Source organism: Crassostrea angulata, chromosome 2 (assembly GCF_025612915.1).
Source record: "Crassostrea angulata isolate pt1a10 chromosome 2, ASM2561291v2, whole genome shotgun sequence".
In the NCBI taxonomy this organism is placed as follows: domain Eukaryota; kingdom Metazoa; phylum Mollusca; class Bivalvia; order Ostreida; family Ostreidae; genus Magallana; species Magallana angulata.
The window spans coordinates 7,187,821-7,331,999 of NC_069112.1; the positions used below are offsets into that span (position 1 = coordinate 7,187,821).

General features: G+C 34.2%; 6 protein-coding genes, 1 long non-coding RNA gene and 2 pseudogenes across 8 annotated transcripts; 5 read left to right on the forward strand and 4 right to left on the reverse strand.

Moving 5' to 3' along the window:
* Positions 1-32,237: 32,237 nt before the first annotated feature.
* On the reverse strand, positions 32,238-32,922 carry LOC128172072 (uncharacterized; annotated as a pseudogene).
* A 5,089-nt stretch (positions 32,923-38,011) lies between these two features.
* Positions 38,012-38,874, reverse strand: LOC128173847 (mucin-2-like). Its single transcript, XM_052839524.1, has 2 exons — positions 38,371-38,874; positions 38,012-38,197 (listed from the first exon to the last, which is right to left on the reverse strand). The coding sequence occupies exons 1-2, from the start codon at positions 38,852-38,854 to the stop codon at positions 38,016-38,018; spliced, it is 666 nt and encodes a 221-aa protein (XP_052695484.1). The 5' UTR covers positions 38,855-38,874; the 3' UTR covers positions 38,012-38,015.
* A 6,034-nt stretch (positions 38,875-44,908) lies between these two features.
* LOC128173277 (uncharacterized) lies at positions 44,909-47,199 on the reverse strand. Its single transcript, XM_052838993.1, has one exon. It carries the CDS (start codon positions 45,743-45,745, stop codon positions 45,071-45,073), a length of 675 nt encoding a protein of 224 aa, XP_052694953.1. The 5' UTR covers positions 45,746-47,199; the 3' UTR covers positions 44,909-45,070.
* Positions 47,200-61,271: 14,072 nt separating this feature from the next.
* LOC128171919 (multiple epidermal growth factor-like domains protein 10) lies at positions 61,272-69,033 on the forward strand. Of its 2 annotated transcripts, XM_052837698.1 has the most exons (11): positions 61,272-61,332; positions 62,040-62,264; positions 63,659-63,901; positions 64,175-64,312; positions 64,495-64,635; positions 65,557-65,697; positions 65,888-66,028; positions 66,138-66,263; positions 68,357-68,482; positions 68,556-68,682; positions 68,825-69,031. In XM_052837698.1, the coding sequence occupies exons 1-11, from the start codon at positions 61,272-61,274 to the stop codon at positions 68,940-68,942; spliced, it is 1,587 nt and encodes a 528-aa protein (XP_052693658.1). In that variant the 3' UTR covers positions 68,943-69,031. The 2 variants fall into 2 exon arrangements, with proteins under 2 accessions (XP_052693658.1, XP_052693659.1); XM_052837699.1 differs by lacking the exon at positions 64,495-64,635 and having other exon boundaries at positions 68,825-69,033.
* A 3,431-nt stretch (positions 69,034-72,464) lies between these two features.
* Positions 72,465-73,610, reverse strand: LOC128171930 (uncharacterized). The gene is made up of 2 exons (XM_052837714.1): positions 73,311-73,610; positions 72,465-73,188 (listed from the first exon to the last, which is right to left on the reverse strand). The coding sequence occupies exons 1-2, from the start codon at positions 73,394-73,396 to the stop codon at positions 72,870-72,872; spliced, it is 405 nt and encodes a 134-aa protein (XP_052693674.1). The 5' UTR covers positions 73,397-73,610; the 3' UTR covers positions 72,465-72,869.
* A 10,030-nt stretch (positions 73,611-83,640) lies between these two features.
* On the forward strand, positions 83,641-87,663 carry LOC128172075 (uncharacterized protein K02A2.6-like). Its single transcript, XM_052837846.1, has one exon. The coding sequence runs from the start codon at positions 83,641-83,643 to the stop codon at positions 87,661-87,663; it is 4,023 nt and encodes a 1,340-aa protein (XP_052693806.1).
* A 3,325-nt stretch (positions 87,664-90,988) lies between these two features.
* Positions 90,989-100,162, forward strand: LOC128171922 (multiple epidermal growth factor-like domains protein 10). Its single transcript, XM_052837705.1, has 8 exons — positions 90,989-91,184; positions 93,116-93,355; positions 93,651-93,788; positions 94,173-94,316; positions 95,005-95,145; positions 99,329-99,454; positions 99,528-99,654; positions 99,821-100,162. The coding sequence occupies exons 1-8, from the start codon at positions 91,064-91,066 to the stop codon at positions 99,936-99,938; spliced, it is 1,155 nt and encodes a 384-aa protein (XP_052693665.1). The 5' UTR covers positions 90,989-91,063; the 3' UTR covers positions 99,939-100,162.
* Positions 100,163-102,604: 2,442 nt separating this feature from the next.
* Positions 102,605-115,880, forward strand: LOC128172076 (uncharacterized; annotated as a pseudogene).
* Positions 115,881-117,045: 1,165 nt separating this feature from the next.
* LOC128171943 (uncharacterized) lies at positions 117,046-117,932 on the forward strand. The gene is made up of 3 exons (XR_008242171.1): positions 117,046-117,167; positions 117,505-117,563; positions 117,852-117,932. It is a non-coding gene; the product is annotated as an uncharacterized LOC128171943 (long non-coding RNA).
* The last annotated feature ends 26,247 nt before the right edge of the window (positions 117,933-144,179 follow it).

Here is a 144,179-nt window from a genome sequence, read left to right on the forward strand (position 1 = left end):
TGAATCTGAAAAATCGAAGCGGGGCGTTGTAGGAAAAAAGTGTGTTTTAGTGATGAAAGACGTCATGAAGGGATTTTGGAATTATTTTTAAAATACCTGCCATACAGAGGTAAAGTAGTTCCTCATATATTTACAAAGTTTACATTGCCAACTAGTTGTGTCAGATATCTTGACTCAAAAAAGACTTTAAAAAGTTTTGTCGGTTCATTTTTACTTCCAATTTTGCATTTGTCAAGACTTTCTCAGTAAGCTATCGGACTTGCAACTAGTCATTTAGGCTTTATATTTAATCATTAGGCATATTTCATATTTCTATTTAAGAATTTTCGTTATAAATTGAATGAAATTTTTCAGGTTATAATTTTATTATGTTTCAAGCTGATATTTTTAGCTGTTTATTTATTTATTTACTCATTTTAGCCGTTATAGTCTTATATCTTAAATTATCTTTCATGCTTGGATAGAGAGGCATTCAAAGTGAATTTGAAGCGTGAATCACTGATTTTGGTGACAAAAACATACACAGATAATCTATGCAATGCCCCAACACATGTTTTCATTCTAAAAAATTTTTAAAGTTTTGACATAATCGCACAAATTTCATACATAAAAGGTATGTACTTTTCATTCGTAAGGGAGACAATTTAAAGACATGAATATTAATGGGAGCAGTGTCACATGGCATTAAGCTCATGAATAAAATGTACGTGATTTCTCCATATGGTATGACCGATACAAATGTTAGTTTTGTCAAGACACTCATAGATAGAAGAACTGTTTCATTTAAATTTACTAACTAATTCACGTATTGATATCCTTATTTTTCAAAATAATACAATCATTAAATGTTGTGTATAGGAACGCACACCTAAGAGTTATTTAAATGTGACTTTGTCGTACGAGTTAACTCTTATCATAATCACTTACAAACAGTAATGCTTTCTTTGTATTATTCTTATTGAAATTCTAATTTCACGTAATGTTATATTTTTTATTGGTTTTCTTTTAATGTAACCACAAATAAATATAGTTGTTTTACAAAATTCTTTGTGTAATAGATGAAATAGCATTAACTGTTATTCATATCATTTAATAAATATAAAGTACGTGTTAACTAAAATTACGTACGCGGTAGAATGTTAATGTGTTCGTTGATTTAATCAACTGTTCCTGGTTGAGTAAATTCATCATTTAATACATAGAGCAGGTTTACTGCGGGTGGCTTCATATAGTTTTCGATATTGTTTTTAACCCAATCATTTCTTAGTATAACATAAAAACCGCAAGATATACAAAATGCGACTAAATGATGTCCACATTATTTTGACCGAAGTGATTATTCTAAAGTTAGACTTTTACGGGAAGGACCGTAAATTTCCGGAAAAGAATGCCAGTCAACGAATATAACAAACAATTCAATATTTATAAAATACCGATGGTTTTTTCTGTAGTTGGTGTGAGATTTTGTTATTACGGTGTTAATATTTGTTGTTTGTATTTTAAAGATATATGAAAAATTAGTACACGGTTCCCCTAATGCGCCCTTGGCATCGCGGTAACAAGATAACACATCTGTTTCTAATCAGGCCGTCAGCATCTGGTCAGTGCCAGTTTCTGTTACTCAGAGCATCTTAAACATTTACCAAAGCAGCAGGGCATTTCAGCAGCATTGTCTGTGCTCAGATTGTCAGTCTTATAAATGCGATCATCTTTATTTTTCACCGCCATGAAATAGTGAAGACTGTCTACATGATAAGTTGTGTAGGGGGTTAAATGTAAAACGGATAGAAACTTACTAATTATAGCCGTTATTATCTGGACGTTCCCTGTCCAAGTGAGTAGTCATGTACGTAACAGAATCCAAATGTTTTCGCCCACTCCGGTGAAAATATCGCCGTTGACTTGTTTTGAAGAGTGTCTTTTCAGCACATTTAAAATGATGCGAGACAGAAAGATTAGTAAACCCTGCAAAACCACCGGCCGGAATACGGTCGGTAAAGGGATCATATTACAGCACTGCAGTATGGTGATCATTGTAGAATAGGCTAGCTGACATCTGGTCCGTTGATAGATCTTGCCTTTTAGCTGATATCTGGTCCATTGATAGATCTTGCCTTTTATTTCTAGGAAACGGATTTTACTTCATAGTAAATTCTGGTTTCCCGTGAATTGTTTTCTTTGTCGTAGGAAAGCAATTATTTCATATTGATTTCTCAGTGGTTACTTTTTATTCACCCTACCCTTGTTCACTTCGGTAATCGGATTCATTACGAATGTTTTGATTTATACCCCTCTATTAGAGGATAATTGGGCTTCCTCAAAAAATGAAAATGTTCATGTATCAAATATACCGCCCATGGGAATGAGTCCACTTCCTGATTATTATGTAAAATGTAATTTACCAGCGCGACGTCTGCTAAAGATCGACGCTTACGGAATATACGAATTCTACAAGCGCCCCAGCTCCTCTCTCAAACGTGTTGTTCCCTTAGAGACGTCATTGATGCTGACGATAATGGAAATAAATTATAATGAGGTGCAGAAAGAAACTATGCAGGCGACCCGGGGCTAAATACTGGTGACGTCAGGCCGTACTTTGGTACCACCAGGGTAGATGTTGATAGTGTACGCTCTTCAAGTGCCTTGTATTTTTGGTTTTCCAGCTAGCAAAATTAGAATGAAAAATAAAGTATTTGAACTTGCAAACTTAGATTTAATCTTCAACAGATATTAACCACTTTAATTCTGCTTTTAAATATTTTTCTAATTATAACTTGATGAATTATAATGAAATTACACTCTTTACTTTGCTGATTAGGACCACTTTTACCTTGGAATAATTGACTGAGGGTCATCTTGGCTCCTCTGCTGCGAAAACTCTTCAGATTTATAGACATTTTTGTAAAGATTAAAAAGTAGCAAGTTAACTGTCAATTGATAATTATACATCAAATAAAACGTTGTATTTAATGCTAAATTAATCATTGACTGAGGGTCATCTTGGCTCCTCTGCTGCAAAAACTTCAGATTTATAGACATTTTTGTAAAGATTAAAAAGTAGCAAGTTAACGGTCAATTGATAATTATACATCAAATAAAACGTTGTATTTAATGCTAAATTAATCATTGACTGAGGGTCATCTTGGCTCCTCTGCTGCGAAAACTCTTCAGATTTATAGACATTTTTGTAAAGATTAAAAAGTAGCAAGTTAACTGTCAAATGATAATTGTACATCAAATAAAACGTTGTATTTAATGCTAAATTAATCATTGACTGAGTGTCATCTTGACTCCTCTGCTGCTTAATTAATTTCACAAGAGCAATATTTCTGAATAAATCAAAAATTCTTTCCAATTATTAAAGGGTGTCTGATTGAATTTGGTAGGAGTGTTTGTAAATATCTATGGTTGGATAATAAATTATACCCAGAAACAACCTCGGACTGACGAATCATATATTTTGTTATGCGATATTTTAATTGTATCCATGGTTCAGGTATCTCGGGCAACCTAAAAGGAAAAAAAAATGTTTTAATAAGAGTACACCACACAATACTGTATAAAAACATTGTTACACTGAATTATAATAAATCAAGTAACACAACACAACAATAGGTAATTAAATTTTAAAAACGTACGTATAAGGTATAGACTGGGAATGTACTGGTAGATACGGCTAGCCAAGTATTTGATCCTCGAGATCTTAGTTCCAACATGCCAACACTTTGTGAGTGCCCTAGCTAATGTGATACACTGGAATGTCTCCTTCGCTACATGGGGAGTAGCGTCTACCACAGTCTGTTTAAAAAAAGAGGCAGATAGACAGCTTCCAGATGACTTCTTTGTATTCAGAAACATCCTTTTAATATGACATTTTAACGATATTGATATTTGATACAATAAAGTATATCAACATAAATATTTATTACAAAAATCACTGAAAACAAAATATTTGATGCCCCCCCCCCATCCCCAGATTTTATCAAATTTACTTTAGTGAATGCGCATTTATTTTATTTATTTATTTTTCCTGAGTAAACACAGGAAAAAGACACCTTCCCGATAAAGGATCTTAAGTCACCACAAAGTATTTCATATATATGTAAACCTGATAAAAGGTATGTATATTTCTTCTCTATTTTTTAAGACAGTCACTACCATGTGCCTGCTCTGCTTTCTTACAAAAAGAAATTAACAAGAACTGTGCTATCTTCACATTATTTTTTGACAAGGTGTGTTTACAGAGTATTTTACATGCTAATACAAATTTCCGCCCGTATTCTAAATTCTCCCCTGGCAAATTTCCTTTCAATGAATAGCTAGAACATAGAAATGTCGAATGTTTAAACTGATCAGCATTAAAGGTTACAAAATATTAAACATGTTATGGGGGACCCTTCCTTCATCTGATGGACACGATATTTTTTTTCGAATTGTTTTTGCATCCTATCAAAATGTTTAAGTCGTAAGACCTTTTTTCCTTTTCAGATCATACTAAGATTTCACCCATTACGTTTTTTCAGTTAATTTGTTCCTCAGGACCCTATTCGTCCTTGTCCAGACACCTGGGTTGCCTGTGTCACGTTATATAACCTAGAATCATATCCTCCTCTACCTGGAGAAAAGCCATTTTCCCCGTACAAAAAGAGGAGCAAAACAACTTCCACATGACTACTCTTTCATTTAGATATAACAATTTAATATGACATTCCGATTAAAACTCCACAATATAATATTATGTATATTAAATAACAATAAACTTTGATAACACGAAACTCTGAAAATAAAATATTATATTAACTTGAACATCCTGAATATTTTATTTTACCTTTTATTAAAAACGCGCAAGTATCATAATATGATCCTACCTGTACAAAAAAGGAGACAAAAGACAGTTTCAGATGACTACTGGAGAACTGCTTTCCCTGCATCTCCCTTTTTATACGCACGGACACCGTACTTCATATTTCCGAACCTTGTAAGTACATGAGCTCAAGTCCATACTAATGTCCTGACGCACATTTTTTACTCAAAATTCTATACCCGGTATGGACAGGCTCATCCCCATTTTTCTGTGAATATAAACAAGTATTCGTTATCTGTTTAGCCAATGCACTTTAACCAACTTCTTTAATACTTTCGTTATGATAAATTCCCCCCAATAAAAAAATCTTCCCCACAAGATTATTTAAATAAATATTCTAAATAAAAATGATCAAGGTCAGGAAATTGAACAGTGTCTTTATTATGACAATTCTTGGTGTTACTGGGGTAAAATTGTTATAATGTACGGGATCTTGAAATCGCTGTTTTACCGAAGGAATCTGGACTGCGCACCGCTATGGGGAGTGGCGTCCTACCCGCTCTGGGGTGTAAATTCTTTACACAAGCTCTGAATATAGAACAACGCAGACAAGACTTCGGTTTACCACTCATTTATTAAATATTATTAACCTTTTATTTTTATAATTTATAAAACATTCCAATTTTAACCATTTAACAAATCAATATAATACATAATAATTATAAAATATTGAAATCCTCTGAACAATAATAATATGATCTTACCTGAATATAGAACAACGCAGACAAGACTACGGTTTACCACTAATCCAAAAGTCCTATCTCCGCCGTCCATATGCCCTAACCTCCGTACCCTTATATGTTCACCTCACAACGCGTTCACTTACTCCGACGCGCCGTGGTCAGTTTATATCGTACTTAGCCACTAACTCGGTTCCGTGTTTCTCATCATATATCGGCAAACCAATTCTCCTAATGATGTAAACATAACCCCTAGTTCATCTCTTAAGAATTTTCTATTTACTGACCAGCGGAAAATAATCTTATGAATGAATCTGTACACGTGTTTCTAATCATTGCCGCGGTATATTTAGACTATATCTACCCACATGTACTTTAAGCAAATTTAATGTAAAATATTATGAAAAATCCCCCCTTTACCAAAAAAATATTGTCCCCAAGATTTAACAAGAACATTTTGTAACAATATTACGGTGAAGTTTCATTGAAAAAAAAACATCTGGTTTCCAAGTATAAAGAGGAGGAAAATTTGGAAAAAGTTTACTTATATCAAAACTATTTCTAATTCGTGGAGGTTGAAAGGAAGCAGGATCGGAAGGTACACCTTCAAAATGATTATCGTATATTATTTGTTCTGTATTTTCAAAATTCCGTGGCGTATGGGTGAGATATTTATATAACGTCTCAGCCTCACATACAGCACAAGGAGTGTCTTCGTCAATCTCCCTCCTACATCTCTCATGAACTCGAGCAGAACAGCAGCGAGTCCAGAGAATGAGAGGTGGAGCGGGACACTGAAAAGTACATACAGCACATTGAATTTTCTTTGCAGGAGAGACATGCTTAAGTTTCTACCTGAAGCTGATTGAATCGTTGACACTCCAAACATCGTCGGATTGCCTCTTGTGTCTCAAAACAAAAAAAGTCAGCGAAGGTAATCAATTGTTGATAGATATATTCAGTTTCGCATTCTAAGTGAACATTACATTAAAAAAAATTGAGTGAATTTCTTTATAGTAACATTTTTTAATAAATCAAAAAGTCTTTGAATTATTACAGGTTGGGTGATTGAATCGGGTATAGATGTATGTAAATATTTATGGTTGGATATTAAATTATACCCAGAAACAACCTCGGACTGACGAATCATATATTTTGTTATCCCATATTTTAAATTACTCATGATTCAGGTGGGTCGTACAACCTACAAAGAGAAAAAAAACTATGTTAAGACAAAAATATACCACACAAGAGTGGTCAATAAAACATTTACAAGGAATAACAATTAATCACATAAAACAACGCAATAATATGCAATAGAAATTTAAAAATGTATATACAAATTAAAGCCTTGGCATGAACGGGTAGAGACAGCTAACCTTCTTAGAATAGTGTTTTCTCAATAACAATCAACTTTTTTCCTTTTATATAAACTGTTGAGTTTTAGGCGTAATCAAATTGCATTGACAGTATCTTCTTGACCGCAATCGGAAATTACCAACAAAAGTTTAACGAGGTTGCATTCGAAAATTTGTTTGTTTGTTTTATATGCATAACAAATACATTACGTAAAAAATAATATAAATTTATAATATATCAATCACTTATTATAGTAATTTAAAACAAAATATGATTTATAAAGTTAACTACTAACACGACATCAAGTGTAATAGCTTGGTCAGTCATATTATTTTGACCATTTTATGATCGTAATAAGGACCATTTAGGTTGAAATTTTTGATTTGTTCCTGAGGTACAACACAACGCAAAAATATGCAATCGAAATTTAAAAATGGATATACAAAGTATAGTCTGGGCATATACGGGTAGAGACGGCTAACCTCCTTAGAATAGTGTATTCTCAATAACAATCAACAATAAACTGTCGAACTTTATGCGTAATCCAATTGCATTGACACTATCCGCTTAACCGCAATCAAAAATTACAAACAAATCTCAACGATGTTGCATTAAAAAAAAATTATGCAAAACGTTACGTCATGTAAAAAAAATTGTACAAATAATACATAAATAACTATTACAGTAATTAAAAAAAATAATGATAAAAAAATCAAATACAAACACGAAATCAAGTATAATATCATACAAGTGTACGTCACTACCCCTGTAGTACGGTACGATATAAGAAATGATTATGTTACCTACTCCCAAAGTAACAGTTGTAATTTTACCATCAACTGATTGCAAAGTGTGAAAACAATAGGACGAAGACAAACATGTGTACATGTTAAAAAGAATCATATATGCCAACAGTTTTCACATTTACAATGGAAATTTATTATTCTTGATATAATATCAATTATAAAAAAAATACAATTAAAAGTATGAATTCGTAAACCGTTAAACATACTCTGGTATGTACATGTATATCCTATTATTATAAAGTATGAATTTGAAAACCGTTAAACATACTCTCATTGACTTAGGTGTTGTGTATATGTATAATGAGTTACAAATTGTTAAAAAAAAATATCAAGATTCATCAGTTCTTCATACTTGACCCAGGAAGAAAAAAAATGTACATTGACATAGAAAACAAAACCTGAAAGAGGGCGTTCCAGAATGAAAAAAAAAATCAATTCTATTTAAAAAATTTAATTTTTAAAAAAATTATTAATTAAAATTATGTCGTTAATTTAATTTAATTAATGTTTTGATTTAATAATATAAGTAGTAATATTTAGTACCACAGATGGATAGTTGAAATTTAAATCACCATTAGAATAAAACAAAGGCGGGAAGTTTGCGAAATGTTTTTATAGTTTTGGCTTGATCCTGATACGAAATCTGGTCTATACGTGTTAGCGTTAAATTCAATGTCTGAATTTTTAAAATCAGGCTGAATAAATTTTGAGTTAGATGTTACAAAAAGTCTCGACACAGCTCTTTTAAGGTTTTGAAACGGCGTTAATTTGGCCATTAACAAAGTTCTTTAACTGGAAGATTTGCAATTACCGTGGCTTGGACGAAGACCGGATTTCCACCACTATATCGTACTAGGATTTCGCTTAATACAATATTTCAGTTAATTTGAACCTCGGGACCTTGTTCGTCCTTGACCAGACACTTGGCGTTGTCTGTACCACGTTATATAACCTAGAATTATCTCCTCCTCGACCTGGGGAGTAACCCTTTTCCCTGTACAAAAAGGAGGCAAAAGACAGCTTCCAGTTGACTTCTTTTATTCAATTTTAATAATAAAACATTCCGATTAAATTCCACAATATAATATAATGTATAATTAATAACAATAAACATTGATAATAAAAACTCTGAAAATAAAATATTATATTTACTTGAACCCTCTGAATCATTTTTGTTAACTTTTATTAAAACCGCGCAAGTATCTTAATATGATCTTACCTGTAGAAAAAGAGGAGGCAAAAGACAGCTTCCAGATGACTACTGGAGAGCCGCTTTTCCCGCACCTTTTTTATACGCACGGACACTGTACCTCCAATTTCCGAAGCTTATAAATAAATGAGCTCAAGTCAATACCAATGTTCTGACCCACCGTGGTCAGCCGTAGCATTTTTTTTATAATTTCTGACCCGGCGCAGACAGGTTCATTACTGGACTTGATTACCCTTTTTTCCATGAATATAAACAATCATTCGTTATTTATCTAGCTAATGTTTTTTAACCAATTTCTGTAATATTTTATGATAAATTCCCCCTACTAACAAAAAACTCTTGTCCCCAAGATTCTTTGAATAGATTTTCCATATTAAAATGATCAAGGTCTGGAAATTGAACATTGACCGGATGATATTTAAAATACTCCGATTTGTGTAAAACAATCGTTGTTCTGAGCATTGCCCTTGGCACATGATAAATAAGGTGCCAGAGGGTACCGTTCCACAGAATGCAGACGGCGTGTTTGCGTTAATTTTGTCTAGACACTGCCGGTGTACCCGTGCAAAACAGCATTCGGTTGTCGCACACAGCTGTGTTGCTGGACAACAAACATGCACACAGCACAATGAATGTTAAACCTATCATCAGTAGGTTGATCATACCGAGATGACCTTAATTGTTCTCTCGCCAATTTTTTTAATTTATTTTTTTTTTAAATCGCAAAGGTATATATTTATCATCTAAAATTAAGTCATTCATGAACTGATTAGGTAGTCGATATAAATGAGAAACTTTTAACACATAATTATTTGCAATCGGTGAGAGGCCAAACTATTCATAATATAAAAAAAGTAAGTCAAAGGTTGTTCCTTGACTAAGTGTTGAAGTATATGCCTCTAATAAGGTAAAAAGTAAATCAAAACAAAAAAAATCAGCGAATGTAATCAATTGTTGATAGATATATTCAGTTTCGCATTCTAAATGAAAATTACAGTAATAAATACATTTAATTTCTTTAGAGTAATATTTTTGAATAAATCAAAAAGTCTTTGAATTATTACAGGGTGTGTGATTAAATCGGGTATAGATGTATGTAAACATTTATGGTTGGATAATAAATTATACCCAGAAACAACGTCGGACTGACGGATCACATATTTTGTTATCCGATATTTTAAATTACTCACGATTCAGGTGGCTCGTAGAACCTACAAAGAGAAAAAAAAACTATGTTAAGACAAAAATATACCTCACAAGATTAAGTCAATGAAACTTTTACAAAGAATAACAATAAATTACACAACACAACGTAATAATATGCAATCGAAATTTAAAAATGTATATACAAAGTATAGCCTGGGCATGAACGGGTAGAGACGGCTAATCTCCTTACAATAGTGTATTCTCAATAACAATCAACTTTTTTCCCTTTATATAAACTGTCGAGTTTTATGCGTAATACAATTGCATTGACACTATCCGCTTAACCGCAATCAAAAATTACAAACAAATCTCAACGATGTTGCATTAAAAAAATTAAATGCAAAACGTTACGTCATGTAAAAAAAATTGTACAAATAATACATAAATTACTATTACAGTAATTAAAAAAAAAATGATATAAAATTAAATACAAACAAGAAATCAAGTATAATATCATACAAGTGTACGTCACTACCCCTGTAGTACGGTACGATATAAGAAAAGATTATGTTACTTACTCCCAAAGTAACAGTTGTAATTTTACCATCAACTGATTGCAAGGTGTGAAAGCAATAGGATGAAGACAAACATGTGTACATGTTAAAATGAATCCTATATGCCAACAGTTTTCACATTTACAATGGGAATTAATTATTTTTGATATAATATCAATAATTAAAAAAAATTACAGTTAAAAAGTATGAATTCGAAAACCGTTTAACATACTCTGGTATGTACATGTATATCCTATTATTATAAAGTATGAATTCGAAAACCGTTAAACATACTCTCATTGACTTAGGTGTTGTGTATATGTATTATGTGTTACAAAATTCTTAAAAAATATATCAAGATTCATCAGTACTTCATACTTGACCCAGGAAGAAAAAAATGTACATTGGTATAGAAAACAAAACCTGAAAGAGGGCGTTCCAAAATATAAAAAAAAATTAATTCTATGTATAGAATTTAATTTTTAAAAAAATATTAATTAAAATTATGTTGTTAATTCAATTTAATTTAAATAATGTTTTGATTTAATAATATAAATAGGTGACCGAAAAAATTAAATAAATATTAAAAATTTGAAACTCAACCCATATTACTCGAAAACATTAGGATACATGTGATCATGAGTTGGAACAGACGGTTTTTAGGTAAATTATTTGTTTTCAAAGAGTAATATATATTTTAAGGGCCATATACGCACAATACGATTCTTTTAAAATCTTTCTCAACATGTATGCGTGATATTAAGAGATACTGATTAATCCCGGTACTTGTAAAGATGTGGAGGTCAATTTACTCGTACAAGCAAATTTTGGCCAATTAACAGCAAGTTTAGGACAATATGAACCTAGAACGATGATGTTATCAGTCATAGCCGGTGGTTGCACGTGCCAATGAGAGAAACAGCGAGGAACACTAAGTGCTTTAACAGTTACGCATGCCTTTCCAGTAGTAATATCTAATTAAACATTCGTATGAATATTTCGTCTTCCAAAGATGTGTTAAACAATAACAGCAAGGAACAGAAGGTTGATTAGTAATAACGTTATTGCAAAGTGATCCAATTGAACTTGGTCTTCTAGCAAAACATCGCAAAGTATGTTAGATCGACTGTTGTAGTAGGCTGAGTGAACTAAAACGTTGGAGATGCATTTGCGGATTTCGTTAGTAACAAAGCCGTTGTTAATGTTTTGAATTTACAAAAGAGGTAGATAAGCCATATTGTATATAAATTGCAAGTCCAAACGCAATATAAGTTAAAATGTCATTAAAGTTGGCCAGGGATTTTCTAGTTGAATTTCTCCATCTATTAAAGACTCTGCCAAATTAGAATAAATTTTATTATCTGCTTTTGTTCGTTTGATAACCTGTTTTAGCCTAAGATCGATGGTCTTGTTATTTGCCAAAACGTCTTGCATTTTGTGTTTATAAAGTTTAAAATTGGGAACTTTGACATCAATAAGTTTTTTATAGTATTTGCCATAATAGAAGCATCCGTCCCTGATGTTATGTTCTTGGCATTGTTTGCGTCCAAAGGGTCCGGGGCGTTGAATCCGTCCCTGATTTTGTTTGCGTTCGGAGCGTTATATCCGTCCGTAGCGTTGTGTGCGTCCGACGGTCGGGTCCGGGACTTTGCGGATGTCGTGTCTATCGAAGGGCGGAACTGTAGTCCTTCCGAAGGAAGCCGCCTGGGATGAAGATGCCTCGTGTGGATATAGTATCACAGATGAATAGTTGAAATTTAAATTATCATTAGAATAAAACAAAGGCGGAGAAGATTGCGAAATGTTTTTATAGTTTTGGCTTGATCCTGATGCGAAATCTGATCTCGATCCAGATACGAAATCTGGTCTATACGTGTTAGCGTTAAATTCAATGTCTGAATCTTCAAAATCAGGCTGAATATATGGAGTAACCCATCTAGGTCATTCACCCCATCAGACCACCTGGAAATACAAACTATAGTTCGAAGCCATTTTTAAGTCATCCCCACTTTTATAAAAATGTTGGGGTCACCTTGCACTTTTGTTTAAGGAGAAGGGGTTAATTGTACTTGTCAAAAAAGAGTTTAGACATATAAAAACTTTTCTAATTATCTTTGTTTGCAACTATAAGGTTATATGTCCAAAACTACGTAAAGTCCAAGTTTTCTCACATTTTCTCAGTTCAATCTCGGCATTCACAAGAACACACCACCTTGTTCTAGTAAGTTATTTGAAGTATGTCTTGTTACCATATTGACACTATTGTGATAAATTTTTGATACCAAAAGTAAGAACATTTTAAAACCTGCTTGATCAAAAATTTTAATTCAATATCAATAATTGAAATGTAAATGATCTTATAAGTATTATAAATCTGGACACATTATAAATAAGTTGAAAGTACAAAAAAATTATTTTCGCAAAGAAAAATGACATATTTCAGTTATATAAATTGATCACAAAGCAATCAACAATCCCCTTACAAAATTGACCAGCACTGATTCAACCAATTCCAATACACCCTATTAAATACGGATATAGGGGTGCCCTCAGAAAAATGAAAAGTTTTCGGTATCAAATATACCACGCAAGGGAATTGCCTTTACTTCCAGTTTTTTATGTAGTCAGAAATGTAACTTACAAGCATTGACGTCTGCAGAAGATCGACGCGCATTTGATTTACTCCACAAGCGCACGCAGCTCCTTTTTCAAAGGGAATTGCGCACTTTTAGATGTCGATGATGCTGCCGTTGATAAGGGAAGTAAATAACAATCGGGTGTTGGAAGAAACTGAGCAGGCAAAGACGGGATATCCCCTGGTGACGCTGGGCTGTATCCCGGTGACGCTGGACTGTATTTGGGTTTCACCAGGGTAGATGTTGATATTGTACGTTTTTCAAGCGCCTCGTACTTGTTAGGGTTTTCCTGTGTGCAACAATAGAAGTAAAGATAAAGTATCTAAACATGTAAACTAAGACTTAATCTTTCAACAAATTTTAATAGCCCATTACTTTTGGTTTAGCAGAGATTTATATATATTTTTAGAATTTTAATTGTAATGAGTAATATTTAAATCATATTGTTTATTTCACTGAATAAGACCATTTTAACCTTAATGTCATTATCTGGGAGTGTTCTTGACTCCTCTGTTGGGAAAACTCTTCAGATTGTCTCGCCAGTTAAGTAAAGATTTTTAAAAACAGCAAGTTTAATTTCAATTAATAAGTATACATCTTAAAAAACTCTGTATTTGATGTTAAACTCATTTTGGAATGCAACAATGAAAGATGTTTAATAAAACCATGTTTAAAATTAATCAAAGTACTGAAAGCCGGGCTCTTTTGGTGTGTCTTTATGCATATTGTCTAGTAAAGACTGAAAATCTCAGTCTCTCTCTCTCTGTCTTTCTCTCTCTCTCAAATATGTCTGTCTAGTAGAAGTTAAAAAGTTTAACAGTTGCTGCCTTGAATTTTGCAACAAGCATTATATATTCAATCCCCGTTTCTTCATCGCGCAGCAAAGTACATGTAGTTCATGGAAATTCATGCGCATTGTATGTGTTCAAAATGCATAGTAATGTTTTAAAAGCACGTTATTAATAAAAAAAAACTAAGATAGACAATTCATTCGAAATTCAAAAAAAAAGAAACAAAATGCCAACACTTTTGACAAAACGTGGCTCTTTGTGTAACTATTTGGTATAGCGGAAGCTTTACCTTGACGCTGTTTGGTTTTTTGTTTATTTGTGCTATTTATAGTAACATTGGCGATTTGCCTGCCTATAGCCAGGACTCTGCTTTCAGCAGAGCCCGGCTAAAAAAAAAGGTTAGTTGAAAAGAGAAAGAGAGAAAGAAAGAGAGAGAGAGGTGTTTTTCTAAAATGTAAGAAACGATTACCTCCTCGAAATAATAAGCGAGTCTTCCGCCTCGCTTAATTGTCTCTTTTTTGACCCATCGAAAGCTTGACTTTGGTCAACTAGGGAATTTCTATTGAAAGAGAATGTTTTATAAATACTCTTTTTAGTAAAGAAAATTAAAGATTGTACATGACAAAACAATGAATATGTATTTATCATCGGTCTTGGTAAGCAGTTTTCTTTTGAAAAATATTTCTTCAATTTGCGAAAAGGTTGATTTTTTAACAAGCGACTAATTTTAAGATGACAAACTTACCGTGATTCAAAAATTACTAAAAAGTCACGACATATCTGCAGCCATTCCTCTTCGAAATCTGGAAGATTTCGGGAGGGTGAAGAGGTACGTTTCTGATCCCTGGAAAATCAAAAGTCAAAGAAATATAACCCAAATCCTTTGTATGTGTTTTTTCGTAAAATGTTTACACACTTTGCGATTGTTTTGTGTTTGGCAACCGATTAAAAATAACAGTAAAACTGCTTTGCTGTTGAGTTGTATGATCGTTTAAATTTAAAAATTTGAAAACACATATTAAACTTAATATACCTGGTCCATGTTTTTCAAAGAAACTTATGACCCAGACCAAAATTTTCTTTTGCAATTCTTTTTCAGTATTCTTTACATTGATGGAATTGTGATTTTTATGTTATTAAATATCAAGATATTAAGTTATTTGATATTACGTTTGTATAATCTCACTAAAATAAAATTCATTCAGTCGACAAGTTTTTAAATCTTCGTAGCATTCGTACGTTCTTTCGTAAAACATTGATTGTGCACTTTAAGTTTACTTAAAATATCTATATTTTAAAAATAGAACTTTAATCAAATTAATTCCTATTTAATGCCAAAAAAATACAGCTAGATTTGAATAATAAAATATATTTCTTTATAATATAAAACTTACCGTTCTTGCTTCTTTATATTGACTGGATTTTTTTAGTCAATGGTGAATTTTACATTAAATTCCCTCTATTTATACTCTGTGGATGGATTGAAAATGTTACATGTACTTTAGGACATTTTTTTTATTCAATTCAAAATAATGTGAATTGTGTGGGAATTGGAAAATTTGGTTGAAATCTCGTTTCACGTGATTTTTATAAGTGACGCATAATCTTGTTGTCCCCCGCCGCAACGCAGAGCGGGGACATAGAAATGCCGGGCGTCCGTCTGTGTGTCCGTGTTTCCGTCCGTCACATGTTTCCGTCCGTCACATTTTTTTGTAAGCGCTCTCATGCCTACAAATTTTGACGGATTTTCATTAAATTTATACCAAATGTTTATACCACTATTACCTTGGTCAATTTCGAAAATCAGCATTGGTCGATACTTTTTGTTGGAGTTATGGGACTTTGACCACAATAATGACTCCATTTTATCCAAAAATTGACCTTGTAAGCGCTCTCATGCCTACAATCTTGACGGATTTTCATTAAATTTATACCAAATGTTTATACCACTATTACCTTGGTCAAGTTCCTAAATCAGCCTTGGTCGATGGAACCCGACACTAGTATACTGCTTGACCGGCGGGGGACCCAGGAATTCTATTCTTATTCAAATTAGAAGCGGTCTTCATTTTGTACTTTTAAAACTACCGCGACCTTTTTTATACCCCCGCAAACGAAGTTTAGGTGGGTATATTGGTTTCATCCTGTCCGTCTGTCTGTAGACGCAACTTTGTCCCCCCTATAGAATTTTTTATTACTGCATGGAACAGTTTGAAAAATTTGTACATATGTTGAACACCATCTGAAGTTGTGCATCTGCAATTTTTTTAAGATCAGACAAGATTTAATGATTTTATGAAAGTTTTCATTTCCCTTATTCTATACATTGTACACTAATGTTGTAAAGTAAGGGAGGTAATCCTTACATATTTCATTGATTAATTAATAGTTTTAAAACACTCTAAAATATATTGATATAAATACATCCAGATAGAGGTTTTTGGTCTTTATGTCTTAATTAATAAAAAAAAATTATTTTGTATAAGTATTCTATCAACTGACAATGCAATATTTTTGTTTGTCAATGATAAATTCTTAGGAGCTAATAAGAACATCAAAGACAAGTGTGGCTGAATTCATTTGTTCCAAGGGAGCCATTATCTGAGCCATGGTTAAGATGGAGCATGTGTTTAGGGGAAATTGATAATCTGTAAAATGGGTGATGGTTTTGGGGCTATTTTAAAACTGTTTCATGTAAACCAAAAGTTTCTATCATTATAAGGAAATAAATAATATCATTATTAATAAAGAAGTTAAACTATTTTTAGAAGTTGTTTAAATTTATTAGTCAAGTACATTGATGAAGTGACCCTATTGAGCATTAATTTAAATTAAATTCAAAATTACTGATATGATTATAGTGTTTTGGCAATTTTAAAATTGTTTGTAATATTAAATTTTCTTTTTTACATAGTTTTACATAGTATGGTAATTATGGTAATCTTTTGGGAGTTTATTAAATTTAACAAGCTCATCAAAGAAAATCATAGTCCTAAGATGGGATCAATTTTCTGATATGGAGTTCCATTGTGCCATAGGAGAAAGTAAGGAAACATCTAATTGCATGTGGCAAGCCTCCTATTAGAAAGATATTGAAAGTTTTATCAACAGAAGAGCATTGCTTGGCTACCAGTATTTCCATTTATCGCAAAGGGAGAGGTTATTGTCATTTTGTTGGTTTTTCTTGAAATCAATTTAATTTTTAAAAAAATATCATCAGATACATACATTTGTAAATGTATTACTGTTATAGATATGTATTTACAGTGAAATTCTGACAATTTTGATTTTAATTTTCTTTGTTAACTATTTTTTTTTTGACAATTCTAGAAATTTGTGTATGTGTTCCAAACCTTTATTATTCAATTCAATTATTTGTCCCATTTGAAATTAGCCTTGCGGAGGTATTATTCCCATTAGGACAGTTCTATTTTTTTACAGCTGCGCATAAGGTATATCCGGAAGACGTTAACTAACCTGATAAGACTGTGTCCCGCTTCATTACAATTTATTGCATGATTTGGTCTACACGTTTTGTTCATTTATCTTGGCGTATAATATTTTAAAATTCTTCATGTTCGTAAAATTATGATAATCGACACTGAAAGTCTTTAAAGGTAAACTTTAAACAAAAACTTCATGTTATCTTCTTGAATGTATTGAAAATGATATATAAAAAGAAAGAAGAAGAAAGAAAGAAACCCAATATAAACCTATAGTCAATATATATATGTGTATTTCAAATAAATGTGTCCAATCACTGTATCTTGTAATATAGGCATGAAAGAAATCAATATTTTCTTTGACAATCACGCCATAGAGTTCAGTGTTGGATCTTTGTACGATCAGGAGTTTATAAACCTTAAGTTTAGGTAAATTAAGGGTCTATAACTATATCGTGAATTATTTTATCAGTCACAGGTACTTCAGTTTATTAAAATTAAAAAAACAGTATTTAAAAAAATCAGTTCGAGTGACATAAGCACACGGATAAAAATTCACATAAGTTTATGTAGTAAACGTTCCCATCATGTCGCTTTAATTTGCATCTGTGATCTACGAAAATATAATTTAACGCTTTAATTGTCTTGTATTAACTCATGTTAGAAAATTACGCACATCACCTACCCACGGTCTGGTAATTGGGCATGCTATACAGCTGTTGGTCCAAAATTAAATAATTTGCTGTGTTCTCCAAAGTACAATTACTATGATAATTTTTAGGTCAAGTTGTGCATATCTAAAGTTTTAAACAATTATTTAACCTTACAGCCATGGTGATAAACTAATCTAATTATCTCTATCTTCTATATATCCTAAATTCTTGGATATCATATCTAAATGATATGACAATTTCCCTGTACTTAATTATTTAGAATCTAAATATTGTAAAGGACAGTACCTATAAAGATTGTGATACTTTGTATAAGTTATCTCGCGCGATCAATATATGATTTGTATGTTAGTGTTCTCTTACACTTCATGAGACCTTACATAACATGGGCAGATTTACAGGGTGAGGGGGCTCACCTTTTTGCGATCTACAATTTAAATAAATACAGCTAGAATAGCTAAAAAAAAGTGTCTTAAAAACTCGCAAAACTCAGAAGCTTCAAGACCCTTGGCCTTACCCCCCCCCCCCTTTCAACAAATCCTGGATCCGCCACTTCATACATGTATCTTGCACCCTCGGTGAATTGTTTGGTCAGAGTTAGAGAAGACCCAGGGGGCGAAGGCCCCAGAAGCTCCTGGGTTTTCGTGTATTTTGAAGGTAAAACCAGGCTCAAAATAGTGGTATTTTTTTAAGTTATGTACACTTTTAAAAGATGAAATAAGCAATGAAAATAAACAAACAAGATAAAGTTTTCATTTCTTTTAATCACTGGTTGGATTTTCAAACAACATCCGTCTTGGATTTCTGGAAATAAATATGTCAATGATTTTACTGACATCTACCTTGATGTCTTTATGAATAAACAAAAGCATAAGAGCAGTAAATCGCTCTCCTCCCATCGTAGAGCGCAGATAACTCTTAATAAATCTTAAAGATGAATTGGCCCGCTCCACAGAACTGGATGTTACTGACGTTAAAAGTAGTAAATGAATAACTTTGGTGATGTTTGGAAACATGGTTCGGCATGTTCTATCGTCCAGAAGTGTCTTTGAAAGTGTGTCTGGCTGATCTGTTTGATGACTCCACATTTGCTTCCATAAGTTCAACTCTTGCAGAAATTAAGATTGGTCTGGCATGTCTGACCCAAAGCTGGTTTCTATAGCATGTAACTTCCTGGTTCAAACGAGAGAGATTTGAAGGCACCAGACACAATGCTTGAGCACTTTGTTGAGCCAAGGTTGAAAACCGAAAGTCGAGTTGTTGTATTAAAGAATCCAAATATGGAAGATAGGTATTTCGCTTGAAGTACTCTTTTGCTGATGACGCAGGAACATTACTTCTTTGAGATTGCCTTGAGCATTGACGAGGGACAGTCATGACACCGTCTGTTAATTGAGCCATCTCCTCCATGCGATGGAAGACACTGTCATATTCATTATCATCTGACCGCAACCCTGATATAACCTCGCGCACATGTGCGACCATTCTGTATCCGTCCAATACATCCAAGCTGCTTCCTTGTAATTTCTTACTAAGTCCAGACATGTATCCAAAGAAATTCCGGATGGTTTGAAAGGAGGCAATAAATTGTGAATGTGACAATTTTGCTAAGAGACCATTTGTTTCCACAACCGCCTTTGAATCCCAGTTTCTTTCTCTTAACGAAATTGCTTCTAAACAGAGCAAAATTGGCTGCTACATCTCTTGAAATGTTTGCAGGGTGATGTGTTTCTCTACCCATCTGGTCTCTGAAAACACCTTAAACTTCTTGTCAATTTTGTTTTCAGTTCTTTCATCGTTGATTTCATCAACAGCCCTTTCCAGCCTTCGCGTGCGCTTTAGTGAATATTTACAGAATATACCCAGCTTCTTTAATGTGTCTAAACATATTTGCACTTCTTTCAATGAACAGCTTTTACTGATGGCAAGATTCAGATCATGACAGCTACAATAATGATATACAGCTTTAGGATATTGGTTTTTAAATCGTGCTGCACACCCTGAATGTTTTCCAGACATATTTCCAGCACCATCCATTGTTTAGGAACGACAGTAGTTCGGATCCAGACCAACTTCATTCATACACGAGATAATGGATTCACATATTGCCATTCCAGTGAATTCCTCACACTCTATAAATTCTATAAGCCGTTCAATAGGCTTCCCATTGACAACATACCGAATTACCACGCCGAGCTGGCGTCAATCACCTCATCACACTGATAGCCAAAGTATGGACCTATCGGCTGATCTCGAACCTCCTGCACAATTGTATCTTGTATGAACTTCTTAATACATAAAAGCAATTCATTTTGTGATGTTTTTGATACGTATGTCGCATTTTTTTTACAGGATCTCAAATGATCGTCCAACAGGTTGTCACCACAAGATGCTCGAAAAGCGAGAAGCTCTTTGAAATTCCCCATGTTTAAATTATCTTCTCTGCAAGTTTCATCATCTCGGTGACCACGTAAAGAAATGCCCTGACGGCCACAAAATATGAGTGACTCTATGATAGACGATAATATTTTTCTGTTTTTTGCTATTCTCTCTGTTCCAGTAGATTGAATTGTCATGTCAATGCTGTTCCCTGGTTCAGTGTGTGTTTTCACAAACGCATGTAATTGGGCCATGGAGGATACATGATATTAAAAAACATTATGTTGTTTTAAATCTTCACGTGCATCCTTCCAGTTAAAATATGGTTCTGTGATCAGTTTCTTTGGTCGTCTATGAGACATGTTTGGGAAAAGCACGCAACCAAGACAAAACAACCCATCTTTTGATTCAGAATATGAAATGAAATCAAACGTATCAAAGAGCTGCATGGTACATTGTCTGTGAATGATGCCACTGCGTCTACGTATATGGAAATGTGAAATCAGTCACCGGTTTTCTGTTGTGTATGAGGGAATACTTTATTTCATCGGTAAGTAAATCTGAATTGTTCAAATATCTTGAAATGTCGGTAGCAGAACAATTTTGAACGGGCGGATTTTGTTCGTTTGATTCTTGATGCTGATCATCCACAGGTAGGTTTGTTGTACTTGATGAATGCTGTTGACTGGGTTGAATGGGCGGATTCTGTTCGTTTGATTCTTGATGCTGATCATCCACAGGTAGGTTTGTTTGTACTCGATGAATGCTGTTGACTGGGTTGAACGGGCGGATTCTGTTCGTTTGATTCTTGATGCTGATCATCCACAGGTAGGTTTGTTGTACTCGATGAAAGCTGATTACTGGGTTGAACGGGAGGATTCGGTTCGTTTGATTCTTGATGCTGATCATCCACAGGTAGGTTTGACTGCTGTTGACTGGATGGAACGGGCGGATTCCGTTTGTCATTAGGACTGTTGTGTAATGATAAACCCGTTATTTCAAATTGCACATCATTTGAGGACAAAGATTGCACCATCTCACGGACATGTTTAATGAAGTTTGATATATGTTCAAACTTTATTACGACGGATTTTCCATTGGGGCAACTCATTCCTCTATCATCTCTGTTATGTGAATCCATAACGATAAAATTTGACATCTGATGTTTTACCCCAATTGTTGATCCTGGTGCATTTCCGATGGTTAAAAAGAATGTGCTTGATCCCTCTTTAATATGCTCTAGGGCTGTTTCCAATGTGAAAGCAAGCGCATCATTGTTGTCTTGTGTCTGCATAATAGTGCCACACTTAGGGTTTCCCACAGATACCAGCAGCTTTCTACCTCTGATCTCCATTTCTCCCTCCAACTCTTGAATAAGCATATACCCTCCATGTTGACAACGTTGGCGATAAAATTATAAAAATATGATCAACATCGGTCGATGATTTAGGCATGTCCGATGACAGATATGTCAAGGTAATACAGCAGCACTGACTTCCGCCATCTACTATTTCCCCTTGGTGTTTACTTCCTTTACACAAAAGCCTATAACATATATATTACAATTTGACACATATTGTTATTTATACCTATAATACATGTATTGGATTAAAAACAAAATATTTCGGCATTTATGAATTCCCAAAATTAACCAGGTTATCAAAGTTACAACAGTCTAATGACGTTTCGGTATCCGACCCCCTATTAGCTGAAAAAAATTCAAAAAATAAACAGTAATTAATTAATGATTGCACATTTTCATTGACCATCTGGTTTTAAATGCCATTATATATTTACCTTCGACCAGCTTTTAAATATTTAGAAATTTTTGCTTGCATCGCGTAGCGCATTGATGAAAAAGTTTTCCGGTCAATTTTTTCTTTGATACGTCGATCCATAGAAAAATTATTATCTTCATTTCTTATCATTTAATAAAACATTTTCAAGTAAAAAAATGTGAAGTGTCATTGATCGAAAATGTAAATAGTGTAAATGAAGCGGCGCGTATGAATAAAAAACAACAACAGCAACAATATTCAAAATAGATGCGCCTTCAGCTGATGCAGAGTTATTGAGCTGAATTTAATGGATTAAACACAAATACTGAGTTAAAATCTGAACCGGCCGAATTGAAAACGAAAGGAAAATACATGCGATAGCTTGTGATATTATTCATTTTGCGGAAAAACTCGTAAAAAAACTAGTTTTTATGTGAGATCGCTGGAATATGCAACTGGATATAACCATCCAAGGAGAGGCGATCGTGGACTAAAAAAGTTGATACGTTGACAAAGAATAGTTTGTATAAGCGATTTTTGTAAACGTTGTGGTAACTAGATAGCCATTGATGTACCTAAATGGTATATCTGCCGCTTGGAATGCGCCGAAGGAGGTGATGCATTACTCATAGCTTTTCTTTACGATGCTTACTCTGATGACCGATCATGTACGTATGTGAATTTAAAATTTAAACAGCAGTGTTACCGTGAAAGTGTATAGGCCTATATGTTCGTTATAATATTCCTGGAAAAGGAACAGCCAGCCTCGCTGCATGTTTATTGATCTCAAGCAGACGAAATCGTGAGATGACGCTTAATGTTCTATTTCGTGAATCAGATAATGTGTTTTGTTTATTTTTGAAGGTTAAACTTTCAAGTTCTTATGTTTATAAAGTTGTTTTTTGTTTGCTGATAATAAAACAGACACAACTTATTTTGTTGACGGTGTTTATGTTGGAAATTCCCGTTCTATATATAGTGTTAGATTAGAACAGTTGAGAAAAGTAGATCCGGCAAAAAATTTATTGATACAGGTATCAAAGAAATGTTTCGACCAATCAGAAGCGCCGATATCTCCATCAAACGAATAAATATTAAATGATATGCAGAAAGTCACTTGTCTAGATATGACGTCATATAACACTTTGACGTCACGATCTGCATTCCTTTCGATCGTTCTTAGGGAATGTATCGTAACGTAATAAGTGATATTCATTGGGCATAATAAAACCGCTTCATTCCTTTACATAGACACTGTTGTAAATGCTAGCGATACTATATTCAATATCACCGATATAGAGTAAAAAAAAATCAACAGTTTTAAAGCTTCGTAATTCATAAACTAATGGTTTGAGACTCTCCCTGCTACGTGTTTAAATAGAGCAAGCATAGCACAGATGATGTATCAATGAGGTGTAACATTGAGTCAGGCATAATTATAATAAAAGTGAAACACAAAATGCTAACTTTTCTATGTAAAATTTATCAAATCATCTACAGCCATGCATACTTTGAAAATATTAGGGGGGCTTGCGCCCTCCACGCCCCCCCCCCTTAAATCCGCCAGTGGTGTTTCCTATGGTTTTACAAACTGCAAATGCCGCAATCATGCAATGTGACATATGTCGAGCTATAAATGGTGTTGCAGACTGTCGGAAATTTTACCGAAGTTGCAAACGGATTGTCTCAAGCGAGCCGCCACGCGAAATCTTTGTTCCCAGGTGTGGGCAACAGATCATTCCACTTGGTATGAACATGCTGGTTAGTCACAATAGGAAGCGCTATGGTATTTTTTTTTTGTTTAAAAGGAATATATTACAGGATATAATAGTTCCGTGTGTATATATATATATATATATATATATATATATATATATATATATATATATATATATGTATAATTATTTTTAGACTGCAGAAAGTCTTTTTAAGCGCTTCATCAATTAGATTTTTTTTAAAATTATACTTTAAGACAGTGATCCTGAAAAAAAAAGCAAAAGTAACGAGTTTAAGAGCGCGTCTATTTTAGTTAAGGAATCCCTCTCTGGGTCTACCCTTGATCGGGACACCTCTAGAGATACCTTTCTTTATTGTCTCGATCATTCAGACGCTTGTATATGCACTGTCTATGCATGTTTTGTATACGTACTGAGAAATGATAGAAGATACGATTTGTAATTGAAAAAATAAAATTGGACTGAATCATTGATAAAGTAAACTAAATAACTTTCAAGGATAAGTTTATGAAACAGCTGAGAGTCTGAAGCTAAATTGTAAATGAGATATACCGGTATGGGCCAATCGCAACTTCTCGGGCCTTTCCGGCAAGCCATCACCGGATGTTAGAATTTTATACAAAATGTGGTCGCTTCCATTACAATAAGTATCGTCTAGACAGTCTTGTTTGTCGCTTCTGTGTTATATTTTAGTGTATATCGTTTACTTTAATGAAGTATAGCTCACATCTCAACAGATCATAAAATGTGTTGTATTTATATCAAGGTTTATAAAAAGGGGGGTTGTCATGGACTCTTAAGTAATACGTGCGAGGTGTTTTTCCTGGCTTGCCGGAATGGCCCGGAGAAGTTGCGACTGCGGTATGGGCTAGTAAAATGTATGTCTGACAACATGTTCAGTATTAGGCCTAATAGGAGAATCATTAAAAAATAAGCAAATGTATACCTTAACTTTCTTTGCCAGAATAAAGGGAGAGAAAATGAATATGAGTTATTTACTTTCAGCAAATACAACTCGGGCATCAACTACCATTGAGCCAACTCTAACATCTTCTATCGAGTCAACTCCCATTGAGTCAACTGTGGCTTCTTACATTGAGTCAACTCCCATTGAGTTAACTGTGGCATCTAACATCGAGTCAACTGTGACTGGTAAGCTAATTGCAAATGAACCTATAATGAATCAGCTAAGATAGCAACAATTTTGGTCTGATGTTAAAATGCTTATTAAATTAGAAATATGGGCATGTAAAATGCATGTAAAGCAAATATTCACATTTACCTATCCTGTAAGGAAAAAAGGGGAGAAAATTTAATTTGGATGTTTAATTTATGCAGAGACAACTATACAGGGAACAGCTGATAAAGGTTATTTCAGGCAACATCCTTCGGTTTCAGGTTGGTTGCAGATCATATAATACATGATTCTAATTTTCTGTACATTAATATAAATATTCTTCCTTGGTAATATCTCTGAAAGATTGGCTTAAGGTGACCAACTTTAGTTTTCATTGTGCATGTTTTTGCACAGTTTAGTTGAAAACAGTGTATTTATACCTCTTGGCTACAGCAGTATTTTTTAATCTGCTTCAAAGTGCGAAAAATGACAGTTTCCTCTACAGTAAATGTACCTGTATTTTGAAATGACCCCTAAAAAGAACCAGATGTGAGAATTTCTTGAAATTCAATAAAATATACTAGAGTTGGTGTATATTACAGATGGTTTAAAAAAAATAAAAAGTTTTGCTATTGTAGTTATTATGCAAAAAAAAAAACCCAAAAAAGAACAAGTAAGTATATAAAAAATCATTGTAGGTTTGCAAGGAATGGATACAGGGAACCCACCATTTGAGACGAGAACAACCGACTGGTGTTTTTTAGACACCCGAGGTTTCAGGTTGATTGGAGATCATGTCATACATGATTCTAATTTTTTTTATACAGCTATTGTTCTTCCAGTGGTAATGTCTGTAAAAGATTGGCTTAAAAAGCATATTAACAAACAAGTTAAAAAAATTAACACTTGTCAAGAATTAGTATATTGGTTTACAGATTACTTGTTCAAAGTCAATTTAAATGATAATTAAGGTCATCCGTTTCCAACGGAAGACCTTTCTATTATTGTGCGGGTTAAGATTTTAATTCTCATTTTTCTTTTTTTCTTCCTAGACGCTAACTTTGAGGCTTCATATAGTGCTCATTTCTGAACGGTTTTTGCTCAAATTTTCTGGGCTAATGGACTTTACAAAACACTATCTTCATCAATTCATAAAATTTGAATTCCCTTTCCGTTAACGTTTTTAGGGCCTTTGGTTTCCAGACAAAGGCTCCGAGACTATGATAGCAGGGAATGAGAAATCCAACGAATTTGAATAGCAGAGACATTGCAGTGGCACACATCGGTTTTTGTTGTTAGATTATGTTTTTTATTTATGAAAAGGTAGGGGTTAAAAACACAGGATTCAAAAAAGTGCAAAAAATAAGACATATTTTCCTTTATATCTGTTTAACGAAAAATATTTTGTTAAGACATGTAGAATAAAAGTTGTACAGAATATCAAGGGCTTTCATTTGACACCAGTAAAAAGGGCTGGGCCCTAAAATTAAGGGCCAATAGCTCCTAAAAGTTTTTGCTTAATAACTCAAAAAGGGTTAGGATTTTGATATGGCTGTCGCTGGAAAAGTTGGGATCTCATAAAGTTCGTAACAATATATTATTTTGTAAGTGATTTGTGTAGTATGAGTGTAAAAAGCTTTACATGTTGACATGTACCTGTTTTCATTTGACAAATTAACGAAAGTCTGTGTATGTACAACTGGCATAAAGTTGCCGCAGAGAGTATGCTGGTTTATACAGGAGGCATTAATTTATAAGAATTTTTTTGTTTTTGGTTAAGTCATTGTTGTTAAGTTCTTATAGTGCACAATAATTAAAAACGGCAATTGGAAAACAGAACATTCTTTTTCTTTTCTATTAAACCACAAAATATGGAATTAAAAAACTCTATGCATTACATTTTATTTATTAACTCCATGCATTTAAAATCTACCTTGAATCATTTGTCAATTATAAGTTACATTTAAAAAAATATCATACATTCTATTTCTCCCCATAAACCCTTGGCGGATTTCATTGCGAAAACTCGGTGATGTGGTGGTGCAATCTAGCGAGCAACTTGAGTTGCGCCTCTTGCATATTTACATTTTAATCGAATTAAACAACGGGTTATATACACACTACGGCATTAATACAACTTGAAAACATGTGGGATCTCATAAAGTTCGTAACAATATATTATTTTGTAAGTGATTTGTGTAGTATGAGTGTAAAAAGCTTTACATGTTGACATGTACCTGTTTTCATTTGACAAATTAACGAAAGTCTGTGTGTGTACAACTGGCATAAAGTTGCCGCAGAGAGTATGCTGGTTTATACAGGAGGCATTAATTTATAAGAATTTTTTTTTGTTTTTGGTTAAGTCATTGTTGTTAAGTTCTTATAGTGCACAATCATTAAAAACGGCAATTGGAAAACAGAACATTCTTTTTCTTTTCTATTAAACCACAAAATATGGAATTAAAAAACTCTATGCATTACATTTTATTTATTAACTCCATGCATTTAAAATCTACCTTGAATCATTTGTCAATTATAAGTTACATTTAAAAAAATATCATACATTCTATTTCTCCCCATAAACCCTTGGCGGATTTCATTGCGAAAACTCGGTGATGTGGTGGTGCAATCTAGCGAGCAACTTGAGTTGCGCCTCTTGCATATTTACATTTTAATCGAATTAAACAACGGGTTATATACACACTACGGCATTAATACAACTTGAAAACATGTTGACTACCGAATATCGGAACATAATTAACGATGCTATTAAATACGAATAAAGTTATAAAGTAGGGGGGGGTTTGAAAAAGGTCAAGCTTATGTAGCTTTGAGTAGAGTGAAAACATTGAATGTATCACATCTACTTTCCTTGTGTTTTTCAAAAATACAAGCAGATCCTAAAGTCATATCTGAGTATTTAAGATTACAACTTTCTGGTGCAAACTCCTCATGAATCACATTGATCTATTGATCATTTAATATTTATTCGTTTGATGAGATATCGGCGCTTCTGATTGGTTGAAAAATTTCTTTGATACCTGCATCAATAAAATTTTCGCCGGATCTACTTTTCTCAACTGCACTGATCTAACACTATTTATAGAACGGGAATTTCCAAGATAAACACTGTCAACAAAATGTAAAGTTGTGTCTGTTTTATTGTCAGCAAACAAAATGCAAACTTGTGAATATAAAAACTTGAATGTTTAACTTTCAAAAATAAACAAAACACTTTGTTTGATTCACGAAATAGAAAATTAAGCTTCTTCTAACGATTTCGTCTGCTTGAGATCAATCAAAATTTACAGCGAGGCTGGCTGTTCCTTTTAAGGATTTCAATATTATAACAAACATATAGGCATATAAACTTTCACGGTAACTCCTTCGGTGAATTCCAAGCGGCAGATATATACCATTTAAGTACATCACTGGCTATCTAGTTACCACAAAGTTTAAAAAAGTCGCTTATACATACTATTCTTTGTCGACATATCAGCTATTTTCGTCCACGATCGCTTTTCCTTGGATGGTTATGTCCAATTGCATATTCCAGCGATCTCACATGAAAACTAGTTTTAATACGAGTTTTTCTGCACAGTGAATGATATCACAAGCTATCGCATGTATTTTCCTTTCGTTTTCAATTTAGCCGGTTCAGATTTTAACTCACTATTTTTGTTTAATCCATTATATTCAGCAAGTAGCTCTGCATCAGCTGAAGGCGAATCCATTTTGAATATTGTTGCTGTTGTTGTTTTGTATTCATACGCGCCGCTTCATTTACATTATTTACATTTTTGATCAATGACACTTCACATTTTTTTATTTGAAAATGTTTTATTAAATGATAAGAAATGAAGATAATAATTTTTCTATTGATCGACGTATCAAAGAAAAAATTGACCGGAAAACTTTTTCATCAATGCGCTACGCGCATTGATGAAGTTTTCCGGTCAATTTTTTCTTTGATACGTCGATCAATAGAAAAATTATTATCTTCATTTCTTAATAAAGTTCTTGTGTTTTTGATATTGCATATTGCTCGGTGAGATTTTCTTAGATTTGTTTTTAACATTTATTATTACCTAATCAAAGGGATTTTGTTGTTTTATTACACATTAAAATATTTGCGTCTATTTAGAACTGCCGGTCAATAGACATCGATCTATTGGATCTATTGACCGGCAACGTATTTCAGAACGCGGGTATGTTAATGTTACTTCCTTTCGATAGTTCTCAGAGAATGTATATTCCTTTACATAGACGCTTTTTAGTACTTGGTGAAACCAAATTCAATGTTATCAAAATGGAGTATCAAATAATCAACAGTTTTAAAGCCTCAAATAAGGTAAAAGACTATTTAAAATCTAATGGGTTGAAGACTCCCCCTTCTTTGTGTAAACTAATATTAAATTGAGATGTTGTAATGCATGCAACAGGTTTTGTGCATGTAAAAGATGGGGAAAAAATCTTAGTATATTGCATAATGGCACGAAAACCATCTACAATATGCAAATTGTAAACCCCGTAAACTAAAAAAGGAATTAGGTAATAAAACAAGTATTTAATGCTTGAACATTATCATAAAATAATTGTATAATATTATACCACGTAATCCATATATTGCCTCACTTTCTATTGTCATACATAACTTGTGACACTTGTAGTACGATGTGTAATTGAGCTATCCAATTCTTAGAAGGCACAATATTAATTTGCCATAACTTAACATGATGGTCCTGACAATATTTACCTTGACAATTTCTGTTATATGATTCATACGCACCTATAATGTAAACTTTTCAGATGCCTTTCACTTAAAGAGATGTTGTCAAGATCAGATGGAGAGATTGTCAAAGACTTTGTCACAATAAAAGTTGTTGACTTGCTTCCATAAATTAAATACAAAAAGCAGAATGGAGAAATAGGAAACATGTTTGCAGTTGCAATTTGTGACAACACCACAAGATGTGTTGCAAAAGTCAACGATGCAGAAAATATCACCAGCATGATAGTGGATGAAGTTCTCATCATTGAAAACATCTATAATAGAGATGGGTATGTTTAATGTATCTTTAATTATCTTCAATTATATTTAAAGTATTCACTTTTGTTGATAATAAGAAATTAATTTACAATGTCTTAACTCAAAATAAATTTAATTTTGATTTCAGAGAGCTGGCTATAACTGTAAGAAGCAAGGTATTCCGAACCGTTGAAACAATCAAAGTGCCACATGATGTAATGGAAAAAGTTTAATCTCTGTTGGGCTAAAAAGGAAATGCAGACTCACCTTCCAAAATAATTGAATCTAGTACGAGTCCAAAGAAGACTGTTGTTACTATTAAGTTGTCTACAACTTAAGAAAATTTGCTCTTCTGAAATTTAAATAATCTTGACTATGTCAATTGCTAAAGATAAACATATTATATATTATATATATTAGCAACCTCTACAAGCAAACCCTATGTGGTTCTTTACTTTTGCATCCATATGGATGAGAAATTCAATTTCTTGGAATTATTGAAAATCTGTATGCTACTATTACAGGTTAACGATTTGGAAACAAAAACTATAAGAGCAACAGGAGAAGTTGCATGTCGGCATATCAAAATCAAAGACGACACATAAAAAATGTCAGTTATCTTATGGCGAGATTTAGCAGAAGAACCAGTACATTTAAAAGACATAATCCAATTCAAAACTTTCCAGGTTTCAGACACTTTCTCGAAACAGAGACAGGAAATACCTTACAGGTAAAAATATTTTAAAACTTAAAATGACATTCAATGTTTGATACACTGAAAACAATTCCATTTGAAATTCTATAAACAATGCAAAGTACATGTGTTCCATATATAAACCTATTTAAATTACCTCTTATATCATCTTCCATCTGATACTGTTGACATTTAATCTGATGAGGATGACTCTTCAGATGAAGACAATACACCAACAGGGGTAATAATCATCGGCATTGCAGACCCCAAACGCAATCGGTATTTACATATATAGTGTTATCTATAACTTATTTAATTCGAATCAATTATGAAATCTGTTGATTTACATTATTTAATAGAAGTCAAAACAATTAGTGTATATTAAAACTTTATTTGTTATTAATGACATTATTCATTTGTTCATCCTTGGAAAGAACAATCACATTTTCTTTGTATCATGAAGTAATGTACTCGTGTATAAATCTTTATATTTTGAACTTTAACTTTATGTGCAAGAAATACCAATAAATCAAGGAATTTAAATTAAAAACATAATACGAACAACTCCTTGTATATACTAAACTATTTAGATGCTGCGTAAATGACAGGTGTTACAAAAGAAAGTTAAAAGACGAGAGAATTTCTAGCAGCAGCATATACACCCTTATAGAGGTGGAGGTATAGGTGATGACGTAATTATTAGGGTCTCCTAAGGGTTATTTTTAGAACAGTGCATTTATAGAGGTTGTTTCTCATTGGTTGTTTTAGAGGGGTAGCAATATAGAGGTCGTGTTTTCATTGGAGGATTGAATATAGAGATGATGACGTAGTTACTATTGAGGCCGTATAGAGGGAGACTTTTTAGAACAGTAAATTTATGGAGGTCGTGTTCTCATTGGAGGATTGAATATAGAGATGATGATATAGCTATTTATAGAAAAGGTTCTGTACAGAACTTGTTTGTCATTGTTATATTTAGAAAGGTATTGCTATAGATTTTGCATAGAAACATATTCATTATAGAGTTGATAATTATACAAGATAATGAGCATGCGCCAATAAAAAGATTTTTAGTTTATTATTTATAGAATAACGAAAACGTTCAATTCTGTTTGTGATGTCAAAAAAAAGTTCATACAGAATTGAACGTTTTCGTTATTCTATAAGTTCATATAAGGAAACATATTTGCAAATGTAAATATATATATTTAATTGTTTCTTGTGATGGACAGAAATCGCATGTACTTCAAAATAGTCTGACAAAAGACAATATATTTCTTCGTTTTAATTTGATTGATTCATTTTGAAGTTATCATCAATGTCCTCTCTACGGTAATTAATTTATTATTTTCTGAGCGATTTAACATAGTCAGCACAATGTTGCAAATAGAAATTGGCTAGCTTATGAAACATTTCATTTTGGAACATCAGATCCTCTTTAATGTTCTGAACAAAAATATCCTTTTTTGTATAGACAACAAATTCATAAAAAGAAGCACCGGAGACCATCATTTGTCCCTGTATTTGAAAAAAATATTCATGTGTCCTCTTTAATTCAATATTTCCATCAGCATTTTGTGTAAGGCAAAACTGTGAAACTTGTTGAACGGCCTCTGGAATTGTCAAATCTCGAGCAGAGAAGGTGCATTTAATTTCAAGTACACCTGTCTTGCCCTCAAAACATACCTTGCCATCAGGTGTTGCAGCTAAGGTAAAAATGGGAAATCGGGGTTTATAACTAATCCACAGTCATGAATATGCCTCTCCTGGAATGATTCAAGATATTTTCTTTTGGCAGAATTTTCATTCCCTTTACCATATGAAGTTGCACTTGTAGAGAAAGTATTGTTAGAAGATGGGAAAATGTTCCTTAAAAGATTTCATTTACATTTTGTTTTCGTTTGCAAATTTTCCCGAACTGTAATGCTGTTAGACGATCTCTCCTTTCTTTGAACCACAATTCACAATTAGCTTGATCTACAGTCTCCTTTTCAATTTTCTCTGCATCTTGCAGAGATGTTGTAAACATCTCTACTATGCTGCCATACTTTTCAATTATCGCTATGTTTTTTACTATTTTTGGAAATACTGTGTCCCCACATTTCCCTGCATCGACCTTACTAGGATGATCCTTGAAGTGCTGAAACTAAATTATAATCTCACTGGTTAATTTCTATGAATTTATAACTTTAATATCATAAGGAATGTAAATAATGTCAGAGATCTCAGAAGTGTAACACTAAATATTTTAAGATTTTTTAGAACAAATGACAATGTAGGTTGTTTATGCTAATATTTTATTTTACAGTATTTTCGTCAATGGATATGCTGGCTATGGTTGCAAGGATACACCAGTTAGAACAGGAGAATCGGGAACTCCATGAAACTTTAGCAGCCTTGCAGTCAAATAACAAAAAGCGTTGTAACACTTGTACTCAAACTGATGTATATGTTGAACATTTCAATGTTGAATCTGTGTCTAATTCTAAAATCAAAACCTGTTCCAGTACTACACAGGAATAACATATTTGCGATTTTTGATGTTGATATCATGTTTGTTCCCAAATGGAACTCTCTCAAATGTGAACCCTATTACTTATTACTCTAATAGAGAAGAGGTTAAGAGACTGCCTGTTGATCAGCAAGTGTTTTTGGTTTTATGTAGAATAAGAAATGGACTTAAAGTAAAAGATTTGGCTTGTAGATTTAATATAAAGATTCAAAGTGTATCAACAATTCTTAAAGGCATCTCCAAGTATATGTATTTACGTCTTGGATCACTTAGTTACTGGCCACATAGAAGTGTAATTATTCAAAACATGCCTTCTGTATATAGGGAAGAGTTTCCTAATTGTATTGCTATTATTGATTGGACTGAAATTAAGATTCAAAAGCCATCATCATTGTTATGCCAAAGTCAATGTTACAGTGAATATAAATCAGCAAACACTTTAAAATCACTTGTAGTGTGTGATCCAAGAGGGTCAATCTTATTTGTGTCAGATTTGTACTGTGGATCTATTTCAGACAATGATATTTGTGTCAAAAGTGGATTTTATGAGTATTTAGAATCTCTGATGCAGCGAGGATATTTACATCCAGGAGACTCTATAATGGCAGACAAAGGTTTCCGAATCGAGGACAAACTAGCTGAAATGGGAGTTAAGCTAAATATTCCTCCATTTGCGACTAGTGCCCATTCGATGAGTGCAGCTAATGTGACTCTAACAAGGAATATTGCAGCTCACAGGATACATGTGGAGAGGGCAATTACAAATTGAATGTTTCAATCTTTCAGTAGAAAAATCCCTGTCAGTCTATTGCACACTATTAATGAATATTGGGTTTGTGCTTCTCTTCTTACAAACTTTCAAGATACTCTTGTGAAACAACCATACCAAGTATCTGTTTGTATTGTTAATTTGAAAGTTGTGCTTTTGAAACTGGCTGATGTATATCAGGCTTTGTTAGGGTATCAGTGTACTGTGCTTTTTATCTATATTGAAAAACATAGGATATAACTGGGTCAAACAGTATTCTGATTTGTTATTAATTATTATGAAAACTTTGGGGCGTGAATGCATGAAACTAAATTTGATATAAGAATGACTGAATTATACTGGTAGAAGTATTTTTTTCATAATTGAGCGTGACTGTTTATATATTGAAGAATGTTTTATAGTTCAAATCTTTCCATTAAGAATTATCATGATTAATTAAGTCATTTATACAAGTTGAACAATGTCTTAGGTGTACTAATTTGATCATAGCAACTTTTGATTAGTCATCTTGGTGACACAATATTGGGAAATAAAATAGATTTTTTTTGTTATGTTAGTAATGGATGAATGATGTTAAATTGTTTAATATGTAGCATTCTGTTTAAATGTTCAGTTGTGTTTGAATGCACATTTATATACATGTATATTTTCAGAATAAGTAATTTTTAAGAATCCAATATGTATTTAGGACATACATGGTATTTAAGCATGGATCCCTCTTGAATATTTCCACAAATAGACTGTTGTAAACATATATCCCCCTGCAGCAAATATGATAAAGGCAGTTGTGGATCAGCTTTAAGCCTTTTAACATCCTCAGGGTACACATCGGGAATTCTATGTAAATTAAAGAGCAATTTTGTTACCAGGTTTTTTCTTTTCAAATGTTGTATATTGTTGCGAATGTAAATTTGTGATTTTGAATCTAATAAATCAAATTGATAATTAAAGAAATTGTTGTATACATGTGATTTGGTTTGTCAACAATAACTGGTTTCTTCTTTCTTGGTGTAGGTTTAGGCTTTGAAAAAACCATGGTTGAAACTGGCTCAGGCTGAATTTTTTAGCCTCTTGGTTTATGCCACTGTTGAGGCAAACTTGTACATGGAAGTTCAGCAGGGACCTCATTCAATCCAAGGCGTTTATAATGCTGTACAGTGTACACCAGCGCTGTGGCATGAGCACAAGTCCCAGAAAGTCTACTCGTGAACAAAGATATTGTTTAACTACATGTAGTAATAACTACCCATTTCTCATGGCAGCATGATTAATATACAGTAGGATGCAGCTAAAGATACGAATAGTGATCATTTATTAACCTAGATCACTTTAATTATGCACATTTAATCCATTTTAATTGAATAACAAAGTTGACATCTTTGTTCGAGTTCGCCACGATTTACGGAAATGATGGTAGTGATACTGATCGCTTTTTAATCAATCAACTGTACAAAAATCAATTATTTGTCACCAATAAAACAATTTTCACTCACCCTGCTTGACAAGAGCAATGGCTATCCTCAATAGCACATTTATTACAATCTATGGTCATGTTTACTTTGTGTGGGTCTTCGCTCTTTTTCATAGATCGGTAACATTTTGCCGTAATTTCTACGGTTTTGTCAGTGGTGCTGTATATTTTTACAGCATGAACATAACCGTTGATGAAAAAATTGTACGCCCTTTCCTTCGCACGAGATGACAATGTAACATTTTTGAAGAATTCAATCGAAATATCGGGTGAAATAATATTGAGAGCGTTTGTAGTAGCCGCCATTGTTTACTCTTTTGTCCGAGGCTGCCTCGTTGCTATGACGTATCTACGGTGGGCGGAGCTTATGCTTCGGCTATGGAACGGTGTATTCATAGTAAGATGAAATCGTTGATTTTTTATTATTAATATTCTAAACTGAGTAAAAATGTATGATTATGTAATTAAGATTAGTTACTGATAACAATTATATATCATTACCGAGTCATCATCATCATTATTCGATAGCATTGGACATTTATGTCCATCTTCATGCATTTGACCTTCAAGGTGATTCTTATATATCAAACCGCAGTACTTGCATAGGAAATCTGACATCTATATTAAAAAAAAGATGAAAATATTCTGATTCTTTTTTTTGCTTTTCAAATATTTCTTTCTTTTTTCTTAAACCTATCATTGTCTGTTGCCTGTTGGTTTTTTTTCCCTTTTTAACACTGCAAAAAGAACGATAACTCTACAGCATGGCTTTTCATATTATCTTTCCCTTCTCCATAGAACAACAGAAAAAAAAGATTGGTTTTTTTTTTACGAAATTTATTTAAGGATGACCATGCATCGTATGAATAAAATATACATATGATAGTATACTACAATAACAGTAAAATAGTGTCTTAAGAAATTAATTACATAATATAAAATTACACCTAATATTTTGAAAATAGTTTTATAAAGTTTGGTAAAATTGTTTTTGTAAACTACAAATTGTAAAAATAAGATCCTAACATGTTATATATTTTTGGTTAATAAAAAATTAGTCATTATACATTATTAATTAAAAAAAATCTAAAATAGATAATTATCCATAGACCTACATGTTATTTTTAAATTTAAAAAAATTCACTCTTTACAAAAAAATATTACAGAAATTTAGTTTACCTACATTTTTTACACAGAATTGTGAATATACTTTTAAACGCCTAAATGTTGATTTCATATAAAATTAATAAAAATGTACAGCAAAAAGGATAATATTATGAATATAAAAACCTGACTTAAAAAAAATTGTACAGTGTAAAATATGTATACACAAAGCACTATTAATATGACTAGAACAAGGTAATGACTTTTGTATGATAAAGTGTTCTATTTAAAACATGTAAGCACTAAAAATAAGACTATAATTAATAAATGGTACATACTGTAGTAAAATATCATATTTTTAAAGTAATAATTAAAAAAAAAATTTTGCACATCAATGTGCATATGTAAAACTTGTAAACAAAATTTTAAAAAACATTAAAAAAAATCAATTTAACATAATGACACCTGATGTTTCGCCTAGTTTTTACAAATTAGTCACGTCATTTATTTTGTTTGAAAAAAACACATCACCATGTATAATTATATACATTTTTAAACTTTAGTAAACAAAAAATTGGTGTGTAATTACATAACATAACCATACAAATATACTCATTGTTAAGTTTACAAAATAATTCAAATGTATACTTATTGTTAAACTCAGCCATACATATATACTTATTGTAAAGCTTACAAAAAATAAACAAAATAATTCAAAAATTGTAGTAAAACTATCAAATCTTTTTAAATACTTCATAGAATAAATGTTAACATTAGATATAAAATTACCCTAAAATTTCCAAAATAAAAAAATTTGAGTCTGTAAAAAAATACCCCCACCATCCCCAGAAAAAATTAAGTCTGTAAAAAAAGTTTCCCAAAACCACCCCCTTCCCAAAAAACTGAGTTATAAAAATGATTTAATCTTTTTTCTTTTGTGTCATTGATCTAGTTACCCTTCTATTTATATTACCAAAGGTTGACATTCCGCAGTGTTCTTCATAATAAGGCTTAGAAGAAGCTGCTGACATCGCCCCCTCCTCTACTGGTGTCGTGGCCTCCTCCCGGCCTGGGTTGTGGTGGCGGCTCCCGGTGGTCTCCACACAGGCCTCCTCCTGGGGACTGGAGCTCCCTGGGGTGGTGGTGGTGGCCGTGCTACTGCTGGCCGTGGGGGTCCTCTGGAGGCCGGTGTGAAAATGGCGGCCCCCGGTGGCCGCCACGCTGGTCTCAACCTTGGGGCTGGAGCTCTCTGGGGCCTCGCTTGTCTCAACCTGGGGGTTGGACCTCGCCGGTCTCGCTGCTGGGAGTATGAAGGGGGAGGGTGGTGGTGAAAGGCTCACCGGAGGGGATGGACTCCTCGGAGGAAGATGGACCACGATCATCCCCTCCGGTGGCGCTGGTCTCGCTGGCTGGCGAAGCATGGGCAATACTACTGCTATTGGTCGATTCTTCAAAACAAACAAAATATACATATTAGATATGTATTGCTTTAATATTTAGCAAAATATTATTTTGGAATATATGATAAATCTATAAATGCTTATTTGAAGAAACAACACAAGTAAAAATAAAAAGTAAAGGTAATTTAAATTCATATGATAAGTATTTGATTGCAAATTACCTAATATGAGTGTGGTAGAACTAGGCGAATCAGGTGGTGTAGAACCAGTAGAGGTGGGGTGGGTAGAATTGCCTATTCTACCTGTAGACCTCGCCCCCTCCTCTACTGGTGTCGTGGCATCCTCCTCCCGGCCTGGATTGTGGTGGCGGCCCCCGGTGGTCTCCACACCGGCCTCCTCCTGGGGGCTGGAGCTCCCTGGGGTGGTGGTGGTGGCCGTGCTTCTGCTGGCCGTGAGGGTCCTCTGGAGGCCGGTGTGGAAGTGGCGGCCCCCGGTGGCCACCACGCTGGTCTCAACCTTGGGGCTGGAGCTCTCTGGTCTCAACCTGGAGGCTGGAGGTCCCTGGGGCCTCGCCGGTCTCGCTGCTGGGAGTCTGAAGGGGGAGGGTGGTGATGAAAGGCTCACCGGAGGGGATGGACTCCTCGGAGGAAGATGGACCACGATCATCCCCTCCGGTGGCGCTGGTCTCGCTGGCTGGCGAAGCATATCCAATACTACTGCTATTGGTCAATTCTTCAAAAAAAATAATATACATATTAGATATGTATTGCTTTAATATTTAGCAAAATATAATTTCGGAATAAATGATCAATCTATAAATGCTTATTGGAAGAAACAACACAAGTAAAAATAAAAAGTAAAGGTAATTTAAATTCATATAATAAGTATTTGATTGCAAATTACCTAATATTAGTGTGGTACAACTAGGCGAAACATCAGGTGGTGTTGAACCAGTAGAGGTGGGGTGGGTAGAATTGCCTATTCTACCTGTAGACCTCGCCCCCTCCTCTACTGGTGTCGTGGCATCCTCCTCCCGGCCTGGATTGTGGTGGCGGCCCCCGGTGGTCTCCACACCGGCCTCCTCCTGGGGGCTGGAGCTCCCTGGGGTGGTGGTGGTGGCCGTGCTTCTGCTGGCCGTGGGGGTCCTCTGGAGGACGGTGTGGAAGTGGCGGCCCCCGGTGGCCGCCACGCTGGTCTCAACCTTGGGGCTGGAACTCTCTGGGGTCTCGCTGGTCTCAACCTGGGGGCTGGAGCTCCCTGGGGCCTCGTCGGTCTCGCTGCTGGGAGTCTGAAGGAAGAGGATGGTGGTGAAAGGCTCACCGGAGTGGTGGGCTGCACGAAGGAAGATTGACCACGATCATCCCCTCCGGTGGCGCTGGTCTCGCTGGCTGGCGAAGCATGGGCAATACTACTGCTATTGGTCGATTCTTCAAAACAAAAAAAATATACATATTAAATATGTATTGCTTTAATATTTAGCAAAATATAATTTCGGAATAAATGATCAATCTATAAATGCTTATTGGAAGAAACAACACAAGTAAAAATAAAAAGTAAAGGTAATTTAAATTCATATGATAAGTATTTGATTGCAAATTACCTTATATGAGTGTGGTACAACTAGGCGAAACATCAGGTGGTGTTGAACCAGTAGAGGAGGGGTGGGTAGAATTGCCTATTCTACCTGTAGACCTCGCCCCCTCCTCTACTGGTGTCGTGGCCTCCTCCTCCCGGCCTGGGTTGTGGTGGCGGCCCCCGGTGGTCTCCACACTTGCCTCCTCCTGGGGGCTGGAGCTCCCTGGGGTGGTGGTAGTGGCCGTGCTTCTGTTGGCCGTGAGGGTCCTCTGGAGGCCGGTGTGGAAGTGGCGGCCCCCGGTGGCCGCCACGCTGGTCTCAACCTTGGGGCTGGAGCTCTCTGGGGCCTCGCTGGTCTCAACCTGGAGGCTGGAGGTCCCTGGGGCTTCGCCGGTCTCGCTGAAGGGGGAGGGTGGTGATGAAAGGCTCACCGGAGGGGATGGACCACGATCATCCCCTCCGGTGGCGCTGGCTGGCGAAGCATATCCAATACTACTGCTATTGGTCGATTCTTCCAAAAAAAAAATATACATATTAAATTTGTATTGCTTTAATATTTAGCAAAATATAATTTCGGAATAAATGATCAATCTATAAATGCTTATTGGAAGAAACAACACAAGTAAAAATAAAAAGTTAAGGTAATTTAAATTCATATGATAAGTATTTGATTGCAAATTACCTAATATGAGTGTGGTAGAACTAGGCGAAACATCAGGTGGTGTAGAACCAGTAGAGGTGGGGTGGGTAGAATTGCCTATTCTACCTGTAGACCTCGCCCCCTCCTCTACTGGTGTCGTGGCATCCTCCTCCCGGCCTGGGTTCTGGTGGCGGCCCCCGGTGGTCTCCACACTGGCCTCCTCCTGGGGGCTGGGGTGGTGGTGATGGCCGTGCTACTGCTGGCCGTGGGGGTCCTCTAGAGGCCGTTGTGGAAGTGGCGGCCCCCGGTGGCCACCACGCTGGTCTCAACCTTGGGGCTGGAGCTCTCTGGTCTCAACCTGGAGGCTGGAGGTCCCTGGGGCCTCGCCGGTCTCGCTGCTGGGAGTCTGAAGGGGGAGGGTGGTGATGAAAGGCTCACCGGAGGGGATGGACTCCTCGGAGGAAGATGGACCACGATCATCCCCTCCGGTGGCGCTGGTCTCGCTGGCTGGCGAAGCATATCCAATACTACTGCTATTGGTCAATTCTTCAAAAAAAATAATATACATATTAGATATGTATTGCTTTAATATTTAGCAAAATATAATTTCGGAATAAATGATCAATCTATAAATGCTTATTGGAAGAAACAACACAAGTAAAAATAAAAAGTAAAGGTAATTTAAATTCATATAATAAGTATTTGATTGCAAATTACCTAATATTAGTGTGGTACAACTAGGCGAAACATCAGGTGGTGTTGAACCAGTAGAGGTGGGGTGGGTAGAATTGCCTATTCTACCTGTAGACCTCGCCCCCTCCTCTACTGGTGTCGTGGCATCCTCCTCCCGGCCTGGATTGTGGTGGCGGCCCCCGGTGGTCTCCACACCGGCCTCCTCCTGGGGGCTGGAGCTCCCTGGGGTGGTGGTGGTGGCCGTGCTTCTGCTGGCCGTGGGGGTCCTCTGGAGGACGGTGTGGAAGTGGCGGCCCCCGGTGGCCGCCACGCTGGTCTCAACCTTGGGGCTGGAACTCTCTGGGGTCTCGCTGGTCTCAACCTGGGGGCTGGAGCTCCCTGGGGCCTCGTCGGTCTCGCTGCTGGGAGTCTGAAGGAAGAGGATGGTGGTGAAAGGCTCACCGGAGTGGTGGGCTTCTCGAAGGAAGATGGACCACGATCATCCCCTCCGGTGGCGCTGGTCTCGCTGGCTGGCGAAGCATGGGCAATACTACTGCTATTGGTCGATTCTTCAAAACAAAAAAAATATACATATTAAATATGTATTGCTTTAATATTTAGCAAATTATAATTTCGGAATAAATGATCAATCTATAAATGCTTATTGGAAGAAACAACACAAGTAAAAATAAAAAGGAAAGGTAATTTAAATTCATATGATAAGTATTTGATTGCAAATTACCTTATATGAGTGTGGTACAACTAGGCGAAACATCAGGTGGTGTTGAACCAGTAGAGGAGGGGTGGGTAGAATTGCCTATTCTACCTGTAGACCTCGCCCCCTCCTCTACTGGTGTCGTGGCCTCCTCCTCCCGGCCTGGGTTGTGGTGGCGGCCCCCGGTGGTCTCCACACTGGCCTCCTCCTGGGGGCTGGAGCTCCCTGGGGTGGTGGTAGTGGCCGTGCTTCTGTTGGCCGTGAGGGTCCTCTGGAGGCCGGTGTGGAAGTGGCGGCCCCCGGTGGCCGCCACGCTGGTCTCAACCTTGGGGCTGGAGCTCTCTGGGGCCTCGCTGGTCTCAACCTGGAGGCTGGAGGTCCCTGGGGCTTCGCCGGTCTCGCTGAAGGGGGAGGGTGGTGATGAAAGGCTCACCGGAGGGGATGGACTCCTCGGAGGAAGATGGACCACGATCATTCCCTCTGGTGGCGCTGGTCTCGCTGGCTGGCGAAGCATGGGCAATACTACTGCTATTGGTCGATTCTTCAAAACAAAAAAAATATACATATTAAATATGTATTGCTTTAATGTTTAGCTCTTTTAAGTGAAATTGTGTTTGTAATCATAAAAATCTAAATTTACTGCCACAGTGCGTGAAAATCACGGTGCGAGTGTTTTATATACATTTGGCCCCCTACGTGCACCATCTTGTTACCAAAAAATCGATGATGAAATTCGAATGGTAAATAGAGTTGAAAAATATGTAGATATTTTTATGACAAAACACAAGGTATTCTCTTCTTTATATGTTAAGTTTCTTCTGTTTATTCCTTTTCCCCCTTTTTTTATGCAATGCATCAACTTAAAACAAGTGAAAAGCTGTCAATGTGACAGCAAACCGGGTTTCCTTTATGTAAACTGTATCCGTAATCCATGTTAACCCTTATCCAGTGAAATGGAATACCCTACATGTATATGCAACATTTTGCATAAAAATGACTAAGTTCAAAAGCTAGTATTTTTTTCATAAATTATCGGAAATCAAAATCCTAGCCATATGCACACCTCTAATACATGTACAATTGATCTACAAAAGTAGAACTTCCTATCTTGAGAACTGTAGGGGAGTTTTCCGTACAATGAGGGTACCCAATATGCAATATTTTGCCAAAAAATGACTAAGTTTAAAAGCTAGTATTTTTTTTTTTTTTATAAATTATCGGAATCAAAATCCTAGCAATATGCACACCTCTGATATATGTTCAATTGATCTGGTCTACAAAATCATGAATTCAGTTTTCCTTTCAGGTGTACGGGAGTAAAGAAGATAATTTTTTAACGTTATATGCATTAACATCTATACATCCATTTTGGCCCTGCCCTCGAGTCAAAGCCCATACCTAAGGGGGCATGAAAATTAAAATTTCAGTAGAGGACTTCCTGGTAAACATAATTATTAGTCAGTTTTGTTTTATACAGATGTGTGAGAATAGGGAAGAAGATTTTTAAACATTATATACATTAACACTATATTGCCCCCCCTCCCCCTCATGTCCTGAACCCCTGATTCAGGGGCCATTAATTTCACAATTTAGGTAAAGTAGATTGTGGATATCAAAACCATGTATTCAGTTTTTTGCCCACATGTGTGGGAGTAGAGAAGAAGATTTTTTAAGATTTAAAACATGTTTACTTTATGGCCATTTTGGCCTCACCCTAGAGCCTGAACACCTAACAAAGGGGTCATGAATTTCACAATTAAGGTAGAGGGCTTCATGGACGTCATAACCATGCATTCAGTTTTTAACAAATATATGTATTAATACTATTTGGCCATATTGGCCCCGCCCTAGAGCTTGAACCCCTAACCCAGGGGTCATGAATTTTACAATTTTGATAAAGGGCCTCATGGACATCATAATCATGCATTTAGTTTTTAACAAATATATAAGAGAGGAGAGAAGAAGATATTCTAAGATTTAATACATTGTAACGTGTCGCGGCCTCGACCAGGCGTCTCGGTCCGTACACGGTTCACCCGAGTTTAATAGGGAATGCAGACACTTGCCAAGTGCCTCTATGATGTACAGAAAAGCTTTAATTCAAAATATACAGATATAGGTTAACCACTGCCTTGTGGTAATTCTCAATATATACAGATATATATAAGCCACTGCCTTGTGGCTATTTCTATGTTTGTCAACTGCCCTTGCCACCTGGCAAGGCAACTTGTCGCTCAGCCACTTGGTAATGCAAGTTGGTCAATCAATCTGGCTATGCCACTTGGCCTATCAATTTGTCACTTGATAAAGAACCTAACTTGATCAACTTCAATTAAGGTATTCAATGTATAACGACCACATTATGTACCTAATAAATGAATGGTCAGATATTCTTAATCATCATATCATTTTGAAGGTGCTATCGAATAAAAATACTCCACCAAAGGAATTTTCAAAAGTTTGATTATGGTCCAACTAATTATACCTTAAAATTTGCCTTGAAGTCTATGGGCAATGTATGTTTCATTGAGATATTGTAAATAGTAAGTTAAAATTCGGAAAATTCTTTTGGTTAATACATGCATAAACTTTCTCTTTTTTAAGATATAAAATAACATTAATCATTTACCGCAGATATTTTGACGAAATTAAAATTTTCTTTTTTGTTTCATCAAGGGGAAATAACTCTTTAAAAAATTTAAGGTGCAAAATGACCGGCTTCTTATGTGTTGTCAGTCATGTGAATTTGGTTCATTTCACTTTCATTGTTATCTAGCAATACATATTTAACTAGTTTAAAATGATTCAAAATTGTTCAATATCCCTTCCTTATACATTGAATACCTTAACCAAAGTTTCCTACTTCCAGAATTCACGGCTGTGAAACTCTACAACACAGTAATTCGCACTCAAGGATTACTTTACGTATGAGTCTTCTGTACAGACTATACAACATTAACGAACACAACTAGCGACACCATCTGGCTCTTAAACCAATTGCGTTATGTCTAACACAAGTGTTTAAGGACATCCAAACATATTCTCTCGATTTATAAGTCTATCTGACTAATAAGAAAGTACAATAACTGTTTTTGTTGTTTTGTTTTTATACAATAAAAATACTTGAATAACTCTTTAAATCATTTGACATTTTAATTACACTATTAACAATAATTACTGATAATAAAAATACAAACAAGGGAAGATAACTCTTTCAACCGTTTCACTTCCCTCCCCTTAAGAATATGCGTCCCGCATGATTCTACTGTCAGAACAAACAATAAGGAAATAAAAATTAACAAGTCAATATGCCGATGATCTACAGCATCTTTTCCCTCTTCACAGTGATTGTCTTGCGTCCGTGCTCCCGGACAATGGTTGTTGTCTTGATCGACTTGGTATATACAACTGGGTCTGTCTGAACAGCCTTATCTGCAACTTTGCACGGGGGGTCATTTGTCTTGTCATCCAGCCTCGGTGTCTTACAACGGTCAGATGTATACACGGGCATGGGTTGAGTCCTCTTTCTAACAGTAGGGTCGACGGCTTTCTCACAGGGTGAAGGTCCACTGGTACCCGGTTCTTCGTCAATGGTTATGTCGGGTTCCTGTGAGAGCCACTCCTCTTCATCTGAAGACTCGTCCTTGTGGAGATCTCTAGATAAACTATCTTCACTGGATTTAATACCCTCTGCATTATCAGACTGTTGGCTGCCTTGACCTCTCTCAACTTCGTCTGGGTGGTTTCTCTTAAGATGCCGTATGTAGTTGACTTTCTTATCTGTCGAATAATCACATCGTCTACAAAAGTGTCTGGTTTCATAACACTCGGCCATGTGGTCTTTCCATTCCGAGTGACTTCTACTTTTAAAGGAACAGAATGGACATTTCTTCAGCTGTTCTGCACTGGTAGTCTTCGTCTTCGCCATTTCTCTACAACAGAAAAAAAACTTGTTGTAAAGACAATTTACCACTGGACATAATCTTGCAGCCATTTAGGCTGTCTTCTAATTCTAGAACCACCCGTTGCACCCAAGTTAACATCATTGTCAACCTCATCTGTTTCAGACCCTTCATCGCTTATAACATCCGCCTTGACGTTGCTTGTAGCAGATTGGTTAGTTTCTACCTGAGAACTAGCCTCTTCAACAACCTCTTCTCTTAATATCTGATCACGCTTTAGTCGTAACCTGTCAACATGCACGACCTGTGGTTTGCCACGTTGTCCACAATCAACCTTGTAGGTTAAGTCTGTCAGTTTTCTGAGTACTTTAAATGGACCTTGCCAGTAACTAGTGAACTTCGGGGATCTTCCGACCTTTCTGATAGGAAAGTAAACATAAACTTGATCGTCTGGCTTGAACTTTTGCCATGATAGTTTCTGGTCGTGGTACCTTTTCTGTCTCACCATAGCTGTGTTTATATTCTCTCTGACATACTTGTGAGCCTCCTCCATTGTCTCTTTGAGTTGCCATGCCCACTTGTTGCTTGGAATATATTTAACTTCCGTTGGCATCTCGTACATAATGTCCAGCGGTGTAGTCACCTCTCTACCAAGCATCATGAGGTTTGGTGTGAACCCTGTGGTCTCATGTAATGATGATCTGTATGCCATCATGACATAAGGTAAAAACCTATCCCAGTCAGAATGGTGATCATTTACGTAGGCACTAAGCATCGTCACAAGTGTCTTATTAAAACGTTCCACCATCCCATCACTTTGTGGGTGGTAAGGGGTGGTACGTGTCTTCTTTATATGTAAGACATGACACATCTCGGAGAACAGTTCGCTCTCGTACTGGCGACCCTGGTCAGAATGGATGATTGAGGGTGTTCCATATCGTACAACAACTTCCTCAACTATAATTCTAGCAACGGTTGCAGCTTCCATGTTTGGCATGGCAAAACTCTCCGTCCATTTAGTAAAATAGTCGGAAATGACTAGAATATATTTATTGCCGTTTTCAGTCAACGGAAGTTCACCCAAGATGTCAGTCGCAATTCTGTCCATGGTAATCCCACTTTTTACAAGTTTCATTGGTGCTCGCTTCCTCATTTGTGGACTCTTTCTCTTAGAGCACTTTTCACAGCCAGCTATGTAGGTTCTAGTGTCAGCTTGTAAACCTGGCCAATAGTATTTCTGTCGAACTCGGGCTAGTGTCTTGGTAACACCCAAATGTGCAGCAGTCTTCATATCATGGCAATATTGCAAAACAATTCTGCGTTCGCTTCGGGGTATAATTGCTTGTAGACAAGACGCTTTTCCATTTCCAGCATCATACCTCCGGTATAAGATACCATTTTCTACCACAAGGCTATCCCACTGAGACCAAAGAGATCTTAAAACATATCCAAGACCACTTATATCCTCGTATGCAGGTTTGCTTGTACTTTCCAACCAGCTCTTTACTTGCTTCAATTCATGGTCTTTATTTTGTACTTCCCTGATGTTGAGACATAAATCGTTGCTTTCAGAAGCTAACTTAACAACATTGACATGACTCTTCGGTGACTTATCTTGTGGTTTGTCTAAGACACTTTGCTTTTGCAATTGATTTGATGGATCATATCCACACTGTCTACATGGTAACCTACTTAATGCATCTGCATTTTTGTGCTGAAGCCCCGGCCTATGTTGTATCTTGAAATCAAAGGCACTTAATGTCTCTAGCCATCTGGCAAGCTGACCTTCGGGGTTTTTGAAGTTAAACAACCATCTTAGTGAACCATGGTCACTACGAACCAAAAACTCTTTTCCATACAAGTAGTGCTTGTAATGTTTTATAAAATGAACTACTGCCAAGAGTTCCTTTCGTGTGACACAGTATCTACGCTCGCATTTTGTCAGCGTTCTACTTGCATAGGCTATGACACATTCTTTCCCATCTATGTTCTGTGACAACACCGCTCCTATTGCTTGGTCACTTGCATCAGTATCAAGTATAAATGGGACTTTGAAATCTGGGTGAGCCAATATAGGGGAGTTAATCAAGTGGCTTTTTAACTTTTCAAATGCTTCTTGACATTCCTTTGTCCATGCAAATGATTTTCCTTTCTCAGTCAGGGAGTGAAGACATTTGGCAACAGCAGAGAAGTTTTTGATAAACCTGCGATAATAGCCACACAAACCCAAGAATGACCTTATCTCAGTGACGTTTGATGGTACGGGCCACTCTTTCACTGCAGCTATTTTGCTTGGATCTGTGGCGACACCTTTTTCAGAAATGACATGGCCAAGATAAGTAACTTCTTTGGCGAACAGGCAACACTTTTTGGCCTTCAATTTCAAATTGGCTTTCTGTAGCCTTTCAAAAACTTTACCCAGGTTTTCCAACATATTTTCGAAAGTCTTACCAGTGACAATGATATCGTCTAAGTAGACTAAACAAATGTCCCATTGTAAACCCGCTAACACGCTTTCCATGAGGCGTTCGAATGTAGCTGGAGCACAACTCAAGCCAAAAGGCATTACATTAAACTCAAAGAGACCTCGCCTCGTTGCAAATGCCGTTTTGGGTTTGTCTGCACTCTCCATTTCTACTTGCCAGTAGCCCGAACAAAGGTCAAGTGTAGAAAACCAAGTTGACCCAGACAACTGGTCTAAGGATTCATCGATCCTCGGGAGAGGATATGCATCTTGAACGGTGCAGCTGTTGAGGCGTCTATAGTCCACACAGAACCTATATGAGCCATCTTTCTTCTTAACCATGACAATAGGTGAGGACCATGGGCTATTGGATGGCTTGATGACGTCTCTCTCCAGCATGTCATCTAATGTTTTATCTGCTTCCTCTGTCAAGTGAGCCGGTACCCTCCTTGGATGCTGTTTGATAGGACGACTATCACCAGTATTGATGTGATGCTTGACAACACCTGTTCTGCCCAAGTCAAAATTGTTTTCTGCGAACAAAGAGGTGTACTGTAATAAAAATGCTTTTGCCTCTTTATGTTGTTCGGGAGTTAGAGTGTCTACTGTCTTCTGCAACATTTCTGCCAGATCCTTCCGCAGCATGGTTGCACTCTGGGGATCTTCATCTGACAACATATTCTGTACTGTATTCACTTCAGAAAGCTGTCCTACTGTGGTTCCTGAATAAATGATTTTTGATTCTTGTTCCGTATTCATGAGTCTTACGGGAACAGTTTCTCCAGGAGAAACAACTGACCTTGCAGTCAAAGCAACTTGCTTTCCAAAAATGTGGTCAACTGGTTCCACTATACTTTCACAAGATGGAATATGTGAACCTATTGGCACACAAACTTTGCCGGGTATTATGACCTCACTTCTTGGCGGAATGCTAACTGTTTTGGCAGCTGTTATCCTAAAACAGCCAAGGAACCCTTCTATCGCCATTTGCTTCTCATGCCCCTTGATGATGAGTGTCTCATTGTTGACATCAACTGAACACTTGTTTTTCTTCATAAAATCAAGGCCTAAAATACCGTCAATCTTGAGATTTGCAATTATAGCATCATTGTAGCATGTCACCTGGTCAACACAAATGTTGAACTCTGCTTTTCCATGCACGGAAAGTGGGGTACTATTAGCTGCCCATATTGTTTGAGATACTTCTCGCAAGTTAGGTCTTATTGCCACTGGTAACTTTTTGTATAGAGTTTCTGATACCAGTGTTACAGTAGCACCAGTGTCCACAAGAAACTTTGCCTTTTCTCCCTGTACCTGAACTTCTACATACAGTCCACATTCCTCAACTGATGAACCAAGGCCAACTGACACATTTGGTCTTCTCGCTGCATTCTTATCACCTTGTGCGTCATCTTTCTGGCCTTTATCAAGACTGTCATGTTGTTTCCGTCTTCTGCGTAGCTCAGGGCAATTACGTCTAAAATGTCCTGTCTGCTTGCATTCATAGCACCTGCGCTCTTGATTGTTGTTATTTGCACGGTCACTTCGAAACCATCTGTCATCATTATTCTTTTGCCTAGAGCTTCTTAATTCTTTCAGTTCTTCTGTAATGCACTTCATTCCTTCTTCTACTGACTTCATCCAGGTTTCCAGCTTGTTATCAAAATTGATACCATTTAGCTGGGGTTGTTCATCTGCAATAGCTGTCCTCAAGTGTCCTCTGAGTTCTCTATCTCGTTTTTCAACTTTGTTATATGCCTCCAGTTCTACAGCAAGGCTAATGGCTTCATTCAGATTGGCAGGACGAGATTGCTTGATTCGAATACGAATGTCTGAATCAATTAAGGCATCAATAAATTGATCCTTAGCCAATGTTTCACGAACTTCGCCAGGTGCAGTTGGGTATGCCAAGTTAGTCAACCGCCTGATGGCCTGGCCTAATTCCGAAAGAGTCTCTAATGGTCTTTGTCTTCTTTCTTTAAGTTGCACTCTGTATAGATCGGTTTGGTTAGGAGGTGAAAACCTTTCTTGTAAAGACCTGACAAGTGTCTCATAGTGCTGTCCCCTGTCCTTTGGCAAGTCACCTAATACTGCTTGAGCTTGACCTCGTAGGGATAATGCCAAAAACAAGCCTTTCTTTTCTTCGTTCCAACCATTGACACTGGCACATGCTTCAAAGTGACACTTGTAATCTAGCCAGGAACTAGAGCCATCATATGTAGCTGGCTTAACTGTCAATTTGCTGTCCCTTTCGTCTCTATATGTTTCATTCAATGTTCTGTTGACATCAGATTTAAGGGAAGGCCGGTGTACATTGGATCTATAAGGCAAATTGTCTCTTGGCAAATAGTCCTTCTCCTTGTCAAACTGGTCTGTTTCAAAGCGAACTTTCGGTCTTGCACCTTGATATTGGTGGGGAGAGTTGGTTCCTTTGCCTTGGTAGATACGATCATACATAAAATCTGTCCCTCTGTCAGAATACCCATGTCTCCTACTATCTGTCAGGGTGATGTCTCTTGGTCCCCTTTCATAGTCATATGTATCATCTAATCGACCAGTGGCAAGACCACTGTCCCTTGATGACACTTTGTCATATTGGCTACCAATTGGCGTAGATTGATTAATGCGGTACCTCTTCAACTTTTCTTCCATTTTGTCAAGTGTTTCACGCAAACTGGTCTCAATGTCACCTGACTCCTTTTCTTTGTCCGTCATAATTCCCTACAAAATCCCGCAGCTGCCACCAAATTTGTAACGTGTCGCGGCCTCGACCAGGCGTCTCGGTCCGTACACGGTTCACCCGAGTTTAATAGGGAATGCAGACACTTGCCAAGTGCCTCTATGATGTACAGAAAAGCTTTAATTCAAAATATACAGATATAGGTTAACCACTGCCTTGTGGTAATTCTCAATATATACAGATATATATAAGCCACTGCCTTGTGGCTATTTCTATGTTTGTCAACTGCCCTTGCCACCTGGCAAGGCAACTTGTCGCTCAGCCACTTGGTAATGCAAGTTGGTCAATCAATCTGGCTATGCCACTTGGCCTATCAATTTGTCACTTGATAAAGAACCTAACTTGATCAACTTCAATTAACCAAAGTTTCCTACTTCCAGAATTCACGGCTGTGAAACTCTACAACACAGTAATTCGCACTCAAGGATTACTTTACGTATGAGTCTTCTGTACAGACTATACAACATTAACGAACACAACTAGCGACACCATCTGGCTCTTAAACCAATTGCGTTATGTCTAACACAAGTGTTTAAGGACATCCAAACATATTCTCTCGATTTATAAGTCTATCTGACTAATAAGAAAGTACAATAACTGTTTTTGTTGTTTTGTTTTTATACAATAAAAATACTTGAATAACTCTTTAAATCATTTGACATTTTAATTACACTATTAACAATAATTACTGATAATAAAAATACAAACAAGGGAAGATAACTCTTTCAACCGTTTCAACATTTTTACTTTATGGCCATATTGGCCCCACCCTAAGGCCTGAACCCTGACCAAGGGGTCATGGATTTTACAATTTAGGTTGTGGGCTTCAAGGACATCATAATCATGCATTTAGTTTTTAAAAAATATATATGGTAGTAGAGAAGAGGATTTTCTAAGATTTAATACATTTTTACTATATGGCCATATTGGCCCCACCCTAGAGCCAGAACCCCTGACTAAGGGGCCATAAATTTCACTATTTTAGTAGAGGGCCTCATGGACATCATAACCATGCCTTCAGTTTTTAGGTCACCTGAGTCACTCAGGTGACCTATTGCAATTGGTCTTCGTCCGTCGTCGTGCGTCTGTGCGTCGTGCGTTAACAATTTTACATTTTTAACTTCTTCTTGAAAACTACCAGGCCAATCGTTACCATTTTTGGTGTGAAGCATCTCTATGGTAAGAAGAATCTAAATTGTGAAATTCATGGCTCTACCACCCCTAGGGTGCCACGGGCGGGGCCAAATATGCAAAAAAAAGCCAAATTTTCAAAAATCTTCTTCTCTACTCCCACGCATGTGAGGAAAAAACTAAATGCATGGTTATGTTGTCCATGAAGCCCTCTACCAAAATTGTGAAATTTATGGCCCCTGGGTCAGGGGTTCTGACTCTAGGGTGGGGCCAATGTGGCCATATAGTAAAAATGTATTAAATCTTAGAAAATCTTCTTCTCTACTACCATATACATTGGTCAAAAACTAAATGCATGATTATGATGTCCATGAAGCCCTTAACCTAAATTGTGAAATTTATGACCCCTGGGTCAGGGGTTCAGGCTCTAGGGTGGGGCCAATATGGCCAAATCGTAAAAATGTATTAAATCTTAGAAAATCTTCTTCTCTACTATCATATATATTTGTCAAAAACTAAATGCATGATAATGATGTCCATGAAGCCCTCAACCTAAATTGTGAAATTCATGACCCCATGGTCAGGGGTTCAGGCTCTAGGGTGGGGCCAATATGGCCAAATTGTAAAAATGTATTAAATCTTAGAAAATCTTCTTCTCTACCCCCATATATATTTGTTAAAAACTAAATGCATGATTATGATGTCCATGAAGCCCTCTACCAAAATTGTGAAATTCATGACCCCTGGGTCAGGGGTTCAGGCTCTAGGGTGGGGCCAATATGGCCAAATCGTAAAAATGTATTAAATCTTAGAAAATCTTCTTCTCTACTCCCATATATATTTGTTAAAAATTAAATGCATTGTTATGATGTCCATGAGGCCCTCTACCAAAATTGTGAAATTCATGACCACTTTATTAGGTGTTCAGGCTCTAGGGTGGGGCCAATATGGCCATATAGTAAAACTTTTTTAAATCTTAAAAAATCTTCTTCTCTACTCCCACACATGTGAGCAAAAAACTGAATACATGGTTATGATGTCCATGAGGGCCTCTACTAAAATTGTGAAATTCATGCCCCTTTGTTAGGTGTTCAGGCTCTAGGGTTGGGCCAATATGGCCATATAGCAAAAATGTTTTAAATCTTAAAAAATCTTCTTCTCTACTCCCACACATGTGGGCAAAAAAATAAATACATGGTTATGATATCCACAATCTCCTTTACCTAAATTGTGAAATTCATGGTCCCTGGGTCAGGGGTTCAGAACATGAAGAGGGGGGGGGGGGGGGGGCGCAATATCGCAATATAGTGTTAATGCATATAATGTTTAAAAATTTTCTTCTCTATTCTCACACATCTGTATAAAAAAAACTGACTAATAATTATGTTTACCAGGAAGTCCTCTACTGAAATTTTAATTTTCATGTCCCCTCAAGGATGGGTTTGCATATAACGTTAAAACTCCCACACACCTGAAAGGAAAACTGAATTCATGATTTTGTAGACCAGATCTTTTAGTTCACCAAAATAATAGGTTTTACAGTTCTTTTTGAAATGTGGTCGTCATTACAAATTTATAATTTTTCTACTCCAGTATGAAACCTAATTAATTTGATGCGTATATGAGACTCCATGACAAGTTTGTGTATGGGATATATGCTACTCAGGTGACCGTTAAGGCCAATTGGCCTCTTGTTAAGAAATATATATGGAAGTAGAGAAGACGATTTTCTAAGATTTAATACATTTTTACAATATGGCCATATCGACCCCACCCTATAGCCTGAACTCCTGACCCAATTTTGGTAGAGTGTATCATGGACATCATAACCAGGCATTCAATTTTTTCCTCACATGCGTGGGAGTAGAGAAAAATATTTTTGAAAATTTGGCTGTTTGCATATTTGGCCCCGCCCGTGGTTCCCCAGGGGTTGTAGAGCCATAAATTTCACAATTTAAATTCTTCTTACCATAGAGATGCTTCACACCAAAAATGGTAACGATTGGCCTGGTAGTTTTAAAGAAGAAGTTAAAAATGTAAAATTGTTAACGCACGACTGACGAAGACCAATTGCAATAGGTCATCTGAGTGACTCAGGTGACCTAAAAATGTATGAAATCTTTAAAAAATCTTCTTCTCTACTTCCACACATATGGGCAAAAAACTGAATAGATGGTTATGATGTCCACTAACTCCTCTACCTAAATTGTGAAATTTATTGCCACTGGGTCAGGGGTTCAGGACATGAGAGGGGGGGGGGGGCAATATAGTGTTAATGCATAAAATTTGTAAAAATTGTCTTCTCTATTCTCACACATCTGTATAAAAAACTGACTAATAATTATGTTTACCAGGAAGTCCTCAACTGAAATTTTAATTTTCATGTCCTCTGAAGGATGGGTAATGACTCTAGGGCAGGGCCAAATTGGATGTATAAGTGTGCATGCTTATAATGTTAAAAATGATCTTGTTTACTCCAACACACCTGAGAGGAAAACTGAATTCATGATTTTGTAGACCAGATCTTTTAGTTTTTCGCAAACATTATAGGTTTCACAGTTCTTTTTGAAATATTTCAGGCAGGGAGGTGGTCATCATTACCATCTAAATTTATAATTTTTCTACTCCAGTATGAAACCTTATTGATTAGATGCATATATGAGACTCCTCGACAAGTTTGTGTATGGGTTATATGCTACTCAGGTGACCGTTAAGGCCAATTGACCTCTTGTTTTCACATAGTAATAAATTTATTACAAGATATATATTCAACTACTTAATTCACATATTCCGTATCTTAGTCCATAAAGTTTATTTGATTTTGACTACTGTTGCTCAGGTTACTAATGTGTGCTCATGAGACTTCTTTCAGTTTTTAGCTCACCTGAGCTGAAAGCTCAAGTGAGCTATTCTGATCACATTTTGTCCGTCGTCCATCCGTATGTCTGTCCGTCTGTAAACTTTTCACATTTTGAACTTCTTTTCTAAAACCACTTAACCAAATTCAACCAAATTTGGCTCAAAGCATTCTTATGGAAAAATGAATATTAATTGCAGAAATGAAAGAACATGTTTCATAGAAAACGGAGAAAACCTCAAATCTGTAAAAAGAAAAATAGGGGGTGCATTTAAAAAATCTTCTCAAGAACTACTGAGGCAAATTCAAGGTAATTTTGCATGAATAATCCTTATGGGAAGGAAAATATAAATTGCAAATATTATGGGCTAACTCTGTTTCAATTCTGAGTTATGACGAAAATAATAATAAAGGAAAGGCGTGTTTCAAGCAATTTATATCATCCATGAGTCGTGGTATAATGGGTAGGCATGACCGGGCCAGGGCAAAACGAAAGATCGACAGTTAGTAATCTGCCAATCTCATTAAAATATCAAGATATTTACTGACCAGTATATTTGTATTCGCTATAAATATTGCTGCAAAATAATGCGTAATTGGAATTGACGATTGCCGATCTGACCCGGCTTTTATTTTGCCCCGGCCCGTTTGCTTAAAATTGCTTACCCATTTTACCATGACTCGTATTCCATAATTCTAAAACGAGGTTCTTTGTTTAAAGCAGCCATGACACTATATGAAAAACGGGTCGATATGACAATGATGAATTTGTTTGTTGTGCAACAGTTCATGTACGAAGGGAATCTTTGAAACATGCAAAACATATTGGTGCCGATTTTGTGTAACTTGAGGCTAAATATTTCAATGCGTTGACAGTTTTCACATATGACGGTGGTGTTAGCTTGTTGTGATTTTCGTTTCGTTTTCATTTATCCTTTGCGTTAACCTGGGAACTGTCGCTTGTATTTCCTGATTTTTACGTATCAAATCAAACAGACTTCGGTAAATCAAACAGTTTACTGTTTACCTGCGCAAGTTAAACAACATCTGATGTATTAAGAAAGAACTAAAATGCAATTCATTCAGGCTATCGGTAATTCGGTATCATCTTTTGCGTAATGGTAGAATAATGCAATATGTTTTGTTGAGATGCTCGACATTTTCTCGAGTTTATTCAGTTTAAATAGAGTTTAATATCGCTGACGGAAATATGTAGGTATATACATGTATATGATTCATTTTGAAAAATAAATTGTGTTCTTTATTTGTTATAGTGCATTTTTCTTGCGTTTAATTGTTTACAATTTCTATTTACTTACCATATTTGAGTGTTAAGCTTCAAATTATAAGCAAGATACAGAGATTTGCTCACAATTCTATGTTTGTACACAGATCTGAGGCTATTCATTTTTTTTTTCCATTTCAAATGCCGAATAGGAAATACCAAGTTAAAAATCTTAAGCTGAATGTAATAAACTCATGTGAACAACATATGACTCAAACCTATGCTAGCAAAATTTGAGCTCATCTTGCTTATAATTGTACGATTGACGCTGAAATTTTGGTTGATCATTAGAAATTCTATATGAATTAGAATGTGTTAAATACTTGTACACAAAAAATTAAAGAATGATATGCTTTATATAACTACTCTCTGGGGCCCCCTCTTTATACAATGAATAATGTGAAATGTGAGTAAATAAAAACGACATCGTGAAAACAGTTTCCATAGTTCTGACACATTTCTGTTGCGGGGATAAAAGAATTATCGCTATTCCTTAGATTCCTAAAAAAAATATTACAGTGGAAAATTATCCTGGTTTGTAACCATTTGTTATTTTTGAATAAAAATGAAAAAAATGGGTTGGCCATAGTAAATTAGAGTGATGTGCCTGTCAATACGGTAACATTGATTTTTATAGCTCTTTTAACATGTCACGTAACAACATTTTTCATTCCAGTGTATTCATCAATCAAGTGTAAGTAAAGTTATAAAAGTTACGAGTTTACGCGAAGTGAACAACAGTCATTTAATTTTATTGGAGAAGACAAATAAATTGTTGAATATTTTAATTTGAGAAATTGAGCGCATTGAGGTGCAATTTTCTTCTTCACATATATACATGTAGGATTTTTTTGATAAAATACAATAACTATTATATTTTTTAAAAAATACATTAACTAGTAAGTAGTTGAGGAAGAAAATGTACATATATGCTCTCATATATTTTGATCGCTTTATTAAGTGGGGGAGGGGGCAGAACGAAAATACAGGGAATTAGAAGTTATATAACAGTGTACCGCTACCAAATATTCTTATTCTGTGTAAAAACAGTATTTCATGAAGGTACAATGTCAAAGATTACGTGTATGCAAAAATAAGTGTAAAATTCGAATACTTTACAATATTTTTTTTTATTCTACCGAGGGCCATATGGCACAATATCTTTTGAACGCCCATTGTTGCTCAGGTGAGCGATGTGGCCCCATGGGCCTCTTGTTACAATTGTGTGTATTTGAGTGTTTCATATTTCTAAAAGCCATTCGATGTGCTAGACCTTTGTTAAAATAAACAATGCTTGTCTTTAAAACTTTAAAAAACACATACACGAACTAGAAAACATATTTTATACATCTTTGAAATTAAACACATTTTCATAATTGTCGAACTTCTTGAGAATGTAAAAACAACACTATTCGTAAAATAAATCATGCATAATTTGTATTATACAGCTATTTGGATTTTATAATGTTATGAAATAGTGATATTTTTTCCAAGGTTTTTGTGTACATTTAAGTGTTTAATATGTTAATGTTAATTAACAATATTTTGTGTGATAACAGTAACAGATGTGTTGCCATACATTCCAACACACACACACTTTGAAAAAAATTCAGGTGCATTTTATTATTTTCAACATTGATTTATTTTCATTTTAATATGGTTTTATCAACTTAGAATAGATCATTGTGAATAGTTAAAATCTTTGATTCTTTATTAAACATCAGAAAATACACTTTTGTTTTATGTAGTTATTTTCAGTTTTAAGACCTGCAACATTTAGTTGGTCATATCTCGTTTTGGAACAACCGCTTTCTTGTCTAGAAATATAAGTTGTCATTTTATGCATAATCAAATGTACAGCTTACAAACTCTGGAGGGAATGGCCACCTTCATTATATTTGTTGTAACTTGCGTCGTAATTCCTCTGTGTCAAACAACTCCAATTTCCCCCGAATATTACTTGGCCTTCAAATTCGATATTAATTTAATAATTACGTTTTACATGTATGTCGTAGTGTTGATTGTTTTAATCCTGCAGGCATGCGCATTCCGAAGGGGCTTATTCAACCCCTATTAGTTTTAGCAAAATTAACGCTAGCAAAAATAAAAGGAAGGTGCCAGTCGCCCCGTATTTAAAAATATTCGATCTTTTGATCAATATATGATCAAATATACACACATGTATTTTTACTTTCTTTCATAAAGCTTTAGGAGTGAAATGATCAGTTCATTAAATATGAAAAATTAAAAATGATATTTGATGAAATAAAAAATGCGTGTTTCCACAAAATGGAATTTGATTAAAAAGACATTTACTTAAATGAAGCTTTTACAGTGCTTATAATTCATATTTTCAGTAACTTACCACATCTGCTCACATATATGTAAAAGGAAATTGCTGGCACCGCAAAGTACGAAGTACTGCTCTTAAAGAAGGACTCAAGTATAAAAAGTAATGTCATAACATACCATATGCTTAGGTGTAATGTTAAAAGGCATATGACAACCAAACACGCTGAATCACGGCCCTATTTATGCAATGGATAAATCATTCCGTCCATTGGATTGCATTATCTTGCATGAAGTCGGATGTCAGAAACTGTGTGTGCCGTTGTGGCTGATTTTAGCAATAATTATACCATTGAAAAAAAACCCAATGCTTACATTGCCAACTCCTACACGTGGATCTCAAGCACCCCAAAAAATCTATACTAACCTGAATGACAGACGTATTTGCTTCGGTGCTTTTAATATTTCAACTGGTCCACTCTGACCAAGCGCCAATGTAAAATAACCTTTTAAAAGACAACATGTGACCATATAGTAGTACATGTATTTGTTGAGTATCGTGATCTTATTTAGTCTTAGTGGACCTTAGTCCTATCCGGTGTTGCTATCACGTGTTGATGACTTATTTCAGTAGTCTTTTTGGCTCATTCTGGTTTGCATTATCTGTCGTTCGTGTCTATCTATACACCACCACAAGCAGACCCTACATTGATGGGACCAGTGCTCTCACCCTGGTTTCCAAAAAGAGTCTGATAATAATACATTAAAACACTGCACTTGTTTCTACACCAATAAATGGTTTTATTAGCCATTTTCATGCCCCTTCCGAAGAAGGGAGAGCATATTGCTTTGCTGCTGTGTGTCGGTCGGTGCCAACAGTTTCCGTTCAATTTCTTCGCAGAGGATACTCATATTGAAATGAAATTTGGTATACAGGTTTATCATGAAAAAGTCTAGGTCAAGTACAATGTTGGTTATGTTCGAACATTTTTGGACATTTTGTGACAGAGTTATGTGCCTTGGGCTTAGAAAAATCTTAATTATTTGTAGTGTCCGTTCATTTTCTTCGCAGATGTTTCCAAGGGAGCGGGGGGGGGGGAGCATATTTGTTTTACAAATATCTCTTGTTTTGATGAATGTTCCTGTTGTGTTAATTTAAACTCAACAGATGAAACAAAGTCATTGACTAATTAGATTTCTTGCGTTAGGAACCAAAATAAAATAAACCGCATACCATTTATAAATAAAGTAGTAATAAAAGATAATTGATCCGATATCCACTAGTTTGCCCTTTACCTTGTCCTGCAAACAGACCATTTGAAATGTGAGGGGGTTTCCATACGGAAACAATTGTACAAATACAAATCAACAACCTATTAATATTTTTGTTTTTAGACACAAATGAAAACAGATCTTATCAAAGAAAGGGGAAATAAAATGATATTTAATCTTTAGCATTGCTAGTAATTGTCAGGTTGATTTCGTTTTGTTAATTTTATCTACTAAACATAAAACTTCCTATTACACAAAGAAATTATACCCACAGATATTTATGCTTTCATACAAGTGCTTTTGTCTTCATGTTTCGTAAAATCAATAGATGTAAAATGATTTTAAGTAATGATTTTAACTGCAAATATCATAAAGGTTTTAACCATTTACTTACTGTGCAGTAAAACAGTTATAGCGAATTCATAGGGACCAATGCATTAACTTCGTTATATCCGTAATTCGTTATATCCGTATAACTAATTCGTATTAATAACTATAGCGAATTCATTACATGTATATACATTTTTTTTCTTTCACCAGACTAAAATGTTTGTTAACTGAGGCTTAAAAAAATACATTACTTTCATACCTTTAAAGATCAGATTTTGAATTGAAAGAATTTAAATGAAAATAAATTTATTCAAACTATTATGTTGAATGCAAGTATATTTTCTTTTTAATCTGTAAAGAAATTCGTTATTTAAGTGTGAAATTTCGTTACTATTCACCTCTACGGGACAAAAAATCGGTTCGCTATATCCGTTAATTAGTTATATCCGAATTTGTTATAACCGTAAAATTTTCAAAGATTTGTTCAGAAATCTACCAGGGACTTTAAAATCTGTGTTCATAATAAATGAGTTTTACTGTACCATTAAGGGCTGTCATCTGTTAAACTGAAGTTTGACTAAAAGGTAAAATAAAGGTGAGTGAACGGCACACCTCTTTCTAGACCTTTCATTTACTATTCAATTAACCGAGCTATATCTGAAGGGTTGCCAAAAGGCAACTTTGAAAATTCACAGAGAGAGAGAGAGGGCATCTTGTTGAACAGTACTATAATTATAGATATATTAAAATTATAATCATAACACATTGTAATTGATGTTATTTGTTAAAACCCTGATTACCACTTTAAATATACAAAACAAACCTTATCATTAAATAAACAAACCACAAACCGTTTTATGCATTTCCTTTAACCTTCTAACACGTTTTCTTTTCATGTTGGAGTTTTACTCTCAATCTCACTTCTTTAAACATTAACTGACATTAACAGTTTTTTTCTTAAAAGGAAGCTCTTTGAAACAAATTTTTAATCAGACACACATTCTACAATTAAAGATGTACTGATTGTGATAGTGAAATATGAATTTATTCACTAATTTGCTATAAATGGACATTCGTTTATGAAGGACAATGCGTTCATGAGCTTTTTAAATAGTGTTTTAAGTAAACTTAAAAGATATCGTGCATGTGTTAATGTTTGGTCCTCCATATTTATGTATAAAAATACATTTATATCTTCCTTCTACATTATGCATATAGTAACCTAACCTTGTTTTATTGATTTTTTGACTATGGACTACAACACTTGCCTACTTATATATCTGGCAGGGTTACCTGTAATACTCGCATATGGTATGTAACTTTATATTTGTAAACAATTACAAATTCTTATGTATTTCAGAGTATTTCTATTAATACAAACCTTACCAAAAAGAAACTTATATATATATATATATATATATATATATATATATATATATATATATATATATATATATATATATATATATATGTTGTCAAATTCAAATTAATCTAAAATGTTTACAATCTGTAGTTGTTTATTAAAACAATTAGAAAAATGGACGTTTATTAGTGAACTCTTCATCTATTATAGGTATGTCTGTTGGATTAAATGTTCTAAACATACATGTGACATATAGGCGTGGATAGTGTAAGGGAATTAATATTTTATATTAATTTATCTGTAAACCGTAATGTCACTGTGTTTCCTATAAATCTTTTCATGAATAATCTTGCTTTTAAACATGATTAGCTATTTCCCTCCGGCAGCAGCATATGTTCAGTATCATAGTATTCACAATTTGTTTGTGTGATTCTGTTTTGTTATATTACACCACCAAGTTCGCATATTGGAGTAGATAATAGATTCCTTTATCAATGTGGGTAGACAAATACGTTTATGTACCATCAAAACTTTATTACGTACGTAAATTTTGTTATCGATTTTGGGGAATCTAAACTTTTTGTTTTAAAAGTTAATATATTCAATGTAATAGGTGACAATTTTCAACTGTTTCTGTATATACATTATATTACAGATGATTTATCTTATAATAAACTCGCTACCCAATCACCGATATACCCTAGTTCTAATACGTTATATTTCGCACGTAATGCCGTCGATAGAAATTCATCAACGTGTATGAGGACTGACTTAATAGGACGCCATTCTCATTACAAGAAGATGTGGTGGAAGGTGGATCTTGGTGGAATTCACAACATTTATAGCATTGACATCCTGTTTAAAACCTACGACAGTTACGGTAAATAACTTTTTGAGGGTTTTTTTTTTAATTGAGTGTTTAATTTTCACAACATATATACACATATGACGCAATATAACTGATTGATACATTGCAGAGTCTTTGAATTATTGCGAATTAATTATACAATACAAATTATACAATAATCTAGCATGCGGAAGATGGATATTTCGCTATTTTTTTTCTCAGTACACGTGATAACCTCTTCCTTTCTAATTTCCCGATGGCCAATCCAAGTTACATGAAAGCATACATTATTCAAACGTACGTTTGTAGTCAAATTCGAAGCTGGCTATCTACGAGCCTGGTAAATAATTGGAGTTCTCACGATTTTGAAAAAATGCTCTAAGGAATTAATAAATAACTAGAAAAATAACGCTTACAATATATTTAAGGAATGATTTAATTTCTACCTATGTTATACGATATAACATAACTTGGGGCAGTTTACGCTTTATAAACCGCTTCGAAAAAGCGTAAACTGTTCCAAGTTATGTTATACTCGTATAACATAGGTAGAAATTAAATTTATTCCTTATAATTTAATTTTTTACTATTTAAATTCGACAATAAGGCCCATTACTGAGTTAAAATATGTAAATTTTTTACAAAATTTAAACGTAACGCCAAGCGGATTAATACGTTTCACACGCACGTCTTATTGTGACGTAGGCAAGTTATGTTATACGATATATATGAATTTGTTTAGCCAATCAAATGAGGCGTTACAATCAAACTTAAATTATTTGTTGAGATATAATTCGGGACTGCGCTTGATTGCCATAGCCTTAGTTAATGAATTTGTCATGCAATACCTACTTTAGGGTGTGACTCGTTTCACCATAAATTCTTTTAAAAATGCAGTTTGTTAGCGGAAAATGTGTGATTGCGTTGAACTGAAATCTGATAGGCGGATATGTATCGCCATGTACATCTAATGAACGCTCATCGCTTGGTCTAACACAAAGGAATTTTTAAATTAGAAACTGGGCATACATTATTTTGATGAAAAGATGATAATAAAATATGGGTTACTTTTCCCTTTTGGTCATTTTTTAAGAACTGTACATGGGTGGATACACAGGGAACGCTTTGGGAAGTTCCAATAATTTATATAAAAAATTGTTAGTGTTGCACTGTTTTGACTATCTTCTCAAAAAATTAATTATTGAAACATTACAAGTTTACAACTAAAACAAGATAGTTCACTCCAACAATCCGTTAGAGATAAAAAAAATTATCTAAATCTTTAACATTATATACTTTTGTAGACTAAAACTCAAAAAATTCTTACATTGGTCATGGTTATAAAACTAATGAAATATATAATTTACTTTCAATAAAGTAAAGTTTTGTAATTTTCTATTTAGTGTTAAACTAAATTGTATTTCTAGAAAAGCGACAGCGGGGTCGATTCGCCGGATTTTCCCTGTATGTATCAAACAACGGTGAAATAAAGGATTCCATTCTGTGTTACAAGGACGGACCTCAGTTACCGCCCCTGAATTTTACATCCTTGTGTACAGAGTACGGACGCTATGTCATCTTTTACAATGAACGACTGGATGGAAATGTCTACCCAGAAGGCTATGAAATTGGCTTTGTTTTCACAGAGCTGTGTGAAGTCATTGTACATGGTAAGATTATACTAAAGTATTGTTCGAGTATGTCATTTGTTACAGTAATTTTTATCTTCCCGCATTTGTGTCAGTAACCATTCCAAATGAAAGAAGACATTGATAAAACTGATACCATTGTTTTTTAAAAAGTGGTCAACTTCCCGTTAAATAATTTAAATTTATATCAAAAGAGGAAGGCAAAGGAAACCAAAAATACTTAACCGTATGAATAGAAAAGAAAAATAATCTTAAATTTGACTACAATCAGTGTTATTTTCTAATGGTAAAAAGGTTGTAACAAATCTGGAGTGTATGGCGTTAAGTGTGACACACCTTGCCCCACAAACTGTAAGCACAACGTGTGTCATATACAGAATGGGACATGTTATGGTTGTCAACCTGGATGGATGGGAACTAGGTGCTTTATAAGTAAGGCTGTTTTTATCATGAAAAGTTACTTTGTTTGATTTTATTTTATTTCCAATGTTAATTTTTTTTTTTAAATTGACCCACGATTTTCGTTGATTTTTAAGGTTCTTTATCGTGCTCTCAATTGTATCATAACATAACTTAAATTTAAACTGCCTTATATAACTTTCATTTATAATAAGAATGTAGAGAAGGATGGTATGGTGCAAACTGTAGTCACCATTGTGTAGGACATTGTAGAGATGGGACGACTTGTAATCACGTGACTGGTCGGTGTGACAGAGGATGTGATGCTGGGTGGACAGGGTTATTTTGTGACAAAGGCAACACATTTTAATTACACTAGAATATCATAACGTTTTGGAGACACTAGATTTAAATGTATCTTTGTTTATTTTATATTAGTGTTAATATTGAATATGCAAGTGTAACAATCTATTGGTTATTTTAAAAATATAAAAATGATATGCCAGTGTTATTTCAATGTATTGGGGGTGGGGGGGGGGGGGGTTAAACTATTTATTGTAATATATCTGTGACCTCTAAAAAGTATTTGTTCATTAGTTTCCGCTCTACATGTTTATCATGTTACCATTGTAGTGCGCAACACAACATGTTTTATGGCTTGTTTATTTTTAATTCTTTTCACTCCTGAGAAGAAGCTTCTTTTAGTTTAAAAACGACAATTTACACGTTATAAATACGGATAATATGTTAATGAATATAAGCAGTAATTTAATTTGTCTTTGTTAAATACTGCCAGTTTTAAAGCAAACCATATTATTTGACTAATTGAACAATGTGCTTGAGCATTATTGAAATTTTAAGCTTTAATATAGACATGTTATATGTTAAATGCATTAGGGAACTTTTTGTATTATTTTAAACAATGTTGGTACTTTTGATTGAATAATTTTCACATAATGTCAGAATCATATATGTCCCTCACTGTTATAATCGAGCATAATAATCATAATATCATGGGTGTGGATAATATATTATCAGGTTTAAGTTTTATTTTAAAACCCCAAAAATAAATAAAAAATAAATGAATAAATAAATAAAACTTGAGATATTTTTACTTGGTAAATGCGTGGGCTCAGTTTGTTTTACTTAAATATGAATGATTTTCACAATTCAAGCAAAATGGGAATATACATATATCATGGTTAACGAGAATATATTTAATAGTTAGATGTTACTGATGTCTTTAACCATTTCATTAAATATGTACATTTGTATAGAGTGCATTGATAGGACTTATGGATACGACTGTGTCAACAACTGTAGTAGTCACTGTTTGGGAGATTCCTCGTGTAACAAACAGACTGGTCACTGTGACAGAGGTTGCAACGCAGGATACACTAATAGCTATTGTAGCAAAGGCACGTTATCTTCAACCAGCTTAATATTTTGGAGCATACAGATGATACCGTTTTGCAAGAAAACAGTTTTAGACTCTTGTCGATAAGACTTTTTACGTTTATGTGTGCTAGACGTTGATAAATATTTCATTTTAACAATGATATTTTGCATTAAATAACTCTCACTTTATAACATATGGTTTTGTTTTAGCTTGTCCACATGGATATTATGGAGTGGAATGCAGAGGCATATGTAGTGGACATTGTATGAGAGAAGAACCATGTGACCATGTCAGTGGAGAGTGTTCTAATGGTTGTCAGGACGGGTATACTGGAGTACGCTGTAACATATGTAAGATGTGAACATGATTTGCTATGTTTTATGAATTTTCAAATCATTTTGCATTTATTTAAAAAAAAAGTAATAAAGTTAAAAAAAATTAGGTAACCTCCTCTTACAGTTTGCAGAGACGGCTATTACGGCAGACACTGTTCTTATGTTTGTCCCTTTACCTGTCTGACATGTCGACACACAGACGGACTGTGTACTTGTAAGGCAGGATGGACGGGCCCCAGATGTAATGAAGGTGATTTTCTTTTCAAATTCCCCAAATTTTATGGCGGTATATTTTTTGTCCCGGTTAGATTTTAAGAATAAAAATATATCTGGTATGTTTTTATGTCGGTGCAATTTGATTGAATCAAATAAGACGAAACAGGGCGCGTTTTAATTTAATTATATAATGGTTTAACATATGTGGGTGACAACTAAAAAAAATGGTCTACAAATGTAGTTGACTAAATGACACAGTTAATTTTCTTCCGGCTACATGTACAGTCATTGATGTTTTATATATTATTTGAAATGTAAATGTTCTACAAAGATAATTTACGTAGTAATTGATAGCTTTTAAACATTTTCACATTCAAGCGATTGATTGGAAGTAAGGTTTTTAACCGGGTTTTCCAACGGAAATATCCGGTTATCAAAATGCTGAAAATGGCGGGCGGGCGGCTGGCAAAAGAGTACCTTCATTGTACTGATAACTCCTCCTACAGTTTTCAAGATAGGAAGTTGTTCTTTTGCAGATCAATTGTACATATATCAGAGGTTTGCATATTGCTAGGATTTTGATTTCTGATTATTTATCTAAAAAATACCAGCCTTTGAACTTAGTCATTTTTTGGCAAAATATTGCATATAGGGTACCCTCATTGTACGGATAACTCCTCCTACAGTTTTCAAGATAGGAAGTTGTTCTTTTGCAAATTAATTGTACTTATATTAGAGGTGTGCATATTGCTAGGATTTTGGATTTCTGATTATTTATCTAAAAAATACCAGCCTTTGAACTTAGTCATTTTTTGGCAAAATATTGCATAAAGGGTACCATCATTGTACGGATAACTCCTCCTACAGTTTTCAAGATAGGAAGTTGTTCTTTTGCAAATTAATTGTACTTATATTAGAGGTGTGCATATTGCTAGGATTTTGATTTCTGATAATTTATCGAAAAAAATTCCAGCTTTTGAACTTAGTCATTTTTTGGCAAAATATTGCATATAGGGTACCCTCATTGTACGGATAACATCTCCTATAGTTCTCAAGATAGGAAGTTGTTCTTTTGCAGATAAATTGTATATATATCAGAGGTGTGCATATTGCTAGGATTTTGATTTCTGATAATTTATCGAAAAAATACCAGCTTTTAAACTTAGTCATTTTTTGGCAAAATATTGCATAAAGGGTACCCTCATTGTACGGATAACTCCTCCTACAGTTCTCAAGATAGAAAGTTGTTCTTTTGCAGATCAATTGTACATATATTAGAGGTGTGCATATTGCTAGGATTTTGATTTCTGATAATTTATGAAAAAAATACCCGCTTTTGAACTTAGTCATTTTTGGGCAAAATATTGCATATAGGGTACCCTCATTGTACGGATAACATCTCCTACAGTTCTCAAGATAGGAAGTTGTTCTTTTGCAGATTAATTGTACTTATATCAGAGGTGTGCATATTGCTAGGATTTTGATTTCTGATAATTTATCGAAAAAATACCAGCTTTTAAACTTAGTCATTTTTTGGCAAAATATTGCATAAAGGGTACCCTCATTGTACGGATAACTCCTCCTAAAGTCCTCAAGATAGAAAGTTGTTCTTTTGCAAATCAATTGTAAATATATTAGAGGTGTGCATATTGCTAGAATTTTGATTTCTGATAATTTATGAAAAAAATACCCGCTTTTGAACTTAGTCATTTTTGGGCAAAATATTGCATATAGGGTACCCTCATTGTACGGATAACTCCTCCTACAGTTCTCAAGATAGGAAGTTGTTCTGTTGCAGATCAATTGTACATATATTAGAGGTGTGCATATTGCTAGGATTTTGATCTCTGATTATTGATGAAAAAAATACCCGCTTTTGAACTTAGTCATTTTTTGGCAAAATGTTGCATATAGGGTACTCCATTTCACTGGATATGGGTTGACATAGATTATGGATACAGTTCACATAAAAGAAAACCCGGTTTGCTGTCACATTGACAGCTTTTCACTTGTTTTATATATATCAACGACATTTTTCTAACACCATAGACATTTACATTTTTTGAAGAAAAATTGAATTATATTTATTTGAGAAACGATTATAAATGCAATGACATCTAATTTCAGAATGTTTTCAGTCTTTTGGAGTGAACTGTCAATATCAATGCAGTGAATTCTGTGTAAACCGAACATGTGACAGATTCAATGGAAGTTGTTTGTATGGTTGTATGGATCACAAAAAATGTTATGAAGGTATGACATTCATGCAACAGTTTAGTCGCTATCGATTAAAACTTTAATTACATGTTTGTAATTCTTTTTCAAGACACAGCTAATCTACAGAAAGTTGATCCAAAGCTGACAGTGCCACCTTCCATGGCATGGATGGTTGGTTTCTCAATATCACTTGCCATCAACGTTTTCGTTATCAGTGCCATTTTGATTAGGCTATGGTAAAATATGTTTTATTTCACTTATATGCAGCCTTTTTTAAATGCAAAAAATGACATTTTTTTTGTAGAAATTGTACTTTATATTGAATAACTTTTTCAACTTAATTATTATGGTATTTTGATATGTTGATTTTTAATATAGGAAAAAAAGAAGTAAACGCCCTCAAAATCAGAGTGATACCAATGATGACGGCTCTCATTACCAAGAACTCAGTGTATCTAAAGGGGACAAAACGTACCAAACTCTGACAGTTACGTGATTAAACTTATGCCATGGTATTTGTCAATATGCAGCATAAACTAAAATGTAATACAAAATAAATATGTGAAGGTTATTGAAAAAAAAACAATGTTGTAATTTTGCTTACTAAATGAAAATTATGTGCATGAAAATTCATTTAACTCAGGAAAGGCTAATTTAGAATGTACTTATTTCTTTAGGGTTATTTTTTCGAAAATGTTATTCTTATCTTCATACAAAGGCTAAATAGCATACTATTTCTGTAAATTCAAGACATGAGTATATTCTATGAGCAATAAGCAAGTTTGCATCTGCTTTTTTAAGCAGTCAAAGATGTGACATTTAAAAATCGGATCAGACATATACTAGTAAAGGACAAAATATATATTTAAAAAAGAATTAAACCCAATAACAATCGAAAATCAACTATTCATTTATGTAGCCCATATAGTTTTCTTTTGAAACTTTGTTCGCTTTTCGATTTAAGTTTTTGTCGTTTGAACCTGATTTTCACTTAGAAAAGCGACATAAATGAAAGTATAATAGTTTGTTTTTAAATTATCGTCATGTTTATTCAACGAATACGCCAAATAATGTTTATTTGAGAATAGCTTTGACTATGATTATCACAAAATGAGCAGACAAATCATCTATCTGTATATACAATCAAGTGTGATACAAATAGAAAGAAAAAGAAGCAACCATTAACAATGAAAGAGGGAAAAATTTTTTAATTCAGCGGGACTAAATATCACAACGATTTTTGTTTTGGTGGTTGTATCCACTCAGCATTTACGTCCTGTTCCATAGGGAAATTGTTCAAACAGATGCACACATTTCATCAATCTTCTTTTGTAATCTGCTTTTTAAAATCAGTAGATCTAAAGTAGTTTATTAATTAGCCATTAAAACATTTAAATACTTCCTGTAATTTATCTAGAACGATCAACACAAAATCAAATATTTATTGTTGAGTTGTTTAATGACACAAAAGAGTGATTCTTTACATTTTTCTTTTCATTTTTTTTTTAGTTTTTTAGTCATTAACCACACCTTATAATTTACGCATTTGTTTGACTTACCGATTTGTATTATTATTTAATTACTAAGATATATACCCACAAAAATATTTATAATCTAAGTTGTACATATTTCTCATCTACCCGGAACACAAATGAATTTAGAGGAAAAATCTAAAACTTAACTTGATTGTATTATAAACAAAGTATTTTTTTAAATAAGTCTTTATTTCACTTCAATAACAATACCCATTTACAAAAGCCAGATACATGTGTATCCCGGGTATTAGTAATTTTTAGAAATCGTTTTATTGCGATTGTGAATGAACGATTTAATTTTTGTATTGACCTTAATGATTTTACTATGTGTAGTTTTATGCGATATTTATTCAAATAATATGCTTTTTGATACAACCCCCCCCACCCCCCCCCCCCCCAAAAAAAAACCCCCGAAAAACAATATTATTATGTCTTTGCTTTTGTATTTAGTTTTTGAATATGTTTGTAGTCTGTGTTTAAAATCATATTCGATGTAAATGTACATTTAATGAAATGAAAGAGATACGACTGCTAACAAAATATCACGTTGTCAAATAGTCAATATCCTTAAAAGCACAATACTTTATCGATGCATGCGTACCAATGTAATTACTGTAATGTGTATAAAGTATAGGCATATAATGGAGATTTATGATAATATTTCATTTTTAAATGGTATAGTGTGAGAGCTTGTGTTTGCGATCCTTATCTTGTCTTTTCCCAACATGTTTATAGCATGTTGAAGGCGTGATTCTTTACAATTTTAACGGTTTATAGTGAATTGGAAAAAAAAAACTTATATCAATTTGTTAAAGGTTAATCAGCTGAAAATACTTCAAGCTATTGTAAGTTATAAATCATTTACTAAAGGATGTCATTATAACTTTTTCTATTAAACAGGTTGGGCACAATACCCCAAAATGGTAAAAGTCTCGATAAAACGGGATTATCCCTCTCTACAGTAATAAAATATATTCCATAAACGCGGAAGTTTTACACTTCTTCCGTTTGTATACGTGTTTTCCTTGTAACGAAGAATCAATACATGTGGTAATTATTTTATGCATACATTGTACCTGCATGGCAAAAAAATTTACAGCTGCGTTTTCATAAAATACAGCATTGAAATATCATGGGGGCACATTTGGTGCACATTTTCGAGGTAAAATCAACATAAAAATGGTATTGCTCACTAAAAAACTTCAAATCCAACTATCATACTAGAAAAATCAGTCCTTTGGCAGCCATATTCAATGCACTTTCATTTAAAATCGTGTCTCGACCAATCACAATGCGCAAAAGATCATGCAAGATTGCACATTTTCTATGGAAGCTTTAAAGTGTTAAAATTTAATACTTTTAGTTTTTGATAAGTCGTACATAAAATTATTCGTAATTTTCTTATTTGTAATAAGATGTTTAAATTACGACATGTATTAGTTTTAAGCACTAGATTTTGACCCGTGCATGCACAGGTTGACATAGCATATGATATCGGACATTTTCGAAATAGATACATCGACACACCGTATATCGTTGATATTTGCATAACCAAGCTTTAAGCCTACAATAATGCTATTAATTTCAATACACTCTGCTGAGTTGGAATAATCTAACTGTGTCTTGGGAAAGACCTTCACCACAGTTAAAATGCCTCCCATATACCTGTAATGTAGCAGAAAATTGCAGAATCGCCCCAAAATGATTTTGGAGAAAAATATTAAAGTTGCATTGAAAATAACGGTCAAATTGTTCATAACAAATAATTTTGAAGCTGTAAATACCTTTCCTCGAAAAGTTTAATTCTATAATTGCCGAATTAAACATTTCTTCAACAATGTTTTTACACACGTTGACACATGTCGACATTCGAAACTCTCGGGATTTTTTATAATAAGTGCACCGTGTTAGAGTTATCTCCCGTATTTTCTTCGATGAACAGAAAAAAATTCCAATGAAAATTTATACGCATTTGTTTTATCGTCTCTGAGTTTATCCATACAAACGTGATATTGTGGAAACATAAAATAAAAGCCTCCCGTGATTTAGCGTGAATGTAATGCGCATGCGCAATATTGTAAAATCCAAAAATTTCAAATCATTTCCGGAATTTTTTTTAAGGAATTTTCGTTGATTATTAATTAGCGAAGCTTAATTGAGAAAAAATAAAAACAAATTGGTACATGTAAAATTCAAGTATCAATGATGTTTAGAATATATAAAACAAAAGACAGTATTCTTCCGATTTATCGGTATTAAAGCTAAAAAATTTGAGTCTGTTATTTTAATATAGTAGTATGGATTATAAACCCATGGTAATATATTTTTGAACAATAATGTTTGAAATATTTACATAAAATTTGCATATTACTTTTCTATGAAACAATATCATAAATAAAAAAAAATATTAAAACCAAATCACACACACATACTGAAATTAATGTTGTTATATATTTTTATAAATAGGTAATATGCTTCATAAATAAGTCCAACATATATTTTATAGAAAAAAAATAACAAAATCTGGTAAAACCAGTTTTGTTGCCATTGACAACAAAAAAAGAAAACATCATTCAACAAGGAAAGAAAAGACCGTTAATATCACCAAAACGTTCGGCGCAAGAAAGGAGACAATGTTCACTAAGGTAAAGTTCCATAAAGCATTCGTCATAGTAATTTTTAGAGTAACCCATACTAGTCACCCGATCCCATCTCTATCATTCTAGGGCTCCATGTTTGCTTTGCTTTGAATTTGTATTTTGTTCTATGGATTTTTGAGGTGGATGACAGTTGGTAATTGTCATTTTTCATTGTACATGTATACATAAGGTATAAAAAATCAGTTTTAACTACACGCAGTCATTCCTGCTGTAAATCCTTAAGGAAGTTTATGATACCCTCTTTTTTCCCTTCTTAATCTTCTGCCATTCTTTTTTCTTTGTATCCCCCATTGAAGGTTCCTCAATTTTTGTTTTTAATTCTTCTTTTGTAAAATTTTCTGAAATAATATTTTGTTTCTTGGAAATGATCATTGGCTTAAGCTTCAGTCTCTTTTGGAGGGAGAGTGTTTTGGAAACTTCCTCTGCATCGTCTTTAAAATGTTTCATGCACATTTCATGGACGTTGCAAAATTCGGCAGCAAGCTTCTCTCCACACAGCCCCTTTGTGGAATCAGAATCCATTAGTTTACTCTCTTTGATGATGGATCTTAAAACAGAAGTTGAAACATAAAAATAACGGTACTGAGAAATAAAGAAATAATAATAAAGTTATATAACATTATTGCCCCCCCCCCCAAAAAAAAAATTAAAAAATAAAATGAAACATACCTAAACTGTAGAATTTCATTCTTGATCCCGTACATATAGGAATACTCTGGGTCTGTAGAGTCAGATATGCCCAGTATATTTACCATATATTCATTCACCTATAAAATGTATAAATATTAGGAAAATATTTATATTAGGAAATAGACATAGAACTGACTCACGGGCAACTGTTAAGATGGCCATCACGGGTCCATCAGGGACGAAGTATGTGTATGGAGAGGTACTAGTATTTTTTTTTTCAATTTTAAAATTAACTTCCCATCCGCCGTGTTTATTTGGATTTTAATTATATCATTAGTCTTTTAAAGGATTTTTCAAAACTTGAACACGTCTTATTTATTTAGGATGATTTTGTTGTATCTGAGGGCCATGCCTATTCTACCTGTAGACCTCGCCCCCTCCTCTACTGGTGTCGTCGCATCCTCCTCCAAGCCTGGATTGTGGTGGCGGCCCCCGGTGGTCTCCACACCGGCCTCCTCCTGGGGGCTGGAGCTCTCTGGGGTGGTGGTGGTGGCCGTGCTTCTGCTGGCCGTGGGGGTCCTCTGGAGGACGGTGTGGAAGTGGCGGCCCCCGGTGGCCGCCACGCTGGTCTCAACCTTGGGGCTGGAACTCTCTGGGGCCTCGCTGGTCTCAACCTGGGGGCTGGAGCTCCCTGGGGCCTCGTCGGTCTCGCTGCTGGGAGTCTGAAGGAAGAGGGTGGTGGTGAAAGGCTCACCGGAGTGGTGGGCTTCTCGGAGGAAGATGGACCACGATCATCCCCTCCGGTGGCGCTGGTCTCGCTGGCTGGCGAAGCATGGGCAATACTACTGCTATTGATCGATTCTTCAAAACAAAAAAAATATACATATTAAATATGTATTGCTTTAATATTTAGCAAAATATAATTTTGGAATAAATGATAAATCTATAAATGCTTATTGGAAGAAACAACACAAGTAAAAATAAAAAGTAAAGGTAATTTAAATTCATATAATAAGTATTTGATTGCAAATTACCTAATATGAGTGTGGTAGAACTAGGCGAAACATCAGGTGGTGTAGAACCAGTAGAGGTGGGGTGGGTAGAATTGCCTATTCTACCTGTAGACCTCGCCCCCTCCTCTACTGGTGTCGTGGCATCCTCCTCCCGGCCTGGGTTGTGGTGGCGACCCCCGGTGGTCTCCACACCGGCCTCCTCCTGGGGGCTGGAGCTCCCTGGGGTGGTGGTGGTGGCCGTGCTTCTGCTGGCCGTGAGGGTCCTCTGGAGGCCGGTGTGGAAGTGGCGGCCCCCGGTGGCCGCCACGCTGGTCTCAACCTTGGGGCTGGAGCTCTCTGGGGCCTCGCTGGTCTCAACCTGGAGGCTGGAGGTCCCTGGGGCCTCGCCGGTCTCGCTGCTGGCAGTCTGAAGGAAGAGGGTGGTGGTGAAAGGCTCACCGGAGTGGTGGGCTTCTCGAAGGAAGATGGACCACGATCATCCCCTTCGGTGGCGCTGGTCTCGCTGGCTGGCGAAGCATGGGCAATACTACTGCTATTGGTCGATTCTTCAAAACAAAAAAAATATACATATTAAATATGTATTACTTTAATATTTAGCAAAATATAATTTTGGAATAAATGATAAATCTATAAATGCTTATTGGAAGAAACAACACAAGTAAAAATAAAAAGTAAAGGTAATTTAAATTCATATAATAAGTATTTGATTGCAAATTACCTAATATGAGTGTGGTAGAACTAGGCGAAACATCAGGTGGTGTAGAACCAGTAGAGGTGGGGTGGGTAGAATTGCCTATTCTACCTGTAGACCTCGCCCCCTCCTCTACTGGTGTCGTGGCATCCTCCTCCCGGCCTGGATTGTGGTGGCGGCCCCCAGTGGTCTCCACACCGGCCTCCTCCTGGGGGCTGGAGCTCCCTGGGTGGTGGTGGTGGCCGTGTTTCTGCTGGCCGTGGGGGTCCTCTGGAGGACGGTGTGGAAGTGGCGGCCCCCGGTGGTCGCCACGCTGGTCTCAACCTAGGGGCTGGAACTCTCTGGGGCCTCGCTGGTCTCAACCTGGGGGCTGGAGATCCCTGGGGCCTCGCCGGTCTCGCTGCTGGGAGTCTGAAGGGGGAGGGTGGTGGTGAAAGGCTCACCGGAGGGGATGGACTCCTCGGAGGAAGATTTTTTAAGATTTAAAACATTTTTACTATATGGCCACTTTGGCCTCACCCTAGAGCCTGAACACCTAACAAAGGGGTCATGAATTTCACAATTAAGGTAGAGGGCTTCATGGACGTCATAACCATGCATTTAGTTTTTAACAAGTATATATATATTAATACTTTTTGGCCATATTGGCCCCGCCCTAGAGCTTGAACCCCTGACCCAGGGGTCATGAATTTCACAATTTTGATAGAGGGCCTCATGGACATCATAATCATGCATCTAGTTTTTAACAAATATATATGAGAGTTGTGATGTATATCGGCTATTTATTACTAAAATCCAGACCTCGTGAGAGGGTGAAAAACTGAAAAGTACAATAATAAAAGTCAGAATTTGTCTAATATAACAATTTCCAAAAATATGGCAGTAATTATAAGCTGTGACAATACTGAATGTTATATGACTAAACTTTACCCGACGACATATACACAGATAAATGTGTGACTAAAACATGCTAGCTAAACAGGCCTATGCCTATCCTATATTGCGAACACGCGCTTACACAAAACAATGCAGTTGCAGAATTTAAACAAAGTAAGAGATATTGCATGACATCGTTAGATACACAAGATCATAATGGACATAAATTGACATGAATAAAATAAAACTTACTCCTTAGATAGGCCGAATTCCAGAAAATGATGCACACAAAAACAGCAGGCCAAGCTCATGGCTGCCATTACCGATAAAACAAAAAACCAAACCGGACGGAACATATTATTCCGTTTCGAGAGCAGCACAAGAGTAGAGAAGAAGATATTCTAAGATTTAATACATTTTTACTTTATGGCCATATTGGCCCCACCCTAAGGCCTGAACCCTGACCAAGGGGTCATGGATTTTACAATTTAGGTTGTGGGCTTCATGGACATCATAATCATGCATTTAGTTTTTAAAAAATATATATGGTAGTAGAGAAGAGGATTTTCTAAGATTTAATACATTTTTACTATATGGCCATATTGGCCCCACCCTAGAGCCAGAACCCCTGACTAAGGGGCCATAAATTTCACTATTTTAGTAGAGGGCCTCATGGACATCATAACCATGCCTTCAGTTTTTAAGAAATATATATGGAAGTAGAGAAGACGATTTTCTAAGATTTAATACATTTTTACAATATGGCCATATCGACCCCACCCTATAGCCTGAACTCCTGACCCAATTTTGGTAGAGTGTATCATGGACATCATAACCAGGCATTCAATTTTTTCCTCACATGCGTGGGAGTAGAGAAGAATATTTTTGAAAATTGGCTTTTTTGCATATTTGGCCCCGCCCGTGGTTCCCCAGGGTTTGTAGAGCCATAAATTTCACAATTTAAATTCTTCTTATCATAGAGATGCTTCACACCAAAAATGGTAACGATTGGCCTTGTAGTTTTCAAGAAGAAGTTAAAAATGTAAAATTGTTAACGCACGACTGACGAAGACCAATTGCAATAGGACATCTGAGTGACTCGGGTGACCTAAAAATGTATGAAATCTTTAAAAAATCTTCTTCTCTACTTCCACACATATGGGCAAAAAACTGAATAGATGGTTATGATGTCCACTAACTCCTCTACCTAAATTGTGAAATTCATAGCCACTGGGTCAGGGGTTCAGGACATGAGAGGGGGGGGGGGCAATATAGTGTTAATGCATATAATTTGTAAAAATTGTCTTCTCTATTCTCACACATCTGTATAAAAAACTGACTAATAATTATGTTTACCAGGAAGTCCTCAACTGAAATTTTAATTTCCATGTCCTCTGAAGGATGGGTAATGACTCTAGGGCAGGGCCAAATTGGATGTATAAGTGTGCATGCTTATAATGTTAAAAATGATCTTGTTTACTCCAAAACACCTGAGAGGAAAACTGAATTCATGATTTTGTAGACCAGATCTTTTAGTTTTTCGCAAACATTATAGGTTTCACAGTTCTTTTTGAAATATTTCAGGCAGGGAGGTGGTCATCATTACCATCTAAATTTATAATTTTTCTACTCCAGTATGAAACCTTATTGATTAGATGCATATATGAGACTCCTCGACAAGTTTGTGTATGGGTTATATGCTACTCAGGTGACCGTTAAGGCCAATTGACCTCTTGTTTTCACATAGTAATAAATTTATTACAAGATATATATTCAACTACTTAATTCACATATTCCGTATCTTAGTCCGTAAAGTTTATTTGATTTTGACTACTGTTGCTCAGGTTACTAATGTGTGCTCATGAGACTTTTTTCAGTTTTTAGCTCACCTGAGCTGAAAGCTCAAGTGAGCTATTCTGATCACATTTTGTCCGTCGTCCGTCCGTATGTCTGTCCGTCTGTAACTTTTCACATTTTGAACTTCTTTTCTAAAACCACTTAACCAAATTCAACCAAATTTGGCTCAAAGCATTCTTATGGAAAAATGAATATTAATTGCAGAAATGAAAGAACATTTTTCATAGAAAGCGGAGAAAACCTTAAAACTGTAAAAAGAAAAATAGGGGGGTGCATTTAAAAAATCTTCTCAAGAACTACTGAGGCAAATTCAAGGTAATTTTGCATGAATAATCCTTATGGGAAGGAAAATATAAATTGCAAATATTATGGGCTAACTCTGTTTCAATTCTGAGTTATGACGAAAATAATAATAAAGGAAAGGCGTGTTTCAAGCAATTTATATCATCCATGAGTCGTGGTAAAATGGGTAGGCATGACCGGGCCAGGGCAAAACAAAAGATTGACAGTTATTAATCTGCCAATCTCATTAAAATATCAAGATATTTACTGACCAGTATATTTGTATTCGCTATAAATATTGCTGCAAAATAATGCGTAAATGGAATTGACGATTGCCGATCTGACCCGGCTTTTATTTTGCCCCGGCCCGTTTGCTTAAAATTGCTTACCCATTTTACCATGACTCGTATTCCATAATTTTAAAACGAGGTTCTTTGTTTAAAGCAGCCATGACACTATATGAAAAACGGGTCGATATGACAATGATGAATTTGTTTGTTGTGCAACAGTTCATGTACGAAGGGAATCTTTGAAACATGCAAAACATATTGGTGCCGTTTTGTGTAAATTGAGGCTAAATATTTCAATGCGTTGACAGTTTTCACATATGACGGTGGTGTTAGCTTGTTGTGATTTTCGTTTCGTTTTCATTTATCCTTTGCGTTAACCTGGGAACTGTCGCTTGTATTTCCTGATTTTTACGAATCAAATCAAACAGACATCGGTAAATCAAACAGTTTACTGTTTACCTGCGCAAGTTAAGCAACATCTGATGTATTAAGAAAGAACTAAAATGCAATTCATTCAGGCTATCGGTAATTCGGTATCATCTTTTGCGTAATGGTAGAATAATGCAATATGTTTTGTTGAGATGGTCGACATTTTCTCGAGTTTATTCAGTTTAAATAGAGTTTAATATCGCTGACGGAAATATGTAGGTATATACATGTATATGATTCATTTTGAAAAATGAATTGTGTTCTTTATTTGTTATAGTGCATGTTTCTTGCGTTTAATTGTTTACAATTTCTATTTACTTACCATATTTGAGTGTTAAGCTTCAAATTAAAAGCAAGATACAGAGATTTGCTCACAATTCTATGTTTGTACACAGATCTGAGGCTATTCATTTTTTTCCATTTTAAATGCCGAATAGGAAATACCAAGTTAAAAATCTTAAGCTGAATGTAATAAATTCATGTGAACAACATATGACTCAAACCTAGCAAAATTTGAGCTCATCTTGCTTATAATTGTACCATTGACGCTGAAATTTTGGTTGATCATTAGAAGTTCTATATGAATTAGAATGTGTTAAATACTTGTACACAAAAAATTAAAGAATGATATGCTTTATATAACTACTCTCTGGGGCCCCCTCTTTATACAATGAATAATGTGAAATGTGAGTAAATAAAAACGACATCGTGAAAACAGTTTCCATAGTTCTGACACATTTCTGTTGCGGGGATAAAAGAATTATCGCTATTCCTTAGATTCCTAAAGAAATATTACAGCGGAAAATTATCCTGGTTTGTAACCATTTGTTATTTTTGAATAAAAATGAAAAAAATGGGTTGGCCATAGTAAATTAGGATGATGTGCCTGTCAATACGGTAACATTGATTTTTATAGCTCTTTTAACATGTCACGTAACAACATTTTTCATTTCAGTGTATTCATCAATCAAGTGTGAGTAAAGTTATAAAAGTTACGAGTTTACGCGAAGTGAACAACAGTCATTTAATTTTATTGGAGAAGACAAATAAATTGTTGAATATTTTAATTTGAGAAATTGAGCGCATTGATGTGCAATTTTCTTCTTCACATATATACATGTAGGATTTTTTTGATAAAATACAATAACTATTATATTTTTTAAAAAATACATTAACTAGTAAGTAGTTGAGGAAGAAAATGTACATATATGCTCTCATATATTTTGATCGCTTTATTAAGTGGGGGAGGGGGCAGAACGAAAATACAGAAGTTATATAACAGTGTACCGCTACCAAATATTCTTATTCTGTGTAAAAACAGTATTTCATGAAGGTGCAATGTCAAAGATTACGTGTATGCAAAAATAAGTGTAAAATTCGAATACTTTACAATATTTTTTTTTTATTCTACCGAGGGCCATATGGCACAATATCTTTTGAACGCCCATTGTTGCTCAGGTGAGCGATGTGGCCCCATGGGCCTCTTGTTACAATTGTGTGTACTTAAGTGTTTCATATTTCTAAAAGCCATTCCATGTGCTAGACCTTTGTTAAAATAAACAATGCTTGTCTTTAACACTTTAAAAACACATACACGAACTAGAAAACATATTTTATACATCTTTGAAATTAAACACATTTTCATAATTGTCGAACTTCTTGAGAATGTAAAAACAACACTATTCGTAAAATAAATCATGCATAATTTGTATTATACAGCTATTTGGATTTTATAATGTTATGAAATAGTGATATTTTTTCCAAGGTTTTTGTGTACATTTAAGTGTTTAATATGTTAATGTTAATTAACAATATTTTGTGTGATAACAGTAACAGATGTGTTGCCATATATTCCAACACACACACACTTTGAAAAAAATTAAGGTGCTTTCTATTATTTTCAACATTGATTTATTTTCATTTAAATATGGTTTTTTCTACTCAGAATAGATCATTCGTGAATAGTTAAAATCTTTGATTCTTTATTAATCATCAGAAAATACACTTTTGTTTATGTAGTTATTTTCAGTTTTAAGACCTGCAACATTTAGTTTGTCATATGTCGTTTTGGAACAACCACTTTCTTGTCTAGAAATATAAGTTGTCATTCTATGCATAATCAAATGTACAGCTTGCAAATTCTGGAGGGAATGGGGGCATTGCCACCTTCATTATATTTGTTGTAACTTGCGCCGTAATTCCTCCGTGTCAAACAACTCCAAATTCCCCCGAATATTACTTCTTTAGACGCCTTCAAATACGATATCAATTTTATAATTACGTTTTATATGTATGTCATATGTTTATTGTTTTAACCCTGAAGGCGGGCGCATTTCGAAGTGGCTTATTTAACCCCTATTAGTTTTAGCGAAATAAATGCTAGCAAAAATAAAAGGAGGGGGACATTCGCCCCGTATTTAACAATATTCGATCTTTTGATCAACATATGATCAAATATACATACATGTATTTTTACTTTTTTTGATAAAGAGTGAAATGATCAGTTCGTTAAATATGAAAAATTAACAAGAATAGAATTCCTGGGTCCCCCGCCGGTCAAGCAGTATACTAGTATCGAGTCTATCGACCAAGGCTGATTTAGGAACTTGACCAAGGTATTATTGGTATAAACATTTGGTATAAATTTAATGAAAATCCGTCAAAATTTGTAGGCATGAGAGCGCTTACAAGGTCAATTTTTGGGAACTTGACCAAGGTATTAGTGGTATAAACATTTGCTATAAATTTAATGAAAATCCGTCAAAATTTGTAGGCATGAGAGCGCTTACAAGGTCAATTTTTGGATAAACGGAGTCATTATTGTGGTCAAAATCCCATAACTCCAACAAAAAGTATCGACCAATGCTGATTTTCGATCTTGACCAAAGTATTAGTGGTATAAACATTTGCTATAAATTTAATGAAAATCCGTCACAATTTGTAGGCATGAGAGCGCTTACAAGGTCAATTTTTGGATAAATGGAGTCATTATTGTGGTCAAAGTCCCATAACTCCAACAAAAAGTATCGACCAATGCTGATTCTCGATCTTGACCAAGGTATTAGTATTATAAACATTTGGTATAAATTTAATGAAAATCCGTCAAAATGTGTAGGCATAAGAGCGCTTACAAGGTCAATTGTTGGATAAAATGGAGTCATTATTGTGGTCAAAGTCCCATAACTCCAACAAAAAGTATCGACCAATGCTGATTTTCGAACTTGACCAAGGTATTAGTAGTATAAACATTTGGTATAAATTTAATGAAAATCCGTCAAAATTTGTAGGCATGAGAGCGCTTACAAGGTCAATTTTTGGATAAAACAGAGTCATTATTGCAAAGTCCCATAACTCCAACAAAAAGTATCGACCAATGCTGATTTTCGAACTTGACCAAGGTAATAGTAGTATAAACATTTGGTATAAATTTAATGAAAATCCGTCAAAATTTGTAGGCATGAGAGCGCTTACAAGGTCAATTTTTGGTTAAAACGGAGTCATTATTGTAAAGAAAGTACCATAACTCCAACAAAAAGTATCGACCAATGCTGATTTTCGAACTTGACCAAAGTATTAGTAATAAAAACATTTGGTATAAATTTAACGAAAATCCGTCAAAATTTGTAGGCATGATAGCGCTTACAAGGTCAATTTTTGGATAAAACAGAATCATTATTGCAAAGTCCCATAACTCCAACAAAAAGTATCGACCAATGCTGATTTTCGAACTTGACCAAGGTAATAGTGGTATAAACATTTGGTATAAATTTAATGAAAATTTGTCAAAATTTGTAGGCATGAGTGCGCTTACAAAAAAGTGTGACGGACGGACACACGAACTCACAGACGCACGGACGGACGCCCGGCATTTCTATGTCCCCGCTCCGCGTTGCGGCGGGGGACAAAAATGATATTTGATGAAATAGAAAATGCATGATTCCATAAAAAGGAAATTGATTAAAAAGACATTTACCTAAATAAAGCTTTTACAGTGCTTATAATTCATATTTTCAGTAACTTGCTACATCTGCTAACATATATGTAAAAGGAAATTGCTGGCACTGGAAAGTACAAAGTACTGCTCTTAAAGAGGAACTCAACTATAAAAAGTAATGTCATGACATACCATATGCTTAGGTGTAATGTTTAAAGGCATATGACAACCACACATGCTGAACCACGGCCCCGTTTATGCAATGGATTAATCATTGCGTCCATTGGATTGCAATATCTTGCATGAAGTCGGATGTCAGAAACTATGTGTGCTGTTGTGACTGGTTTTAGCAATAATTATACCGTTGAAAAAATCAATGCTTACATTGCCAACTCCTACACGTGGATCTCAAGCACCCCAACAAATCCAAACTAACCTGAATGACAGACGTATTTGCTTCGGTGCTTTTAATATTTCAACTGGTCCTCTCTGACCAAGTGCCAATGTAAAATAACCTTTTAAAAGACAACACGTGACCATATAGTACTAGTAGTACATGTATTTGTTGAGTATTGTGATCTAATTTAGTCTTAGTGGACCTTAGTCCTATCCGGTGTTGCTATCACGTATTGATGACTTATTTCAGTAGTCTTTTTGGCTCATTTCGGTTTGCATAATCTGTCGTTCGTGTCTATCTATACACCACCACAAGCAGACCCTACATTAATGGGACCAGTGCTCTCACCCTGGTTTCCAGAAATAGTCTGATAATAATACATTAAAACACTGCACTTGTTTCTACTGTAATGATTATATGTAAGAACAATAACTCTGTATGTAATGTATCTTTGGATTATTGCCCTTGATTAAAAGAGTCTGAAATGCATAGTGTGTTCCATGTGATGGGTCATTGACAATCGGTATTAATCTATAGTAATCCAGTGCTTAAGGATACTACATTGGCGACGAGGATTGTGAATAGACTCTATGATTTAGAATGGCGCAGTTAATCACGACTGATTTAGGGGGAATTCCTACATTTGATTGTGATGGAGAACCGACTACGGTAGGGGTCAGATGGCAAAAATGGCGCAGAGCTTTTGAGTTATTTGTTATCGGTAAAGGGATAGAAAATGCGGCACAGAAGAGAGCATTATTATTGCATTGCGGAGGTATGAAGATGCAAGATATATATTTCACATTTCCCGCGGCTCGCGAACCTGATGGAGATGAGACGGTGTACGACATAGCTATGGAACAACTTGACAACTACTTCCGGCCTAGAGTAAACACACCATTCGAAAGGCATGGATTTCGTTTGATGACACAAGAACCGACAGAGAGTGTGGATCAGTTTGTGACTCGATTGAAACAGAAAGCGCAACATTGTAATTTTGACAATGCAGACGAACATATTAGGGATCAAGTCATCGAAAAATGCAAATCATCTCACTTACGTAGGAAATTACTGGAAAGAGGGGGTGATTTGACACTCGAGCAAACGTTAACTACAGCAAGGGCTTTTGAACAAAGTCAACAACAAGCTACCGGAATTGAAGGAGGAAGGAATTCAGAAGCTTTTGTGAATAAAGTAAGTGTACGAAAACACAAACCGAACTCCAGTATAACTTGTTATAGGTGTGGTCAAAGAGGACACATTAAGTCAGATCCAGCATGTCCAGCCATCGGTCAAAAATGTCTTAAATGCAACAAGCCTGATCACTTTGCTAAGTGCTGTAAATCGTTTACACCAAAGACTCACAATTATAGTCACAAATATTCCGGACGCAGCAAACCGAAGCCACGAGTTAGACTGGTGGACACAACAGATCAGGAGGATTCTGATGAAGCTTATGCATTTACATTGTCTATGGATAACCCACAAGAAACACTTGAAACACTTACAGTCAATGGACCGTATCACCCAACCGTTACCACAAATATTGGTGGAGTAGAAGATATTGTGATGATTGTCGATTCTGGTGCTAGTTGTAACGTACTGGATCACTCCTTATGGGAGGAGTTAAAGAAGAAAAGAGTAAGATGTACGTCACAGCGATCTAGTAAAAAACTTTATCCGTATGGAAGTTCAAAACCACTGGACACCCTAGGAAGCTTTATGGCAGACATTTCAGTGGGAAATTCTTCAGTGAAAGCAGAGTTCATTGTGATTCAAGGTAAAGGACAGGCCCTGTTAGGACATAAAACAGCAACAGAGCTCGGAATTCTGAAGGTGGCACATGCAAATTTCCTGTCAGAAGCCAGTATATTTACCAAATATGAAAAGTACTTTAATGGTGTGGGAAAGTTAAAGAACTTTAAGTTGATGTTACATATAGATGAGAATGTTACCCCTGTAGCACAGCAAGTCAGGAGGATTCCGTTCGCTATGAGGGAGAAGGTTGAGGCAAAACTCAAGGAGTTACAGGACATGGATATCATTGAGCCAGTTGAGGGACCATCATCTTGGGTCAGCCCTATTGTTGTCACACCGAAGCAGTCTGGAGATATTCGTCTGTGCGTGGACATGAGGCAAGCTAATGAGGCCATTATTAGAGAGAGACATCCAATACCTACCATTGATGAGATCCTGCATGAGCTAAATGGGAGTTGTATTTTCAGCAAGTTAGACCTTAAGTGGGGTTTTCATCAATTGGAGCTAGCTGATGAATCTCGTGACATTACCACTTTTGTTACTCATATTGGACTGTTTCGCTACAAGAGACTTAGTTTTGGTGTCACGTCTGCACCTGAGATTTATCAGCACACCATTCAGCAGGCACTTCATGGATGTGACGGAGTGAGAAATATGTCGGACGACATTATTGTACATGCCAAAACAATGGAAGAGCACGACCGCAGATTGCTAGCTGTGATTGAGAAATTAGGCAGCAAGGGATTGACATTTAATAAGGAAAAATGTCAACTTCGTCTCCGAAAACTAGAGTTCATGGGACACGTCTTATCAGACAAAGGAATCGACCCGACCCGAGAGAAGGTGAAAGCTATAGTAGAAGCTAGACCACCAACAAACGCATCAGAAGTCAGAAGTTTCCTTGGATTGGTTACATATTGTGGAAAGTTCATTCCAAACCTAGCATCACTGTCAGAACCGTTGAGACTTTTGACGAGGAAAAACCAACCATTTACTTGGGGTCCTGAACAAGACAAAGCATTCCGAAAGCTGAAGACAAGTTTATCGAAAGCTGAGACTTTAGGATATTTTGATCCAAAAGCGAGAACTCAAGTGATAGCGGATGCCAGTCCTGTGGGGCTTGGTGCAGTGTTAGTACAGATACAACAGGGAGAGCCCCGTATTATTTGCTTTGCAAGCAAAAGTTTGACAGATGTTGAAAGAAGATACTCGCAGACCGAGAAAGAAGCCCTAGCACTGGTGTGGGCGTGTGAACGCTTTTACATGTATTTGTATGGCATCGAGTTTGATTTGCTGACAGACCATAAGCCTTTACAGTTCATTTACAGCAAGAAATCAAACCCGTGTGCACACATTCAGCGATGGGTATTGAGACTCCAACCCTTTCAGTTCACAGTAAAGTATATTCCCGGACACAAAAATGTTGCTGATGTACTTTCTCGACTGTGTATATATAAATCTGATGCACCCTCACCAAGTGAAATATCAGAGGATTTTGTGAGATTCGTGGCTCTGCAAGCCGTACCAAGAACCTTGACGATTCAGGAGGTGGAGAAAGAGTCCGCTGGAGATCTTGAGTTACACCGAGTGAAGGAAGCCTTACTAACTGGAAATTGGACAGATTGTGAGGAAAGCTACGTATCCGTTAAAACTGAACTGTGCAGCATAGGAAAGGTGATCCTCAGAGGTACACGTATTGTGATTCCAACCAGTTTGAGGGAGAGAGTTTTAAGCGCTGCTCATGAGGGACACCAAGGAATCACTAAAACCAAACAACGACTGAGAGAGAAAGTATGGTGGCCAAAGATTGACAGTGATGCTGAACGTGTTTGCAAGAAATGTTACGCATGTCAAGTAGTAGGAGGTCCATCGTCACCTGAACCGTTACGCCGTAAAGTGCTTCCAGATTATCCATGGCAAGCAACAGCAATTGATCTAATGGGACCGTTTCCAACAGGAGAATCAGTATTGGTGTATGTGGACTATTACAGCCGTTTCTTTGAAACTTTTATTTTGAAGAACACAGGATCAACCAAGATCATTGAATGTTTGGAGGAGATTTTTGCTCGATATGGTATTCCTGACACCCTGAGGAGTGACAATGGAGCCCAATTTCGTTCAGCAGAATTTGAAAAGTTTTTAGAGGAATACGGCATCAACCATGAAACATCCACACCTTATTGGCCACAAGCTAATGGAGAAGTCGAGCGACAGAACAAGACCTTACTCAAGGCTATCAGGACAGCTCATGTTGAGGGAAAGGATTGGAGAAAGGAGTTACCAAAATTTCTATCAGCTTATAGAAACACACCACATACAGTAACTGGAGTTGCACCAAACAAACTCATTTTCCGATATCCAGTGAAGACCAAGATTCCCAGTTTTCCAGAGAGAGATGAGGAAGATATCCGAGTTAAAGACTGGATAAAAAAGAAGAAAGAGAAAGAATATGCAGACAAGAGTAGAAACGCAAAATACAGCCAAGTACAAGTTGGAGACAGAGTGTTGGTTCAGCAGCCAAAAGAAAATAAACTTTCACCTGCCTTTGAGACAAAACCATATGAGGTCGTTGGACGTACAGGAAATGAAGTTTTGCTGAAGGCACCACATGGAGGTACATATCGCAGGAACGTAAAGCAAGTGAAAAATCTGGAGATTGACGGTAGCGTTCCACTTGATGATGCAGACGATGTGACTGACCTAGATCTTCCACAAAGTGAACTACCAGATGATGGGGACGACCTGGAGATCACTGACATGGACGATGACCAGAAGATTGAGACAGACCGTGGAGACTCTGTGCGTACAAGACCAGTTCGGCAACACAAGTTACCGGATCGGTTCAAAGACTTTGTTTTGACATAAAGTGAAAATTTTATGGACTGTTTAAAAAGTTTTGACGCAACTCATTTCAGTGAATTTTATCTTGATTTTGGACTTTAAAGTTAAAACTCATTTCAGTTTAAATTTCAAATAAATTTGAATTATGTTTAAATTTAAGAAAAGGAGGAATGTAATGATTATATGTAAGAACAATAACTCTGTATGTAATGTATCTTTGGATTATTGCCCTTGATTAAAAGAGTCTGAAATGCATAGTGTGTTCCATGTGATGGGTCATTGACAATCGGTATTAATCTATAGTAATCCAGTGCTTAAGGATACTACATCTACACCAATAAATGGTTTTATTAGCCATTTTTATGACCCCTTCCGAAGAAGGGAGAGCATATTGCAATGCTGCTGTGTGTCGGTCGGTGCCAACAGTTTCCGTTCAATTTCTTCGCAGAGGATACTCATATTGAAATGAAATTTGGTATACAGGTTTATCATGAAAAAGTCTAGGTCAAGTATAATTTTGGGTATGTTCGATCATTTTTTGACATTTTCTGACAGAGTTATGTGCCTTGGCCTTAAATTTTTTTTAATTATTTGTAGTTTCCGTTCATTTTCTTCGCAGATGTTTCCAAGAGAGAGGGGGGGGGGGGGGGGGGAGGGGGCATATTTGTTTTACAAATATTTCTTGTTTTGATGAATTTTCCTGTTGTGTTAATTTAAACCCAACAGATGAAACAAAGTCATCGACTAATTAGATTTCTTGCGTTAGGAACCAAAATAAAATAAACCGCATAACATTTATAAATAAAGTAGTAATAAAAGATAATTGATCCGATATCCACTAGTTTGCCCTTTACCTTGTCCTGCAAACAGACCATTTGAAATGTGAGGGGGTTTCCATACGGAAACAATTGTACAAATACAAAGCAACAACCTATTAATATTTTTGTTTTTAGACACAAATGAAAACAGATCTTATCAAAGAAAGGGGAAATAAAATGATATTTAATCTTTAGTATTGATAGTAATTGTCACGTTGATTTCGTTTTGATAATTTTATCTACTAAACATAAAACTTCCCATTACACACAGAAAGTATACCCACAGATATTTATGCTTTCATACAAGTGCTTTTGTCTTCATGTTTCGTAAAATCAATCGATGTAAAATGATTTTAAGTAATGATTTTAACTGCAAATACCATAAAGGTTTTAACCATTTACTTACTGTGCAGTAAAACAGTTATAGCGAATTTATAGGGACCAATGCATTGACTTCGTTATATCCGTAATTCGTTATATCCGTATAACGAATTCGTATTAATAACTATAGCGAATTCATTATATACATTTTTTCTTTCACCAGACTAAAATGTTTGCTAACTGAGGCTTTAAATAAAAATATATTACTTCCATACCTTTAAAGATCAGATTTTGAATTGAAAAAATTTAAATGAAAATAAATTTATTCAAACTATTATGTTGAAAGCAAGTGTTTTTTTTTTTTAGTCTGTAAAGAAATTCGTTACATAAGTGTTAAATCTCGTTACTATTCACCTCTTCGGGACAAAAAATCGGTTCGCTATATCCGTTAATTAGTTATATCCGAATTCGTTATAACCGTAAAATTTTCAAAGATTTGTTAAGAAATCTACCAGGGACTTTAAAATCTGTGTTCATAATAAATGAGTTTTACTGTACCATTAAGGGCTGTCATTTGTTAGACTGAAGTTTGACTAAAAGGTAAAATAAAGGTGAGTGAACGGCACACCTCTTTCTAGACCTTTTATTTACTATTCAATTAACATATTAACCGAGCTATATCTGAAGGCAAACTTGAAAATTTACAGAGAGAGAGAGAGAGAGAGCATCTTGTTGAACAGTACTATAATTATAGATATATCAAAATTATAATCATAACACATTGTGATTGGGATTAATGATCTTTGTTAAAACCCTGATTACCACTTTAAATATACAAAACACACCTAATCATTATATAAACAAACCACGAACCGTTTTATGCATTTCTTTTAACCTTTTAACACGTTTTCTTTTCATGTTGGAGTTTTACTCTCAACCTCATTTCTTTAAACATTAACTGACATTAACAGGTTTTTTTTAAAAAAGGAAGTTCTTTGAAACAAATTTTTAATCAGACACACATTCTACAATTAAAGATATACTGATTGTGATAGTGAAATATGAATTTATTCACTAATTTGCTATAAATGGACATTCGTTTATGAAAAACAATGCGTTCATGAGCTTTTTAAATAGTGTTTAAAGTAAACTTAAAAGATATCGTCCATGTTTTAATGTTTGGTCCTCCATATTTATGTATAAAAATACATTTATATCTTCCTTCTACATTATACATAGAGTAACCAAACCTTGTTTTATTGATTTTTTGAATATGGACTACAACACTTGCTTACTTATATATATTGCAGGGTTACCTGTTATACTCGCACATGGTATGTAACTTTATATTTGTAAACAATTACAAATTCATAAGTATTTCAATGTATTTCTATTAATACAAACCTTACCAAAAAGAAACTTATATAACGATTACTTTTGTAAATGGTATCAATTATGTTAGTTTGATTTTCAAAATGGCAATTACTTACAAAGGGTTCAATTTCTTTGGGTTGATTTATAGTCAGCTTAATTATAGAGCTTCGAATTGTAAACAAAAAATATTGACATCTATAGACACAACATATATATATATATATATATATATATATATATATATATATATATATATATATATATATATATGTATATATATATATATATATATATATATATATATATATATATATATATATATATATATATATATATATATATATTTACAATCTGTAGTTGTTTATTAGAACAATTAGAAAAATGGACGTTTATTATTGAACTCTTCTGTTAGGTATGTCTGATGTATTAAATGTTCTAAACATCGCATGACATATAGGCGTGGATAGTGTAAGGGAATTAATATTTTATATTAATTTATCTGTAAACCGTTATGTCACTGTGTTTCCTATAAATCTTTTCATGAATAATCTTGCTTTTAAACATGTTTAGCTATTTCCCTCCGGCAGCAGCATATGTTCAGTATCATAGTATTCACAAGTTGTTTGTGTGATTCTGTTTTGTTATATTACACCAACAAGTTCGCATATTGGAGTAGATAATAGATTCCGTTATCAATGTGGGTAGACAAATAAGTTTATGTACCATCAAAAATTTATTACGTACGTAAATTTTGTTATCGATTTTCTGGAAATCTAAAACTGTTTCTGTATATACATTAAATTACAGATGATTTATCTTATAATAAACCCGCTACCCAATCACCGATATACCCTAGTGTTAGTACGTTATATAGCGCAAGCAATGCCGTCGATAGAAATCCATCAACGTGTATGAGGACTGGAGTAATTGGACGTTACTCTCGTTACAAGAAGATGTGGTGGAAGGTGGATCTTGGTGGAATTCACAACATTTATAGCATTGACATCCTGTTTAAAACCTACGACAGTTACGGTAAATAACTTTTTAAGGTTTCTTTTTTTAATTGACTGTTTAATTTTCACAACATATGTACACATATGACACAATATAACTGATTGATGCATTGGTACATTGCAGTGTCTTTGAATTTTTGCGAATTAATTATACAATACAACCAGTTATCGGCTAAGACCAGTTATCGGCTAAACTGAGAGTTTGGGTTTATAGCACGCGACAATCCAAGGTTTTTTTAATTCAGTCGTCTTTTTCGAATAAAGAAAAGTAAGTTTGCTTGAAAACTTTCTTGAATATGTTTTATACATGAGCCTAAACGATCATTGTTTACCGCTGATTTTACATCTTTGCACTTTCAGCAGTGGGGGAAGTGACGTAATAAGTTAAAAATAGAATATTACCTCTTTGTGATACGTTATTATATCCCTTCCTTGATTTGACATATAAAATCAATACATTTAACATGTATAAACAAAAGGAATTCACGAATTTCCGAGAGAATCGTAGCGCAATTGAACGCCTGATTGCACATTTATGTATTGAATAGTATACGATTTGGTGTATTACTGTATCATAATAAACGAATTATTTTACGAGTTTTGTTTATAATGTATCATGACCCCGAATACTAGTCTTTAATCTGACCTCACAAGGGGCATAGTTCAAACTACATTTAGCAGAGTATAAAATCAACATGAACACGGATTTTTACTATGTTATTATCACGAAGCCGATAACTGGTACAGTAAATCGTAAAAACTCGGCATATTCGGGGCGTGCTTAAAAGCACAAAAAAGATGTTTTGGGTTCTAAACAATGATATAAACTAACAGATTGATAAATAAGGATTTCACTTTTTAAAGTATGTCAAGTTTAATCAAGAAATAAGGAATTACGAAAAGAAAACGTTAAATTTTAGCCGATAACTGGTACAGTGCCAGTACAGTTCATATTAGGTGAAAGTTTTTTTTAACAAATACGAACTGTTGTTCTAAAACGAAGTCTTTTTTTTATAGACATTATATCCCCTTTAATGGATAATCTAACATGCGGAAGATGGATATTTCGCTATTTTTTTCTCAGTACAAGTGATACTCTCTTCCTTTCTCATTTCCCGTTGGCCAATCCAAGTTACCTGAATGCATACATTATTCAAACGTACGTTTGTAGTCAAATTCGCAGCTGGCTATCTACGAGCCCGGTAAATAATTGGAGTTCGCACGATCCTGAAAAAATGCTCTCAGGAATTAATAAATAACTAGAAAAATAACGCGTACAATATATTTGTTGTGATATAATTCGGGACTGCGCTTGACTGCCATAGCCTTAGTAAATGAATTTGTCATGCAATACCTTACTTTAAGGTGTGACACGTTTCACCATAAATTCTTTAAAAAATGCAGTTTGTTAGCGGAAAATGTGTGATTGTCAGAAGAGATTACCTAAGTTATGCGTTAAACTGAAATCTGGTAGGCGGAGATTTATCGCCATATACATCTAATGAACGCTCATCGCTTGGTCTAACACAAAGGAACTGGGCATACATGTATATCAATTTGTTGAAAAGATAATAATAAAATATGGGTTACTTTTCCCTTTTGGTCATTTTTTAAGAACTGTACATGGATGGAGACACAGGGAACGCTTTGGGACGTTCAAAAAAATTTATAAATGAAATTGTTTATGAGGCACTGTTTTGACTAACTTCTCAATACATTAATTGTTTAAACATGACAAGTTTACAACTAAAACAAAATAGTTCACTCCAACAATCCGTTAAAGATATTTTTTTTTATATAATATATAATATAATATATAATATAGTAGACTAAAACTCAACAAAATTCTTACATTGGTCATGGTTATAAAACTAATGAAATATATAATTTGCTTTCAATAAGGTAATGTTTTGTGATTTTCTATTGTGCAAATATAAACTTTATTTCTAGAATACCGACAGCGGAGTCGATTCGCCGGATTTTCCCTGTATGTATCAAACAACGAAATAAAAGATTCCATTCTTTGTTACAAGGACGGACCCCAGTTACCGCCCCTGAATTTTACATCCTTGTGTACAGAGTACGGACGCTACGTCATCTTTTACAATGAACGACTGGATGGAAATGTCTACCCAGAAGACTATGAAACTCGTTATGTTTTTACCGAGCTTTGTGAAGTACTTGTGCATGGTAGGAGTGTTCTAAAATGTTGTTCGAGTATGTCAATTTTTACAGTAATACTTCCTTCCCCGCATTTGCGTCAATAGCCATTTCTAATGAAAGAAGACATTAAAATTGTTACCATTGTTACTTAAAAAGTAGTCGACGTCCCGTTTTAAACACAATCTTTTTTTAATGAAATATCAAAACAGGAAGACATAAGAAACTGGAATTATTAAACTGTATGAAACTGTATAATGTAGTTAAAGAAAACTAATCTTAATTAATTTTGATTACAATCAGTGTTATTTTCTTATGGTAAAAGGTTGTAACAAATCTGGAGTGTATGGCGTTAAGTGTGACACACCTTGCCCAACAAACTGTAAGGACAACGTGTGTCACATACAGAAGGGGACTTGTTATGCATGTCAACCTGGATGGATAGGAACTACATGTTATACAAGTAAGACTTTTTAATTATGAGTATTTACATTGTTGGTTTATTATTTGTTTCCAAACTTTATATTTCAAAAACTGACCTACGATTTTTGCCAAAAATGAGTTATTATATCGTTTTAATTTTTTTTAAGTTAATTCAAATTCAAATAGTCCTTCATTAACATACTTTCAAATTCAAATTATTAATATTCTTGATTGTCGAACTTTTAGAAGTTCATTATAGTTTAAAAGGATAATAATCAAATTTTAAAAAGAATAGATGTTTTTATTAGATGCCGTCGACAGATTTTAAATCAGTCATATGCGTGGAGATTAGTTGATTTTTAAAGACTTTGTCAACACAAAAATTTGAACGGCCACGTACAGCTCTCATATATTGTTTTGTTAGAAACATGTAGAGATAGATGGTACGGTAACAACTGCAGCCAACAATGTACAGAGCATTGTAGAGACAGTTTTGTCTGTAATCACGTGACTGGTCAGTGTGACAGAGGATGTGATGTTGGATGGACAGGATCTTTTTGTGATAAAGGTAACTATAAATATATAGATAAAGGTATATAGTTATCACGTTTCAATATCATTGTTAGTATAAAATCAAGTAATGAACTGCTACAAGGTTACATTTTGTTTTTACAAACACTAATATAAAAGAAACAAAGATATACTTAAGGAAGGCAGTCTCAAAAACGTTTAATCGCATGCATGTATTATAATAGTATGGGTCAAACATGATTATTACCTTATGTGAAATATTTAATAAAATACTAGGCTTTTAAAATTGTTTGAAATAATTCAAATACCTTCGTAAATTTTGTTAAAAAACGTAAGGATAATTGGTCTATATATTTTAATATTAAACTTAATATTAAACTATCAATTTTGAATAATGCAAAAGTCTGCACAGAATGGTTAGCAATAAGACTGATGCCATCGAAAAATACATTGCTTGTATTTATCAGCATATTGTTTTATCTGTATCACGTCTTTTATCACGTACGTGGATAATTTTGTTTTTACACTCTATATTCCAGCTGCTAATTATTAGTGCAAACATAAAAAAACCTGCTGTTTAGTGCACGACAATGGTAACAAAAATCAAGTAGAGCGGGATGTAGTAATTAATATATAGTAATTAACGAGAGAATTCTTTTTTTATTGTTACGTGTAAATGTTGCTGATGTCTTCAGTTATTTCTTCATTTGTGTATGTTTTTCCAGAATGTGACGACAGGACCTATGGATATGACTGTTTCAACAACTGTAGTGGCCACTGTCTGAATAATTCTCCCTGTAACAAACAGACTGGTTATTGTGACAGGGGATGTAACCCTGGATACACCAACAGTTATTGTAGCAAAGGTACTTATATTTAGGTTCCTGTAAGCTAGACGTGTATACAGTAATCATATATTTAATATAACAACACACAACAGATCACCCTAATTGATGGAAGTCGTTGGGATATACTGTTTAGCAAGAAATTAAAAGGTCTTTTGTTAAAGCGATATTTGCCTTTTGAATGTTGTTTTTGATATGTTGGAAATCCGGCCTAAACTACATGTATGTCAGTGTGATGTTCTTTATTAAACAAATGTGATAAATGTGCTAGGTTATTCATTGGTATTAATCGAATATTCCAGTTATTTTATGTAAGAAAAAATAAAAAAATGTACATATGAATATCTAAAAACGATTCAAGTATATTATATCTGCACATGACCGAGAAAAAAAGTAGTCGAGGGAAGAGGAACGACAGCAAGTTTGTTTAAAGAAAAAAAAATGAAATACGTTAAAAAAAATATTTCTTTAAAACTTTCGTAACGAAAGAACAAAAAGTATCAATAAACATATAGACCATCTTTTACATTCTTGCCTGATCAGAAAATATATAAAACAGATTGTCAATATTACTACTTTTTGGGGCCCCTCGACTCAATACATTAGTGTCTCAGATTTTCGTTCTATTGTCTACGAATGCATTAGCCTGTTACATTGTACCGCCCTTTCGCGTCGACTTCTTGTTTATATAATCAATAGGCTTACGACATCAGGTGATAATATTTGTTAAAAGCTGGGGCATTTACGGACCGAGTCGGTCAGTGAATCGATTAATTGGAAATTATATTCAATACCTCAAAATGCTTTTGATCAAAATTGTATAAATTACAGAAAGATAGATTATCACACTCACAAGGATCTGGTCGGGTTTACAACATATTAAATACAGCTTTAAAATCGGCATGTATAGCTTTAAAGACCGCTTACGTTATTGTCTGCTAGGCATTTATACAGTTATTTAAGTATACATTTTTACTAGGGATGTCAATTTTACTCGGTTGGCTTACTCGATTAATCGGAAGCCTTAGTCAAGCGATAGTCGACTACTCGATGATTTAAGCGTATTTTAAACTATAAGTCTTTTTTAAATTAAATAATATTATTCCACATTGATCTTATCTCAAATCAAAGAACATTTAAAAACTTATGATAACATATACTAAATGTTTTTGATTTAAAATAAATTGGAACTAATTTTATTTAAATATTCGCGGCTTTTCCTTTTTTCTCCTGTCTCTTACTTATAATTGAGTTCCATATTATCTTAGGCATATCAAATTTGACCTGTTTGACGGTACTTAGTCATTGTCATTGCTTAATCAACAATCAAAGTTTAACGATTATAAAAACAAACGCCTTAAGATAATTGTTGATATGATTCAAGTTTTGATCATACAAACATCTAATTCTATTAATAACTTGAAAGGAACTCAAATTGTTCTCAAGTAACGGTATATGTCTGTCCAAGTAAATCAAAAGACATTAATTATTAGCCGCTTCCAAAAAAAAAAACCCCACAAGCGATATCGATGGAAAAAAGCGTAATGTACGGATTAAACATGTCGATAAAAGAAAAAAAATGTTATCAACATTCGTAGAACAAAAACTGTCGCGTTAAGGACGTTGTTTACTCAGGGTTTGAGTTCTCAAATCCGGATTATTATTAACTTCAATGTCATGAGTAAAATTTGTTTTAAACACTAAAAGTATTCATGAAATGAATTATTATTGACAAACCATTCGATAATTTTACTATATTATGGAATTAGGCTCAAACAAAGTTGGACTTTTAGCAAAACAGAGGAAATTCTAACTAAAATTGTCAAATTTTGTTTTTCACTGAAATATTTTTGGTAGTACTGTAATATTCAAAGTTAAAATTTTATCTGTTAGTCAACATAATTTTGCATACTTTCTGTTGGTTTTATCTCACTTTTTCGTTTAGATATTCGAATGGCACACGCTACAAAAATATTGAAAAATGCTTAAAAACGATAAAAGACACCGTATCTCAAAATTTTGATCATTGACCTCATATAACTTTTATGCCTGCAGAGTAAGGTCAATATACCTAGTTTAATGCTATAAATGCTTTAGTATTATCATCACTCAGTTTTTTTGTAAAATTGAATCAAAAAGGGTAGGGATTTGAAAATTGATAGAGGAAATTCGGACTGGAATACTCATAAAAATTGTGAATGAAAACTTAATGCTTTGTGTCTGTTTAGTGTCATTGCCATTCATAAACTGTATTTCATTTTTAAAAGAGTTTAGCAATTTGTAGTATTTTCACAATTAAGAAAACTTCAATCATACTGTAAAATTTTTAGGGACTTTTCTTAAATTTTCAAAAAATATTCAATGGCTTTTATCTCAAAAAGTAGGTCATTGACCTACTTTTTTTAAACTGAAAAATAGCACTACCAAGATTGGTCTTTAACACACAATAGATGGTTTTTCATTATCATCAGTGGATTTTTTTTCCATTCTGAGTAAACGTATACCCTAAGACAAAATAAATGATATTTTTAAATTCTAATGAAAATTTTAGTCGATGGTCGGTTTTACCGAGCGATAGTCGAGTTTTCGAGTACTTGATGAGATCCCTAAATTTTACCATACTAATTACTTCTTGTATTACTCACTATTTAATACATTGCAATTTGTACAAATTAAAATATAACATAAAAAATATTGACGTATACTACATTCACTGACAGAAAAATGTTTTTAGATTGTCCACATGGATATTATGGAGTGGGATGCAGAGGCATATGTAGTGGACATTGTATGAGAGAAGAACCATGTGATCATGTCAGTGGAGAGTGTTCTAATGGTTGTCAGGACGGGTATACTGGAGTACGCTGTAACATATGTAAGATATGAACATGATTTGCCATGTTTTTTCAATTTTCAAATCATTTTGCATTGATTAAAAAAAGGAATTAATTAAGTTGAATTAAGATAGCCTCATCTTACAGCTTGCATAGTCAGGTATTACGGCAGACACTGTACCTATTTTTGTCCCTTTACCTGTCAGACATGTCGACACACAGACGGACTGTGTACTTGTAAGGCGGGATGGACAGGTCCAAGATGTTTCTTTTCAAATTCCCCAAATTTTATGGCGGTTTATTTTCTGTCCCGGTTAGATTTTAAGAATAAAAATATCTTTGGTATGTTTCTATGTCGGTGAAGTTTAATTGATTGAAAACTGCATATAAGACGAAACAGGGCACGTTTTAATTTAATTATATAATGGTTTAACATATGTTGGTGACAACCTATAATGTATGGTCTTTAAATGTAGCTGACTACATGACACAGTTATTTTTTTTTAGGCTACATGTACAGTCATTGATGTTTTATATATTAGTTGAAATGTAAATGTTCTACAAAGATAAGTTACGTAGTAAATAATAGCTGTTAAAATTTTTCACATTTAAGCGATTGATTTGAAGTAAGGTCTTTGGGGAGTTGATTTTAAATCAACTCCCCTATGCTGTTACTCAGGCAAACCGAAAGTGAAACAGTGTTTGGACTGAAGCACGAACTAACACTGCTGATAACATTTAGTCCTTGAAAATAATCAATAAATTCGATGTAATGTATTCTAAAACATTGTTTTATCAAGGAAACTTATTTATAAATACCTTGTAAATAGTCAAATATTAAATGGTACGACCAATTTAGATATTTTTTGTATTCGTTCATTGTATGTATTCCTAGGCCAGAGTTCAATACATCCGTAAATCTCCGACAAGCAGAGTCTCTCTTGCTTATCGTAGATTAACGGAGACAGCTGAGCGTCTGGTTGAACGAGACTAGAGTTCAATATTGCTTGGATCTATACTATTTCTTTGAAATATCGATTACTGATACGTAGTTTGATGGAATTAATTCTTTGAATATTACACAACATGATTCATATGGGTTTTATTCGAAATTCTTGTAGGAGAATAATTCACTTATTTAAAAAAAGTGCATAATTCAAATACATATAGGAAACTACTTGCCATGCAAAATAATATATCGTTGATTCTAAAATAAATAATAATCGATAAAATCAAGTTCTTCAGTACTTTGATTTTTATATATCAACGACATTTTTCAAACACCATAGACAGTTACATTTTTTTAAAAATAAAAATTGCATTGTATCTATTTGAGAAACGATTATAAATCTAATGACATCTAATTTCAGAATGTGTTCAGTCTTTTGGAGTGAACTGTCAATATCAATGCAGCGAATTCTGTATAAACCGAACATGTGACAGATTCAATGGAAGTTGTTTGTATGGTTGTATGGATGACAAAAAATGTTATGAAGGTATGACATTCATGCAACAGTTTAGTCGATATCGATTAAAACTTTAATTACATATTTGTAATTCTTTTTCAAGACATAGCTAATCTACAGAAAGTTGACCCAAAGCTGACAGTGCCACCTTCCATGGCATGGATTGTTGGTTTCTCAATATCACTTGCCATCAACGTTTTCGTCATAGGTGCCATTTTGATTAGGCTATGGTAAAATATGTTTTATTTCACTTATATGCAGCCTTTTTATATTGCAAAACATGTCATTGTACATTATGTTTATCATTTCGTTTTTTGTTTTAGAAATTGTACTTTATATTTAATAACTTTTTCAACTTAATTTTTATGGTAATTTATAATGTTGATTTTCAAATAGGAGAAAAAGAAGTAAATGCCCTCAAAATCAGAGTGATACCAATGATGGCGTTTCTCATTACCAAGAACTCAGTGTATCTAAAGGGGACAAAACGTACCAAACTCTGACAGTTACGTAATTTTGGTTGTGTCTTGGTATTTAAAATCTGTGAAGGTAATTGAAAAAAGGTTGTAATTTTGCTTAAAAAATGAAAAATTATGTGCATGGAAATTCATTTCATTCAAGGAAGGCCGACTAAGAATGTACGTTTTGTTTGGGGTTATGTTTTTCGAGAATGTTTTTCTTATCTTTATACAATGGCTTAATAGCATACTATTTCTGTAAAGTTAAGATTTGAGTGCATTCCATGAGCAATAAACAAAGTTGCATCCGTTTTTAAGCAGTCAAAGATGCGAAATTTAAAAATCGGTTTAGAATTATACTAGTAAAGGACAAAAAGTATATTTCAAAAAGATAAAAACCCAATAGCAAACGAAAACCAACTTTTCATAATGTAGTCCATGCAGTTTTGTTTTGAAACATTGTTCGTTTTTCTATTAAAGCTGATGTCGTTTTAATTGATTTTTACTTATAAAAACGTTATAAATGAAAGTCCAATAATTTGTTTTTAAATTATCGTCGTTTTTACCTTACTAATACGCCAAATTATGTTTATCTGAAAATAGCTTTGACTATGATTATCACAAAAGGAAGAGCAGAAATCATCCATCTGTTTATAAAATCAACTGTGATACACAAGAAACAAAAAGAAGCAACCATTAACAATGAGAGAAGGAAATTTTTTTTTAATTCAGCGGGACTAAATATCACAACAATTTTTGTTTTGGTGGTTGTATCCACTCAGCATTTACGTCCTTTTACATGAGGAAATTGTTCAAACAGATACACACATTTTGCAAATCTTCTTTTTTAATCTGCCAAATGAAATCAATAGATCTAAAGTGTTTTATTAATTAGTCGTTGAAACATTTAAATACTTCCTGTCGGGTTGGTTAATGACACAAAAGAGCGATTCTGTACATTTTTCTTTATTTGTTTTTTTAGTTTAGTCATTGTTTGGCTTGCCGATTTGTGTTATTATATGATTACTAAGATATATGCTCCAAAAAATATTTATAACTTAAGTTGTACACATTTCTTATCTACCCTGAAAACAAACACATTTTGAGGAAACTTTAAACGCTATTTGATTGTAGTATAAAAAAAAAGTTTTAAAATATTCGATTTATTGTGATAGTTATAAAATGATTAAATCTTTTACTAGACCTAAATGATTGTAGTAAGTTCAGTATTATGTGTGTTTTATTCAAATAATGTGCTTTTTTACACTAAAAAAACCCCTAATTACGTCCTTACTTTTGTATTTAGTTTTTTAATATGTACATGTATGAACTCTGTGTTGAAATTCATATTCGAAATAATTGTACCTATAATAAAATGAAAGAGATATGCTTGCCTTATACTATCACATTGTCGAACTGCCAATACACTTAAAAGCATAATACATTATCGATACATGAATACAAATGTATTACTGTAATGTGTATAAAAGTAAGGGTATTAGATATAATTGGGATTTATGATATTATTTCATTTTTAAATGGTATAGATTGAGAGCTTGTGTTTGCAATCCTTATCTTATTTTTCCCAACATGTTTACAGCAAGTTGTAGGCATGATTCCTTTCACTTTTAACGGTTTATAGCGAATTGGTAAGAAACCGTATATCAAATTGTTATAAGTAAATCAGCTGACAATACTTCAAGCTATCGTAATTTTTAAGTCATTTACTTCAGACATTTTCTATTTAAAAAGTAAATCTGTATGAAATATGAATTTAAGTTTTTATTATTTGCAGCTTAAATTTTACATAAGATAAGATATTCTTTATTTACTCGAAATTAATGAAGAGTATTACATAATCAAATTATAAGCTCATGTGAAAATAGAACAGAAACAGAACATATCTATAGACATTTATAGACTACGGCAATCTATTGCAAAAAAACTCTCTGTTTTTATACATCATAAATGCAACGATTAACATAATATGTTTCCATTTTGTATACGATATATTCTCAAAACTTGTACCATTGACACATTGAAATAAAAACTGTAATTCTGGATCTTGATTTTCAAACAATAAATAGTCGTTGACATCAAGAAATTCTAAAATATGTTTAAACATAATTTTTCTGTCTTCTAAAAGGTAATAACAGCTAACAATAAGGTGCATATTATTGCTATTTGTATCCTTATAACATAAAGGACAAGTTTTACATATAGTTTTCATTGATAAAATTTGTACTAAAAAGTTGATCAACAATCGTTTTGAAGCATCCTCTATAGTCATCTGACAAAGCTGATTAGGGCTCAAATTTATATTCTACTAAAAAAGAGAGTTCAGGGTTAACACAGAGAGAGCCATGTCATTGTTTTTCTTCCTCTGCCGTAATTGTTTTGATAACCAATTTTGAATATTCTTTTTTGCTAAAAACAATATAACAGTCATTAAAAATCACATCGAAGAGCTTATATTTCTTAGCTGTTCGTAACAGGTTCTTAGTTGCAAAATGTTTTTTCAGTTACATGACCATCAGAAATAAACCTATAAATCCGATTTTGTAAAGAGTTTGGTCTGATCGGTCTAGTCTGCCTGAAAACAATAAGCGGCATTTATCAATGTAGCCTTGCATGGTCCACAGTCCAAAAGGACGAGTGCACTTATGGGCCCCGGTGAAAAGTGAAAATTAAGCATATTTTTTCCCCTAACATTATCTATTGATATCTATTCCATAAGAATTAACAAGTTTTAGCGCTGAAATTATTGTTTATAAAAAGCACAAAGTTTTAAAACATAGTAGGGGTCAGCAGCCTTTCGTGGTTTTGTATAGTAAATCGAGGACAGACATTCATTTTAAAGCCTTTGTTTACTGTCAGCCTAACCGAGTACAAACTTGTGGAAAAGACAAAATACGCATTATACATCTAGTAAACTCCTGTGAAAGTAAGAAGTTTGTACTCGGTTAGGCTGGTACCTAAAAAATGAAAAACGTATGAAAATTTCAAGGTTTTTCCTATAGCAAGCGAAAGCTATTACCTGCGTGACCCATGTTTGAACTCATGCATGGAATAAATTATTTCTAACAATCACGTGGTTTCTATCCAGGTAAACGTTTGTCAAATGTGGTAGACGTTAGAAGTAATCCGGTAGACCGACCGCGTCATAACTGATTAATATTCATAAGGTTACGGAAAATACCGATCATTGACGAGAAAGTAAAAATAGGCCAGCGCGGGTGACATTGCACATGGTGCGATCATGTGGAAAACGTTATGGACACCGGTGACAGAGGACGGATTGTGTGGGTGGGTGGGTACTTTTGAGGATGCAGAAAAAATCAGAAAAGCATACGAAGTTGACTCATCCATAACATTTGTTTCGGGGAAGAAGGATGCTAACTTTGGAAGGCCAGAAATCGGTAATGTTACCTATACGTACTCTTGTATCAATGTGTATGCTCATATTATAAATAGCATTTTTCATTATCTATTGAGTTTTGAGTTATTGAAGGAATATTATGGTCAATGAAAAATATATTATAGTATTAACTAATTTAGACCCCATCTACAGTAGTGTAAATTATATGTATAACCTAGTAATATGTATATATACTTGTATATTGTGATGATCATTGAAATACCCCTCCGTATCCACCTATCAATTAGGTAGGACACAGCATGCAAATCCTGCATCAAAAGATTATCTGACTTATTTGATTGCGGTATTTAATTACCAGAATTACAGTACTTAACTTAATACCACACATCATTGTTACTTAATATACAACTTACTACTTATCCCCCCCCCCTTATTTTCATACTACATGTAATGGGTTTTAAATGTGGAAAAGATATGATGTACATCACATGTATACATCCACAGTGTCTCATAAGTCTCTGAGGCCAATATTTTATATGCAATTTCATATTTTTTTGTAATTCAGGGATGCGACATTTAAATAATAAATCATTACATACTTAATAATGAAAGTAATAGTACTTTTGGAAAATTTATTATTTTCCCCAATATCAACAGTTTGAACATCAATTTTCCCATTATATGGACCCTTGACCCAGTTTAAAAACATTAGGAAACCCCCTGTATTGATTGTTTTAAATATTATCTTACATCAATTATTAATTGATGTAAAATATCATTTTTTAAAAACAATATATTTTGCATATGAACAAGCAATACCCTATGATTCAGTTGTACTTCATAAATACGATCTATGGGAAAACTGACATATTGTTCTTTGCAGTTGTTAATGAGAAGTCTCGAGTACGATTTAATGATGTTGGAGATCCTTGTATTGTTCCTTATGACGGAACACCCTTCATCATTTTGGCTAGGTGTGAAAGACACTGCATATTCGGAAAAGACAAACACAAAAAGAACTAGAGCAAAGCTCGTTGCAAAGCAACGAGTGGGTCTTCCGATAATGTTGAAATTAAAGCTAGAAGTTCCTGTATGAAGCAGAGTTCTTAAACCAATAAACATTAGTAATTACGACAAAAAGAAAAACAATCGAATTATTCTTGGTATGAGTTAACAAAATCCAAATGATTATAAGCACGAATTAACAAACCTTATCGATTTCAAGCACGACTTAGCAAATACAAATCCGAATATGTAAAAGTACGATTCAACAATTATCGAATAATTTTTAATACGAGTTAATTTAACTCTTAACAGAAAACTGTTTTCTTAACCATAAAGTGGAATCAAAACTTCCGGAAAAAATCAGTTTTTAAACCACCTATATCTCTTTTATATATCGTCTGATTTTAGACCTGGTTTAAGTTTTAAATTATAAATAATAAGCTCTTATTTTCTGCTTTATGATTAATATCAGACTGTCGCTAAAAATAAGTTATTATGAAAAGACTTTGTAGCACTTTTGACCCCTTATTTGAGGGGCTGGCCCCTTTTTCTTGATATCAAATGAAAGGTCTTGTAAATATAAACATATTTTGTTCAACAAGTACTCACGAATTATTAACTGTTCTAGAGATATCCGAACAACTGTGTTTTAGGGGCCGACCCTTAAACTCCTTACCAGGGCCTCCAGCAAAACTTTTTTAGATCCCATATCGTTAAGAACATTATTTTGAGCAACTTTTCTTCTACAATGCTTTTCAAAATATTTCTCCTTTTTAAGATATTAATTATCAAATTTTTGGAAATCTGGCCCCTTGAAACCCCTAATTACGTAACATATGATTTACATATGGTACCGTATAGATAAACAACTGTACAATGAACATTTTTGCTTCCATAATTGATAACAAATTATTTTTCAGTTAAGAGTTATTTTTAAAAGACTTTAGAGCCCTCTTGGCCCCTTTTTTAAGAGGTCAGCCCTTATTTCTTGATATAAAAAAGAAAGGTCTTGTAAATAAAAACACATTTTGTTCATCAAGTGTTCAGAAATTGTTGACCGCTCCAAAGATATCTGAACAAATGTGTTTTAGGGGCCGACCCTTAAAATCCTTACTGGGGCCACCAACACAGATCATTTAGGTAGCATATTGTTAAGAACATTATTCTAAGCAGTTCTTGTTCTATAATTTTTATCAAAATATTTCTCCTTTTCTAGATATTAAAGATCAAAGTTTTGGACTTCTAGCCCCTTGAAACCCCTAATTACGTAACATATGACTTAGGTATACTTTTGTATACATTAACAGCTGTACAATGAACATATTTGCTTCTATAATTTATAACAAATTATTTTTCAGTAAATAGTTATTGCAAAAATACTTAAGAGCCCTCTTGGCCCCTAATTTGAGGGGCTAGCCCCTTTTTCTTGAAATCAAACGAAAGTCCTAGTTAATTTAAACAACTTTTGCTTTACATGTCTTAACAAAATATTTACACATTAAAAGCTAGGGCTGAAAATGTGCGAAAAATTCGTGAAAAAAATTGGTGCCAATTTTTTAGCTAAGGCGAGTTTCGCCGCCTTACGCATTTTTCAAAAAATCAAATAAATAGGATCATCTACAGACATTCATCTACTATCCCTGAAAGTTTCGCGTTTCTATCGCAATTAGTTTTTGAGAAGTTACGTGGACAAAATGGTCCTTAAAAATTCACTAAATCCTCAAAATCTCAAACCGGAAGTGACGTCATCAGCTAGAAATTTTATAATATTAAGTACTTTAGATGCTCAATACGTCCTGAAAATTTCATGCAAATCGGTCAAGTAGTTCACGAGAAATAGCGTTCGAAAAAAGTCAGAAAAAAAATAAAAAATAAAATAATAATAAGGAAAAGAAACAATAGAATAACAAGAGGGTCTTCCGTCGGAAACGGAAGACCCTAAAAAGAATGAGCTCAAAGAAGGGAGGGACTCTTGCCTTAAGGTAAATGTACATGTATATAGCTATTTTAATATTTAAAATAGATGCTACACTACACTAAATGATTTGTAACAACAAAGGTCAGTCTAGCAGATTCCAAGGTCAGTCTGCCAGATCCCATTACAAAAGGTCACATACATGTCACTATACAACTACATATAACAATTTACAACTTCTATATGAGTTCTCTTACACCTATAATATATATTAGAACATAGATCAGTCTAGCAGATTCCAAGGTCAGTCTGTCAGATCCCATTACAAAAGGTCACATGTATGTCACTATACAACTACATATAACAATTTACAACTTCTATATGAGTTCTCTTACACAGTAACACCTATAATAAATATTAGAACATTGGTCAGTCTTGCAGATTCCAAGGTCAGTCTGCCAGATCCCATTACAAAAGGTCACATACATGTCACTATACAACTACATATGACAATTTACAACTTCTATATGAGTTCTCTTACACGGTAACACCTATAATATATATTAGAACATAGGTCAGTCTAGCAGATTCCAAGGTCAGTCTGTCAGATCCCATTACAAAAGGTCACATGTATGTCACTATATAACAACATATGACAATTTACAACTTCTATATGAGGTCCCTTACACCTATAATATATTTTAGAACATAGGTCAGTCTAGCAGATTCCAAGGTCAGTCTGCCAGATCCCAATATGAAAGGTCACATAAATGTCACTATACAACAACATATAACAATTTACAATATCTATATGAGGTCTCCATGCTTACAGTACCAACCAGACACAACCTTACTCTAAAGCAGACCCAAAAAGTTTACCCCAGGTCTGCTTGAGGTCTGCCATCTGCTCGGAGAGTGCTATAGCTTTACTCGAGTCAGCTCTTGTGGTCTGTCTTATGCACTATAATGTGATACAAGCACACCTTTTTTCTTGCAGCCTGTAACTAAGGTGACCATTAAGGCCTGTGGGTCGCTTGTTTAAAATTAATTTTGAAATGTTTGTCCCTAATGTATAAATGCATAAATCAGGGTGATCATCCAGTCCCAAGAAAACGAAAACAATTACTTCAAGCTTCTAAAAAGAAGGGTTGCCAGGCCAAGATTGTAATGAAGGATGTTGTCCTCTTCCCTGATTATCAGGTAAAATCTTGTTATTAGTTTCATTTAGTTTTTTTAAACAATTAAAATCATTTTAAAAATACTGTAATGGATGAATTCAATTGATATATTTAAGCTGATTAATTATATTATTTGGTAATTTTTCTGTAGGTGAAGAAAACACGGAAAAAATAAAAAGAAATGCAAGTGAACATCTGAGGGATGACCTTTCTGATGTACCTGATAATGTCAATAAACAGAGGCGGATTTATATTTTGCTTCCAAAGAGGGAGGATCATGGGTCAACACATCTTACTGGACAAGTTAATATCAGATATTGTTATATAATTTAGTAAAGGAAAGTCTCTATCAAAGTTTCCATATATGTAGAGACACAGTCAACATTATCATAATTAAGTTCTCCCTTAAAATATATTTACATACGCAGTCATTTAATTTTTATTGTTATATGATTGGTTAATTCCTTGATCTCTGATTGTCTAATATTCAACTTTCTAAAAAAAAAATGTCTTGATAACACCCAGTTTGATATGTCTAGTCTATTTGTCACTGAATCACATAATTAAACAATTATTGCTGTTTTTCGGTCAATATGATGATTTAGCTACCTGAGAAGTACAATATTCACCAATTAGCCAAGAAGTACAATATATTAACTGAGCTAGCCGAAGGCATGGTCAATATTGTACTTCTAGGTAGCTAAATCATCATATTAACCGCAAAAACAGCAATAATTGTATAGTATTGACAATGAAAAAAGTTTTTGTTACAATTGATTTTAATTCTGATATGTAAATTAATATAATTGTTATGTATCAAATTTGTTACAATTTTCAGCTTGCCGGCTTCATGAATCCTTTATCCAAGGAAGTACGGGATAAACTAGGGGAACTTGTTGGACACGGGGTTACAAGTGTCTCAGAGATGCGTAGACATCTGCATGTGTATGTTGATACCCTGCTATTTAAAGACATGAAGCGTCCTGCATTGTCTGATGCTGCCTACTATCCAACAGATGAAACAATTAGGACACATATATATCTTGCCCAGTTGCGGTTAAGGTACAATGACTTGTTCAAAAATATGATTTTATCTAATTCTACTCTGTCAAAGTATATAACTACCTGGTAACTAGTTTGTATGATGAGAAATATTTGAGAATACACTAGGCAACTAAAATGATAACTTTAAATGTTATTTTTTAATGTAGATATTCAAGGATAGATCAAGAAAACCTTCTACATAAGGTAGCAGAATGGCAAGAGAATTATCCAAGGGACAATTTCGTCTTTATGCCTGCCTCTAACTCTCCACCGAGCGACAATGAAATTTTGAAGGATATAGACTGTGTGGAGCAGGATGATGATGATGAGGTATATCCGCAAATACAGGCAGCTGAGACAACAGAATTTTTCTTCTGTCACCAAAGTGAATTTCAACGTCATCTCTTGTACAGGTTTGATTTTATTTTAGAATTGAAGAATTTTTTGATTTATGATTCACATTTTGTTCAGATATTTAGAAGAAGTATACATGCAAAATTTCAATTTATTTAAAATACTGATTAGCTTTAATATTGTAAATTTATAAAAGAGAAGTGATTTGATTCGATTTGTATCAAGTGTTCTTTTTTCTTTCTCCTTTTTTTTATCCCTATTTCAGAATGTAATTTATTACAGGTATGGAAATTCCCTTTGTTTGCTTGACGCAACGTACCGAACTACGAAATACGCATAGCCCCTCTTTCTTGCTGTGAAGACCAATGTAGGGTATAGCGTAGTTGCGGAATTTATACTGCAGCATGAGACCAAAAAATCCATCATGCAAGGTCTACGAACCATTAAAGGTTGGCTTCATAATGCGCAAGACAGGCCCGCTGAATGGTCATGGGAACCAAAGTTTTTTATGACAGATTTTTGCGAAAGGGAAATTGTTGCAATTGAGGAAGTTTTCCCGGGTAAAATGATTATTTTTTATCTTTCAGTTATTTTATAACATAATTTTAAGTTATTTAGAGGTTATGATAATGTTTTGATTACTTTTTTACTATGGTAAAACTTCTAACAGTGGGGAAATTTGACAGAAAATTATTTTAAGTAATTGATGTACATAATGTTAATCCTTCTAACTGATATTCCAATATTTTGTTGTTTTTTCTTCTTCTAGAAAGCTTTGTTTTTATCTGTGATTTTCACAGAGAACAAAGTTGGACCAGATGGGTCAGTAAGACTGACAATGGTCTTACTGACTGCAAAGACCAGGTGCTGGGAATGTTGAGGAGATGTGCTCATGCATCCTCAGAAAAAGAGTACACAGAAGCCATCACAAAATTGCAAAATTCAGATATCTGGGCCAGAAACAGTCGTCTTAGAAACTGGTTTACAAAAACATGGATGACAGAAAAAAAGGTGTTTCCTGAAATATTTTAATTATAAAATAAATGTTCACTACTTATATTAGTTTTATCAGGTCGGGGAAACTACCGGTACCTTATATGGATATTGTTGTCATTGCTCAGAGCGATGCGTACATGTACCACGAACATGCAACTGTCCAATCAGTGAATTAAAAACAATGATTTTACAATAAACACGTGGTTAAGACTAATTTACGACTTGATTTCAAATGACTGTGGGAACGTCAATTTATAAAACATTCAATTTTATAAAAAATGCAAGATTAGGTACTAATTAAGATTGTTATGCTCACATTAACAGACATTGCCGATTTGCCATGTTAGATAGTACGTTGAAATACCTCTCATAAAGTCTTCACAAGTCATTACATTCCAGTATTTGATTTTGTGTTTTTCGCTGTTGTAGTGCTATTTGTTGACTAGAATTAGAATACATGGATTAATACCAAGAGTACGCACCAAACACACTTCTCGTAACAATTTACACATAGGCTTTAAATGGCCACATTTGAATGCCTGACAATGAACGAACACCTCCTAGTCGAATGCTTAGGACCATGAAATCATGTGAAATCTGTCTTCATTAAAAATAAGCGCTGGCAGTTATTAAGGCTTTTTTCAACAAATAGACTTTTTTTACCATTATAAAATGAGTGTTTGTAAATGTGAACATGGAAATAGTAGATGATGATGTAAATATTGTTTTAAGTGTACAAAATGATCGAAAAAATTAAATATGCTTTTCCAAAAGCAATTAGAAAAAGTAGCATTTTTTAAACGTAGTATTTTTTGTAGTAACCTATGATGCATTTCAGCCCAGGAATGTCACTCAGCTGATTGGTCAGTTTGTGGATTACATCTGTGCTTCATTTAGTATGTAAATTTATTCCGATGTCACAGAAAATAGTTTCCCCGATCTGTTTATGTTTCAAAATTCGTGGTAAAGAGTTAATTCTGTTGATTTTTACTATATATTGTGCAATATTGACCACTGGGTTGTCTTTTGCATATATAGCGCTGGGTCTGGTCAGAAAGATATGGATCAGGGCTCTTGGTGAATACAAATAATGGTCTGGAGAGACAGAACAAAGTATTCAAATATCAGTTTTTAGAGCAGCGAAAAAACAACAATGTATCAGGAATGATATCAAGCCTGGTACATCAGTATTTACCAGCAATGATGCTCAAGTAGGTCTTAGTTTAAATATTAATTGAACATTTTTTTGTTTTTTGAATTTGTTAAATGCATGCACATGAATTTGTTTGTTTCATTTAAACTTAATTAAGGACTGAATCCGATAGCTAGCTACTTAATTTATACAACTATAAAATGGGTTAGGGCAGTTTATCCTTTATTAACAGCGAAGCAGTATACAAAAACATGTAAACTGTTCCAACTCATTTTATATTATACAATTTTATGAATACCAATAATAGTCTTCACACAAACCTAGTTTTGTTCACCCAATGTTTTGTCCATTGTAGATTTATTAGTTAATGTTTAACTTTTGCATGCTATGTTTAATGTTTTGAATCAGAAGCCAAGTTACAAACAAAATTAAATGAAATACATGTACATGTAAATCAGAGAAATTTAAATATTTGTTTTCAGGAATGGTTACTTAAATTTTGCATGCAAGTTTTTTTGATGAGTTGATGATTATTCAGACAGTTGAGAAAAAAAGGGAGACACAAGTAAGTATTCCATAAAAGTACATTAAGGTTGATATTTATTGCTATATGTATGAAATTTTATGTCAAAATTCATAGCTATAGTGCTTAAAACCTTTATTCGCTTTAAATATCACTGCAGTCATTTACATATTAAGTACACCAATAACTTCCTTTTACAAGTTGCATGTGTCTTTGTTTGTCTGAATTTTAATATGTTCAGTTTTGTTTCTGTCATTTGAACAACATAATTAGCTCACCAAGACGAAGTCAGGGGGAGCATATGCCACACCGTCGGCATTGGCTTCCGTACCTGATTTAATTTTTGTTGTTGGTACTGTATCTAAGTTATTACTTTTCCTATCTTCACCAAACTTGCATGGATGATGCATCTAGACCTACTTATGAATTTAAAAGACTTGGATGCTGAATCTGAATCCTGAATTTTGGATGCTGGAAGAGGTTAAGGTTTTTGGAGCCGGTTAAAGTTTTTGGTGCAGGTGCCCTCTGATGAATATATCTAAGTTACTACTGGTCCTAACTTCACCAAACTTGCATGGATAATACTTATAATACTGATGTGCCAGACAGACTTGAATGCTGAATCTTAGCCATAGGTTTTGAATGCTGGAGGAGGTTAAGGTTTTAAGAGCTGGTTAAAGTTTTTGGAGCAGGTGCCCTCTGATGATGATTTCTTAGTTTTGTAACAATATGTACATGTGACATCAAATCTGTACACAAATAGTCACTTTATATCCCCTTTTCTTCATATTATTAAGCATGAAATGTCAAATACGTTCCTCACTGCCTCATGTTCATAAACTTGTAATTGAAATATATGTCTTGCAATGTGACTTTTATTGTACACATGAAATACACATGAAATACCAGTTAGAAATACCAGGTACAGTCATTTCATGCATATCTTTTACAAAGGACTATGTGCGGTTTTGTGCATTTTTTGCCCCCAAAATCAAAGTTTTATAAAGAGCTTTAAAAATAAGGTGAAAGATATAGTTAAATCATATTGGAAATAAAGGTGTAAAAGGTTATCACCACAGTGACGTCATAATGTAGAAATGACGTCATGAAGATAGCAATATTTTGATAAATTGATGTTTTGTAGCGAAATATGGGCGTTTTCCGATGGTTTTTCGACTGGGAAACATCGAGCGCATGCTTGCTCAAGTACCTAATTTTAGTATAATGTGTATAACTATCTGAAGAAAAACATATGTGAAAATTGCACGTGAGCAGACCTGCGCTCTATACTTCCGAATGCAAACTATATAGCAAAAATGAGAATATTTTCATTTTTCTGCAAATTTGCGGGATTTGGGCCATTTAGCTGACGTCATAGATACACAGCGAATGAGGAATGATGACTAAAATCATTATTAAAGTTATAGGCATCCTCTATACAATGATTTGTGAAGATTTTATTTTTATACGATACTATTTAAAAATTGGTTGAAATCGGGGGCAGATATTTGACCATACCGCAGATAGTCCTTTATGCTATGCTATGGTATGTGATTTTAATGATATGCTATGAGATTTGTATGCTATATGCTATGAGATTTGTATGCTATGCCATGAGAAATTAGGGCTTAATGATATGGTATGCTATGCTATGCTATGGTATGCTATGGGATTTGAACAAAATCGCCTCCATACACAGAAGAGTTCCACACATTTCGAAGTAAAATAATAAGAAGCCAAAGTTTACCACAAATCTATTATGTAAACATTTATTTTTTTCAAATAAAAACATTTAAAATCGAGTTATAAGAATGTTGTATGTTATGCTATGGTATGATATGACGAATGCGATTCTATGAGGTTGTATGCTATGGTATGAGATTCTAATGCAATGCTATGAGATTTCAATGCTATGCTATGAGATTTCAATGCTATGCTATGCTTTGGTGTCTGTTGTAAAAGATATGCTTGAACCGACTGTAACAGTATTGTCTGATAGCTTGGTTTTGTGATAGTTTTTTTTTAGATGTTGCTAATAGTAATTTTACAATCTTCTAATTTTCTTAATGATATAATGCTAATAATATTATATATTATTGTTCATAATTTTCTTAATGATATAATGCTAAATGCTTAATAATAAGAAAACACTTCTTGGTTAATTTTTTTATTTCATTTTTATAAACTGCTTAAGCCATGTTGATTTGTGTAAAGAAAGGAATTCTTTCAGATGTTTGCACTTATAGCTCAAATTGTTACACAATGCTAACTTAATTGAAATGTCTTATTCTTTTATAAAAATGTGTTGTGAATATATTTTATTTAGGTATATAAGGGATAATGCCACAGCTACAGATAAGTTCGGACGATCCTACGTAACAGATGTACCAGAGTTTTTGAAGAACAGACCTCAAAGCTTCATAAAGCACTGCATGTCAAAAATGGAATTAGCAGACACCATCAGTGCAAATGAAGTTTTATCTCTGGGCAACAGAACATACAAGGTAACTCCAGTAAACCCATATTTACAGAAATGTGCATTGCAGTGTAAACTATATGTAGACATTCAAGCATGTTGTTAATTACTGAAATTAGTAGCAGAAATTATAAACCATGTGTGGTTAAAGCAATTTTGCTAGCAAAATAGAATTTATTGCTAATTTAGAGGTAATATAAATTTATAGATTTTCCAGGTATAGCACGTTTGTATTTGTGGAATATATATATACATATGTAAATGAAAGATTTCTTACCATGTATAACCCTCATGTGTTCAGTTCCGTGCAAAACTTTAAAATATCAGGTTTTAACATAAATATTGAAGAAGGAAAATTGTACTTTCCAGTTTAATATAAAAACAATTTAATTATGAAAGGTGAAAAGTCAATCTGACCCTGGACAAAGAACAGGTTACCAGGTCACAATGGACAATGGAAATGGGATGCCAAGCTGTGGTTGCCATGCATGGATGTGGACATTACTCCCCTGCAAGCACGTCTTTGCTGTCATACAGCACACAGAATTTTCATGGGAAGATTTACCACCTGAGTACCTCTCACCCCATATTTTAACATTGACTCCCATGTGATTGGCATTCCGGTACCTATTCCATCCGAGGCACTTGAGGAAGAGGAAGTGGAAAATGAGAGCTTTGATGGCGCAACACACTTTGGTGATTCCGATGGAGATGATGCCTCACAACTCATTGACCTTCCTTCAGCTAAGAGAGGTCCAAAGTCTGTAAAAGCATTGGCAGTCCAATGTAGAGAAAAACTTTTACTTTTGCAGAATGCCACTTATCTCTGCCAGAGTGAAGATGCTTTTATAGTACTGGATTCCAACCTTAAGGAAGCTTTGAGTGTCTTTAACAGTAGTCTGTACAGAGACGGTGGACTCTGTACAGAAGCTGAACATATAAAGAAAAAGAACGCTGTAAAACGACCAGCAACACAAAAAGACGTGGAAAGTAAAAAAATCAAAATTGAAGAGAATATGAAAGAGAATATGAAAGAAAGAAAAAAGAAGTCAAAAAGAGGAAAGAAAAGGCTTCCACTGAAGTTACAAAAGACAGAACCAATATGTAGTGAAAGAGTCATCATAGAGGGACATGAAGCAGTTCCCAATACAATACAGGAAGATATTGCAGGTGCCTTACTTTTCGTTTCTTTTTCTGATAATGTTCATCAATAAACTGCTAAAACTTGTAAAGCTAAAAATAAGTAGGATACTTTTTACCTATATGAATAGAAGAAAAAATTTTAAATTCATTCGGAGGATAAGTCAACCAGACTCACTAAAGGTTCTTTTGGTAAAGAAGATTTAAATTTTTGAAATTTAAAAATTCATTTTTTATATTAAATTTTGAGAATGCAAAATTAAAAAGGGTGTATGATACATTGTAGAGATGGTGAAAAAGATGTCACAAAATGAGGTTGATAAATTGATTGATAATGCCAGGTTATCAAGCAGTATTTCCACAGATAAAGTTGCTCGTACGGGTCTCGCTTTATTAGAGCAGCTTTTCCCATCTGAAGACATTGATAACAGTGATTATGATGCTATTATTGAAGCAATCATTAATGATGCCAAAAAACTGTGTCCTTGCCTGGAGGAATAACACACTTTTCGGTTTGCATTACTGCTTCTATGGACACTTGGTATGTATATTTTGAATATGAATAATGGCTCCTCAATTTTGGACTATGGGAGGCTCTGTAGCTCCCAGGTTGTTCATTCTAATTTTTTCAGACCGGGAGCTACAGACTGAAAATAAAACAATTGCTATTGTATATTAAGTTAGGTTTGTTGTATGGACTTCAAAGAATTCATTGCATTATTTATCTTTACAGGTTATTGATGCATATATTGCATTTATAGTTCAAGCTGAAATTGAAAAGGGTAACCATATAACTATGTACCCATCACAAACAATGACTGGTATTATGAGTGGCACTTATTCAGTGGAAAAATGTAGAAAGAAGGTAGCTTTACTAAATATTTCATTATTCATTATCAATTAGATGTATCTGTAGATTTAAAATTATATTTGCCATATAGTGTTTTAAACTAGTAAGTACATGTACATGAAACAGGTGCAGATCTATCACAAGAAATCTATAAACAATGTACATCATTATATGTTAAGAGTGCTTTAAACACGAACCTCTTCAAATTTGAAATTTCTAAATATTGCTGTCTAAATTTATAAATAATCCTATAAATTAACAACTTTAATATTTTCCTGATATTATCCAGCCTACAAATTCTTAATTTTTTTAGTTCTTCTTCTTTTAATTTTAGTTAAAAGTATTTGAATGCGAAACCATTGTGGGAGCTGTTATTAAACATCAACATTGGACATTGGTGGTATGTAATGTTTTTCGTTTGCTTGCTTATTTATTTGTTTCTTTTTTTTTTCTTCTCGTGCACCCTTCATCTGGGGATCATTGTGAGTTAAACGTGCATTTTGATGTAATATTGTGTGTTTTCCTCCTTGTTCATAGATAGTTGAACCAAAGAAGGGTTTGATTTATTTCTACAATCCCTTGACTGAGAGGAGGATCCAAATAAGGGAAGTTCAAAGAAACTGGTGGTATGTTAATCTCAGAATGCAAAGATATCAATATTTGTATGCTTACCTTATTCTAGAAACTACTTTTTAGTTGTTGGAATCAACAAAGTGCATCTGTGTTTGTTAATCCAGGAATAACAATGCATAAAAATACTTATAAACAAAATCAACAAATTGTTATGTATGGGTGTCTTTTGCAATGATTGCAACCAATTTTTCTATGTTGTCAAAAAATTTAAAAGAAACACATTTTATTGTTTATATTTATATAAATTTGACAAAAGTGAATAATATTGTATTTTTGGTTCATATGGTACATGATGGAAGAGCCATTTCAAACAGATTGTTTAAGAAACCTTTTAACTAGTATATGAAGGGATTAGTAACAATAATGGAATTTCATAAGTAAAGGAGAAAATATTCAGTGAATTAAAAAAGGTTAAAATGTAATGTATGTTAAACACAGTAACTTTTTAAGATTAGCTTTAAACAATTTATCTTGATAAGATAAAGTTACACATATAAATATATCTATATATATTTCAGTTCATACATGGGTGCAAGAATGATTGCTTTCAATGAGCCAGACACCATGCAGTGGAAAGTGGAAACAAAAGAGCATTCAAAGCAAACTGATTCTTTCAATTGTGGAGTCTATTGCCTTTTGGTATGTCTATTTTTCTCGAATTCTAAAAAGTAATTTTGGATTTAATTGAGCAAATTTCAGATCCTAAATCAGTTGAAAGGTATACTTAATAATTAATTATGAAGGTATAAAAAACAATTAATATTCTGAATTGATTAACAGTTTGCCGAAAGGCATTTCAGTGGGCAGTCCATCACAAACATCACAAAAATGGACCTGGACAATATGAGAATCCAAATTGCCACAAATTTAATGATGTTTGAAGGTTTGTATGTTTGTTTTTTCAATAGAGATATGCAATATTTCTTGGCATCTTCAACATTGTAATCTAATTCCTACATGCTTTTTAATAATTTAGTGTACCTAACGGAACATTGTCCTACATGTGGATTTGTGACAAGGAGAGATGTAAGGGAGGTGAGATATTAGTACACATATTAAATTGATTTATTTCTAAAAATACTTAGTTCATTTTTTGTATCCTTTATGTATAAATATACATGTAAATATGCAGTTTGCCTTATTTACACAAACTCTTTTAATCACAAAATGGCATATATACTAAAGTAGTTCAAATTACATTTTGATTTCATTTAAAAATAACTTTGTTTCATTTATTTATGTACATGTAATACGTGTACATGTTCTATGTTGAAACAACCATGTAATAGATACTGCTTATCTTTATGCTTTTCATTTATCTAGATTCATTGTGAAAAATGCAACAGAGAGTTCCATAAAAAACCCCACTGTGTTGGGGAGGAAAACATGTGCAAATATAGCTTTATTTGCAGGATGTGTTCTATTAAGTTTTGGGTATGTGAAATAACGTAAAGCAAATTGATGTTATAATGGACTAATTTAACCTGAAATAGAACCTTTGACTTTCAAAAGGATGTATTGATTTCTTGAATCAAAAACAAGTTAAACAAATTAAAAATGTTCATTTCAAAGAGCCATGGCTGAGTGGCCAACAATAAAATAGACAACATTACTGTTGGACTCAACTACCCAAAGTCCAAGCTCTTGTTAAAATGGTTCTAATATTCTTCACATCAACATGACATATGCTTTTGTATGATTATTAACCTTGTGTATCTTCTTTTAAGGGGGGAAATGATAGAACATCTTCGGAAAAGATTTCTGTAAAAAAGGTTAGTTGTTTTTTTGCTAATTTGTGTAAGATTTTTACAGCACTGTTATAAAGAATATTGATGTGAATTTACCAACCTTTTCTTTTTTAAATTAGACAAAAGATTCCATCAGGGAGAAGAAATCTTTAAAACGAAGATCACTTTTAAGGGACCACCAGCTAGGAAAACATGCCACATGATGAAGGATCACATTAACTGTTGATATTAGGCAATACTCCATTGTAATGTTTGAATGTTTGAATATAATCATTACTATATATTACATACTAGTAATCAACTAGTAGATAATAAATAATAATAATTAAAAGTAAAATTATAGAGACTGTGAATGTAACACTTCATCAATAAATATGGCAGATTATCCTTGGAATCTGCTAGACTGACCCATATCATAATTATATTATAGGTGACAGACAAAGAGCAGAAAATGTAAATTGTTATCATGCAGTATCAGTATTGTAGTCAATCAGTATTCAATGATGTTCAAAACTTTTAAACTTTATTATGATATTGACATCAATCACATATTTAATAAAAGTTTTCAGCAGTAAAAGTTCTTGAATATGTTTTAAAATTCTCTTTGTCATATTTCATAGATTTTGATACCTGAAATATTGTAAAATATGAATTACATTCTGTATGGTATAATAAAAAGACTGAAAGTGTAACACTTCATCAATAAATACAAATACAAATATAAACTGACCTATATAGTAATTATATTACAGGTGACAAACAAAAAGTACAGGAATTGTAAATTGATATCATAAAGTATCAGTGTTATATAGTGACATATATGTTATCGATCATATTGAGATCTGGCAGACTGACCTTGGAATCTGCTAGACTGATCTATGTTCTAATATATATTATAGGTGAAAGAGACCACATATAGAAATTGTAAATTGTTATATGTAGTTGTATAGTGACATTTATGTGACCTTTCATATTGGGATCTGGCAGACTGACCTTGGAATATGCAAGACTGACCTATGTTCTAATATATATTATAGGTGTAAGGGACCTCATATAGAAGTTGTAAATTGTCATATAGTGACATATATGTTATCGTTTATATTGGGATCTGGTAGACTGACCTTGGAATCTGCTAGACAGACCAATGTTCTAATATATATTATGGGTGTAAGGGACCTCATATAGAAGTTGTGAATTGTTATATGTAGTTGTATAGTGACATACATGTGACCTTTTGTAATGGGATCTGACAGACTGACCTTGGAATCTGCTAGACTGACCTATGTTCTAATATATTATAGGTGTAAGAGAACTCATATAGAAGTTGTAAATTGTTATATGTAGTTGTATAGTGACATATATGTGACCTTTTGTAATGGGATCTGACAGACTGACCTTGGAATCTGCAAGACTGACCAATGTTCTTATATATATTATAGGTGTAAGAGACCACATATAGAAGTTGTAAATTGTCATATAGTGACATATATTTTATCGTTCATATTGGGATCTGGTAGACTGACCTTGGAATCTGCTAGACAGACCAATGTTCTAATATATATTATAGGTGTAAGGGACCTCACATAGAAGTTGTAAATTGTCATATGTTGTTATATGGTGACATATGTGTGACCTTTCATATTGGGATCTGGCAGACTGACCTTGGAATCTGCTAGACTGACCTATGTTCTAATATATATTATAGGTGAAAGAGACCACATATAGAAATTGTAAATTGTTATATGTAGTTGTATAGTGACATTTATGTGACCTTTCATATTGGGATCTGGCAGACTGACCTTGGAATATGCAAGACTGACCTATGTTCTAATATATATTATAGGTGTAAGGGACCTCATATAGAAGTTGTAAATTGTCATATAGTGACATATATGTTATCGTTCATATTGGGATCTGGTAGACTGACCTTGGAATCTGCTAGACAGACCAATGTTCTAATATATATTATGGGTGTAAGGGACCTCATATAGAAGTTGTGAATTGTTATATGTAGTTGTATAGTGACATACATGTGACCTTTTGTAATGGGATCTGACAGACTGACCTTGGAATCTGCTAGACTGACCTATGTTCTAATATATTATAGGTGTAAGAGAACTCATATAGAAGTTGTAAATTGTTATATGTAGTTGTATAGTGACATATATGTGACCTTTTGTAATGGGATCTGACAGACTGACCTTGGAATCTGCAAGACTGACCAATGTTCTTATATATATTATAGGTGTAAGAGACCACATATAGAAGTTGTAAATTGTCATATAGTGACATATATTTTATCGTTCATATTGGGATCTGGTAGACTGACCTTGGAATCTGCTAGACAGACCAATGTTCTAATATATATTATAGGTGTAAGGGACCTCACATAGAAGTTGTAAATTGGTATATGTTGTTATATGGTGACATATGTGTGACCTTTTATATTGGGATCTGGCAGACTGACCTTGGAATCTGCTAGACTGACCTATGTTCTTATATATATTATAGGTGTAATTGACCTCATATAAAAGTTGTAAATTGTTATATGTAGTTGTATAGTGACATATATGTGACCTTTTGTAATGGGATCTGGCAGACTGACCTTGGAATCTGCAAGACTGACCAATGTTTTAATATATATTATAGGTGTAAGAGACCACATATAGAAGTTGTAAATAGTCATATAGTGACATATATGTTATCGTTCATATTGGGATCTGGTAAACTGACCTTGGAATCTGCTAGACTGACATATGTTCTACTATATATTATGGGTGTAAGGGACCTCATATAGAAGTTGTAAATTGTCATATGTTGTTGTATAGTGACATTTATGTGACCTTTCATATTGGGATCTGTCCCTGCGAGATGAAATTCATGATTTTAAGAACTTTAATGAACCGTTCATGAAGTTTCATGATGTATTCATGACTGGTTCATAAAGGTGGTTCATGAATTTTATTCATGAACATATTCTTAAAATGTAATTCATGAACAAATTATGAATATACAAGAATACAGGAAATACCTGGTATTCAATAGTTCTAGGTATTGAACATTCATGAATTTTCATGAAGTTCTAATTTACGAATACTTTTATAAATAACATAGTTTACTCTAGTATTCAGAACATTATCTTTTTAAAAAAAAATTATACATCTTAAAATATTAATATTATTAAACAGTCTTCATGAACATTCATGAATATTCGTGCAAACACCTATATAGATGTGGCATCTTTAATTTTGAAAAAGAAAGATTGATATATTATAGTTTCATTATTTATTCAATTCTAAGAAACATGTAAAATCATTGACAACAACGAAGGTCTCAGACATCATGATCAAATGGTCATTACTAGATCCTTAATTTGACACTTAATTTCTTCATTGTTCAATTTATATTTAAAAAAAATGACATAATTTATCAGTGAATAATCAGTCTTTGCAGATGATACATTATGGCTGTTTTATGTTGTTAAAAATCTTGTAACTAAACTGAAAAAGTGAAATAATTTAAAAATTTGCATATTTCTTTGGAACAATGATATAGTATACGTTGATTTCCAACTTGTTTGAAGTATTTCAAGTTTATTAAAGACGTGGTCGGTTGTCAGTCTATCATAGAAGCATATATACACACAAGACGAAGTGCGTCTGTTCCTGGGAGAACGACAGAGAAAATTTTCCGAGCACATTCGGTTGAAATTTGGACCCCGTCGAGTTTAGAACCTTTGCGGTTTCTTTGTAAAAGGCATTACTGTTGCACATATCTAAAAGCGATTCATTGTAAGAAAGTACAAATCCGTTTCGTAAATATTCCGTTGAGAACTTCCAACAATGCATTTATGATTAGCTGTTTAAACTCAGACAACTGCCGTTAATACACTCCGAGTTTCGCGGAGTCCGCCATTGTTTATGAGGTGTCATATCGATTCGCATCCGTTACAAAAACACACTGAACTTCAATTTGTTAATTAACTTAATTTTAAGCAATAATGAAAATATTACTTTAAAACATTAATGCAAAACTAAAGAAATAAAGTATGAAACAATATTTAATTGAGTGTAAATTATTTTTTAAGTTCCAAAACCTTGAGGGTTCAAAAACGGAGGGGGTTGAAATTTAACAGACACAACTTGTATAAACTGAACGATATTAAACCGCATTTCTTCAATCTCTGAAAATATAATAAAAAAAACTTAAACATTTTATAATTAGTTTCATTTAAAGATATTTTTTGATTATTATTAACTTATGTTAAAAAAAATTATTTAATCAAATGAGAGAGTCTCAGAATACACTGTCAGCAAGTTGTTTTGATTTTATTACGTCACTTCCGCCCAGTGATTACGAATTTTGAATGAAAGCAGACGGATCTTCAACATGAGCGATGGATTAGTTAAGCATGGAACATGCAAGAAGATAATGCAGCAGATGTAGTTCAAAGTAATGGTATTAAAGGTGATATAGTATGTAGATTGATATAACTTTTATGTAATAAGGGAGTCGTAAGATTCATTTTTTTTGTCAAACATTTCAAAATTTTTAATTTGTAGTGAAATTCTTTTTTGACTAACCACAGGCACCTGCATTTTTATCAATCAGTCGCTTAATAAGTCATATATCGAAAAATTCTACCCATACTATATATAAATACACATAGTACGGGTAGAATTTTTCGATATATGACTTATTATGCGACTGATTGATAAAAATTCAGGTGCCTGTGGACTAACTTATAAGTTTTAACTACAAAATTGATAATAAATTACACATTTAATATACCTAAATCGGTGCAATTACAAGGTAAAGTTATATGCTGATGTCATTTGAGTTAATACAATTTTTTTTTACTCTAGACTTATGCACTGAAACCAGAATATTGGACAGCCCTAAAGATAGTGATCATGGAAAATAAATTTCAGTAAGTAATAAATAAATGCTATTGCAAGTAATTGAAAATTTCTAATAGAATGGCCAGCATAATTTACAAATTTGAAAACAGTTATAGTTTCATCGTAATAGTCCAATCCACACTTTGCAAAAGTTGCTCCCCTTTGCGGGGTCAACCCAAAGGTCAAAAGGGAAAAAAACAACTTTTCCCTTCTTAATGCAACCAACTATTTAGACGTCCTGTGAAGAAACCTCTTTGAATTTAATTTATTCATTCAATGTGTAGGTTGCCCAAGATTGGGGCAATAAAAATTCATAGCGGAAACAGATTTCTAATATCAAATGGCGAAGTTACAACCCTCTAAACTATAAAGGCTACTGTGAGAAATATATTGGTTTTTCCCCAAAGATGGCGACCAAGGGACATAGCTTTTGTAAAGTGTGGATTGGCCTATTAATTTAATAAGTATTTTATTCAAGTATATAGATACATTGAAATAGATTGAACAGCAGGCATAATGCCTATTTATGTTTTATCCTGAATTTTTCATCTTGTTTCATCTTGTTTTATTTTTCTGCAATATCACTTTTTCTAGAGTAAGCACTCTCATTCTTAAGCTCTAGTGCAATTTCAGCATTATCGTACTTGATAAATATATTTGAAATCAAAATTAAATGAGATGATGGAATGATTAGTTGATGTTCCAAATGCTTTAAACGACATGTCATAATTATACTGCTATTTGTCATATTATTTTTGTACAGTACAGAGGTACAACTCTTCTGCCACCGAATGGGCTATATGTGAAGCCTGAAGAATTGCCACCAAGAAGTATTGTCACCAAGAGTTGAAGACACTCTGGGTTTGTAGAAAATAACCATTTAAAGGATGGATCATTTTACCTACCATGCAGTAAATGCACATTGCAATATATGGAATACAAGTGAAATCAACATGAGCAAAGGCAAGGATGATGCAACAAAGGAAGATTTCATAAAGAACATATTGATAGTTATCAACTAGTTATCATATTCTGATGTCGCTTATATTTCAAATCATTGCATATTGGTATGTCAATTCTAATATTGTAACATTCCTTTAAAGTTAATGAGTTAGTATTGATATCATTACCTGTTGTTTTGCAAACTTTATTAAACTTGCTGATTATTTAAAGTGATAGTCAGTACGTAAGAATTATGTGATACTAATGATATTGTCTCAATATTCTTCAATTTATTATAATAAAGTATTTTATATTTGATTTTTTAAGAGATTTTACCTTTTTATATAAAGGTAAGAATTTTCATGAATAGTTCATGAATTTTATTTATGAATTATTCATGAATAAAATTCATAATGATATTCATGAACAGTTCATGAAGATTCATTAAACTTATTCATAAACAGTTCATGAAGATCCGATGAACTTATTATTGGACATTCATCAAATGATGAAGCTTCATGAATATAACTGTTCATAAATTATTCATGAAAAAGTATGTTCATGAATATTCATCAACATTTTCTCATGAACAAAAATTCATGACTTTAAAATGTCCAATAATAAGTTCATGGGATCCTCATGAACTTTTCATGAACATTTCATGAATATAATTCATGAATCGTTCAAGGGAAAATCATGAATTGTTCATGATCATATCGCAGGGGTGGCAGACTGACCTTGGAATCTGCTAGACTGACCTATGTTCTAATATATATTATAGGTGTAAGGGACCTCATATAGAAGTTGTAAATTGTCATATAGTGACATATATGTTATCGTTCATATTGGGATCTGGTAGACTGACTTTGGAATCTGCTAGACTGATCTATGTTCTAATATATACTATAGGTGTAAGAGAACTCATATAGAAGTTGTAAATTGTTATATGTAGTTGTATAGTGACATGTATGTGACCTTTTGTAATGGGATCTGGCAGACTGACCTTGGAATCTGCAAGACTGACCTTTGTTCTTACATATATTATAGGTGTAAGGGACCTCATATAGAAGTTGTAAATTGGTATATGTTGTTGTATAGTGACATGTATGTGACCTTTTGTAATGGGATCTGACAGACTGACCTTGGAATCTGCTAGACTGACCTATGTTCTAATATATATTATAGGTGTAAGGGACCTCATATAGAAGTTGTAAATTGTCATATAGTGACATATATGTTATTGTTCATATTGGGATCTGGTATACTGACCTTGTAATCTGCTAGACTGACCAATGTTCTAATATATATTATGGGTGTAAGGGACCTCATATAGAAGTTGTAAATTGTCATATGTTGTTATATAGTGACATACATGTTACCTTTTGTAATGGGATCTGACAGACTGACCTTGGAATCTGCTAGACTGACCTATGTTCTAATATATATTATAGGTGTAAGAGAACTCATATAGAAGTTGTAATTTGTCATATGTTGTTATATGGTGACATATATGTGACCTTTTGTAATGGGATCTGACAGACTGACTTTGGAATCTGCTAGACTGACCTATGTTCTAATATATATTATAAGTGTACGGGACCTCATATAGAAGTTGTAAATTGTTATATGTAGTTGTATAGTGACATGTATGTGACCTTTTGTAATGGGATCTGACAGACTGACCTTGGAATCTGCTAGACTGATCTATGTTCTAATATATATTATAGGTGTAAGAGAACTCATATAGAAGTTGTAAATTGTCATATGTTGTTATATGGTGACATATATGTGACCTTTTGTAATGGGATCTGACTTACTGACCTTGGAATCTGCTAGACTGACCTATGTTCTAATATATGTTATAGGGGTAAGGGACCTCATATAGAAGTTGTAAATTGTTATATGTTGTTGTATAGTGACATATATGTGAGTATTGTAAAATGACACAGCATATATGTGAACTTTCCAATTGGGATCTGGCATTGAGATATGTTAAACTGACCTATGTTATATAACACAATCTATATGACAGATACGGTGCTATGACAACCTGTTTGGATAAGCCAAGTATATTAATGGTAAATAAAAGCATAACTTGAAAAAAATATTAAAGTTATTTTGATGTCATGCACAAATAAACCCACAATAACACGACGAATGGAGTTCCTGTCATTATTCCACTCGGTTTCATATGGAATATTTGTTTTAGAATTCCGGGATAATTAAAAGGTACCTGACTATATATGATGCAGCAATATAACGTTACCCGTATTCCTTCGCAGTCTTTACGTCAAACATTCTTCATGACAAAATTGTAAAATGTCAAAATTGATAGACTTAGGAAATTGTCTGAAAATTACTCATAAACCCAGTTATTCTTTTTCTTATACTATATATCATGCCTGTAAACAGTGGTAATGTCAACATTTTTAAGTTGCATATGGACATAAAAGTGTTGCATGTCAACTTATTTATTTTGCATGTTAACATAACTAAGTTCTCTGTGATGATATTAAGTTGTTTGATTAAATAATAATATTTATTTATGAACAGTGGTCCGTGTGTTGTTTAAAAAAACATGGATAGGCATAATAATAAATTGATTCTATAAAATGGTATAAATCATTTAGTACCGGTAATTAATCTTGTAATGTACGAGGGTCAATCAAAAAATACGAAGACAATGTGGCTGTCTATCATATATTTTTCATGAAAGTAATACTTAACAGATTAATCTGTGCACCAACACTTATGTTATTGATATGCGAAGTGTTAGTCCATTTGATGAAACGGTATTTTTGTTACCCCTTTTTAAAAACAACATGTTTTGTCACCACGGCGCACGGTAACGTTCAAAACATGGCGTCAACATTAAACACGCACAGTTTATAGATATACCCCATCTTTATATCACGCTTAGTCTCTTGTGCCTTTCTCCTCACAATTTAAAATTGCACTGAACCACATAACATCTTATTTGCACACATTTGTTCGAGAATCATAAGTAAGTTCTTCAAAGTTTTCATTTTCTAACCGTGTATCTCTTAGTTTACAGTAAGGATAACCCTGAAGTCGGTTGACGTAACATTTTTTTGACCAAATATTTACAGATATTCTACTCTGTTTCGGACTGTTTTATATTCAAAATGCAATTACCACTACCCCCACAAAATTTATTACAGTTAAACACAAACTTGCAAATAATTGTTGACTTATGTTTTGCACCATTGAGCATTTTACAGCTTGTGTCGGCTTTTTTCTGGGTTAAATCCATTTTGTTTGTACCTCTCGTTGCGCCGTGACGTCCGGCGACGTCGATGTTTTTAGTCAATTCTAAAGAGGACTATCTGTCTTTAGTTACTAATATTTGTTCGACAAAACAATATATCCCATCATTATTTGGAACATAGAATACCATGACTATACTTAATTTGAGTTTTCAATATTATTTGGTTTTTAGCCCAATTTAAAGAGATATTACTTTCAACATTATATGGTTTATTGTTGACATAACACAAATTTTGACCGTGCGCCGTGACCTCATTTTTGCAGGATTAGATTCTAAATAATTCTTAGAAATAAAGGAATTTATTAACTTTTTTTCTTGCAAATTGTTTGAAACTATTGCTAAATTATGTTTACCAAATTAAGTAATGATATGACGTTAAGTAACACAGCTATGACAAAAGTCTTCGTATTTCTTGATTGACCCTCGTACATAAATAACGTTAACCGTTTTAAATCCGAAAAAAAAATCACCAACCCTACATTAATTAATTTTAACAAGAGCTTGGACTTTTGGGTAGTTGGTGTCAAACAGCATTGTGACGTAGGCATGTCTCTCTGAAGACGTATATAAATAACCCGGAAGGCGTTTATAAATAACTTGGAAGGCGTTTATAAACAAGAAATCTGTGAGCCAATGCTCACTAGTAATACCCCCGCTCTAATGTGAATATTCACTCTCATGTGAATAAACACAAATTTTTTAACCATTACTTGATTTTTTCTAGACAGTCAATGTCCAAAGTAACAAAACTTAAGAACTAAAGCATCGTGTTAGAAAGATACTGAGTTTGTTTTTACATCATCATATGATACATGCAAGTACAAACAATATAAATCCATTAAAAGTAAAATCATTCAATTATTGAAAAGGTTCTACCTGACAGTTTTTCCTTGGGCCAATGACATCATATTTATGAAAAAAGTTTCATCCAAGGGACAGCCATATGAATATGGAAATGGTCTGAATAATAAACAGGAATTATACTCGTGATTTCTGATTCATCAAAATATTTATTGATGAAAATACGGTCAAGTGAGCCTCCTTTTCTGTGAGTTGGTGACTGACTATAATCAATAAATCCGTGGTGTCGAATTAATTCATTCAATGATTTGGATTTGGGATCTGTCGGCTTCATGTTGAAGTCACCACATATTATAGTAGGGGCAGCATCTGTAGGAGTATGACTAAATAATCTGTCCAGTTGCTGGAAAAACAACACAGTTTGTGTATTTGGTGGAACATACAGCAGAATAATTAACAGACGTTTACTTGGATTCATCCTACAGGACAACACAAGGCACTGGTACTGCAAATTTACACCTTTACAATGCAATTCCGTTATGACACGAAATGATTTCTTCACATAGGTTGCCACTCCACCTTGTGGTCTTCTGTTTTGAACAGAATAATCTTGACGATACAGATGGTACTCTGGACTCAGTTCAATACTTTCAGTTAATACACTTGAGTAAAGCCAGGTTTCAGACAATGCAATAATGTCACTAGTGGTGATGTACTGGTCCACTAAAAGGCACTGGAAGTGAGGACAAAGTGAATTAATGTTGAGTACACTGAGTTTAAAGAAACTGTCTGATGGTGTTGTTACAGAGTATGGAATACTCAGTTTAAACTTGCTATCTTTTCGAATTCTCTCCATTTCTTTGACTGTCTTTGTAGCAGAGATGATTTTGGATGATTGAAATTCACCAAGAATATAAAGACCTTCTTTAGTTTTGACTCTGCTTAATGCAGTATACATTTGCCCAGCTTTGAATTTTCCTTTCATCGATATCACTAGATTATCAACAGTTCTACCCTGGGCTTTATGAATGGTAACACCCCATGCAAGGGTTAGAGGAAACTGTGTTCTTTTTGCAGTTATTTTTCTATGTTTAACAGTTACCTCATGAACTGAGATAGGTGTGGATATTTCATCAGATAGAATTCGGTGAAGTTTGGATCTTAGTTTTTCACCAACTCGATGTTCATCAAAGTGGACTAACACATATTTAGGTCTGTAGTTATTAAACTGAGGGTTGAATGGATCTGGATGCTGAGGTAGAAAACCAGTCACTGTTCCTGTGGCCGAGTTGGTTAATCCATCACAGGTATCTACATTTGTGGTCATCATAACTCTGGCCCCTATAGCTATTTTCAGTGTTTGCAACATACCACCTGGTTTCTTCTTTTCATCAAACGTAATGTTTTCTATACGACCAGTTTGTTGATCTGTATTGGAGTCAATAGCTGACACCTTTATTACTGGTGATTGTATGCTCTCTAACATTTGGTTGTTATGATCATCAACGTCTTTATTGAAAGCAAATATATGCAGTGCTTGTTTAGGATACATTGGTGAGGATACACAAGTTTCTCTAGTTTTAATGAGTTGTATATCATCATCAGTATGCTTCGACAACCTGATTCTGTTGAGAGCATTAGCAAATTCAACATCATCTTTCTGCCGCATTATTTGGTGAAGTTCAAGTACTCTAAAATTCTTCTTCCATAATGAACCATACATTGATGCAATAGAATCAGAAACTGTATCAAACACTGGTCTTTGGGCAACTGGTGGCAGCTGGGAGAGGTCACCTACTGCTAAAACTGATATCCCACCAAAAGGCTCATCAGATGTCATAATCTCTGAAAGACGTCTGTGAACAGTGTACAGGTGATCAGCTCCAACCATGGAAATCTCATCAATTATCAAAAGGCTAAGATTTCCTAGTTTTGCTCGCATACTAGACAGTTGTTCTCCCGATAGTCTGATATAGTCATCATGCTTGGACTGATTAACTGGTAAACTGAAGGCAGAATGCAGAGTATGGCCTTCTATGTTGAAAGCAGCCACACCAGTGAAAGCACTAACAATAACAACAATATCATCTTCTCCTTGCCCAACACGTAACAATTTGTTTGCAGTCTGCACTATGGTTCTGATTAAATGCGATTTGCCAGTACCTGCCCCTCCAGAAATGAAGACATAAAATGGCTTTGGACGTTTCCCTGTTTTATAAGTCATTGACATTTCTATGCACCATTCAACAATGAACTGGTGGATTTCTTGCTGTTCAGTATTGAGAGACACTGTCATACTAAGCCACTGCTGAGTTGATATCTTCCTACTGTCCAGTTCATACTGATAATTAGTCAACCCAAGATCTGATGTTTCATTTCCATGTACAGGAACAATGAATTCAAACTCTGGATCTTGTTGTGCTCCCAAATATCTATCAGCTCTCTCCTGTTGTTCTGATTGTGGAACTAGTAATGCCCAGGCATCCTCAGGAGGCCCATTTTCTTGTAGTTCTTCAACAGCTTGTGTGTACTCTTCATTGTTTGGTTCATAATAGTTCATTCTGTCAGAGAAGGTTGGTCTACAATTGAAGTATTTTGTTTTATATGTACCATCTCCATCCAACAGGTCAATGCTTTCATCTCTCCATGGTTTATAAAGTAACAGTTTGGAGTGATAGTACTGCTCGGGCTGTTTCAAGATAGAGAACTGATGAGATCTGATAATGACTGGTCTTGAACGAATAGTCATAATTGTAGATTTATTTTTCAACTTTATGGTTTAAGGAAGATTGTTGATTACAGTGGCTGGATCAAGTGATTCTTCATCTAGCAGGTCGGGATCTGAGTTGGTATTTGTTTTCCGAGCATATGAATAGTTTGCTGCAAAATCTGCAAAGCAAATGTGTTGCAAACAATCGGGTCTAAGTTGATATTTTTCTAGCATGCCTTCCTGATATAAGTTTTCATCATTATCATCAAACTCCTGTATAACTTTCATGGGTTTCAAAAGTTTTGTCCTATTCTCAGCTAAATCTGTATGGAGGAAAATGACCTGCCGTGACCCTTTAGTGAGTGGTAATGGCAATAATCGGTACACTGCCTCTTGGGCGCTGACCTCACGATGGGAAAGGAACTTCTTAGATACAGTCTCCATCATCTTCTTTGGACCAGCTGGTGCTGAATTCTTACTAACAGACTTTAAGACATCACCCAATGTTTTCTCTGGTTTGCTAACATATGAAGCCACATACATTATACAGGCATAAACATTAGTGATAAACTGAAGGTCAAGGTTCGCCTGCCAAGCTTTCATCAGGGTTGGGCTGTAATTGTTAATAAAGCAGTCAGATGGATTGCGTCTGTACAGTACAGCAGGCTGGCCTTGCTTTGTTTTTATCCACGATAATGCTTTCATATACATAGCTTCAGGGATTTCAAGTTCTCCTAACAGAGCTTCTAATGTTACTTCTGGGTCATGTTGTACATCTTCCACTTTACCCATAACTGCTGTCAACAACTCTGTGTAGTTGTCTGTGTTCCTTTGTTTGGTATATCCTCTGGTGGAAGCACTACTGTAGTTTTATGAACAGGTGGTTTTGGAAAGCTGAATCGGCATCTTGTTCCATGGGTTTTGCATGTAAAAGAATGAATATGGCGTTGAACACTTTGAATCAGAGATGCAAGATGATTATCTTGTGGAATTGTACATCCAACATATTGGTCAATAAAGGCAGCTACATCTTCAGGTGAATTTTGTGATATTGAGGGTGCATTTTTAACCCATAGCAGCATATGGCAGTGGGGCGAACCCCTTTGCTGGAATTCTATTCTGTATTTAAAATCTTGTATTTCTCCTATGGGTTTTGACTTTCCAAGAACTAGTGTTGACATAAAGAGCTGAAGCCTATGATCGAAATGCCTAGCAGCTGTAACAGGATTAGTACGTAACCAAGTGCTTTTTTGTTCCCAAGTCATGTTTTCTACTTGTTCATCTGATAGTTTCTGATTATGTTGTGCAGCTATTACTTGAATTGTGTCTTTCCACTTCATGTCAGCAGAGGACAATGTCAGGAACCATGTACAGCTTCCAAGTTGTCTTATCATTCCTAAAAGATCATACAGTAATTTGTTAAAGAAGGCTGGTGATCCACGAACATTTTGGAGGAAATGGTAGCTAAGGTCAGATCGGGTTAACCGTCTCATTTCTTCAGCATTCTTTATTTGGCCTGCTGTTATTTTCTCCACCTGATGTTGTCCTTTACATTTTCTCATCGCAATACTCAGACAGTCAGCAACTTTTTTCGCTTCAGTTCGATATTGAGCATAAAACAAATACTCTGTGGAGGCTGCAAAACGGTTGTCACAATTGAGAATTCTCTGATTGAAGTATTTTACTAATGAAATTGGTCTCTCACGCTGACTATCAAATCCAAAATTTCCCTTAGGAAATAATGTAGGAAAGGCCATTTCTTCGCTATGTTTATCTGAAAATAGCCCTAATGGCTTTTTACCTTCTCCTGGTGCTAAATTTAATAAAAAGTCTTTGTCTGCACTAATGTCTCTTGGTTGCAAACAAGAATCAAAAGGTAAACCATTAACTTCTGATCGATCTTCTATTTCATTGTCACTTTCTTCATTGTCTGATTCCTGTCCTGGTTCTGATGGCTGATCTGTCTCAATGGATGCAGTAGGTAGAACGTGTAGTGCACTACCATTGTTTGATAGACTACTGCTTGTAAGAGCCTCCCATAGTTGTGGATTATCTTCACTGCTGTCTTCCGGCCAGTTATCATTGATTATGATATCCTGATAATGAGGATTCTTTTGTTCATTCTTAAGATGTTGTAAGGATTCCATAATTTTCAATGGTCTTATTGACTGAACAATAACATGACCTCTATACTCTATCTTACGTTTCAGTTTAACTGTTATACATGAGGAAGATGATGGAAGACGAGGCAATATGGAACAGGTTTCCTCTGGATTTACTGGCACATTTACAACGCATCCATGTACTGCCTTCTGCTTACCACGGTGCAGAGCAAGGATTTTCATAAAAGGAATCCTTTTGCTTATTAAGGTTGATTCTAATGTTGACAAATCTTTTAAGGTTTCTGGTATATCATCAAGAGATAATGAATTTGTCACAGCCTGCACTGGCATCATATTACGTTTCAAATTCCATGAGCAGGTGGTGCAAATGTACTGTTCCCCATCAATACTTTTTTTATTGGTATTGCATGTTTCTAACAATTCTTTGTCACACATAGTAAGCACATTTTCATTGTACAAAACAACACATTCTCTGTACATTAGTCTATGGCAAACAGAGCAGATTTATGCTGGTCCTTGTTTGATCATCTGAAGAAAGGTTTGTATTGCGTTGTCAGCTTCAGCTGTTCTTGCTGCTCTTTGTTCCTTGATTTGATTTCTGGTTTTCTTTCGCGTGTTAGATTTTGCCTCTTCATCAAGTGTTTTTCGTTTTTCTTGCTTTTGTTCTTTGTCTTTCTGTTTAATTTTTGTTTTTGCCTCTTCATCAAGCACTTTCCGTTTCTCTTGCTTTTGTTCTTTGTCTTTCTGTTTTAATCTTATTTTGGCCTCTTCATCAAGCACTTTTCTTTTCTCTTGCTTTTGTTTTTTCTCTTTCTCTTTAATTTTTAATTTGGCCTCTTCATCAAGCATTTTCCTTTTCTCTTGCTTTTGTTCTTTGTCTTTGTTTAATTTTCATTTTGGCCTCTTCATCAAGCAGTTTCCTTTTCTCTTGCTTTCGTTTTTTGTCTTTGTCAATCATTTCAGCTTTTTGATTTTCATCAAGATATTTCCTTTTGTTTGCTTTTCGTTCCTTTTCTTTTAATTTTAAAGCAGTTTTTTTAGCTTCAGGGAAAGTTTTTCTCCAATTGGCTACTCTCACATTACAAGGATTAGAAGATGAACCCTTCTTCACATTACAGATCGGGATGTCAGAACCTTGCTGTGAATCATTATTTTTATCAGATAACTTCCTTTTAACTCCTTTCCTTGATGGCATTTCATGTAAATTACCCATATCATTGTCATTTTTCATCATTTGAAGTTTCCATTAACTCTGTTTCATTATTTCTCTTTCAATAAAAGCATATTGTTCTTCTTTAATTTTGTTTTGATTTTTTGTTTTAAAACTGGCAGGGGGTACTGAATATAATGTTTTTGCATTATCTGTTGATTGACTAGTAGATGGTTTTGAAGTATCGTTCTTCCATTTTTCACCATGTTCACACTTCAGATCATCTTCAACATTAGCAGAAAGTTCTGGTGCATCTTTAGTTTTTGAAGGCACACCAGGTTTGGATAACTCGAAAGTTTTATCACAATCTGTTGATCTCAACTGATTATTTGTGGAAGGTTTTGGATCATTTTTTTCCTCCTTTGCAAGCTTTCTCCTTTCCCTTATTTTTTGATCTGTAGACTTTTTTTTTCTTGGCATTCTAAAAGGTTAGTCTGAAAATAGGTAGTAACTTTTAATATATATATACCACATGAAATGTTGATCAGACAACCTGAACACCGTTATATTTGAAAATTGTTTCAGTATAGAATAAAACATGTAAAATAAAAGAGGAATTTCATTTGGACTTATTCAATTAATATGATACATGGTAAAGGTGTAATGATACGGCGATATATCGATCATATTGATCGCGAGGGCCCACGATATGTGTATCATATCGTCACATGTGTATTGTGATACACTGTATGAATTAATTTTCATTGACTTTCTAGAATAGTTACATAGTATACATAACATGAGGACATTAAGAAATGTCATTAAAGTTAGAAATAAATTGTTTATTTTATTCTAATCAATTGAATTTTATATCTCTACAGTTTGTTGATTGATTTTGTAAATAGTTGATATATTTCTTCATTCATTACTATTTCTTATAGAGGTATGCAACATAGATACCAGTTTATTTGTATTTGACAACTATATCGTGATACATGATGTATTGCATTAATGTATCGTGATATGTATCGTATCGTGAGGTAGCTGGTGATACTCAAGCCTAATACATTGTTAATGAAGATATACAGTAACTGTATGAAAAAATGGAAATTAACTATTGTACAAAAATTATTCATAAAAAGGTTAAGCATCATTTGTTACGGACAGACACTGAAAACAAAGCTGGAACGACAAGTCTATTGCTGCAATTTTACTTCAAAAATATTGATATTAAAATCATAGCACAACATGTATGTTAACTTTATAACAGTTAATTTTTTTATTAAGCCAGCTTCCTGTCTAGCTTTCAGATAAAATGTCTGTCTGTAAAAAAAAATCATCAACACAAAGATTCTAAAATGGCAGAACAAGCTTCTTGCAAGTGCAATGAAATGTTTATGTCTTGTCAATATATTTTGTAAACTATGAAAACCACAAAGACATATATGTGTTGTCAGTTATTTCTCCTTTCTGATAGAAAGAAATGTTTTTTTTAGCAAAGAAGAATTTTAAATGGAATTTCAAGTGTTAATCTTATGTTCAGGGAATTAAATGTCAGTAATTGAGTTCTGAGAGGAAGGGTTCTCCTGGGTAAAGGTTCCTTGAGTTTCTGCTGCACTCTTCGACATTTGGGGTTTGGCTGGGGAGTCTTCAGAGTCTTGGAATCCTACGATAGGTATATGTGAGGAGATGGATGAATCTGATGGTTCATCAGTTGCAAAATCATCATCAAAAGAGAGGAAAGCTTTATTATAGTTCTCAATTTTGCTCTGAAGATTTGCAATGTGTCTCGACTGGTAGGCTTCTCTTTTCTCTAACCCGTTAATTTTCTGGTTGAGAGCAGAAATTTCCAAGTTAATTTCGTTCAGTTTTATCACATATTTTGAGTTACTAGCTTTCATCAACCTCCTCACTTTTTCAAGTATCCGTGTGGCTTGAGCCACATCCTTTTTCCCCAAATGATAGAGACATGAAGTGATCTGCATGTCAAGGTCATCTCCTGTGGATGTTATTAAATCAGTCAAACTATCCACGCGACGCTTCTTAGCAGGAGTACATGTAGGAGAGGTCATTTTAGCAGGGCTAGGGGTTGCCATTTTAAAAGAGCTAGGGGATGCCACTTCTATATTATGTAATTAAGACGTAACAATTTCCTTGAAAACCTCACCTGTCATGGAAATTGTGAAAAAATAAAAGCTTTTTAAACACACTTAAGTAAAACAAACATATAGTACAGTTCAAGACACAACGCATTTATTTTAATAGAAGTTCCATTTTTAATGTCAGGTTTTTTTTTTCATTGTAATTTACCACTAAAATGAAAGATATAGGTTTATCAACGCCACACACAGATCTCATTGCTACATATACCTTCTATAACTAGCTGCACGAGTGGATAATAACTGAAACCTGAATATGATGGCGCGATATGTTCATTATTTAAAAAAAGATGGAGGAAATTCAGGTTGAAAGTAAGTATCATTTGATGAATGGCTTGAATGCTATTAAGACAGTATATATTATGACTATATAACTTTACTATACGAGCGTTATATATCAATTAATTTTCCTGGCCGATTTTACTTTCAAGGGCTATTTCCAATCCGTTCTTTTTTTCAATTTTGCCATACCTATCATTTTGATTTGGTCCTTGTGCATTGTTTATACAACTTTAATCAAATACTTGTTGAAATAATCTTTAATGAAATGTCTGACACAATCATATATTCATATATATATAAATTTGTTCGCTTACTTTACTCAATAAATACTCAGGCCAGGCTGATTCAAATTACGAAGGTTTATTTCCGGTGCGTTCAATTTTGGCCAACTCATTCTTCAGCGATTTCGATTTTTAAATGAGTTTAATTTAAATGTACAGTTATTATCACTTATACATTGTGACTATAACTTTACTATACAAGCGTGATATATTCATTAATTTTCCAGGTCGATTTTGCGTTCAAAGGCCAATTTCCAACCGTTCTTTTTTAAAGTAAAATTCAGTTTGGCCTTACCAAACATCGCGATTTGGTCCTTGTGTATTGTTTATTGTTTAGCAACTTAAATCAAATACTTGATAAAATAATTTATGAAAAAAATTCTGACACACTCATATAAATATATATATATATATATATATATATATATATATATATATATATATACTTGCTTACTTACTTTACACACTAAATTCTCAGAGGCAGATTCAAATCACGTAATCACGAACTTAAGGTTTATTTCCGGTGCGTTCATTTTTGGCTAACTCATTCCTAAGATTTAAATTTTTAATGAGTTTAAGTCCCATGTGCACTGTCATTCTCACTTACATATTTATATTGATGAATTAATGTATGACACAATCACATACAAGATATCTGTGAGCCAATGCTCACTATTGATATCCCCGGTCTGATGTGAATATGCAAAATAAGCAAAGTCGTCATTTAACAGGAAGTTGACGTCTGATTGATACAAAAATATATCCCACGATATGGCATGCCTATACAAATACTGTGTAAAAATTTCAAGCATCTGCGATAAACAGTTGCTGAGAATTCTTTGACAAAAATTTGTTTGAAAAGTTTTGCTAAAAATAAACAAAGTCGTCATTTAACAGGAAGTTGACGTCTGATTGGTACAAAAATATATCCAACGATATGGCATGCCTATACAAATACTGTGTAAAAATTTCAAGCATCTGCGATAAACAGTTGCTGAGAATTCTTTGACGAAAATTTGTTTGAAAATTTTGGGTAAAAATAAACAAAGTCGTCATTTAACAGGAAGTTGACGTCTGATTGGTACAAAAATATATCCCACAATATGACATGCCTTAACAAACACTGTGTAAAAATTTCAAGCATCTGCGATAAACAGTTGCTGAGAATTCTTTGACAAAAATTTGTTTGAAAATTTTTGCTAAAAATAAACAAAGTCGTCATTTAACAGGAAGTTGACGTCTGATTGGTACAAAAATATATCCCACGATATGGCATACCTTAACAAACACTGTGTAAAAATTTCAAGCATCTGCGATAAACAGTTGCTGAGAATTCTTTGACGAAAATTTGTTTGAAAATTTTGGTTAAAAAATAAACAAAGTCGTCATTTAACAGGAAGTTGACGTCTGATTGGTACAAAAATATATCCCACGATATGGCATGCCTTAACAAACACTGTGTAAAAATTTCAAGCATCTGCGATAAATAGTTGCTGAGATAAATGCGACAGAAAATTTTGTTACGGACGGACAGACGGACAGACAGACACACAAGGGTAAAACAGTATACCCCCTCTCCTTCGGAGCGGGGGTATAATAACTCGGAAATACATGCATATTTATGAGGCGTGACGTGGTCGGTCTGCCGGATTACTTCTAACGTTTACCGTCAAATGTGCTCACTGTAAAACATTGACACGTTTTAGATCGCTTTCCATCATCTTTGTATGGTCAGGAATGTTTGTTTGTCACTATGGTAATATGCAACTTCAAAGCTTCATTCGATTTTTTTTCAGACGTAAAATAATGCATAAAGTATAATTCAGCAAACGCGCCAATCGATCCACCAACAGAGCAATGTTGATTTAAATGTCTCCTCCCTCTGATTTAAATAGACACAATTCAAGTAGGTTCGGTTCGATTTTTCCGGATTTAGATTATTTATAGGCATATAAAAATCCTCAATTTTTTAAATTGTATTCTAATTTTGGTAAATTTAAGCGTGCATATAAATCAGAAGTATCCATGAGTGCTGAAATATTACCGAAAAAAGCAATGTGTTGATATTTTTTCTAAATATAAACGGCACTGAAAAAGGGCCCATTCTCTATAGCTTAAGTGCACTTATTCTTTGAGATGCTAGAGAGCGACAGAGGAAATTTGGAAAATCCTTGAATGATTCTGAAGAAGTGACTTTGTACATACTCTAGGAGTTGCATCTCAGTGAGTGTCAGTGACGACCATATTTCACAAGAATAGAGGGCGGAGGGTAGCACACCCCGTTTCCATATTTGGGCAGACACAACTGGATGGATGTCGGAGTTATTAACACTAATAGAGTATAATGAGTTGATGTTTGATCTTGCAGCTTTGCACACTCGTTCGGTAAGCGTGTCAGTTTTCACATTTGCTTGTAGAAGGCAGCCACAATAAAACAGTGTTATTAGACTGAGGAATTTTACTACCAAGTAATGTAATACTATAGGAAACAGAACATATTTGTGTTTTGTTAAAAACAATAAAGACACTTTTACTTGGATTGTAAAGAAGTCCCCAAGTATATGCATATTTTTCTACTTGATTAAGTAAATATTGTTAAAATCTTGGCGAGTTGGTCATTAAAGCAGTGTCATCCGCAAGTAAAATACCTGATATGTGTATATCACCCAAAACAGGACCGTTAAAAGCACTTAGGAATCTTCGTTGTTCTACACCTTGTAAAGTTTTAAATAAGTTTGAGTTTGCACAACAAAATGACAAAACATTTGCTGGCATTACACCAGTATTTTATAATTTGCCATATCCCTGGGCGAATATTAGGATTCTATAATTTATATAGGAGGCCATTATGCCAAATTCTGTCAAACGTTTTTTCATTATCTAAAAATGCACAAAATACTGGTGAACCTTTGTATGCATAATAACTTAATAACTTATTGCCTCTTTTAAGACATAACAAGCTGGTATGGCACCTTATTCACTTCTGAAAGACAAAATATGACATTGAAAACTTTCTCATTTTTCACGTACCTGAGGTACCTCTCTATGATGAAGTTTAAGAGAAGATTTGGTTCGAAATTACTTGCTGCATATGCTACCAAATGTGATGTTCGAAAACAACCGCACACTTTCAAATGCTATTGTCAACTAAACAAGACTATGAGTACATATCTTTACATCATGGCTTAGGGAAAACGATGAGAAATTGGAGGCGGTTTTCAGAAACCGCGGAACTAGCTCGTTTTGGCGACAGAGTCTCGTTGTCGTCAGCAAGATTGACGACAAAAACGCCTGAACCACTTTATGGAGAGAGAGTGTTTGTGTACCAATTCCCGCCTGTCCAGGTACATCAGGAAATTTTATAATCACGTAACGGTGTTCTAAATCGCCCACCTGGACCAGAGATCTTTCCAAGTTAGGGTATCTGGACAAGAAGCCCACTTTTAAATAGATGTCCCGTGTGTTTAGAGGCTTAATCTAGTACAGACAGCATCCAGCATGCAGAGAGAGCACCCTGCAATTACTGAATTGGGAGGACTGGCTGCCGTGCCCCGTATGTCGCTTCTCTGACCTAGCAATTTGGCGGGAGTATTTACACATAACATATTCCTATATAAGAATCAAAGGCCTGAAGGGCCACAATGGCGTCGAGTTAAAGTTAATTTGAAGAGTAAAAACCTAAATATTTTTTTAAACAAGTGAAAAGCTGTCAATTTGACAACTAACCGGGTTTTCTTTTATGCGAACTGTATCCATAATCCATGTCAACCCGTATCCAGTGAAATAAAGTACCCCATATGCAATATTTTGCTAAACAAGACTTAGTTAAAAGCTGGTATTTTGTTCATAAATAATCAGAAATAAAAATCCTAGAAATATGCACACCTCTGATATATGTACAATTAATCTGCAAAAGGACAACTTTTTATCTATAAAACTGTAAGAAAGTTATCGGTACAATGAGGTTACCCTATATGCAATATTTTGCTAAAAATTGACTAACTTCAAAAGCTGGTATTTTTTTCACAAATTATCAGTAATCAAAATCCTAGCAATATGCACACCTCTGATATATGTATAATTGATCTACAAAAGAACAACTTCTTATCTTGAAAACTGTAAGAGGAGTTATCCGTACAATGAGGGTACCCTATATGCAATATTTTGCCAAAAAATGATAAATTCAAAAGCTGGTATATTTTTCATAAATTATCAGTAACCAAAATCCTACAACCTGCAATAAGCACACCTCTGATATATGTATAACTGATCTGCAAAAGAAAAATTTCCTATCTTAAGAAGTGTAGGAGGAGTTATCCGTACAATGAGGGTACCCTATATGCAATATTTTGCCAACAAATGACCAAGTTCAAAAGCTGTTTTTTTTTCATAAATTATCGTAATTAAAAAAAAAAAAATAAAAAAAAAAATACATTAGTCAACTTTAAAAAAAAAATTAGAAAATGTTATTTATCGCATAACTAATAAAATTACAATTCATTACAAATTTGCTCACTTAATTCTTAAAAAGTTTTGAATTTCAATTGAAAATTTAAGTTTATAGATATATCTTAGGAATTAAAAACTTTTTAGATTTTTTTTCTCTATTTATATGGAAATAAATATTAAAATTATTATTGTGTTTAATTCTATATATTGTATGCTGCTGATAACCACTCTGTCTCTTATTATCAATTTCATCTAAAATTCACGAGGGTTCAAATGACACGGGCCGAAAAGATCAGGGGTAGATAAAAGAAAGCACCCATTCACGTTGTTTACAAAGTGAAAGTAGTTCAATAGTAGGTTTAAAATAACTTTTGGTTGTAGATGTACTTATCGATCGATTAGGAAGTTTTGTGTCTACAAGATCAAATATTTGTGCATTGTCAATTTTCGATATGGATACAAAATAATCTTTTTTGCAGGCTAGTACATTTCATAACAAATGATAATGAGGATTCTTTTGTTCATTCTTAAGATGTTGTAAGGATTCCATAATTTTCAATGGTCTTATTGACTGAACAATAACATGACCTCTATACTCTATCTTACGTTTCAGTTTAACTGTTATACATGAGGAAGATGATGGAAGACGAGGCAATATGGAACAGGTTTCCTCTGGATTTACTGGCACATTTACAACGCATCCATGTACTGCCTTCTGCTTACCACGGTGCAGAGCAAGGATTTTCATAAAAGGAATCCTTTTGCTTATTAAGGTTGATTCTAATGTTGACAAATCTTTTAAGGTTTCTGGTATATCATCAAGAGATAATGAATTTGTCACAGCCTGCACTGGCATCATATTACGTTTCAAATTCCATGAGCAGGTGGTGCAAATGTACTGTTCCCCATCAATACTTTTTTTATTGGTATTGCATGTTTCTAACAATTCTTTGTCACACATAGTAAGCACATTTTCATTGTACAAAACAACACATTCTCTGTACATTAGTCTATGGCAAACAGAGCAGATTTATGCTGGTCCTTGTTTGATCATCTGAAGAAAGGTTTGTATTGCGTTGTCAGCTTCAGCTGTTCTTGCTGCTCTTTGTTCCTTGATTTGATTTCTGGTTTTCTTTCGCGTGTTAGATTTTGCCTCTTCATCAAGTGTTTTTCGTTTTTCTTGCTTTTGTTCTTTGTCTTTCTGTTTAATTTTTGTTTTTGCCTCTTCATCAAGCACTTTCCGTTTCTCTTGCTTTTGTTCTTTGTCTTTCTGTTTTAATCTTATTTTGGCCTCTTCATCAAGCACTTTTCTTTTCTCTTGCTTTTGTTTTTTCTCTTTCTCTTTAATTTTTAATTTGGCCTCTTCATCAAGCATTTTCCTTTTCTCTTGCTTTTGTTCTTTGTCTTTGTTTAATTTTCATTTTGGCCTCTTCATCAAGCAGTTTCCTTTTCTCTTGCTTTCGTTTTTTGTCTTTGTCAATCATTTCAGCTTTTTGATTTTCATCAAGATATTTCCTTTTGTTTGCTTTTCGTTCCTTTTCTTTTAATTTTAAAGCAGTTTTTTTAGCTTCAGGGAAAGTTTTTCTCCAATTGGCTACTCTCACATTACAAGGATTAGAAGATGAACCCTTCTTCACATTACAGATCGGGATGTCAGAACCTTGCTGTGAATCATTATTTTTATCAGATAACTTCCTTTTAACTCCTTTCCTTGATGGCATTTCATGTAAATTACCCATATCATTGTCATTTTTCATCATTTGAAGTTTCCATTAACTCTGTTTCATTATTTCTCTTTCAATAAAAGCATATTGTTCTTCTTTAATTTTGTTTTGATTTTTTGTTTTAAAACTGGCAGGGGGTACTGAATATAATGTTTTTGCATTATCTGTTGATTGACTAGTAGATGGTTTTGAAGTATCGTTCTTCCATTTTTCACCATGTTCACACTTCAGATCATCTTCAACATTAGCAGAAAGTTCTGGTGCATCTTTAGTTTTTGAAGGCACACCAGGTTTGGATAACTCGAAAGTTTTATCACAATCTGTTGATCTCAACTGATTATTTGTGGAAGGTTTTGGATCATTTTTTTCCTCCTTTGCAAGCTTTCTCCTTTCCCTTATTTTTTGATCTGTAGACTTTTTTTTTCTTGGCATTCTAAAAGGTTAGTCTGAAAATAGGTAGTAACTTTTAATATATATATACCACATGAAATGTTGATCAGACAACCTGAACACCGTTATATTTGAAAATTGTTTCAGTATAGAATAAAACATGTAAAATAAAAGAGGAATTTCATTTGGACTTATTCAATTAATATGATACATGGTAAAGGTGTAATGATACGGCGATATATCGATCATATTGATCGCGAGGGCCCACGATATGTGTATCATATCGTCACATGTGTATTGTGATACACTGTATGAATTAATTTTCATTGACTTTCTAGAATAGTTACATAGTATACATAACATGAGGACATTAAGAAATGTCATTAAAGTTAGAAATAAATTGTTTATTTTATTCTAATCAATTGAATTTTATATCTCTACAGTTTGTTGATTGATTTTGTAAATAGTTGATATATTTCTTCATTCATTACTATTTCTTATAGAGGTATGCAACATAGATACCAGTTTATTTGTATTTGACAACTATATCGTGATACATGATGTATTGCATTAATGTATCGTGATATGTATCGTATCGTGAGGTAGCTGGTGATACTCAAGCCTAATACATTGTTAATGAAGATATACAGTAACTGTATGAAAAAATGGAAATTAACTATTGTACAAAAATTATTCATAAAA

Excerpts from the sequence above, each read along its gene's own strand:
- LOC128173847 (XM_052839524.1), bottom strand. The coding sequence starts at position 38,854 with ATGCTTCGCCAGCCAGCGAGACCAGCGCCACCGGAGGGGATGATCGTG. Across the intron at positions 38,198-38,370 it reads TTCTACCACACTCATATTAG|AATCGACCAATAGCAGTAGT; the intron begins GTAATTTGCAAT and ends TTTGTTTTGAAG.
- LOC128173277 (XM_052838993.1), bottom strand. The coding sequence starts at position 45,745 with ATGGCTGCAAGATTATGTCCAGTGGTAAATTGTCTTTACAACAAGTTT.
- LOC128171919 (XM_052837698.1), top strand. The coding sequence starts at position 61,272 with ATGGACTACAACACTTGCCTACTTATATATCTGGCAGGGTTACCTGTA. Across the intron at positions 63,902-64,174 it reads GTGTGAAGTCATTGTACATG|GTTGTAACAAATCTGGAGTG; the intron begins GTAAGATTATAC and ends AATGGTAAAAAG. Across the intron at positions 64,313-64,494 it reads GGGAACTAGGTGCTTTATAA|AATGTAGAGAAGGATGGTAT; the intron begins GTAAGGCTGTTT and ends ATTTATAATAAG.
- LOC128171930 (XM_052837714.1), bottom strand. The coding sequence starts at position 73,396 with ATGGTAAATATACTGGGCATATCTGACTCTACAGACCCAGAGTATTCC. Across the intron at positions 73,189-73,310 it reads AATGAAATTCTACAGTTTAG|ATCCATCATCAAAGAGAGTA; the intron begins GTATGTTTCATT and ends TTCTGTTTTAAG.
- LOC128172075 (XM_052837846.1), top strand. The coding sequence starts at position 83,641 with ATGGCGCAGTTAATCACGACTGATTTAGGGGGAATTCCTACATTTGAT.
- LOC128171922 (XM_052837705.1), top strand. The coding sequence starts at position 91,064 with ATGAGGACTGGAGTAATTGGACGTTACTCTCGTTACAAGAAGATGTGG. Across the intron at positions 93,356-93,650 it reads TTGTGAAGTACTTGTGCATG|GTTGTAACAAATCTGGAGTG; the intron begins GTAGGAGTGTTC and ends TTATGGTAAAAG. Across the intron at positions 94,317-95,004 it reads AGGATCTTTTTGTGATAAAG|AATGTGACGACAGGACCTAT; the intron begins GTAACTATAAAT and ends ATGTTTTTCCAG.